Source organism: Anolis sagrei, chromosome 5 (assembly GCF_037176765.1).
Source record: "Anolis sagrei isolate rAnoSag1 chromosome 5, rAnoSag1.mat, whole genome shotgun sequence".
In the NCBI taxonomy this organism is placed as follows: domain Eukaryota; kingdom Metazoa; phylum Chordata; class Lepidosauria; order Squamata; family Dactyloidae; genus Anolis; species Anolis sagrei.
In genome coordinates this window covers 53,118,664-53,262,842 of record NC_090025.1, presented here as the reverse complement: position 1 = coordinate 53,262,842, position 144,179 = coordinate 53,118,664, and the positions used below count along the sequence as shown (strand labels likewise).

The window sequence follows — 144,179 nt, the reverse complement described above, 5'->3', positions numbered from 1 at the left end:
ACAGAGGAAGAAAACAAGCTATTGTTGAGGGCTGAAGTGTCTGCAGCCAAGAATAACAAAGATCCCTTTGGTGCCATTTCTTTCATCGACATTTTTATGCCTTTGTATTGCATGGCAGTGTTCTGGGAATGTATTACAAACTCAAGGCAATTAAATAACAGAATACAAACTTCAAAATGTTGGGCTATGCTTTCTGACTAGGCACACTACAAAGAAAGAAGATTAAAAGAGGACAACAATACTGATGTTGTGATTGCTTATTATTATTATTATTTGAAACACAACAAGATTAGTACACAGCAAACAAGATCACTCTGCTGGCTGTTTATTGGATCACACGTCAAACACTTCCCAAATTATTATTACTATTATTATTATTATTATTATTATTATTGCCACCAGTTTTACAAATGCTGTTACAACTACCAGAGGCTGAAGTGTGTAGCAATCCTAAAAGATTTAATCTGTCTTTCTACCTTTATGCAAACATAATATTTCATTTCAAACTTCATTCCATCCCAAGAATCAATTGCAAGCTTCCGCCCCAGCCTTTTTCTCAGGGAGATATTAGCTTAGTGATGACCTTCCAACACATAAGAAACTAAAGACCTTCTGAGAGCTTGTTTGATCTTCACCCAGACAGTCTGAGACAGGGAAAATTCCCATCCATTCTTAATAGAAACAAGAGCAGTCTTTCATTTCAGATGTATTTTAAAGCACAAAGCAGAACTGATGGGGTCTTTCCACAGTTTCTCTAGTACTTCTTGTAATTTAATAATAGTTATCCATATGCGTTCTTTAAAATTGGACGTTTTAAGCATTCAATTTCATCTTATCTTGCTGACTAATATACTTGGTTCATGCTCCTTGCAAGTTGACATCACTGTCATCCTCACCAAATTGAGGAGTGAAACTTGTACAGGTGATGAAGCTCTGTGATTTCACAAAAAGACTAGTGAAGAAAGGTTGAATTGGAGCAATTGTGACTGAAACTTTTTGGTATCTTATGCCAGAGCCATTCTTTGCATAAGCATGCATATTTCTGTGCATATCTATCTATCTATTGTCTATTTACTTATATGTTTCTATCCAACCTTATACCATGGGACCTCAGAGTGGCATATGATAAAATTAATTTCACCACTTAAAAAATGTAAAATGTTTTGAAGTAAAGTAAACAGAATATAAACAACATGGCAAGTTGAAACAAGATTATTTAAACCCAGCTAAAACAAATAAAAAGCATGCATATCTGCGGTCTGGAAGGATTCAGATCCAAAACACTTTCATTTTTGCTTGGCATCAAACTGAGACCCAACATGAAGTAGTGGGTTGAACATTGGACTATGCCTCTAGGGAGAAAGAGCCAATCCACATTCATCTATCACAGGATGACACTCAGGGACATCCATGGGGACTGGTAGATCTAAATCAGTGGTTCCCAACCTGTGGACTGTGGACAACCAGAGGTCCACAAGAATTAAAATACAGTATGTATTGTCGAAGGCTTTCATGGCCAGAATCACTGGGTTGTTGTGTGTTTTCCAAGCTGTATGGCCATGTTCCAAAAGCATTCTCTCCTAACAATAACACAGCCCAACCCAAAAAATATATATCTTGGTGCCTTTGTTTTTAGGCCTGTTCCTGGGGTTATTTGGGGGTACTGATTTAGAAAACTTAATTAGATAGACCACATCAGCTCTAGATTATTAGATATGGTTTTGTGTGGGTAAGCAGATGGCAACTACTGGATGGCATACGTTTTGTATCAGAAACTACCGCTTATGTGGTCTATCCAACGTAGTTTTCTGAATCAGCTCCCCAAATAACCAAACCAAATCTAAAGTTAACCAAAACTGTTTCATAACCCTTTTGGTACTAATGTTGGAGAATGGTCCCTGATCAAGTGGTCCTTGGTTAAAAAAAAAAGGTTTGGGAACCACTGGTCTAAATTAATGTGGTTTCCGGTTGCTTGAGAAATACTATTTGAACAGACATAAGTAATACTATATCCCATGCTACACCTTATCATAAACTCTGTATTGATTTGATATTAATATTAAAATACAGTAATTAAACAAAGACAAACTTAAATTAATGTCACATTTCTGCCAAAAATGATTTTACTTTAATTTTTATTTAAAGTATTATTTCTTCAAGTTTTTGCTGGTTGCTTGAGAGTTCCAATTGCTTGAGTTCCAGTTAATTGAGAGTCTACTGTACAACACGTTTTTCAGGCCCAAATCACAGCATCTAACATATTTAAAACAAAAGAAAAGTAAAAAGGAATGTATTTTTCTTCTAGAAATGTATAATAAATGCCACATCCACAAAGCTGGGGCCAGGAGAGGGCACTACATCTGTGCTCTCGGACCTTTACAACATCATTATTAGCTCATAATAGTAGAGAAAAGACATTATGGAGCATGCACGGTGGCTGATTTTTAAACATTACTCATATTGCCATTTTAAATTGTTTTCATTCATGCCAGGTCCAGCCTGAAGCAATTTTTTATGATGTTGGTTATAAACTCCTGGAAAACTAGATTTATATTGGAAGTTCTAACAATCCAGACAAATATTAGACACATCTGCTGCTCCCTCCAGACCTGCCAGTTATCCAGGTTTCACACAGAAATGAGTTGTAATAGCAAGGCAGCCACAAGAATTTTAGAGACAGATGGTGGCTATTTATTTGCCTGGGTGGTTATTAAGTGCTAGAGCTACTATAAAACTGTACCGACTTCTGTTCAGACATAGGCTTAATTCTGAATTCACATCAGAGCAATCTTCACACAACCTCAGGGCTTCTTGACTTGATTAAAGGAAAAAATGCCCTGTAAAATGTTAGCCATGCCATAACTCTGCATGAGACGGGGACTATATTTAAAACAAAACTTCAGAAATGCTCACAAAGTGGTGCAGGCTATTGGAACATAAAACTTATCACCACAGATCGGGTCACCGGCTTAATGCCATCACATCTTATTCAGCATTCGCACCTGAAATAGTTGGACTAATCCAGATGGAAATCTGTTTTTTCCCTCAACCTATTGAAGTCTGAGCACTAGGGAAACGTGAAATTCTTAGAAGCAGAAGACGTTTCTTCAGAAATGATACCTGCCTCCCTTACTATGGCAATGATGATATTCCTTCATCAAATGATCTGAGCTCAAAAGGCTTCTGATATTTAAAACTCCTACTGGGATCTCTGGAGCCCCCGGCGATGCAGTTAGTTAAACCGCTGAGCTGCTGAACTTGCTGACCGAAAGGTCGGTGGTTCAAATCTGGGGAGTGGGGTGAGCTCCCACTGTTAGCCTGAGCTTCTGCCAACCTAGAAGTTTGAAAACACGCATATGTGAGATCTATAGGTACTGATCCGGTGGGAAGGTAACAGTGCTCCATGAAATCATGCTTTATTTATCGTGTCATCGACAACCATACCATTGTATTACAATTCTAACAGAACAAAACAAACACAGAGATTAAAAAGAAAAAGAAAAAAACACACAGAGATTTTGCAAACTTGGTAGCTGATTAAATGTCCTTTGACCAGTATCTGGCCACTTGGAGTGCCTCTGGGGTTGCTGCAAGAAGGTCCTCCATTGTGCATGTGCATGTACAATGAAATCATGCTGGTCACATGACTTTGGTGGTATCTACAGACAACGCTGGGTCTTCAGCTTAGAAATGAAGATGAGCACCCACCCCCAGAGTCAGACACAACTAGACTTAATGTCAGGGGAAAACCTTTACCCTTACTGAAATCTCTCTTTTTGCTTTAAAGTACAAGGTACCTCTGGACTTTTGGATGTGATTGATTTCAAATTCCAGAAGCCCTGCATAGCATGGCCAACAGTAAAGGATTGGATGAGTTGTGCCCCAAAGGGCTTGTACTGCTGCCATGAAGAAGAGTGTTTCACCTATGGTATTGATTCAGAAAGAGTCGGATCAAGTTTTTCCTTCAAGGACACCCTTCAAAATCGGAGAGGTTCAGCAGCATACACTACACAGTGAATGCTGGTTGTGATTACCCAGTTTGGTGTGTTAGATCAGGTTGGACTGTAGACTATTGGGTGATCAATCATATATTAATATACCCAGAATAGTTGGACTGTAGACATCTGAAATGCTGAAAGATCTTAAATCAGTTAACCAAATGTGTTTCCCTGCTCCCAGATATTTTAGACTGCAAGTCCCATCAGCCCCAGTAAGAACTGGCGGTGAATGAAATATAAAATAACTGGAGGGCTTTAGTTTGAAGAAAGCTAGTGTGCCCAGTCACTGAAATTAGACCCATCTGGACCTGATCTAACACACCAAACATATATCTTTTTATTCACATTCTTATTAATCCCACATGCCTACAGCCAGTGTTTTCTGCATTCTTTCACAATGATGTTTAATTTCAGCTGAGAAGTTTCTACCTTTGCAGCTTCTGTGAGGCATGAAAGTCCTCTCTAATTCAGGGCCCTTCCACACAGCCAGGCCTGTAGCTGGGGAGGAGGGAGGAATAGGGATTAGGGGTTCACCCCCCCCCCCCTGAATTTTTTCAGGTAAAAAAAACTGGTTTACTCATGAATTTTAACCAAATCCCCATGCTAAGTCTATGAGATGCAAAAAAATTAAGAGTCCCTCCAGAACTGCAAGCACTATCTCAAGCAAATATTGACAATTCATTCACACTGTCATTACTTGCAGCAATAGCCAATGTAGCAAAGCAACCAAGTTTGGGGGGGGGGTGTTGAATGCTCTCATTAAGTAGGCCAGACTTGGTGGAGGTGGTTGACAGGGGCGGAGCTGCAGGCTTTTGAAGGCTGCTCTGCCCCGTGCTGTGCTCTTTGCTTCAGCGTGAGCTAGGAGGCAGATTTCAACCCCACCCCCCCCCCAACAAAATTTTCAATCCCCTCCGAAATTTTCAAATTTTAAAACTGCTGACATGTAAATATTCCAATTTGGTTTTCCAGATTGTTGTCCATTATGGGCTCTCATTCATCAAAACCTAGTTTATTTTATTTTATTTTTTTTAAAAAAAACACAATGAGAGCGCTTATCAAATACAACATTTACTGGATGATGAACATAGAACAGCCCTGAGGGACCTAAAGAAGTATTCTTCAGGAACAATAAAATTCACAAAAGTTAAACCCAGAAATGTTGAGGGCTGGAAATAATTTGTAACGTGCTTTAGAAATACCTTTTCCAGAGTCCACTACAAACACTGAGCAGATTTGGGCAAGTGGGTGGCGTTCAGACATTTTTTCCCTGTTGCCAGATTTTTCACGACCCCAACATTGAGCTAAAGGGACTCCATTTGGATTCGGAACCCACAATTTAAGAAGCACTGGTTTAATGGACCATTGGACTTTACCTACATGTTGGGTAGGATCTGAAATGTCAGCCGCACAGTTTCCTCCCAATTGGGACACAAAGCTGGAATGAGCCCTGAAACTGAGCAGGAAAGCAATCACTTTGGCCAAAGGATTGACAATCCCAACACTGCTTTCAGTGCGACCTATTCACAGAAATAACTGAGATAGATAAAAGTTTATTCCAAACATCAGTATTTTGTAGGATTCTGGAGTTACGTATACAAAGTGATCATGAGCAATATCTAATGTCCAGAGCTCAGTAAATAAAGCCAGAGCTTGTTTGTTGTTCAGAAGGATGTTCTTGGGGTCTGGCACTGGCATCAAATTTTTGGCCCTTGGCAGACAATATTGCATTTACGGCCCTTCTAGAAAAACACAAATGACATATTTAGAAAAGTACAGTAGAGCCTCGCTTATCCGACATTCCATCTTATCCGACGCTCCCCTTTTCCTCCAGTATTCTCCCTCCAGTATTTTTCCCAACTCTCACTCAATTCCCAATAAGTGATTAAGACAAGACAAGGAGGAGGAAGAGGGAGGAAAAGAGGAAAAGAGGCAGGACCGGAAACGGAAGTGTCCTCCCTCCTTCCCTTTGTGATTTCCACACTCCTTTTCTGCATCTGGGCACTTCCTGCTGTGCCACTCTAGCTCTGAGGCATTGCCTTGCCTTAACTCTTTGAGTCCCCATTGTTAGTATTCTAGGTGTCTAGCGCTGCGTCAGGTGGGTAACAGTAGGAGACTCCGTATTATCCAACTTTTTTGTTTATCCGATGTTCTGCCAGCCTGCTAATGTTGGATAAACAAGATTCTACTGTACCCCATTACTTGCAGCTATTTACTGGTTTACTGTGCTAAAAGTTTATTAGAATCACATATCTTTGTTTTTCTACCTTCAAAATATCTTTTTACCTTTTATTTGCAAATAAAAGGTATAAAACCAAATATTTAAGTATCTTTGTGCAAATATTCATGAGTATTCTTGGGCTGAAATGCTGTTGGCAAACTGTGCCAGCTTAACTGTATCAGTCTGGATAGTAGCAGCAGAAAGGAAAAGGCTACAGTAGGAGTGACTATGAAGAAAAAAACGCACTGCAAAAATAGGCTGTATGAAGCTGGCAGGCTTTGTCTTCTTTCCCTTTCCATCACTGTGTGGCTCTTGAAAAACCACAACTGCTAACATACTGCACCAATAACATTTCTACAATGATGTCCATAAGTCATTTCCTGCAAATGACCCAAATGTTACTAACACGCACAATCTCAAAGACACAGTCTGCCTTATTCTTTGTATTCTCTTTCCTTTCTTCTGATGTTGAAGAGTCAAAAAAGGGAAGGAAGGCTGACAAAGTGATGCTTGTGGTTAAGAAAGCAAAAAAGAATACTTCTATGTTACAAAATTTAGACTTCCAAATTACATCCTATTGTCCTTAAAATAAGAAAGCATTTCTTCTAATAATTCACACAGAGAGGTCATACTCAGACACACGTAGGTTGCAATACCTCAATGAGATAATCACTATTGTGTTTATTCTTAGCACAAGTGTTACTTATTTACATTCTGGGAAATAAAAAAAACAATATAGGAAATAATGATGCCATGGGTGTCTAGCTGAAAGGTTCATGGCCTGACATCTTGTTTGCTATAATTTTTGAAAGAAACCATACCATTGAGTATAAGCCAACCCGAATATAAGCCAAGGCACTTAATTTTACCACAAAAAACCTGGGAAAACATATTGACTCAAGTATAAGCCGAGGGTGGGAAATACAGCAGCTACTGGTAAATTTTAAAATAAAAATAGATACCAATACAATTACATTAATTGAGGCATCAGGAGGTTAAATGTTTTTGAATGTTTACATAAAATTGTAATTTACGTTAAGACTGTCCAACTCTGATTAAACCATTATTCTAACCTTCCTCAATGTAAATGTGCTTGCTTATGTATCTTTCCAATAATAATGAGAATAAAATAATGGAAATGTAATAATAGCAATAATAGAGTCAAATAATAAATGTAATAATAATAAGAAATAGAGTAAAGCAATAGATGTAATAATAATACAATAAATAATGTAAATGTAATAATAAAAATAATAAAATAATAATGTAATAATAATATTAATAATAATAACAGAGTAAAATAATAAATAACGTTGACTCGAGTATAAGATGAGGGGGGTGTTTTCAGCCTTAAAATGGAAGGGAAGCTCAGCTTATACTCAAGTATATATGGCAATTGCCTAATCATGCAAGTTTCCTAGTTATGTTTGCTTTTATCTTTGCTATTTTGGCACATCTACTTACCAATTAAATATATTTTACTATTTTTGACTGGCTGGATCAGCATTATACGATCAGTTTGAATCTGCATTGTATGGTCAAGGTCGACCCATATAATGCACCTTAAATGTATTGAACTGCATTTTATGGGTCTACACTGACCATACAATGCAGATTCAAATTGCATTATATGATAGTTTATCTTGGCCTGGTTTTATGATAGAATCCAAGGTTATTTCATATTCCTAACATCTGGGATCTGTCCCACTCATACCTCTTCTCCAGAACCCACTACTACGTTGTCTCAAAGAAAATAAAATGGTTACAGATATAGTTGGCCCTCCACATCCATCAGTTCTGCATCCATGGATTCAACCATTCCTAGTTTGAAAGTATTTTTTTAACAATTAAAAAAGCAAACCTAAATTTTGACATTTTAAATTAGGGACACCGTTTTACTATGCTATTGAATATGATGGGACTTGAGCATCCACAGATTTTGGTATCCATGGAAGTCCTTGAGCCAAATTCCAGCAGATGCCAAGGCCGCATTATACATATATTGACAGGCGTGTCATTTTGTGATAAAGGCTATATGGTTAATACCCAGTTCAGGCTGCTGTTCAACATGAAAACCAAAGATGTTTTAAAACACAGAACACTACCAAGCTCCCTCTCCTTTCTAGTTAGCTTAGGGTGGTTCCAGACAGCCCTTTATCCCACAAACATTTGTGTTTTAAAAAAATTGGATGTTTGTGGGGGCTGTCCGCACCCACACCAGAAAGTGCACACTTTCTGGCATGGGTGTCCAGATGTTTTCTTGAGACTAGCCCGAGAGAACGTCAAAAGGCCCTACCGCCCTCCCCCCAAGCCCCCAGTCCCCTTAGAAAAGTAGTAAAAACTTACCTATCGTCCATTAGAAGTCTCAGCAAACTCTCCCAGTACATAGAAATGACGCTCATGGAGAGTGGGAGGAGGGAAGAGATTTTCCTCCTTCCCCCCCACCCCAGCTCTCCTGGTGCGTCATTTCTATGCGCCGGGAGATCTTGCCAAGTCTTCTATTTGATGATAGGTAAGTTTTTAACTGCTTTTCTAAGGGGTCTGGGGGCTTGGGGAGAGAGGGGTGGGTATTCCCAAAGTTTACTGGGCTTATTTAGCCCGGTAAATTGTGGGAATGGTGTTTGGACTGCAGTATTCTGCAGTCCAAACGCAGAAGTACTGGATTTATCCTGTGCCTTCCAAGAAGGCATGGAATAAATCCACTAACAAATTAATTAGGCACAAACCAGGGTTTTCCTGGTTTATGCTGAATTAATACAGTACTTGCCCAGAACGTCATCTGGACAGCCCCCTTTTTATTGTGGAAGTTTCCGTAATAAAGGGGTTATCTGGACAGGCCCTTAGTTGTATTTCCATCCTTTGCTGAGCTTTCCCCAAACTCACACAGCAAACACTCTCTCAGTTCTGTCTTCCCAGCTGGCCAAGTTCCTTTTTATCTAATACCATCCTCTTCCCTGAAAGCAAGTTGCTGCTGCTTATGTTATCACTATTGTCATCTTGTATTTTCCCCAGATCTTGCATTTGAGGCAACATACAAAGATTGAAGCAGATATAGGTAATAGAGATGGACAGAAAATATGCTCAACTATTTAGTTCCCAGTGAACAAATAGATTTTCTATCTGCTGGGAAATCTCAGCAGAAAGAATAACAGAGGAGTGAGACAATGGTACAGCTTACTTCTAATATTTGAATATCCCAAAGTGTTCTGCTAGAATTATTCAGCATAGAAAGATGTGTGTGTTTTTTTCAAAAAAGATGCTTCCTGTACAAAAAGCACATTTCTGCACAGAAAAAAAAACAGTGTATATTTATTTGCAGAATAAATCCCCTGGGACCCTTTTAAGATGTTTCATTACAGGGAAAAGACTGTACACAAATATTTGCTTTCTCCTGCAGGAAAGGTATGGTAATTTTGCTTTCTAACATCCAAGGTCAAATTAGTAGTGGATTTACATCCCTAATGAGTAAAAATGCAAATAGATTTGAAACCATCCAAAGGGCTATTCTAAAGTGTAATTAAACTACCGATAGAGTTTGAAAACATTTAAAACACATCCATTAACATTAGAAGGGGGGAATGTCTAATGAGTTAATGAAAGCCCTTTCTTTCTATGGCACTCACTTCCCAAGATTCTGTCAGAATGAAAAGATCTACAGCTTCAAATGAAAGGAGAACTAGTCTATCTTCACTTGGGACAAAGTTTCAGAACTTGGGAGCAGCCATCAAGAAGTTTGTTTCCTATGTTCTCACCAGATGTGCCTGTGAAAAGCCTCCTTCAAAAATCTCAAAACTCAAATAGGATCATGTGAGAATAAAATCCCTCAGACAACTGTGAATCAAGCTGGACAAGACATTATAGGTTATAGCCACCACTTACAATCATGCCCAGAAACAGAAAACTAGCCAGCAAAACTGTTCCAGCTTTCTGATAACTTTCTTAAAAGCCCTTTTTGCCTACCAACAGGTTTTCCCTTGTTACTCCCCTTTCGGTTTTACCCCATTTTACAACATTTCATGACCTCTGGTTGGTATAGTTCTTCAAGCCTTCCAAGGGCTGTCTTTAGTTGACCCAGAAAAAGTGTAGTTATTTCAGTTCTGTCTCAGTTTTCAGTTTTCTTAGAATATCCTCATAAGTCGCTTCTGGTGTGAGAGAATCAGCCATCTACAAAGATTTTGCCCAGGGACACCCGAAAGTGTTACAATCTTGTGTGGAGGCTTCTCCTACAGCAGCTTTTGACACTGTAAATCATCGCCTCCTCCTGAGATAAAATTATAATATCACAAAGGACTACCACCTCACCTGCTTCATAGGAAATCTGCTACAAAACAGAATTTTTTTGTTGAGTTCCACGGCCAAAGAAGCAAATGGTGAAAACAGAAGAACAGCCTGCCTCGGGGGAGTGTGCTTGCTCCAGCAATGTTTAACATTTACACAAATGATTAGCCACCGCTAGAAGGGACAGAGAGTTTCATATATGCTGACAATTGTGCCATCACCACTCAAGCAGGGAGCTTTGAAATAGTTGAACAGAAGCTCTCTGAAGCTTTAGTTGCTCTTACTGCCTATTACAGGGAAAACCAGCTGATTCCTAATCCATCCAAAATGCAGATGTGTGCTTTTTACCTTAAGAGCAGACAAGCATCTTGAGTTCTGAGGATTACCTGGGAAGGAATCCCACTGGAGCTTTGCAACACACCAAAATACCAGGGAGTTACCCTGGACTGTGCTCTGATTTAAAAGAAGCACTGCTGGACTATCAAGCAAAAAGTGGGTGCTAGAAATCATATCATACGAAAGCTGGCCAGCACAACCTTGGGATCACAATCAGACACAGTGAAGGCATCTGCCCTTACACTTTGCTACTCTGTTACTGAATATGCGTGCCCAGTGTGGAACATATCTCACTACATTAAAAGAGTGGATGTGGCTCTTAATGAGACATGCCACATTATCACAGGATGCCCATGCCAGTATTGTGCCACCTGACATTTGTCAGGAAGTAGCAGCCAATAATGAAAGGATCAAGGTAGTGACATCTCCAACCCATCCTCTGTTCAGGTATCAGCCAGCACGCTAATGCCTTCAATCAAGAAATAGATTTCTAAGATCTACAGAGATACTTGCAGGAACACCCCAGCAAGAGAGAGCTCAAAAGTGGCATGCTAAAACCAGAACCTCAATCCATGGCTGATAACAGACGAGAGACTCCCCCCGGGCTGACAGAAGACTGGGCAACTTGGAAGGCACTGATCAGGCTGTGCTCTGGCACCATGAGGTGCAGAGCCAATCTTCAGAAATGGGGCTACAAAGTGGAGTCCACAACATGCAAGTGTGGAGAAGAGCAAACCGCAGACCACTTACTACAATGCAGCCCGAGACCTGCCACGTGTACAATGAAGGACCTTCTTACAGTGACACCAGAGGCACCCCAAGTGGCCAGCTTTTGGTCAAAGGATATTAAGTATAATACCAAGTTTTTAACCTTGTTTGTGTTTTTGAATACATTATAACTATACTCTTGATTCTCTTCTGACACCATTAAAAATAGAATATCCTCATGCAAATTTTGGAAAGTCTTTATCCGAATAAGATTTCTTATTCAACAAGGGAATTGTCAATCAAACACTGTTCATTTTAATGAACATTAACATTACATTCATAACTGAAAATGACCTATACATGGGAGGCATATTGGTCAGTGAACATCTAACAAGTTTTTTAAAAAATAAATGTATTTTGTACTATAAAATATATGGGTTATATACTGCATGTATTCCAATTAAGAAGAGGAGGTGGTGCACTTAACTGTGACTGGATTTAAAGTGTGATTCAGATGAAATAACGATGTAATCTCAAACATATGCAGACAAGTTAATCTAATTAAATTTAGTGGCACTTTTCAATTAATGTTCATTGAACTGTATGGTTAATAAAGTAGCATACTCCTTAATGCGCCATTCCATGTGCATAAGCAGTCATTTAAAAATAACATTATGTTAAAATCAACATTCTGTTGAAATAGTTTTTTACATCATGAAAATGATCATGAAAAAGGAGCATCTCATAACTGTTTTGAAATACCTTAAATACTGTGAAATGTGAGAGATAGTTTTAGGCCGTTAAGGAAGAGTATTGGTAAGACAGAAGCTGAACAACAATGTGTCCATCATATTGTCGAAGGCTTTCATGGCCAGAATCACTGGGTTGTTGTAGATTTTTCAGGCTATATGGCCATGTTCTAGAAGCATTCTCTCCTGATGTTTCACCTGCATCTATGGCAGGCATACTCCAGACCTCACAACCTCTGAGGATGCCTGCCATAGATGCAGGCGAAACATCAGGAGAGAATGCTTCCAGAACATGGCCATATAGCCCAAAAAACCTACAAAAACCCAATGTGTCCATCCATACATCCCCTCCTTCAGGCCTAGCAAATAAAAGAAACAGTTCAGTATTCCTTGTAAAACTTATCTAAAGCAATGTAACTTATGTTCTTATGGGTTTTTTCGGGCTATAGGGCCATGTTCTAGAGGCATTTCTCCTGATGTTTCACCTGCATCTATGGCAAGCATCCTCAGAGGTAGTGAGGTCTGTTGGAATTAGGACAATGGGTTTATATATCTGTGGAATGGCTGGGGTGGGGCAAAGAGCTCTTCTCTGCTGGAGCTAGGTGTGAATGTTTCAACTGACCACCTTCATTAGCATTTGACGGCCTGGCTGAGGCTGGGAAAATCCTTTGTTGAGAGGTGTTAAGATGTGCCTGGTTGTTTCCTCTCTGCTGTTTTGCTGTTGTAATTTTAGAGTTTTTTAATACTGATAGCCACTTTGTTCATTTTCATGGTCTCTTCCTTTCTGTTGAAATTGTCCACATGCTTGTGGATTTCAATGGCTTCTCTGTGTAGTCTGACATGGTGGTTGTTGGTGTGGTCCAGCATTTCTGTGTTCTCAAATAATATGCTGCGTCCAGGCTGCTTCATCAGGTGCTCTGCTATGGCTGACTTCTCTGGTTGAAGTAGTCTGCAGTGCCTTTCATGTTCCTTGATTCATGTTCGGGCGCTGCGTTTGGTGGTCCCTATGTAGACTTGTCCACAGCTGCATGGTATACGGTAGACTCCTTATAACTTGTAATTTATAATAACTTTGTATTAACAGTATGGTATAGAGCAGGTGTGGGCAAACATTTTTGCCTTGGGCTGCATTGTGGGCCTGACTGAGAGGGAGGGCAGCCGAGCACATGCTGGGTGGGACAGGCCTGGGAGGAAGAGGGCCTGTGGGAGGGTAAGACGGGGAGGGGGCAGATCAGGGCCTGGGTTAGAATTAGGGTTCCATGATTTTATAGCATTGAGTCACGACACTTAAAGTGGTATCAAACTGCATTAATTCTACACTATAGATGCATCCTAGGATACTGGGGCCCCTTCTACATTTATCTATGTCCCAGGATATGATCCCAGATTATCTGCTTTAAACTGGATTATATGATTCTCCACTGCCAGATGGACTGAGATAAGAAGATAATCTGGAATCGGATCCTGGAATATAGGGGCAGTGTAGAAGGGGCCTGGGAGACCAGGATTTGAATTCCCTCTCAGCCATGGTTTTATTTTTTCTTAATGCCTTACTTAGATTTATTCATTCCAAAATATAAATATAAGTCATAGGAGTTGCATAGCAGTTATGTCTTCCATTAGATGGGACTCGGGGCCCTTCCACAAAGCCCTATATCCCAGAATACCAAAGCAGATAATCCCACATTATCTGAGTGTGGAACCCAGTTCAAAGCAGATATTGTGGGATTTTCTGCCTTGATATTCTGAGATATAGGGCTGTGTGGAAGGGTCCTTGGTAGGATTTTTGAAGCAAAACAACAAATCTATAATATGACAGGTGTGTTTATAACAATCCTTCAAATGCAAGGTATCAACATGAATCCATTTTGTAAGATAATCTGTGGTCCAGATGGCGGCAAAGCTCAAAATATTTTCTCTCTCCCACTCTCTTCTTTTATTCCTGTAAGAATAAGACTCTGTGATTTGATTCCAGTGTATAATCAATAAAGAAAAATGTTGGCAATAATTTTATATACATTTTCATGGAAATACTGACTTTCTGGTGATTAATAATAAGAGACTTTTGATGCTTTGAAGAATAACTGTGTGGAAAATATCTCCCGCTCAACACTTTATACCATATTTCCATTAAAACAAACTGCCAATGACATAAAGTTAGACAGGTTTGATTTGTAGGTTCTTATTATCCATATCCTGCCCTCAATATATGTTTGGAGTGGCCAAAGTATATCAGAGGGGCAAGTATGAAAATATGTGTTATGATAGTCAGTTATACAATTAAGATATAGTTCATGATCCAGTGCACTTTTTAGCATATTGTAAATATACAGCAGTATAATTATACAAGTGCACAAGTTATGGGTTGCAAGGCTCAAGAGCTCACTACCAATTTGTCAAAAGTAAGACGTGTGTGTGTTCTTGCAAAATGATTAACTGAACTATGTATGGCATTTATGATTTTTTTTATTAAGTATAACTCTTTGTGCATCTATTTTTACACTAATGTTGTCTGGAGGCACCTTGTAGAGAACTGGGAGATATAATAGTAAGAACTCTTCCTGATGGTAATAGCTGTTCAGTGAAATATGTTGCCTTGAAGTACAATGGAATCTCCTTCTCTGGAGGTTTTTAAGCATCTGTTAGTGATGCTTTGATTGTGTGTTCCTACATGGCAAGGGGCTGGACTGGATGGTCCTTGTGATCTCTTCCAACTTCTGAGAAGTGCAAAGTCCACTAATTTTGGTGTGTTGTGCACTCCTAGGATCTGCTGGGACAGAATTTTCATTTCAACTGCAGCAGCAACTAAAATAGTGAACAATATTACATGATGGTAGATCTCATCATACTAGAGAAGTGATTCCCAACCTTCCTAATTCAAGACCCCTTAATCCAGTTCCTCATGTGGTGGTGACTCCCACCCATAACATTATTTTTGTTGCTACTTCATAACTGTAATTTTGGTACTGTTATGAATCATAATGTAAGTATCTGATATGCAGGATGTATTTTTATTCACTGGACCAAATTTGGCACAAAGACATGATATACCCAAATTTTTAATACTGGTGGGGTTGTGGGGGATTGATTTTGTCATTTGGAAATTGTAGTTGCTGGATTTATAGTTAACCTACATTCTAAGAGAATTCTGAACTCCACCAATGATGGAATTGAACCGAACTTGGCACACAGAACTCCCATGAACAACAGAAAATACTAGAAGGGTCTGGTGGGCATTGAACTTGAGTTTTGGAGTTGTAGTTCACCTACATCCAGAGAGCACTGTGGACTCAAACAATGATAGATCTGGATCAAACATGTCATGAATACTAAATATGCCCAAATGTGAACACTGGTGGAGTTTGGAGGAAAATAGACCTTAACATTTGAGAGTTGCAGTTGCTGAGATTTATAGTTCACCTACAATCAAAGAGCATTCTGAACCCCACCAATGATAGAATTGGGCCAAACTTCTCACACAGAACCCCCATGCCTTGAAGGGATTTGCTGGTACGAACTTCCCTCCAGCCTTGCACACTCTCCCTCGCATATATATGCGCACCACGATGCCCTGCCCCAAGCATGCCTGCTCTCCACTCCCCACTTGGAGTCTCAGAAACAGTCCTCCCCTCACCTGAGAGGGCTGCTGAGGGACTAGGAAGGCTTTTGGTGGGAGGATTCCCCTTCTGTTTCCAAAAAGGAAGAGAAGGACAGGCAGAGAGATCTTCAACCTTCTCTGCCAAAGGGGTTCCTAAGACTATCGGAAATATATGTTTTCTTATTGTCTTTGGTAACCCTTCTGAAACCCCCATGGGACTGACCCCCCAGGTTGAGAAATGCTGCACTAGAGCATGGATCCTCTTTAAATCCAGTTTCTGCCACCTGTAGAATTATGGGGTTTGCAGTTTAGGGTAGGGGCCCTTAAACTGCTCAACCAGGCAGGTCCTGGGCATCACTAGACTACAAACCTGAGACTTCTGTAGGAGGCAGAAACAGGATTTAAGCGGATCCATGCTGTGTGATGAGGCATCATTTTGGTAACTTTATATAGCTCAGCTTTATATAGCTCCTTGCAAAGGGGAGGATACAAAGCTGTGGAACTCACACAGAACAAGGAGTAAACACATTGTTGTTATTGTTTTTGTTGTTATTGTTGCAACCAAGTCTTGCTGAGACTTGGGTCCCACTTCATGGTATTTAAATGAAACAAATAATAATCCTGTCCAGAGTCATTTTAAGCCTTTGATGATATTGACACAGGTAAAGCAGAAGGTCCATCAATGTGTCACATTCATCTGATAGCTTACTACAATAGCAAGTTAATGATTAAAGTACTTCCTATTAGTGTTGATACAAGTTACAGCAAACTTGTATTAGTATTTTTCCCCAGGGCTAAGACTACATTCCAAATTACAGTTTTGGCTCTGTTTTTATAAATTCGGACAATCAGTTAGTCCAGAGTTCACATGAGGACCTTTTGCATGAAAGGGATAACAGACTAGGCAAGTTCAGGCTTGTCCTGGTGGCAATGCACATTTACTTTGTGGTATTTCCAACAAACATCTGGTGATGTTTTGGTACTGTCTGGAGTTATGAGAAACAAAAGACCAGAAGTAAGCAGTACTACATGCAGTCTGAATTATTAGGAACTAAGGCAACTTTGGTAAATGCAAGTACAAATTTAAAGTGGATTATAGGAAACATAATATACTATATACCTAACTCTACATGATAGGCACCTTCCTTGCATATTAGAAACAGCCATCCTTGTCATAGAATGGGTTAACTTTAACTGAGTTTTTTAAATCCATAAAAATGCCTGCATAAGGGTTTAATCTGAAATACATATTAAAACAGCAACTTTAGGTAAAACAGCTTATTTCAGACCCCCAGCCCTGGATGTATTAAAACAATCTTGAGGGATTGCTTATTTCCAGCAGCTTCTTAGAGATTCTTAGACGGATGTTTTCTTTCAAAGACACAATAGAATGACTTTACCTCAGAGCACCGTAAACTGTAAGTGATCTCATTTAAAATTATATATACTAAAGGCTTTTTCAGACAGACAAAAGAAAGAGACTTCAAATCTCCACGTTCTTTGTAGACGGTAATCCAGATGGTTCAAATTATCAAATGGTGTACATTGGTATATATCCCTTAGTGAGATTGCTTTATTCAAGATGCACATACTAAAATACAACTAGTTGTCGGGATGACGATTATTGATTTCTGTGTAATATACCGTACACTTATTGAAACCACACCATCCCAAAATAGTCTGGTAGGTGATATTTGCTTACTGGTTTATGATAATCTCTGTGTGTATGTACTTTCACGTCACCTGCTAATTTAGGGCAACTCCATGAATATCATGTGTTTTCTTAGACATTCAGAGGTGGTTTTTCCAGTTCCTTCCTGTGATGCTGGTTCCCAACAGTCAGTAGTAAAAAAAAACCTGGGACCTGAAAAGATGTCCAGATCCAGACCTCTCAGTTCTGGGATTTCTGCCTCTATCATCCACACTTGCTGCTTTGTTATGGGTTTTTACAGCCCCCAAGATGGCAACTGTGAAACTTCCACCAAAAAAAAATAAATCAGCTTTTTAAAAAAAGTAAGATACAAACATGTCAAAATATGAATGATTGTAAAAGTTCCATTCCTGGGTTATAAAAGCTGCAGGACCATCTGTGCCGACAGGGTGTTGTTCCTGGGTTATACATGTCTGTTCCTGATTGCTCTTATTGTGAAAAGGTGTGCAGTGTTGACTAGTGGGCTATAACTTTGTCTTGGCCAGAGAAAATGTGCCCTCCACATGTTTCATGAAGTTTCTGGCACACAAAGTTTTCACATTCTACCTGACTGTCACCTTCTTTTTAGGAACTGGCCCATCAGGAACAAACATCTAAAATCCGGGAACAAGCCCAGATAAAAAATCCCATGTTTTCCGATTTCAGGGACATACAGAAGTTTGAAGGTGCAGATTTTTGGCTCAGATAGGAATATTCCCAACCGAGAAAATCCCGTGTTTTTGCCATTTGTAGCAATTGCTTCTGTGTTTACAGGGAACAGAGTTTGGCTACCCTTCAGTTTGCTGTGGTATCTCCTGGGATGAAGATAATATCTGGACAGGCCCTGAAATACAGCCAACAGCATTGGCTATTCCTTGGTGGCTTCTCATCCAAATATTAACCAGGGAACAAGCCCAGATAAAAAATCCCATGTTTTCCGATTGCAGGGACATACAGACATTTGAAGATGTGGATTTTCGCCTCAGATCGGGATATTCCCACACATGAAAATCCCGTTTTTTTTTGCCATTTGTAGCAATTGATTCTGCATTTACAGAGAATGGTGTTTGGCCACCCTCCAGTTTGCTGAGGGATCTCCTGGGATAAAGATAATGTCTGGATGGGCCCTGAAATATAGCCAACAGCACTGGCTATTCCTTGGTGGCTTCTCATCTACATTTTAACCAGTACTGAGCTGCTTAACTTCCAAAATCAGACAGGATCTGTTATTGGAACATTTATGTTTTTACTTCAGAAGCTTGATTTTTTTTATTTTGGACTTTAAAATTGACAGCTGCTACTTTCTGCATAATACTTAAGAACAGAAAACTTAAACATATAAATTATTCAACAGTATTAGTAGGAAATGAATTCTTGGAAAGCACTTTGCAAAAATGTATGATTAAATTTTATTGCCTTTGCTAAAAAGGCCCCTATAGCCGGTCCACAGACTCCTTGGACCACATTCAATTTTGCTTCGTTCATTATAGGATGAATATTTGAACTTTGGAATCTTTTTTAACCACTCCCAACATATAAATATGTAATACCATCCATATATAAATATATAAGTAGTCTGCACAGTTGCTTTAGCTATTAGCATTTCATAGAGGGAGTTTTATGCATGTCTCTACTCTGAAATAAGCTTCACAGATATCAATAGAGTATGTATAAGATTCAATCCTGGCTATGGCTATTGCTCAAAGATATCATAATATATATGTGCAAATGTTGAGTCTAATATGAATCTCATTCTGCCTGACTAATAAAATGTTTACTGGTATGACAGAGATAGAGAGGTGGAGATGAAGGGATCACAACCTGTTAATATCAATATTTTTTTCTTTTTTTTTAGTTTGATAGCTGCTTGGAGATTTCTAAAGAATAGATAGGATATACCATAAATGTTTTAAGTAAATCAGTCTATGCTGCAAAAAAGAAAAAGCATCTAGATACTCAGAGAACTCCTTTTCTGAACTTGACCTGGCCTTTATAATTACAGCTGGAATTACAATTGTAATTTTGCTATGGTTATGAATCGTTATGTAAATATCTGATATGTAGGATGTATTTTCATTCACTGGACCAAATTTGGCACAAATACCCGATAGGCTCAAATTTGAATACTGGTGGGGTTGGGGGGATTGATTTTGTCATTTCGGAGTTGTAGTTGCTGGGATTTATAGTTCACCTATAATCAAATAGAATTCTGAACACCACCAACGCTAAAATTGGGCCAAACTTCCCACACAAATTCTCATGATCAACAGAAAATACTGTGTTTTCTGATGGTCTTTGGCGACCCCTCTGACACCCCCTCGCAACCTCCCCAGGGGTCCTGACCCCCAGGTTGAGAAACACTGGCCTAGTGTAATTATATTTGGTTGTATATCACGAGAGAAGTTTCTGCTCTAAAGGGTTTTTTTTGGCTCTTCTCTAAAAAGTTATGTTCTCTAATAGTTTTTGTGTGATAGGAAAATTTGTATGCATCCCATTAGCTATGATACTTTTTAAAAAGGTCATAGAGTGCTGTAGGGGGTGTTTCAAATGGATTGGAAAGAGCTAGTGTTCTGTGGTGTGGTGGGTCAAAGCACAATATTTTCAAATCCTAAGAATTGTAATAATCTGGTGTGATGAGGAGTATGCATCTCATCTCAATATGACTGCATGGAGCGTCGTTACCTTCTCACCAGAGTGGTACCTATTGATCTACTCACATTTGCATGTCTTCGAACTGCTAGGTTGGCAGAAGCTAGGGCTTACAGCAGAAGCTCATGCTGCTCCCTGGGATTGAACCTGCAACCTTTCGTTCAACAACCTCAACAGCTCAGCGCTTTAACCCACTGTGCCACTGGGGGCTCCTTATAGATTTTAAAGGAACCCCTAAAAAGGACAATTTGCATGTTGCATGTTCCAGAGCAGGCAAACCAAACAATCTCCACATCAACACTGACAAAGAAACAATAAGAAATACTGTTTACCCACAAGCAGAAAGAAATTACATATATTAGAAACCAACACTTTCTCATTACTTTATTTTCGAGATCATCAGACTGGGCCACAGCAACGTGTGGCAGGGGATGGCTAGTCTATATAAATAAAAATGTAATGTTCATTTGTGGAATTAACAGAACTCAAAAACCACTGGATGAATTGACACCAAATTTGGACACAGGACACCTAACAATCCAATGTATGCCCTTTGCTAAAAAAATTGATTTTGTCATTTGGGAGTTATAGTTACTGGGATTTATAGTTCACCTACAACTAAAGAACATTCTGAACCCCACCAACGATGGAATTGAACCAAACTTGGCACACAGTTCTCCCATGACCAACAGAAAATACTGGAAGGGTTTGGTGGGCAGTGTCATTTGGTTTGGGAGTTGTAGTTCTCCTACATCCAGAGATCACTGTGGACTCAAACAATGATGGCTCTGGACCAAACTCTACACGAATAATCAATATGCCCAAACTTGGACACTGGTGACGTTTGGGGAAAATAGAATCTTGACATTTTGGAGTTGTAGTTGCTGGGATTTGTAGTTCACCTACAATCAAAGAGCATTCTGAACCCCACCAAGGATGGAATTGAACCAAACTTGGCACACAGTTCTACCATGACCAACAGAAAATATATATAAACATTTATTACGGTCAATGACCAGCATCAACAGAAAATAATGCAAGGGTTTGGTGGGCAGTGTCCTTTGGTTTTGGAGTTGTAGTTCACCTACATCCAGAGAGCACTGTGCTCAAACAATGATGGATCTGAACCAGAGGTGGCCCTAGGTAATTTTCAACGGTAAGCAAACAGTATTTTGGCACCTCCCTCCCCAACTAATCATTGATATATATTTTCTGTTTGTTGTGGGAGTTCTGTGTGCCATATTTTATTCAATTCCATCACTGGTGGAGTTCAGAATGCTCCTTGATTGTAGGTGAACTATACATCCCAGTAATAGTTCACCTTGCCGTATTTGCTCCCTTGCCTGGCCCGCTTTGGGTCCGGAGGCGTGCCTGAAGACCGTGTGCACCAAAGTCACCTCTTCTCCTGACTTTCTCCTTAGCCATTGGGACCGAGAGAGAGAGAGAGAGAGGTGTGGAGATGCCCACCTTTCCTGAAGGTAGGCGCAAAAACAAAGGAGGGAGCGGAGGTGGGAGATACCTCCAGCTGGAGGGGCTCTCTCTCTCTCTCTCTCTTGGTCCCAATGGCTGAAGAGAAAGTCAGGAGAAGAGGTGACTTTTGGTGTGCACGCTGGGGGCTTCAGACACGCCTCCAGACCTGAAGCGGGCCAGGGGCGGCGGCTCCGCCCCTTGGCCCACCCGCAGATTGGAGAGAGGAGAGGAGGCGGGTGGAACGCCGGGGGATTGGGAAAGGGATCAATCGTGGAGAATGATTGAGCGCCAGCTCTGCCTCCGCACCCGGTGGCTGGTGGAGCAGGAACGAGAGGGGCTAGGCGAGGCTCAAGGGCCTGGCCCCTTTGAGAAGAGGATTGTCCGGCAGCGAGGCAAGAAAGCAGAGGCTCCCCCTGGACTGCTAGGGCTGTTGTGAGCTGAGGGGGTGCTCCTCAAGTGGCAGTCGAGGGGCATTTACAGAGGCGCCTCTGCACCCCTGGCAAAAAAAGTGTTCTGCGACCGCTTACTTCGCGTAATGGACGAGCCGCCCCTGATCTGGTCCTAACTCTACACGAATACTCGACATGCCCAAATGTGAACACTGGTGGAGTTTGGGAAAAATAGAATCTTGATATTTGGGAGTTGTAGTTGCTGGGATTTATAGTTCACCTACAACCACAGAGCATTCTGAATCCCACCAAGAATAGAATTGGGCCAAACCTCCCACACAGAACCCCCATGTGGACCACAGCAATGCGTGGCAGGGGATGGCTAGTAATAAATAAATACCTCAAGGAGACAAGACTTTTTTTCTCCCACCTTGAGACATAAAACCCCACTTGTCCTCGTTTCCAACCTCTGAGAATGCCTGCCATAAATGCAGGCGAAACGTCAGGAGAGCATGCTTCTGGAAACATGGCCAGACAGGTCGGGAAACTCACAGCTCTCCTTCCCAACCTTTTCCCGCCAGACCTGGAGGCAAAACACTGGGGGAAGCAGGGTCTCGAGTTGGCTCACGAGAGAGAGAGAGAAAGAGAGAGGAGCCGGGAAAGAAAGTTGCGCTCAGTCCTTAGAAGGCTCTGACGGGGAGGAGAGACCCGGGAGAGAGGGAGGGGGAGAATTTGGGGTGGAGCAGAACATACTTCGGAGTAGAAGAGAGCCCCCCCCCCTCTCTTTTCTACTCTACGGAGGTGGGAAGCAGCAGCACTGAGGTCAAGAGCTTGCTTGCTTGCTTGGCATGCCCTCCTCCTCCTCGTCCTCCTTTCTTCTCTCGCCAAGCTGAACTGAACCCAGGTGCTTTCGGAGCCTTGGCGTTTTCTTCTCCTCCTTTCTTGCTTTCTTTCTTTCCCTCCCTCCCTCCTTTCTCTCCTTTCCCCTCCCACCCACTTTTCTGCCTCTTCCCTCCCACTTCAAGTCAGGAGGCGATGAAGGGGAATGGCAGGAACACGTGAAGGAGCCGAGAGGGAGAAGGAGGCAAGCAGCCGCAGCGCCTCGAGCCCGGCTTGGGGCTGAACTGCACCCGGCGAGGGAAGTGGGGCAACTCAAGGAGGAGGAGAAGGCGGCGCTGGGGTGTTTTTCCCCCCCTTCCTCCTTCAGTTTGGGTCTTTCTTCAGAGCTGACAGGTGCTTCTTGGAGCCCCCTTCCCAACTTTGGTCAGCGTTGCTCTGGATTATGCTCTAAACCCAAAAGGAAGGGGACAAAAAGGGAGGGAGAGTGAGACACCCGAGGGGGAAGAAACTTTTGGATGGGATTATGTGGAAACTACTCTGCTGCTGCCACCGCGTCCTCCTCTCCGGCGGGGCAGCCTTTGTGGGCTGGTGGCGGGGCTGAAAACAAGAAGGGGAGGACTTCTTGAAGGGGGGGAAACAAGGCTCTCCGTGTGCTTGCTGCGTGGCTCGTGAGAAGGCTCCGACTCTCGCCCTCCCCACCCCGCCTTGCCCAAATGCTCCTCTTCGGGCTCTTCTGGCTGACATCTGCCCTGGCGGCGCAAGCCGAGCTGAACCTCAGCAGCAAGTTCCAGTTCTCCAGCGCCAAGGAGCAGAACGGTAAGGAGGCGCCCTGCTGCGGGGCCTGGGAGGCGCCCACACGTGGATTCCCAGCCCCCTCCTCCTCCCCACGAAGAAGGAGGAGGAGAGGGCAACAGGCTGAGGGCCCATCTGCACTGTAGAATGAAGGCTTCCACTGCCAGGGCGCAAGGCTATGGGATCTGGAGAGTTGTCACTGGACAAAGTGTGGAGCCTTCTCCACCAAAGAGTGCTGGTGTCTCACCAAACTATGGCTGGATCCAAACTATGGTTTGGAACTGCATTATATAGTCAGTGTAGACCAGAGGTCCTCAAACTTTTAAAATAGAGGGCCAGGTCACAGTCCCTCAAACTGTTGGAGGGCCGGATTATAATTTGAAAGAAACATGAATGAATTCCTAAGCACACTGCACATATCTTATTTGTAGTGCAAAAAAAAAAAAAAAAGCAATACAATAATTAAAATGAAGGACAATTTTAACAAATATAAACTTATTAGTATTTCAATTGGAAATGTAGACCTGCTTTTGGCTGATGATATAGGATTGTTGTTGTGTGCTTTCAAGTGATTTCAGACTTAGTTTGACCCTGAGCGAGGGCCGGGTAAATGACTTTGGAGGGCCATATCTGGCCCCCGGGCCTTAGCTTAAGGACACCTGTTGTAGATCCTTACAGTCTGCACTATTATATGGGTCTGCACCAGAAGTGGGCAAACTTTGGCCCTCCAGGTGTTTTGGACTTCAGCTGGTTTGGAACTGCATTGTATAGTCAGTGTAGATTCTTACAGTCTGCATTATTGTATGGGTCTGTACCAAAAGTGGGCAAACTTGGGCCCTCCAGGGTTTTAGACTTTAGCTGGTTTGGAACTGCATTATATAGTCATTGTAGACTCCTGTGGCACAGTGGGTTAAACTGCTGAGCTGCTGAGCTTGTTGACCAAAAGGTTGCAGGTTCAAATTTGAGGAGCGGTGTGAGCTTCTACTGCTAACTCCAGCTTCTGCCAACTTAGATGTGAGTAGATCAATAGGTACCACTCCAGCAGGAAGGTAACAGCTTTCCATGCAGTCATGCCAGCCACATGACCTTGGAGGTGTCTATGGACAACATTGGCTCTTCAGCTTAGAAATGGAGATGAGAACCAACCCCCCAGAATCGGACACGGCTGGACTTAATGTCAAGGGAAAGCCTTTACCTTTAACCTAGACTCCTGCGTTTTGGACTTCAGCTGGTTTGGAACTGCATTATATAGTCAGTGGAGACTCTTACAGTCTGCATTATTATATAGGTCTACACTAGTAGTGGGCAAACTTTGGCGCTCCAGGTGTTTTGGATTTCAGCTGTGTTGGAACTGCATTATATGCTCAGTGTAGACTCCTACAGTCTGCATTATTATATGAGTCTGCACCAGAATGGGCAAACTTGGGCCCTCTAGGTGTTTTGGACTTCAACTCACACAATTCCAAATAGCCAGTAAGCTGTTAGGAATTGTGGGAGTTTAAGTCCAAAACACCTGGAGGGCCCAAGTTTGCTCATGCCTGCTGTAGACTCTTACAGTCTGCATTATTATATGGGCCTACACCAGAAGTGGACAAACTTGGGTCCTCCAAGTGGTTTGGAACTGCATTATATCGTCATTGTAGACTCCTTCAGTTTGCATCATTATATGGATCTACACTAGAAGTGAGCAAGCTTGGGTCCTCTGAGTGTTTTGGACTTCAACTCCCAAAATTCCTAATGGGCCGGTAGGAATTGTGGGAGTTTAAGTCCAAAACACCTGGAGGGCTGAAGTTTGCCCATGCCTGGTGTAGACTCTAATAGTCTTCATTATTTTATGGGTCTACACCAGAAGTGGGCAAACTTGGGCCTTCTAGGTGTTTTGGGCTTCAACTCCCATAATTCCTTATAGCCGGTAGTCTGTTAGGAATTGTGGGAGTTGGAAAACCAAAACATTTGGAGGGCTGAAGTTCACCCATACCTGGTGTAGACTCCTACAGTCTGCATTATATGGTTCTACCCCAGAAGTTGGCAAACTTGGACCCCCCAGGTGTTTTGGACTTCAGCTGGTTTGGAACTGCATTATAAAATCACTGAAAACCAGGCATGGGCAAACTTGGGCCTTCCTGGTATTTTGGTCTTCAACTCCCACAATTCCTAAAGGCCTACTGACTGTTAAAAATTGTGGGAATGAAAGTCCAAAACACCTGGAGGGCCCAAGTTTGCCCACTTCTGGTTGTAGACCCATATAATGGAGACTGTATTATATGGGTCTACACCAGGCAAGAGCAAACTTTGGCCCTCCTAACAACTCCCACAATTCCTACTGGCTATTAGGAATTGTGGGAGGTGAAGTCCAAAACACCCGGAGGGCCCAAGTTTACCCACGCCTGTTGTAGACACATACAATTCTGACTATAGGAGTCTATACTAGGCCATCTTCAGTCTGCATTATATGGGTCTACACCAGAAGTGGGAAAACTTGGACCTTCCAGGTGTTTTGGACAACTCCCACAATTCCTAATAGCTGCCAAGTTTGCCCATGCCTGGTATACACTGACCAAAGTGTATTATATGGCAGTGTAGACCCAGGCTACGATGCCCAGGATTCCTTAGCATTGAGCCAAAGCAGTTAAAGTTGTGTCAAGCTAACTGGATTCTACAGTGTAGACCAGTGGTTCCCAACCTTTTTTTTTTTTTTTTTTTTTTTGACCAGGGACCACTTTGATCACAGACCATTTGACCAGGGATCACTTTCCAACATTAGTACCAAAAGGATTACAAATCAGTTTTTGGCTAACTGTAGATTTGGTTTATTTATTTGAAGTGCTGATTCAGATAATTGCATTGGATACACCACACCAGCTCTAGTTTCTGGTACAGAACATATGCCATCCAATAGTCGCCATCTGCTCACCCACAGAAAACCATTTTTAATAAGCCTCAGCACTATAAGAGGGTTTTGCAAGACCAGTCGCTCTCATTGCAGTGGTGTAGTAAAGATGAGGCCGCATAACATATTTTAGTTCTTGCAGGCCACTGATGGCCCATGGACCACACATTGGGAACTATTGGTGTAGACATCCTCATTGAAAGTCTGCAGTTGCAACATGCCCCATAGGCTTAAGGAAATGAGCAACCCCTGGTTGTGCCCAAGGCTGGATTTTCCTTCTGCTTTTGTCAACTCTCAAAAGCTTGTCCTGGAAATCCTGGGTGATGGCTTCTTTTAAGTGCCACTGTGCTCTCATGCTAGAAACTAAGGACAAGTTTGCCACCGCTCCTGTTTGCAAAGATTGGGCATCTTGGGAGGTGGCCGGTGGGGAAAGGACCATCTCGCTTGGTCAGAGTGAACCTTTGGGAGATTGAAGCCAAAATGAATAAGAGTTGGCGGCTTGACTTCTCGGTGTCATTGGTCACCCCAGGGAACTTGTTGACCTTGTTAACTGAGGCAGGATAGGTAAAAGGGCACCAATTAGGAAGCTGAAAGAGAGAGGATAGGTTAATTGTGTCTCCTGAAAGGTCCCGATATGGCACTTATGATCACCCTCCCCTTCTGTCCCTCCCAGGTTGGCCTCTGTCTGGTGAGGCTTTATGGCAAAGGAACTGGTTATTTTTACATAAAGGCTGGAAACTAGTTCATCTGCATAGGAAACAGTAATAATTTTCAGGCTTTCAAGTTCACTGAAATGTTTAGAAAACTCTCAAAAGCAAGTTCCCCTGGGTTCGGGTTGAGCAGACTGGGGAGAAAGGCTCCTTTCATACAGAGGGCAGCTTTGGGGTGTGTAATTTGCTTAGCCTCCGAACTCCATATGATACACATTATTCAGATTTTTAAGGCCTTCCTGGCTCCCTTGATCTTGTATTACAAAGTCATTTAAAGGGATACTTAGCAAACAGAAAGGCTAGATGCCACATGAAACCGCACGTTGAATGGAGGCTGCCTAAATTTAGGCTATTAAACACCCTGCTTTCCAGTGGTGAATGCTAATGTAAGGGGAAAATGTTTTAGTAGTTTCCTTGTTAACCAGAAGGACATGATTTCATCTCGAAGCAAACAAGCCAAACAGGCATAAAGACAAGGGGGGGGGGGGGAGTTGGGAGAGGAAAACCCAAACACCGTATAAAATAACACATCGCTTTGAAGACATTAGCTCAAAGCAATAACCCCTGTGTGTTTACTAGGGGCAAAAAATAATCCCTTTCTGTTGTGTGAGCTGGTAAACTGTGCCTTGTGCAGAGAAATTCATATTGTTGCTGGTTCTTAATGTGATGACATATGGCACCTGGGAGTGCTAGGACTGCAGATCAAAGAGCAGCATAGGGATCAGTCTCCAACAAGAATGGATGCAGAAGGCCCGAGGAAAGCGATCAAAAGACTCAGAAAACTCAGCACTGCATTCAAAGGAAACTGATCACACTAACCTTTGTCCTTGAGCCAAGGAAGGCATCTCTGCTTTGCATGAGAATGGTAGAATTTTTTACCACCTTCATCATCTGGTTCGTCTGTGGGATGGAACTCTTACAGCAGTTTTTCTCAACCTGGGGGTCAGGACCCCTGGGTGGGTGATGAGTGGGGGTCAGAGGAGTCACCAAAGACCACCAGAAAACACAGTATTTTCTGTTGGTCGTAGCGGTTCTGTGTGGGAAGTTTGGCCCAATTCTATCGTTGGTGGGGTTCAAAGGGCTCTTTGATTGTGAGTGAACTGTAAATCCCAGCAACTACAACTTCCAAATAGACCAAATGTCAAGGTCTGTTTTCCCCAAACTCCTCCAGTGTTCACATTTGGGCATATTAAGTATTCGTGCCAAGTTTGGTCGAGATCCATCATTGTTTGAGTCTACAGTGCTCTCTGGATGTAGGTGAACTACAACTCCAAAACTCAAGGTCAGTGCCCATCAATGCCCATCCATTGTTGGTGGATTTCAGAATGCTATTTGATTGTAGGTGAACTATAAATCCCAACTCCTAAATTACAAAATGAATCTCTCCCCAAACCCAGCAGTATTTGGGCGTATTGGGTATTTGTGCCAAATTTGGTCCAGAGAAAGAAAATACATCCTGCATACCAGATATTTGGAGCCCCCGGTGGCGCAGTGGGTTAAAGCACTGAGCTGCTGAGCTTGTTGATCGAAAGGTTGCAGGTTCGATTCCGGGGAGCGGCGTGAGCTTCCGCTGTCAGCCCTAGCTTCTGCCAATCTAGCAGTTCGAAAACATTCAAATGTGAGTAGATCAATAGGTACCGCTCCGGCGGGAAGGTAACGGTGCTCCATGTAGTCATGCCAGCCACATGACCTTGGAGGTGTCTACGGACAATGCTGGCTCTTCGGCTTAGAAATGGAGATGAGCACCACACCCCAGAGTCAGACATGACTGGACTTAATGTCAGGGGACTACCTTTACCTTTACCTTTACCAGATATTTACATTGCGATTCATAACAGTAGCACAATTACAGTTATGACATAGCAACAAAAATAATTTTGTGGTTGGGGTATAGACTCCTACAGTAAGAACCTAGCAGTTTGAAAACATGCAAATGTGAGTTAATCAATAGGTACCATTTCTGTGGGAAGGTAATGGCACTCCGTGCAGTCATGCTGGCCACATGACCTTGGAAGTGTCTATAGACAACACCAGCTCTTTGGCTTAGAAATGGAGATGAGCACCACCTCCCAGAGGCGGACATGACTAGATTCAGTGTCAAGGGGGAATCTTTACCTTTTACTATATGTCTTATCATTAGGGTCATGGTAGTGTGCTCTATAGTTGAGCTTTGATTTTGCTTAGATGATTATTCAGTATCCATTTATTGGACTATTGATATGGGCCCTACAACTTAATGGTATTAGATGGTGTTTATTTAATTTAAAATAAAACTTTTCAAGAAAAGACAAACTCTTCCTAATGGGTACTGTTATTAATCAGTTCTTAATTTGATTTGTATGTCTTCAATGGAACTTGCTTTTGATTTATAGTTTCTTTGTTACTATAACTTCTGATATAAGAGGTAAAGCAAAACCACCACATAATTTTCTTAACACTTCACAGTTATTTAGGGAATCTCATTAATGCTTGTTGAACTTGTTTTAACTTGCATTAAATGAGTGATTTTGCACTTTTCTGGAACTTAAACATATGTGTCTGTAAGATAGGAGCTGGTTAAAGGTCCTTGAAATTGCAAATGGAAAATTGTTCTTTACACAACAGGGTTGTGCAGAAGTCAAAACAATAATACTGTCAAGCTTCTCCACACCTTTCCTTTTTGTCGAACGATAAACATATTTGCTAGGAAATATGCCAACAGCAAACCTCCCCTGAACAGATCTTGCCAAGAAAACTCATGGGTCACCATAAGTCAGAAATGACTTGAAGGCACACAACAATATCAACGACAATGTTTGTGTTTGCTGAAATTGCTTCCCAAAGAAGCAGTCATAAGAGTCAAGCCACACTCTTTGATACTATTTATAGGATTTATATCTAAATAGTTACAGAACAGTAGTTGGTAACATATGGCTGGTGATAGGTAGGGACTTGTATATCAGCGGGGCACTAAATCCACCCTAGGGTTTAGTCTGAATGTTAAAGAAGCTGTCCAAAGTATTGAAGCTACTTTGGGAATTGAGTTCAGAACCATAGATAGTACCACTATAGTTTGGTCTAAAATTCAGACTTGATTCACCATGTCACTAATGTGAAAGGTCATAGACACCATTACTTTGGCCCCTTCGGGTGTTGTTAGTCTGATGCTCCCATTAGTCCCAGCTGGCATACTCGCTGGTGGGGGATCATGAGAGCTGCCATTCAATAGTAACATTAAGTTGCCCCTCAAAATGCAGAATGGAGAAATCTTCTATACTACATTTGTCCATCAGACCCAGTATTTTCTACTTTAGCAGAGGTTCTGAGAGTTTTCAGGTATCTTTTACATCATCCATTGCTCCACTTTGGAGATGTTCCCTTTCCAGCTATTTCAGTCTCTAACTAATGATATTTAATACTGATACTTTTACACATTTTACAATGGTTAAGAGCTTCATATCAATTGTGATATTATCTTTAGATAATATACAGGTTGTCTGTATGCAGGCAGTCCCCGAGTTACAAACACCTGACTTACAAATGACTCATGGGGATGATACAACAGGAAGAGTGAAATAATAATAATAATAATAATAATAATAATAATAATAATACTATGGATTGTTGATGTTGCAATCCCAGGCGACAGCAGGATTGAAGAGAAACAACTGGAAAAGCTGACACGATACAAGGATTTAAAGATTAAACTGCAAAGACTCTGGCACAAGCCAGTAAAGGAGGTCCCAGTGGTGATCGGCACACTGGGTGCAGTGCCTAAAGATCTTGACATGCACTTAAATACAATCAGCGCTGACAAAATTACCATCTGCCAGCTGCAAAAGGCCACCTTACTGGGATCTGCATGCATTATTCGCTGATACATCACACAGTCCTAGACACTTGAGAAATGTCTGACATGTGATCCAATACAACAGCCAGCAGAATGATCTTGTTTGCTGTGGACTCATCTTGTTGTGTTTCAAATAATAAAACTAAAAGCTTTATTTGTATCCTGCACCCTTTCCCTGAAAGGACTCTGAGCGGCTAGGAAGGGAAATCCACCCCTAAGAAGGGAAATTGACCACTGAAAACCTTATCATGGGGGAAAGGTGTCTCAAATGAAGCTTTATTATCAATCCTTTTTTCCACAACAAGCCATTTTTTTTTCAAAATCCAATTATCATAGAGGCAGAACGTGAGATGCAGTCTTCTTAACAGGGGCACAAACAGCAAAATAAACACCACAGTGTGTACTATCCGAAGCTAACAAATATATATTTTTGGCTGGAGTTACACTTAAAATTTTACTTGTTTTGACTTACATGCAAATTCAACTTAAGAACAATCCTACAGAACCTATTTTGTCCATAACTTGGGGACTGCCTGTAAAGCATGGAGGCAGAAGCGGTGAGATAGCATGTTTAAGGTCATTGAGTATATTTATGGAAAAGCCAACATTTTGAAGTATTTTCAATTTGTAGTCCAATTTCCGAACAAGTATTCAGGACCAGCTATTCCTGTCCATTAATTTTTAACCAATTTAAATAGCTATAGTCTCTGTTGCTGAGAATGTAGAATTCTTAGTTAAATTGCAAACCTTTCCAAATACAGATAAAATAAAGATACAAGCAAACTTTCTCATGATTTAATACCAAGTATTACCTCATACATTCTGTTTGGGCCATCTATATTAGGCTGATACATACTGAGGACAAGGCTTTTTATATAATGATTCTACAGTTATCAAATGGTGGAGTCACTATTTGGGAAATATGAGGGAAGCATTCTTGGAACCTTTCAAGAATCAATGTAAAACAGATTTGAGTTCAGCCTTTGCATAAATTGTTGTTTTTATGAATCGCTGTTGATATTTTAACTGCTACTTTTAAGTAAGTGTAATATGGTTTTAATCAGATGATCATTTTATTATGTTTTATGAGTGTTGTATTGCATTTTATGACATGTGTGATGTCTTGAAGGGTAATTGTTTCCTAAAACACAATATACAAATTAAGATGCAAACAGTATATTTAGTTAGAAGACAGTTAAATTAAATTAAATGGGATTTACACTAGGGTTAAAAGACAGTTTACTCTTTCAGAGAGTTGTGTATAAGATTGTAGCCTTCAGTGTTACTGCAATGTGATTTTCTAGCCTTGCATTACATACCAGAAATATTTTGTAACAACTTCCAAGTCTAGATTTTTTTTATAATTAGCAGTGCATGAAGAATGTATTTGCCACTGTCTGCCAGGAATTCAGATTGATAAGCGTGGTGAAGCCAGTGTTATTGTGGCATATCTTCAAATTATTTCCACACTTGAAAAGCTGAAAGCTTGGCAAGATTTCTACAGAGGGGAGTTGCCTTTGCCTTGTTTTGAGGTTGAGAAAGTGTAACTTTCCAAGGCTCACCCAGTAGGTTTCCATGGCTGAGTGGGGATCTGAATTTTGGCCCTCAGAGACAGCATAAAAACAACTTGAAACCTTCCTTCTTAAATCTCCTTGTGTCTAACCGGTTGATGTTTTATGGCAAAGATTTTTCTGGGGGTAAGGATTTGTTTATAAAAAAGACTGGCTTTATTATTTTCTTTTTCTTTTTTTGGCTCAAACAATTGCAGTGTGCTCATTTAAAAGCACAGAGAAGACCTGGCTTCAGAAACATTTTTATGTGGAATTCTACTCTTTATCACTTCCAGCACAAAGTTGTAGTTTCTACTTAAAATATAAAATTATGATAGGAACTGTAAAAATATCTGAAGTAATCTATTCAAAAATAACTTGAAAATATGGTTTGCTTTACTAATGATTTACAACCATTCTGCTATTTCCATTGTTTGTTGAAACTGTATTTGTGGCAGATTCAGGTATAAAACCTCAGTTCCACACGCAGTTAACTTGCTTAAATCTTATTGAAATCTAAGAAATTTACTCAGGCTTTGTGTAAGAGTTGAAGCCAAAGCCATAATACCAAGTTGGCAAAATAAGAGACTTAAGGTAATGAAAAGTATACAGTAAAGTCTCACTTATCCAACCTTTGCTCATCCAACGTTCTGTATTGTCCAATGCAGTCTGCCTCCCGCCCAGATCCACAGCTGTTTCAATACACTGCGATGTTTTGGTGCTGAATTTGTAAATACAGTAATCATTAAATAACACTACCATGTACTGAACTGCTTTTACTGTCAATTTGTTGTAAAACATGATGTTTTGGTGCTTAATTTGTAAAATCATAACGTAATTTGACGTTTAATGGGATTTTCCTTAATCCCTCCTTATTATCCAACATTTTTGCTTGTCCAACGTTCTGCCAGCCCATTTATGTTGGATAAGTGATACATTAATCAGTACATGTCAAGGACTTGGAAGGGAAGCTTTTTAAAAAAAAACTAGATAAATCTTCTTATATAAAGATATATCATTGGATACTAAAGTCAGAATAGTCCATGCCATAGTATTTCCAGTTTCTCTGTGTGATTGTAAAAGTTGGACAGTGAAGAAAACTGGTATTAAGAGATCAGTTCTTTGAAATGTGGTGCTGGAGGAGAGTTTTGCAGTACTATGTACTGCCAAAAAGACAAATGCAGGGGTCCAAATGAAAACAAAGCCTGAATTGTCCTTAGAGGCCGAGATGACTGAACTGTGTTGCTTGTGTTTTGGACATAGCATGACTCACATGATGGTTAAAAAAATGAATTCAACATGGACATTACTAGGAGACCAGGTTTTAATCCAGCCTCTGAAAAAAAATGGCAAACCTTTCCTGTAAAATCTTGACAAGAGAATCTTGAGATAGGTTGCCATAAATAGGAAATGAGAGAAAGTAGTAGAAAAAGATGAAGACTACATTGTAGGTAGATAGATTCAATCAAGGAAGCTACATCCCTGAATTTGCAGGATCTGAGCAGAGCTGTTGATGACAGTGTGAAGTGGAGGTCCATCATTCATAGGGTCTCCATATGTTGAAGCTGACTTTATTAATAAACAAACAAACAAACCAATTTTTCACAAACAGCTGAACATGACCCTAAGCAAGATCAAATACTTTTAAAATCCTCAGGAAAAGACAAAAACAACACGAAAGTTCCCATATTGTGGGTGAAAAGGGTGTTGCAAGAAAGAATATGTTTTCCTCTTAGTACCTGCTCATCACATTTCCCTGTTGTATACATATACCGCATTTCTTCGATTCTAATATGTCAATTGATTGCAAAATGTACAATCATTTCAGTACCACCAAAAGAAAAAAATCTCTCCCTCTCCCTCTCTCTCTATATCTCAACATCCTTGATTATAAAATGCATTCCATGTTAAGAGATATTTATATAATGAAAAAGCGCATCTTTGAATTAAAGAAATATAGTACTATAGCTGAGATTCAGCACATATAAGTCTCATTTATTTCAGTGAAATCTATTAGGAATATTTGCTTACATTCTATTAAAAATCTGGTGCTGAACCTGGAATAGATCATATACCCTCTCATTAGGGTATTCCTATAGGTTTGGATAAGTGAATAAATAGGACCACAAAACAGACTGGAGATGATGTTACCATAATTGTGAAGAATAGGTGCTTCCATGGGCTTTGGATCTGTGAATTCAACCTACTGTGGATCATCACACCCCATATAATTAAATTGTGGTGACATGATTGGGGCGTGATCTTATCCATGCAGTGTCCCAGAACCAAAGCTTCGGGGATATGGTAGGTCCACTGTAGTTTGTGTTTAAGGAATCATTCCGGTTGGTATATGAATGACTCGGGGGGCATTAATGTGGAAGAAAATTGAGATATGACAAATTAAAGAAATGAAAACAAATACATACTATTGTTGCAAGACAGACTTATATATGCCATGTGAAGCTAGTCCAAAGATTGCACATTTTAGCAAAACAAGGAACTAAGAGACATTTTAGTCTGGGAAGCAGAGTGTTTCATGTGGTTCCTTAGAAGGCAGAGATGATGAGATCAGAGCTTTTCCAAAAATGATGTTTTGTAACAATTAGCAGTAAATATGGTGACTATGAGTAGTTTCCTCTAATAAAAATAGAGAAGTTGTGGGATGAACAGTCTGATTTTATAGTATGACTTCCAGGTTTGGAGAAGAAGGAAGGAGATGTTCACACTCAGGAAGGGTTTAAAGAAGAGAATTTGTCAAAGGACCTGAATAGAATAGTTCCAAGAAGTGCAAGTGGATTACCACTTGGGTTCTTTGAAACTCAAGCAGGCAACATGTTCTACTGGTGAAACTGGGAGGACCCTTGGTTTCTGTTTAACATGAAAGTGAAACCAGATTTATGGAATAGTTTCAAAAATAATATCATGTACTACGACTATCATGTACTACGACCCAATCATCATAGTGGTTAGATTCTGTCAGTTGTAAAAACAAAAAACAAACAAACAATACTGTAGATTGAGTTGATGGCTCTAATGTAGTCAAGGTATAGGATTTGATTATTTGTGGATTTCATTAATACAGTAAATCTAGGAATACCTAGGTCCTCTTTAAGAGAGTCACACTGAAAGATCTAAGGATTCCTAAAAGGTTTTTGCTCAGGGTTTTTAAATTCATGGTTTCCCATTTTCTTGGGGGTCTTGCATCTCTAACCACTGCAAAAAAGAGCCAACTTTGGCCCTATCTACATTGTCCAAAGGCCCTTCCAGACAGGCTCAAAATGTGTGGTGGATCCCAGATTATCCTGAGGTGTGCAAACACCACCTCAGGCTAATCCTAGATTTCCAGGTTCACTCTGGATTAAAAAAAAGGTCTGGATCTTTTCAGGTATTGAACCTTTGGGGATCGACTCTCGAGATCACCTTCCATGATTCTGAGAGCCAATCCCCTTTGCCATACCAGTTCTTTGGGCTCAAAGAGTCTGAAGAACCAAAATGGCATTGCTACACTCCCTTCTCAGCCCCCCATTTTCCCCTTAAACTTATCTGAGAGAGCTGGCTCCATCCTCATGCCTATCTGACAAAGCTGATTCTGGGACACTTTCTCCAACCAGTGGCAAAATTTGAACTTCTTTCTTTTCCTCATGCTTCTCCTTTGAATTTGGCAGAGAAAACCTGTGAAGGAAGAGCTGGCAAACTTGGTATATTACTCAGAGAGAACAGATTGTATCAAAAGACAGGCTTGGTTCGGTGAGGTTCAGACAGGGTTTGAACTGGCACTGTCAGGGTTGGAAGGTGAGATGATATTGAGCAGATAGAGAGAAGATTTGAGAAAAGAGAACTGTCTGATTTTGGGGAGCTGAAAGAATAAAATAGTAAAGGTGAATATTGTTCCACTGTGTTTAATAAATCTATTCTTGCAGTTTTAAAACTGTCTCTGGCTTTCTGACAAGTCTGAATTGAAGTGAGGCCACATCTACCAAAATTAAAGACCCATTCAATAATACAGCCACAAGTTTCTTCTGAGGCCCAGTAACTCAATCTAGCAATGGAATAAGGGCAGGAGAAGTGTCAGGATTCCTAGGGGTTGGAGTTTGGGGGGCCAGCTGGGGTAAAGAGAATCTGCTGCAAAACCACTTCTAGGAATACCAAGACTATAATTGGTTTTGTCCTCCTCCCCATTCCCTCAGCCTAGGCAGGGAAAAGACAACTAGTCATTTTTTGCAACACTCCATGGCATTCATTCATTTATTCATTAATGACACAGCACTGCACTTTCTTCCCTTGCCCTTGTTCCTTAGCTACAATTTGCACTATCTCATTCCCTTGTCTTGTTTACAGTTTGGCCATGTCTAACGGCAGTTGTCACCATACATAGGTTATTGGGCATTGTTCTGAGTTTTAAATTGTTGTTTTATGTGCTATTGCTTTTACTTTTTATATTGTACCGGGTGTTTATTTTATGCATTGTTTTTAGACACCTTATGTAAGCGGCCCAAGTCCCTTAAGAGAGATGGAGGTGGGGTACAAAAATAAAGTTATTATTATTATTCATTTATTTCTGAATAACTATCATTAATTCAAAATCATGTAAATTGGGCAAAACTATTTGTTATTTACCCGTAACACCATTGTAACTATAAATATAATATAGCAGGATCTCATTATCACCAGTGACCTGATAATATTACTTCTATGACAGGAATATCACAGCTGCTTTGGGAATTCTGCCAATACTAGGAGTTGCTTCTTGTTTGTAACTTGCCTAAATGATAGCCAAATGTTTTTTGCTTACCTGGTTTTGTTGGGATGGGGGATTGATAGGGATGTCAGAGTATCTTTAATTGATTTATTTAAATTAATATATGTATGTGGTTCAGCATTGACTATGACTGTTCCTTCTGGATGAAGTAAGAATGTGATTGGAAAGAGCCATGAATGAACAGAAATAAAATGAATATGGATATCTCTATTTAACAATAACTGTTGTATTTTCAGCAAGGGGAGCATGAATTTGGTTGGAGGATTCTAACTGATTCTAGCATAGTGTTGGTGGTATGAATTAAACTTCAAAGCAAAAAAAGAAAAACAGCTATATAGGCTTTCTTTGTGTATCATACCCATGCAAATTTCAGGAAACGTAATGCAGTAAAAATGTAAGGAATGTAGGCTGTTGAAAGTTCAATGTCAATTGAGAACATTTTAAGCACTGTAAATCTATATCTTGCCAACAAATGCAGTAACTCAGTGGGTGGCAGACTTCTTTCTTTGTTCATAAAGATAAGTATACTACTTGGAAATATGTCATATGAAAAAAAGGAGAGTTGATGCCTTTAAATCTAGTTTCCTAATTCTAGGTTTTCTTCTCTGTCCAGTTCAGCATATTTTTAAACATGTGTAAGTCTTTCTTTTTGCAGGAAGGCTGCTGTTACAGAAGCAGAAGCTACATGAAATACTTATTGATAAATATGTAATAGTAATTTAGTGATAAACTTCCAATTAATATGAAGTCCTTTTGATTAGACTTTGTTCAATTTGGAAAAAGGAAACCTACACATGCAATAGGTACATGCCTTCATGCATGCTGTATGTATAGAAAAACACTCCATAGAAGGAGAAAGCAACATCAAGCAAAGCTATCCCTGAATTTCATTTCTTCTTACAAAAAGATCTTGATCTAGGACATTGTTCCTCAACCTTCCTAATGCTGCAACCCCTTAATACAGTTCCTCATACTGTGGTAACCCCCCAACCACAAAATTATTTTCGTTGCTACTTCATAACTGTAATTTTGCTACTGTTCTGAATTATAATTTAAATACCTGATATGCAGGATGAATTTCATTCACTAGACCAAATTTGGCACAAATACCCAATATGCCCAAATTTGAATACTGGTGGGGCTGAGGGAGATTGATTTTGTCATTTGGGAGTTGTAGTTGCTGGGATTTATAGTTAACCTACAATCCAAGAACATTCTGAATTCCATCAACGATGGAATTGAACCAAACGTGGCACACAGAATTCCCATGACCAACAGAAATTACTGAAAGGGTTTGGTGGGCATTGACCTTGAGTTCTGGAATTGTAGTTCACCTATATCAAGAGAGCACTGTGGACTCAAAAAATGATAGAGCTGGACCAAACTTGTCATGAATACTCAATATGCCCAAATGTGAACACTGGTGGAGTTTGGGAAAAATAGATCTTGACATTTAGGGGTTGTAGCTGCCAGGATTTATAGTTCACCTACAATTAAAGAGACTTCTAAAACCCACCAACAGTAAAATTGGGCCAAACTACTCTCACAGAACCTCCATGACCAACAGAAAATGCTGTGTTTTCTTATAGTCTTTGGCAACTCCTCTGATACCCCTCACAACCCCCCCCCCCCCCGACCCCAGGTTGAGCAATGCTGATCTGGGACATAGGAAGTGGCCTTAAGCCAAATCAAACCATTGGGCCATTTCTATTGAAAGCCACTTTGGGTCAAGATATTAATTAAATATGTAAAATAAAATTAATAAAATAGCTGTTTTTAATCTGTACACTCCAGAGTGTACAGTGACACTCTAGAATGTGGTAGAGGGAAGCTTATGAGACTTACCTCCTTTTCATGTGAAGCATGAAAAACAGCTATGGCTCCATTTTTCTTTAGAGTGCTGTTTTCAGAAAGTTTGAATGAGTCATAGTCTAGTAATCTTTTTCAAAAGTAGATGAATATGTGTGTCAAACGTAGAGATTTTAATGGCTGTGCTACAGAAACACAGTTTTGTATTTTATGTCATTCTTTAAGCCATGTACATGATGGACACGATAGGCTTCTCTGTAGTGAGAAAAAACAAAAATCTGCTCAACATTTTTATCACCAGCTGCATACTTATCACCAATTGAATGGTGTAGCAATCCTGGATGTTTTGCCTGGTGTGAAGATGTTGCATTTCTGGCACAGTTAGTGTTCATTCTTTAGAAAATTTAATCAGAGAGCTGAAAGTAGTTAAATGTGTATATTATACTCTTGTGTCCAGAGCTGCAAAGGGATTGTTGGCAAAATCCAGTTTTAGTCCCAACTGAAGGAGACATGTTGGAATCCTGTATATGAAAAGGCAAACATGAATATCTGCACATGTGTCACAGCCATTTAATAATCTAAGACATGATGATCTGATTTTTTTTTCAACCGTGGGGCAAAGGTGGGTTGAGGCCTCCCAGAATCTGACTCCTGTGGATCTTGAGGACCCACTTCATTCCAGACCCATTCTTAATATGCATCGATGTGTGTTAGTGAGGATTTTCAAGAGAAAGTGACTGAAGGATTAAATACTAGAAAGCTTTCACTCTTCCTCTTCTCTACTGCAAACCTGATAATAATTTACAAGTGGATGAAGTAACTGGTGTATCATTACACAATAGTTCTGTCCACTGTCTGGACTGCCTCACAGGTACTGTGTTTTAAAAACTAAATTCATTGTCTCACATTTTAGGCCTGTCTGGAAGCGCCTTCAGTGAAACTCTGGAGTATTGCCCAATTTCTGCAAAACCAAAACAAAACAGTGTAAAAGGGGTTCATGCTGTGTTATAGACCTGAGGTACCTGAGCAGTTTGTGGATATCCAGGAGTACTTCTGGTCCAATTTGGGGATTCTGGACAGTTTGGACAGGCCTTGTAATACTGGGGTAGTGCTCCCTCCCACTGATGAACATGAGGAAGGTATACAGGGTATGATGCAAGGGATCATCGCTCTATATACTTGTGAGTCACTTGTTTAGTATTTTCTGACTTTGGGTACTAAGTAAATCAACTCAGGTAAATCAAGAACAGAGGAAGTGAAACATTAAAAATATTAAGGAAGTAACAAAGAGCATCCTGGAGGGAATAATATTGCTGCAGCACAGAAAAAATTATTCATGAATTTCTGAAGTACTTTTTAAATACTTAGATGTCACTGTTCAGAGGTGTTCTAAAATGGTTCTGCTAGAATGTCTCATCAAAAAGCACATGCATAATACAAAATCCTTTATCGGGATTGCTTTCTAAAAATCCCTCTGCCAAGGAATGAAGCCAGATAATTTCATGGTTTACACAGAGGGACAGCTCTGTGGTGATTCACTGATCGCTTACTCTGATGTAATCTCATTGAAGATGGAAGAAAGAAGTGTATAACATTAGGGTATTGTTTCCTAAATTGGTGTGGATTGCATTCTCAATGGCTTGACTCCAGAGAAGTCTGGGACGTGTGCCTAACTTCTGGGGGAAGGGGGGGGTACCATTTTTCCTCTTCCTGGCAGCCTATTGGGCATAATGGAATGCTGCTCTGGAGGGTTCCCTGACCTTTGGGTGGCTTTGATGGGGGCTGCCATTAAAAGGAGATGCTAGAAAGCTCCCCTGCCCACATGTGGCTTTGTACCCTAGCCACAGTAGTTATAGTGTTTAAACAGAAAGCAATACGTCCTCTTTCAGTAGATATGGTAGGTTCCTTGAGTGATACAAGGCACAGGAAATTCTTTGCGTGAGGGTCTTTATAGTATTTTAAATCTACAAATATTGTTCTGAATATTTCACTAGTGGTGGTGAATTTTATATGAGGCCATTTCCATCAGAAAAAGCTTGTTCAACTTGCTTGTGGTTATGGACCTCATTCAAATACTCTGAAACAAAATAAAAGGGATAGATGTAATAACATCTTTATGGAAAAAACTGTACAAAGTTGTAGGGTTGTGTAAACAAATTGGTTCATTTACTAGATGTTTTAAGTGTTGGATATGAAATCCATACTCAAGAGTGTGGGTTATTTTATAGCAGGAGTGGGAATTGTATGGCGCTGCAGATGTTGTTGGACTGCAACTCCCATAAGCCCTTACTTCCATAGTTGGCTGCATAATTGCAGTCTATCAACCTCTTAGAGGTCATGGATTGCCCAACCCTGTATTATACTCATTTTGATCTTATTTAGATTGTATTTCACTCTATGGAATCCTCCATTCTTGGGAAAAATTATTTGAACAAACCCATTTTACACTGTGAAATGTAATTAATGTTTTATCTCTGTCTTTCTATGCTTTTCTATTGTGGTAGATCCTGGTAGTTTGTAAATGTGTAATCAAAGCAAAAAAAATATTCCCCCGCTCACAGAATGATCCAGTATAGGCCCGTTTACTTCCAGAAACATATTTTAAAAATATTTTTATATTCTGTCGTTCTATCAAAAGTGGTCAAAGTTGCATTCAAACAAAACAGAAAAACAAACTAAGAAAAAGCCTATTTATAGAAGGAAATGCAGTCACTCATATGATTGTTGAGAAATGGCACTGTTGGTTCCTTTGGCTTTTTTTAAACTTCCTTCTGAAAGTTGGGTAGAAGAATTTTCATAGAAAACAAGATTTAAATATAACTTTGATTTAGTAGTTGATGTCAACTTGGAAATAGAAAGTAGCAACAAAGAAAAGAGTTCATAGTCTTATGTGAAAAATAGGATTGGCATAAAGTTCAATATTTATGAACAAAACACAGCTGTGTAAAGGTAATGGAGTACAAAACGTTTCATTGCCCTGAGCAATCTAAAGTGAGCTAGGACCATGCTTGATGGGTCATTCTGAATCTATTAACGTTTGCTGTTTTCTGATAAAGTTCATGTTGAAGGACTTGGGATTCAAAAACTAAACAAGCCTTGGCCCTCTTTGGAATAATCTAGCAGTGTACTACAAAGCAGGCCTGTCATAAAACCGTGCTAATGTGTGTGTATATTCAAGTTGCCTCTCGACTTATGGTGACATCATCAATTTCATAGGCAAGGAAACTTCACAGGTGGTTTTGTCAGTTCCTTCCTCTGAAATATACCACAATAAATCATGTTTTATTATGACAGGAGTAAACCACAGGAGATTCATACAGTCCCCTTCCTCCTCATGGGCAGCGACAAGAAGTTCAAATGCATTTACTTCCAGTTTTCATTAACCACAGATTGTCACACAATCTGAATTAAATAGGCTATAGTTAACTTTAACAATAACAGGCAGTCTCCAAGTTGCGAAGAAGATAGTTTCTGTAGGTTAGGTTCTTAAGCTGAATTTGTATGTAAGTCGGAACAGGTACTTTTTAAAAAGTGTAACTCCAGCCATATATGTATATATATGTGTATCATGTATATGTGTATGAATGTGTATGTGTATACATGTGTGTGTGTGTGTGTGTATGTATATATATATAGCTTTGTATAGCATAGGGAAGTCTTAACACCCCTGTGGTGTTTGTTTTGCTATCTGTGCCCCTGTTCAGAAGATTTCACCTCACTTTCTGTCCCTTTCTGAGACACCTTTTCTTTATGATAAGTCGTTCAGGAGTAAATTTCCCTTCCCATGTGTAGATTTATCTTACTATCTGTTGCCTCACCCCCATTCTTAACAGTTTGTAAGTTGGATGTTTGTAACTCAGGAATTGCATGTAGTTTGTTTGAAATTCTGCCATTTGAACCCATGGACTATTGTTGAAGTGGATTTTTTTTAGCAAGTAATGATGATGATTAACCACAGTTTAGTGTTCAGATAAAACAATAAACAGCAGTTAAGAAAAATGCAAGGTGAACCTTCCTGTCTTTTGGCCAAGCTAGAAAACTGAACTTGGTTTATGACTTACTCTTGGTTTATGAATACAGCCAGTGTTTGTTATATTGAAGGTTAGAGTTGAAACTGAGGCTGATTTATTATGTGGATCATTTCACAGCAATGAGACTACACATGGTAGAGGTAGAAGAATACATAAACCCTTAAGGTCACAGTTAAGTGAGAGAAAGCGCCTAATGCCTACAAGACAGTAAAAGAGCAGGGCAGCACCGTTTCTAAACTGAAGTGAACAAAGCATGAAAGAATGGGAATACACACATAAATATGTGTGTGTTGGAGGGAACATTTTCATATTCTTTGACCTGCCTATTTTACATCAAAAGTGGAACTATATAACATTTGAGGTCACCCATCTTCCTGTATCATAGAAATGATCAATACTGATGACCATTTACTTTACTCATGTTGAGTTATTGTTCCTTGTGTGTGATACCAAAGGAAAAATCCTTCACTATGGAGTAAAAAAGAAGAGGTGGGAATTTTGATAAGGTGTGCATGGTGAATGTTCTCACTCCTTCCATTAGCAGTTAGTTTTACCATTTGTAAATAGGTTTTTCTCCAAAATAATAGCAGTTTAGTTTCATTCATTTTGGGAAGTGTGGAAGTAGTTGCTTTTAAATATTTAGTTGCAACAATAAATATTATTCATGCTTGCAGGCTATACATGTACCTGATGAAGATGATAATAAATCTTATTTATGTCCTGCATTCCCCCATAACTACAAATCCAGGTGGATTACAAATTAAAATACTTTATACAGTTGTTGAAAACATACAGAAGATGAACAGTAAAATGGAATTGCACTGACAACTTTTAAAAACAACTTTAAACATTACAGTTAAAATTTAAAATAGAACAATTGAAAACAGTACAGTGCAAGATTAAACATTCTTTTACAACATTCAGTTCTCAAAAGCTCCCTGGAATAAAAAAGCATTTGCCTGCCAATGGAAGGGTTGCAAGAAGATTCTATCCTACCAGAAAGGGTGTTCAGGGCAGCCATTATGAAGGCCCCTTTTGTTGTATCCCTATCAGCCATGTTGTGAAAACACTAGGCAAAAAGCTAGACATTCGTTAACAGAAAAAGTACAGTGCAATTATGAACTTTGCACCTGTGTGAATATTTAGGCTGGTTCTGGTATTGAACAAATTGCAACTGTTCCCATTGTCATCTCATGTTTCCTGGGCTTGGGCGGCCTGGAGATAACCTTATCTCCTTCTGTTGTATTACAGTGTATTGTCTGAAGTAATGGTCAGCCAGAATGATGAGGCACTTTGAGAAGGAAAGGGGGATTTCTCCCCATACCCTCTCCCTTCTCACCCTGTTACCATGGCTGACTGCTGCCATGAAGGGATGATAATGATGTCTATCCAGCAGCTCTTCAGTGGTTGGGGGAGTCCTTGGGTGACCCATATCAGGGCTAATCTAGCATAGAACAAGTCAGCTCTGGCTTAGCAGTTAGTGTAGATCCATCCAGTGTTGACCAGTACTGGATGCCACAGTTCAACAAGGATAACAACAAACTGGATTACTATGATGATCAAAAATCTGGAAACCAAACCTTATGAAGAACAATTTATACTGCTTGGTGTATTGATTCACTTGGAAAAGAGAAAGCTGAAAGCCTTCTTATGATAGCCACCTTTAAATAGGAGAAAGGATGGGTTACAGAAAATTGAGGAAGGGTTATTTTTGTTTTTTGTTTTTTGTTTTTTGCTTTCTTTTTCTTTTTTGCCACTGTAGAAACTAGAACCAGAACTGGGGAGTTGCAGTCTTGGAATAGATGTCGGAAGCAGTTTTGCATGGAATTAGAATTGGAGGTGATAAAAATGTATCAACTTCGACTTCAGTTAATGATAATAATATATAATAAACACATAAGTTTGTACTTACATTTTATATTTAGTCAAATAAATATATTCTATGTTCTATCAGTTTAAGTAGCCTTATTAATCATGCAGTAATGAAATGCCTTATGCCACCATTTTAGTGCAGTAATTTTTTGATTACTAATGAATACAAATTTGTCATTTATGAAGGGGTGAAATAGCAGAAAATTAGAAGAATAGTCAGAGTCAAAGGGCACTTCCACACAGGCCCAAAATCTGTGCCAAAGCAGGTTTTAAAAAACTGCTTTGGCTCCTTCCATCCCCACTCCCACCAAAAAACCTGGGCTTTCCCTGAGGGGTGGTTACATGCCATCCTGATTACAATTGAGATGGCATGCAGCCACCTGCAGACCTCCAAACTTCCCTGTAAAAAGGAAATAAAATTTTCCTGGCCGACATAATGTTCCTCCTGTTATGAGGAAACAACATGCCAGGAGACCGAAGGGGGGGGGGGAGCGCTGCATGCCATCTTGAAACCAAACTTTGCCCCCCCCCCCCTCCTAGTGTGACATTTTCTTGTGCCAGGAGGGTGTGAGGAATAATGTTATGGCAGTCAGGTAAATTTTATTTACTTTTTATGGAAAAAATTGGGGTTTGGGGCTTGGCATAAGTGCCCTCTTGGCTTTTTGGGCTCCTGGAGCCTAAAAAATTGGAAAGGCTCTGTGGATTGGGCCCAGGAATCGCATGATGAGGTCCCCGAGTCCAATTCACACAGGGACCGCACCTGGTAAGACCCGGATTTTACTATAAGATCCAAATTTTACCAGGTGTTTAATTCTGATTTGTTCCAAATTAATTTGGTTTTTACCAGAGATGTTGTTTAGATGCCTTTGGTAAAACTGAGAGAGGTCCCACTTTTTGAACCTGTCTGGGTGGCCCCAAAGGAGGGCATTCAGAATCTATAAACAATTACATTTAAAGGAAAACAAAATATATTCCATCTAAATATTAGGAAGAACTTTACTGTAATAATTATTCAGAAGTGGAATGGATTATCTCAGAGTGGCAAACTCCTTTTTTGGAGACCTTTTAACAAAAGTTGGATGGGCATCTTTCAGGCACACTGTAGAGATATTAGGGAGTGCGGGTGTGACAAAATGACTATTGTGGTTCCATTTAACTGTAAGTTCTGTAATTCTAAAAGAAGGAACGTTCATGGTCATATGTGGAGATAGAATTTCTAAATGTAACTTTAGAAACTCTTTGTATTATAGTGCCTTTGTAATACCTTTTCTTAATTTTATGACATATTTATTCTACTTTCTGGATGTTTACTTTAGCATCATTATCACTATGATATTATTAGGTTCCATAAGTATTTGTCTGGTCATTTAGTTAAAGTGAGGCAATATGTTTACCTTATGAACACTGGCACAAGAAGTCATTAAAAGTGTCTGAAAACATCTCCTCTTGACACGCCAAGAGTAAATAAGGATATTAGTTGATGGAAAAATAAACTGCAAACAAATTGAAGGCCTCTCTGGGAAGCCCTAAAAGGTGAACGTTAGAAAAGAAGTTGGAGAGTTCCATAAAACGTAATAGATTTATGACCAAAACTGAGGCACTATTATAGTCCAAAAATTGTAGAATATTGTTCTATTCCTCAAAACATGTATTATAAAAATATTCAAGGATAACTATAATGTAGTGAGAAATAAATCTGTTTTGAATTCAGTTTTTAGTTTCTGATTTGATATATCAGCTTGTCAGGAAAAAATCCTCAGGAGTTAATCACAACACGTTTTTCAATTTATTAAAGAACAAGTGAGAAATTTATTATGTACCTTGAGGAAAAACAGTTTGACCAATGGCTAAATGACTTCAGTGAGATCACATGGATAATTTTCATAAGGAGCCGCGGTGGCACAATGGTTTAAACCCCTCTGCTGGCTGCAGTGTTGATCTGAAGGTCAGCAGTTCGAGTCCCCAAGACGGAGTGAGCTCCCATCTGTCAGCTCCAGCTCCTCATATGGAGGCATGAGAGAAACCTCCCACAGGATGGTAGAACATCCAGTCATCTCCTGGGCAATGTCTTTGCAGACGGCCAATTTTCTCATACCAGAAGTAACTTGCAGCTTCTCATGTCGCTTCTGGCACGGGGTGGGGGAGGAGAGAATAAAGAAAAAAATTAAAATTGTTGGGAAATAATAGTTGAAATATGTTTATGTCTCATAAAGAGAGTAAAAGTGTATGTGTGTGTACACATGAATAGGAATTTTCTGACATTGGAACTCTAGCATAGTAGTATTCAATATTGGGATAAAATATTGACAGTTTTGTGTATTATTAGGATTAAAAGTTTTCACAAGTATAGCTATCAACTGACTTGAGTTCTGGGTTTTAGTGATTGTTCTTTGGTCTGTCAGCAAGGTGCTGTGAGGTCATGATGGGGAGGGTGAGCTATTTCTATTCTAGAGGTACTTGTGCTGTTATTAGATAATTTCACATAAGGGCCATACAACCATCTATATTACATTACATTACTATAACCATTACCATGGATATAATACTTTGGTTTTGTTGTTGGAGCCTGTTCTTCTCAAATAGCCCAAGGCAGTTTTCTTGATCCTGATGTTACAGGAGAGTAGTAGGTTTAAAATTCTGCAAGATGGTACAAATTTTGTTTGCCTGCCTCATATATGTTTTGTCATCTTCCCTCTCTGTTGTAGACATGCTATGGAAGACCTTTCAGACCAGAGAAACCTATATCTGTGGTCTGAAAACATGCTATGAAAAGCCTTCCATAACATGTTTTCAGAGGTAGAGACGGGTATAGTGCAGTGGTTCTCAATCAGTGGGTCCCCAGATGTTTTGGCCTTCAACTCCCTGAAATCCTAACAGCAGGTAAACTGGCTGGGATTTCTGGGAGTTGTAGACCAAAACACCCGGAGACTCACAGGTTAAGAACTACTGGTATAGTGGAAAGAGGCAAAAACCCTGATACCACCAGAAGGGTCGTATTGGATTTATATTACAGGATGTATCAACATATAAAGCATATCCTTCACACAGTTTTCAATGTTCTACCTACAGTGCCCTGCACAAATGTGCTTTCCCTCATATTTTGTTGTGTTAGGAGCTGGATTCAATTGACATTGTTACAATTTTAGGTACAGAAGATACTCAGCACTATTAAGGTGCAAAATATTTGTACTCTATTGCAAAACAGAAGTAAACAATTGCAAACTGACACAATGTTGGTTTCTTGGGCATTCGAATTTTTAAAACTGTAACAGTGTTGTGAAATTCTTATGTGATAGCCTTATGGATGTGGCCAGGCATGTAGCCAGAGGGGGGGCTCGGGGGGCTTCAGCCCCCCCCCCCGAAATTCTCATGGTGGACTGCGAAAAGGCCTTACTGGTGCATTATTTAAACTATTATGTTTATTCATATCATGATCTGATCACCATACTCAATATATTCCATATGCATGGGGGTATTGGGGTAATGATACAAAAGGTTTGATAGGCTAGACCCTCTTTCACTCAGACTCAGCCCCCCCTGAAACTCAGCCCCCCCGAACCCCCCCCCCTGAAAATTTTTTAGCCCCCCCCCCCCGAAATGAAATCCTGGCTACGGGCCTGGATGTGGCTCTTTCTATATTGCTGCCCCCTTCCACCTGCATGATCATGATGTCATAAAGCCTTAATAACATTTTGATACCGAAAGCTTCAAGTACAATGGTGCCTTTCCAGTGTGGTCATCCTTCTTATTTAGAACAAAAGCATCCTTTATATGATAAACTTCATTGGTGCTTTTGCTGCTTGATAATATATCTTAATGAGGCCCAAATCTAAATGCTATGGAAGATTCAAAAACAGCATATGTTCACCGTGCAGTAAAACACATATTAGCCTAAAATTACTGCCATTAGGACACTGTTTATTGTTATCTTAATTGCCGTAGGGGAAAAGTAGTGGCAATGCAGTAATTGTGTTTGAATGGTTATGGATTTATTTGGATAGGTAAATGCACCACTGGATAGAGAATTTAAATGCAGGAACACCTGTATACTACAGACACCGATTCCATTGCATTTGTGAGTGCATGTGTCGTCAAGTCAACATCGAATTATGGAAACCCATTGATTTCTTAGGCAAGGAATCCACAGGTGATTTCCCAGTTTGTACCACTGAAAGGCAGCATATGGCACTTTGTGTTTATTGTAGGTTTCCTATCCAGGTAGTAACCAGATTTGTTTTTGCTTAGCTTTCATGATCACACAGGATCTGATGCTTTAGGGCACTTCCAGACATACATTAAACCCACTTTGGAGAGGGCTTAAGAAACCATCTAAATCCCCCTCTACAAGCATTAAAAATAAAGGGAAACTTATCGGGCCATCATTAGGCCTCTCTGCAGGTTCCTGGAATATACCAATGAGATGCCAGGAAGTGGGGTGGGAGTGGGGGGGTGGGGAGAGGAGTGATTCCCCACTCCCTGGCATATCATTGGTACATTCCAGGAGCCTGCAGAGAAACCGAATGGCTGCCCAGTATGGTTTTCTTTATATTTAAGGCTTTGTTGGGGGTGGGGTGGAAAGGGTTGAGTGCCATCTCATATCTTTGGACTCCAGGAGTCCATGGGGTCTGAAATGGGTGTGTGGATGAACCTCTGGGTAGTCACGAGACAACCCATGCATCTGTCCCCACAGGACCCATAACTGGGTCTTTCAGAAAGGCCTGGATCTAATGGGCTATCTAATTAATTTGGGATAAAGCAGGGTGTTTTTGCTTTGTCTCAAATTAATTCACTTTTGACTTCTGGTAAAACTGTGAGAGTTCTCGCATTTTGGGCCCTGTCTGGATAGGCCCTTCAACATTTAGGCTAGCATTACATTTACTTCATGTTAATTCATCCACAGTGACAAACTGCTTAAAAAAAAACCTGCAGCCTAACTGTGGTAAAGTAAGTGGCATTGCTCTTGGACCTCAGCTTCTATTTTCTCTCCATTCCCTACAATTTGGCAAGTTTGTGAAAATGTGGGAAACTTGGTCATAGTTGAGGAAGGAAACCAGTATATGAAGGAAATGATAATAATCTATTATAAGCTGGGATGAAATTTGCGTGGGGTTGCTTTGGTTCAGAATTATTTAAGGATTTCCGAAGTAGAAAAGTTCCTCTTCACTCCCTCATTTCCAAAATCATTCTCCTGTTGAAGTTATGTGTCGCAGAAATGAAAATCAGGATTAGTATACCTTGTTTTTACTATCCCCACTTCTCTTTTTCAAAAACATTCATTGCCCAGTCACCAGACTGCTTTTTTTTTTTGAATTCAGAAGGCTTTAAAATGTAATTTGGTCCTGCAACATCTTCTGATATAACAGCTCCTAGAAAAAAAATAACATGAAGTTTCTCTCTTTGAGGAATGGGGAAAGTGCAGCCTTCCATATGTGATGGACTGCATGTTCCAACAGCCTTGGCAAGGATAATCAATGGTGAGAACTGCTGGAAGCTTCAGGTCAGCAACATCTAAAGAGTGTAACAGTTTTCACCCCACCTTCATTAAGTTTTATCCCCCCCCCCCCCATTATCATGTACAGTGAACAAGATCAACTAAGTGTTTTTTTGTGTAAAGTTGTAGCGCTATGAAAGAACATTTGCAGATACAAGACTTGCCTTACCATATGGACAAAATAGCTGGGGGGAATGTAGGAATGTGTGGCATAATCCTGTCCCTTTAAAGTGACATCATGCCAGGGGCTACAAAATTTAGATTTTCCCTTGTACTTCTTTATACTTCATCCTAATTTCATTTGACATTTCATTATGTCTCCATGTCTTCAATGTTGTTGTTTGTCTCTGGACAACACAGGCCTTTAACCCACACCCAGTCGGGTTTAAGAAACCCGATTGGGAAAGGGTTTAAGTCTGCACACATCCCCCCAAAACCCGCACTTTGAGGGGGGGTGTCTAGGTGCCCAGCTGGACCTTCCAGCAGGGCACCAAAACACCAAACAAGCCCCCCCCCCTCGGAAAAGGCGTAAGATGAAAAATTACTCTCCTAACCACCATGAAACTGTTTCTGGAGTCCTCCTGACATGTAGAAATGACATGCCAGGAGAGGAGGGGAAGGAGCAATTTTCCTTCTTGCCTTCCCTCCCGGCACATCATTTCTATGCATCAGAAGGATTCCAGAAGTAGTTTTATGGTGTCCATGTGAGTAATTTTTAATTTTAGGCCTTTTTTGGGTGGGGGGGGGGGAGTTGGGAGGGGGTAGGTGCTGTCTTGGGTTTTCCGGACTCCAGCACCCCAGAAATCCCGAGACAGCTGTGTAGATTGGGCACTGGGATTACGCAGTGTGATCTCCAGACCCAACCCACACAGGGCCCACACCTGGAAAGACCCTGTTTTGTTTCAAATTAATTTGATCTTACTGGAGGCGTAATTTGGACACCTCTGATAAAAGCTCATGAGTTCACACGTTTTGGGCCCTGTCTGGATGGTCCCTTAGGTGTTTTTTTTACACTTGATTGATGGTCTTTTAAAGTATGTGTGGGAATTCATATATGGTATAGGATTGTGGGATACCATGGTGAGACCTGTGTGTAGGATATGTTAACCCAAGTTTCCTATTTGTGAGGATCTATAAGGGAGTAACATTATACTTGACCTTAGTAGAGTCCTCAAGAGATGTGATCTCATTGTTACCTCTACACAGAGTCTAGGTGGTGTCATCTAATATTTTGGAAAACTACTGAATTTAAGAATAAATTCTTCTATAGACATCCATCACAAATCTTATTGTGGGATCCATCTCACCCAGGATATTCTTTTTTAAAAAAAATTATTGCCATCTGGCAGATGGTACAGGGTGACAAAGATGATGACAAGCAGACTAAGAGATAGCTTTTATTCTAGAGCTGTGGCTATGTTGAACTCCATAGTTTCAGATTGATGTGGCATTGGGGCTGTGTGGTGATGGTTGGTGCTGTGGAGGAATGGGTGTGTTGTTTTGTGGTGTGTGCTGGGGAAGGCATTTAATTTCATTGTGAAATAGTACAATGACAATAATTGTACTCTATTCTATTATTGCTTAGTCCAGTAAACATAGCCTGAACTCAATTTGCTTAGCTCTTTATTTGCTTCACTGCCTTAAATCACATGTTGTATACCATACTTGATAGGAAAATACAGGATAATACAGATCTATGTAAATACATTTAATAATCTTAATCATCTGCTCTTACTTGATTTTTGCTTTTTCTGATTTACTTTGAAAAGGGCACATGAGCGTAAAAGGATGGCATGTATTTATGTAATTGTAAATTTTCACTTTCCATTCAAGTAACTTCCAAACTGTCCTTTTATGGTCAGTTACAACTGTTTTCTTCTACATATGTGGAAGTTATAGAAACCACTTCAAGTATATTGTTCAATTTACTGGGTAATTCTGCATGATGCTATGTCAAAGTGAAAAAGACTACAAAAAGGTTTAAAACGTCTTGTTATAAGTACAAATAGACTTTGCTTTTATAATAAATGAACCTATTCTAAAAATAGGCTTCTCATTCCTTCTTCTTGCTTATTGGAGTTGAATCATTGTTTCTATTTCCAAAAATAGCATCTATGCAGAACTTGACTATATTTCTTCTTGGTTACTTTTTGGAACAGTCAACTATCCTGGTCTATAGAACATGCATTTTTAATATCCTTCTGTTCCTAATTTTTGATCCTGTTTGCAGATGCACAAAATGCATGTGGATCAAGAGTGCAGCTAATGTATTTTGAAGGATTCTTAATTTTACATGCTACAGAATAAGGGCTATTAAAAACAACACGGTGCCAGGCTCTATATATGGCTATTTCAGAGTTGAAAGTCTGATGGAGTCAGGCAAACAGTCAAGAAAAATGCTGAGATAAGAAATTAGACTGAGAATGCTTTTGGTGACTAAATGTTCAATTGTTCCTCCAAAATTGCTATGAGAGATTCTGGTTCAGAAGACCATAGTGGACGTCTGTTGGTCTTTTACGCCACTCGAACCGAGCTAAACTGGTGTTCGCAAAATTATCCTATTAACAACTGCATTACTATTGTTGAAGTACAGTAAAAAATGCGTCAGTAGCTGTCTTTTCTGGTAAGCTATTTTGATGGCCCATTTCTGTAGTTCCTGTCTAAAATTTTTGGCACTTGTACAGGGAACTGTACCAAGTACTTTACAAGTAGTTATTTTTATAAACAAAAGGGGCTTTATGTTGCTGTACTTTTTAAAATCTATTTCAAAGTAATATTTTACTTGGTTTTAATAAATTTAAATCTTAATTTGTATGTTTTTAACTATACATGTTTTATTGTTTTCTATGCCTTTTGTAAGGTGCCTTGAGTGCCAGCATGGTGGATAGATAGAATCATAGAATTTAAAGGACCCCATTTCTTCAACATTGTCAGTTTGGGATATTTTGGCAATCTCCATATGGGTGTCACAATACTTTGAGACTCCCTTCTTTGCCTTTTAAAGTTTTATCCTGAGACTAAAGATAGAAAAAACTGACTGCTTCACTTTTTCCTGCCTTCATTTTTTTAAATCCCCAAGTCCTTTGTGTTCTGATGAAAAGCCTCTCAGAGAAATTAGACTGCAACCTAATTTTGCAATAACAAGACTATGTGTATATTTGGGTCTTCACATAACCTATTGCTTTAAGTTCATCACCATGAAATTCACAATGTTTTCTAAAGCAACAGATACTAGTCATGGACTTGGTAACTGTTTCAGCCGTTTAATCTGTCTTTTCATACCGTTTGTTTCATTCGAATGGCAAGAAATGGTATACCCTTCCCCAGGTTCAGAAGTATTTGTGAAACAAATGGGAACGGTAACCATTTGGTTGCCTGATTTTTGGCGCTCAGTGGCAGACCTTTGCAGGCGTGGCCGCTTTGGGCCTGCAAGCCACACATGTACTCATTTTCCACACATGTACTCATTTTGCAGGACCAAAGCGCCCCCGCCTATCAGGGCCTGCAGCCGAGCATCTCTTACTCAGCACTCAGCTGCAGGCCCTGGCATGCACAAGCACTTTGGTCCTGCAAGTCACACATGCACTCTTCTTGGAAAGAGAGTGCAGGTGTTGTGTACAGGCCCAGATAGCACCCACTCCTGCCAGTGCCTAAAACTGAGGGTAAGGGGAGCATGGGAAACCCACCCATTGCTGCCAATGGGATGAAAATATTCATTTTTGGGGGGCCTGGTATGAAAAATTCATTTGGAAAGACACCCATTTTCAGGAGTGGCACTCAAAAATGAAATCAGGGCCTTTAGAATGAAACAAATCAAAACAAATAGTGATTTTATACGAATGCACAAGACTAATAGATGCTCAGAGGTAGTTTATCATTTCCTTCATCTGAAAAATACCCTACAGCATGCATGTGCGAACTTCAGCTATCCAGGTGTTTTGGACTTCTACTCCCAAATTCCTAATAGCCAGTAAACTGTCCGGGATTTCTAGAAGTTGAAGTCCAAAACACCTGGAGGGCGAAAGTTTGCCCATGCCTGGCCTTTTATCTTTGTAGACTTCTAGCCCCAATTCCAGCTGATCTTTAGTTCATCAAGGAAAGAGTAGTGGCAGCCTCTCCCCAATTTGAGAGCTCTGTCTTGACGGAAAGTACTAAAAAAGTCTCATCACTGAATAGGCACAGTGTCCCATCCCCCCCCCCCCCCCCCCCAGACCAAGAGAATACCAGCCATCAAGAATAAAACATAGGGAATAAAACATTTGCTACTCAGAACTCCTTTGGAACATGGGGAGGCCTTTCTCTTGGTCCCACCACCATCTTAAACATGGTTGGTGGGGACAAGATAGAGGGCCTTCTCAGTGTTGACCCCCCCCCCCCCGGCTCTGGAATATCCTCACTAGAGAGTTTAGGTTAGCCCCCATTCTCCAAGCCTTTTGGGCTAATTTAAAAACATGGCTATTTAGACAGGCCTTTGACCTTGTGTAAATTATGGTCAGATTGAGAACTCGGTGATTGTTTTCACTCTGGCCATTTGGTTAGTTACTTGTAGATAGCCAGTTGTATTCGCAGGTTCTGCTGTGTTTTATGAATTTTACAATTTTATCAGATAGGGTTTTATGTGTGTTCATTGTACTAGACTTATATTGTTATTTTATAAGCTCATGTATTGTTTTATATGCAGCATTTCAAATTGCTTTTATGAGCCGCCCTGAGTCCCTTCAGGGAGATGGTGGTGGGATACAAATCTTCTTCTTCTTCTTCTTCTTCTTCTTCTTCTTCTGCTGCTGCTGCTGCTGCTGCTGCTGCTGCTTCTTCTTCTTCTTCTTCTTCTTTTGTGAACAGTTTAGTTTTGATATTATTCATGTTAAACTTCCAAAGAATCATCCAAGAGAAAAGTGAGATGTTAATATGATATAGGGTCACAACCTGTACTGGATGGGGTTACACTTCCCTTGAAGGCACAGGTTTGCAGCTTGGGGGTCCTCCTGGACTCATCACTGAGCCTGGAATCCCAGGTTGCAGTGGTGGCCAGGGCATCTTTCACACAATTAAAACTTGTGCGCCAGCTGCGCATGTACCTTGGGAAGTCAGACTTGTCTATGGTGGTCCACACTCTCATTATATGTAGGATAGGCTACTGCAACGCACTCTATGTGGGGTTGCCTTTGAAGACTGCTAGGAAGCGTCAAATAGTCCAACGAAAGGCAGCTAGGTTAATAACTGGGGTGGCATACAGGGAGCATACAACTCCCATGTTACGCCAGCTCCACTGGCTGCCAGTTTGCTACCAGGCACAATTCAAAGTGCTGGTTTTGGCCTATAAAGCCCTAAACGGCCCCGGCCCAAATTACCTGTTCGAACGGATTTCCCCCTATGAACCATCATGGAGATTAAGATCCTCTGGGGAGGCCCTACTTTTCGTCCTGCCATTGTCACAGGCACGATTGGTGGGGATGAGAGACAGGGCCTTCTCGGTGATTGCTCTCCAGCTATGGAACTCCCTTCCTGGTGAGATCAGGTTGGCCCCCTCCCTCCTGTTCTTTAGAAGGATGGTAAAAACTTGGCTGTGGGACCAAGCTTCCGGGACAGGCCAATAAAGCAACAATAGGAAAGATTGCCAGGCCAATTAGATTTGACGCTGATTACTAGGGCGGTTTTAAATGGTGTATTTTAATATTGAGAGAAATGTTTTTAATGTTTATGTATGAATATAAGAATTTGTGTCCTGGCATTGAATGTTTGCTGTATATATGCTGTGCTCCGCCCTGAGTCCCCTTCAGGGTGAGAAGGGTGGAATATAAATGTTTTAAATAAATAATGCATACTAAATTAATATAGTAATGAATATGCTCTGTTATGGCTACTTTCTTTTGATTTGATGCCGCTTTTAAGTAATTTTTTAAAAAGCAAATTATCATTTAATACACAGTAGGCATCTATCAGTAAATTAAAGCTGTTACATACATTTTTGTATGATGGGGATGCTAAGAAAATTCCAGGAAGAAAGTTATTTTTTTTATGGTAGAAGAGAAATTCATTTGGGAGAAATAGAATCTTTCTGTGCTGTAGCTTGAGGCAATTCTTAACAGCCTTGTGTCATTCAGGACATTATAATCTGTTCACGAAGTGTGAATTTGATACTCTAAAAGTTTTTAACAACAGGAAATACAAGCCATTTTATACATTATAAAAAGTAATTCTAAAACAGTATGTGTCATACATTTAGTTCAAGTTCTTAAAGGTCAGAATTTATCCTTCAGCTTCACATTTTAAGGATGAGTTCTTTGGCATTTTCTAGTGTGCTGAAAACAAAGCAATGTGCGAAGAAGTTTTGAAAATATAATTTTCTGAGTTTGAGTCAAGAAATTAGTTACCTGAAGCATATAATGTCACATGTTAGAATGAGTTTAAAGGTTGCTGTGGAATTCTAAAATTGCTTTTGTAGTGGAAACAGGCTCCCTTCAGTATATATAAAAATATTGTAGAGATTCATGTACTCCCTACTCTGATTTCCTTGCATACTTTTGACTAACTGGCAGTCTTCTAAAGGAACGTAACCATCTGCTGTGAAGGGGAGACAAAATTATAAAGACAGCATCTGTTCCAGGCATATAACTGTGAATGAATTGATGTTCTCCATTTCATATCTTTTTTTATTCACAATTCTTTACTTTGCTGCACGATATTTTTCAGATAATCTCCCCCCCTCCCCCTGCACATTATTGGTACAGTGTCTGCGGGTTGTTGAACTTTAGCTCTTCGCTATTGCTGTTGGCTCAGCCTGGATTGCATTGGAAAAATGTGCTTTGAAAGAACCTCCTTTAGCAATACAAATCATAGGCTGAATCTACACTACCCTATATCTCAGGATCGGATCCCAGATTATTTGTTTTGAATTGGATTATATGATTCTACACTGCTATATAATATGTGATAAGAAGATAATCTAGAATCAGATCCAGCCTTATATCTCAGGATCTGATCCCAGATTATCTTCTTATCCCAGATTATCTGGTAGTGTAGACTCATATAATCCAGGACACAGCAGTTAATATGGGATCCGATCCTGGGATATAAGACAGTGTAAATCCAGTTCTAGATACCAGGAGATGTATCTGATAGTTATTGTATAGGTTAACATGTACCATGTTTAAATTAACATATAGGAACATGATTGAAGAGAAAGAGGAGAGAAAATGTGCAAGTTTGATCTTACAAGATTTACAAAAAGGAAGAGCAATGGTTTGTAAATGCATCTTATGTGAAAAGGAAGAGTGCAAAAATGTACAGATGTAAAAGTGGCATATAAAAACATTTTAATGCACTTCTGATTTCACTCTTTGTATATAATCGAAGGAACAACAATAAAATATCACAGGACATTTTACAAAGGGTAATATAAAACAGAATGTCATGGTTAGTTTATATAAAGTTAAGAGAGGCGACAGCGTAGAAAACCATTTTCTATAATTTAGAAAATAAAGCATGATGATAAAGAAGGCTATTTGTCATTATGTGGAAAATTATTGCAGATGGATTATACCACTTATTTGCAGCTGCAAAGTCAGTCTCTGAAACTCTGAAACTGAGGGCTCTTCCACACATGCATTACAACCCAGGTTAAACCGGGTTAAAAGAGAGGAGTGGCTAAATCATGTGTAGTTAAAATGCAGGAGGAAATTGGTTAAAGGCTGCAAAACAGGTGTTTAAAAGTTGCCCATTAAATCCAGTTCTTCCTGAGAAACACACATTTTTCAATGCCTGTATATCAGCAGGCATGGAAAAAAACGTGGTTTATGTGATTTGATTAGAAGGTAGAATGGGTGTTCGTGGTGTTCATTAGTTACTGTTTTGATACAGGTGTTTTTCTGTGTGCACATTATAGTTAAAAACATTAGCTGTGATCAATATGTTGATTATCCATTATATTTTGCATTTGGCTTTGGTTTTCCCAAGTATTAATGAGTATCAGAAAAGGACAGTTTATTTTGTGGTGGACTTGACAGTATAATGATTTGAATGAGAATATACCAGTGTGAATCCAATACAACACCCCTTTATTTTTAGAGGGACAAAAATGTGTAAATCTCAACATAAAGTTTAATCGTATCTGCTTTTAGTTTCTAATTAGGTTTATTCAAGCCACATTTCATTTGAGTGTTTCACAGAACTGATAGAGGAAACCACCCACATTTTTCAGATAAGGCAATAGGATAATTTGTTGCTGGAGAGAGAAATGAGCCTTTAGCCTTGAAGCTGTTATAATTTGTTGGAACAGGGGAAAGGAAAGGCCTCTGGAAACAGAATGTTTAGTCTTTGTGGTGTGAGGCATAACATTTTCATTTGTATTTAATTCCAGTTTAGTATATTTGAGTTGCTAGAGAAATTGCTCACAATTTCTAATAGCAGTTTTTGAGGTCAGCTGAAAAGTGCTTCCCTTTTTATAGATGGCACTGTCGGAGCAGGAACTTTTCCTTTGCTTCCCTCATAGTTAGACCACCTTACTCTGGGAAGTCTTTTTTTAAAGCATTCCTTTGTTTTTAAAGACATGTTTGAAGAAAATATATTTGTTTGAAAGAGCTTTTCCATGATTTAGTAATATGATCCTCATACTATTGTTGTGGCTGGTGTTTCTTCTCAACTTGCATTGTTGGCTTTGCTTTTGCATTATTGCTGTATGGTGCTTGGTGTTTCAAATATATTTTAATTCAGAATACTATTCTGATAATCCCCATCCTCCTCTGAGTCTGAGATTTTTCAAGCCATTTACATTATGCTGCGTTCATATGCTGTAACTGATACATAACCCTGAAAAAGCAGGAATTTCTGCAAAAAGTATGGACAGTTCCCAAGCTTCAAGAATATGATCCATGCTCACACAGTACAGTTCATGCTATTTAAATAATCAGTGAATTAGTCATGCTTTAAGAAGTTTCACAGTTGCTCACTCTGGACTGGTTATTCACTAACTCTTTAAAATAGATAAGCAAATACTTCGGTATACTATTATTCTGAGTTTTGGATTCTGAGTCTCATGGGTTGTAGCAACAAAATGTTTAGGATTTTTGCTGTTGTTTTTACAGCAATAAATGCTTGTTACATAGTTGTAGAATCTTGTTTCACTTGATATGATTGGATTATCCAGAAATTGATTAGAAATGCCATTTGTGTGCTGTGTGAGGATGGGTTTTCCTATATCCAATTGCAAATGGTTTAGCTTGATTGTAAAGTGCTTTTCCTTTTATATAGCTTATCTCCCCTTTAGAAAATTTGCGTGAAAATAAAATCCAAAATAGAAATGTTGGATTTCAAAGTTACAGGGAGAATTATTGATCCTAACAGTGGAAGTTTTCTCCTACTTTAATGGAGGGCCCTTCCAGACAGAGCCTGTATCATGGGCCCTGTTGGATTTTTACCTGAGACGTCCAAACAACCCTGCTTTGTCCTGAATTATTTAGATACCCATTAGATCTGGGCTTTTCTGAAAGGCCTGGTTCTAATGGGATATGGGCCCTTTAGGGACTCACTTGCAGGTAGTCCTGACACTACCCAGGGGTTTGTCCCCATAGCCCACCTCAATTCTTTGGACTCCCAAAAGCCCAGAGACCTGAGGAAGGCACCTCTCCCCCCCCCCCACCCAAGCCTTAAAAATAAAGGAAAACATAACTGGTCCCCATTAGGCCTCTCTGCAGGCTTTCTGGAGCATATCATTGATGTGCCAGGAGGCGGGGGGGGGGTGTGCTCCTGCTCCCCACCTCCTGATACATCATTGGTACATTCCAGGAAGCCTGCAGAAAGGCCTAATGACAGTAAGTTTTCCTTTATTTTAAGGCTTTTGGGGAAAGGAGGTGGGTGGCTCAATGTCATTCCGAAAGTCTTCGGGATTGTATGGGGTCAACCAACGGGCAAAGCCCTCCCCCCCCTCCCCAGGATATGGGGACTTAAACGTATGTCTGGAAGCACCTAGAGTCATAGGAAAGAGTAGGAAACCTGCAGTTCTCTCACTTTTGTTGATTGATTTGACTAATTCATAATAGATCAGCATGGGTTTTCCTATGTCCAGCCTTTCTGTAATGTAATGTTAGTTCTGGTGACTAATTATGATATGAAGATAGATTGTTTTGTGTCCCATCAAGAGTTTGGATTATAGTCTTGCAGTGCCTTTGTCTTGCAAGTGTTTATTTATGGGTGACAATCATGTGGCCCTTAACTGTTATTTTATTGCAACTATCGGCATTCCTCACCTTGTGCTCTGCTGTCTGGGAGTTGCAATATAATAACACATGATCAGCATCCCTGAGCTATATGTTATAAGGGCAAATGGCACCTTGTGTATAACATGGGGGCAACAGGTATTTTGAGTGGAACTGATGGAAGGGACTAGCCAGACATAAGCTCTATATAGCTTCTCCATGAGCCACTAGAGCTTGTTGAACAATCAAAATTCCAGCTAAACAAGCGGAAGGACTTCCTAATGGTAAGAACAGTTTGCCATTGACTGGACTGTCTTGAAGAGTGGTGGGATCTCCATCATTGGAAATCTTTCAACAGAATTTGGAAAGACATCTTTTCAGAGTGCTTTTGTTATGCATTCCTGCATGGCAGGGGTTGGACTAGAATAGATGGCCCTTGAGGCATCAAATCTATGATTCTATAATATAAGGGGATATTTTTGTATATTATATAACTGTTTCAGTGTGCAAAGTTTGTCTTTTGTTGTGGAGTTGTAAAAAGATTTAAAAGTCCCTGCAGCAACACGACAATCTCTGTCACAGATATGCTGTTCTAAATCAATTTACTAGTCTGAACTAGACTAGACTAATTACACCAAAGGGATTTACTGAAGTGTTGACTTAACATTCAGCGACTAATTCAGTGAAGTCTACTGTAGTTGGAACTAGCAATTGGATTTCTGCCTATAATTCCAGCTTGACATCTTGAGACATGCCCTAAGGGCCATGCTATCCAATCAAGTCTGTATGTGGAAGCAAAGGTTTATTAGTTTAAATTAGCCTAAGAGATCATCATAACCTTCTTCCTTTTATGGTTCCTATACCACAGGGTTAAATTAAATTATGAATAAAACTTCCAAGAAAAAAGTGCCTTCAGATAGTGAAATGAAAGGATTATACTACCTGTTTGTTACTATCATTAAAATAAGAGCGGGCATGACTAAATAGAGTCTATTTACAACATAATTTCTCTAATTATTTAACAACATAATTTCTCCAATTATTTTTTTAGAAAGAAAGTTTCCAATTCTTACAATGTTGTAAATAGAAATTAATTGCATGCCAAGAACCATGTTGAGCACATTGTGGAATTAATATCGTTAGCACAAAATAGGTTTGGACTCTGAGATACAGTATGTCATCTCCTAGAAGTAGTTGCTGGAGCCCATTGCCTGCCATGACTTGTCAGTACTTGAACATTGTACTCAGCCTATAAAAATACAGTGCATGACTTTCAAAACCAAGACACTTTTTCTGAACCTTAAACCTGCACAACGTCTGCTGGCTTAAAGGTAAAGGTTTCCCCTGGCATTAAGTCTAGTCGTGTCCAACTCTGGGGGGTGGTGCTCATCTCCATTTCTAAACTGAAGAGCCAGTGTTGTCTGTAGATGTCTCCAGGGTCATGTGGCTGGCATGACTGCATGGAGTGCCATTGCCTTCCTGCCAGTGCGGTACCTATCCTTCTACTCATATTTTCATGTTTTGGAACTGCTAGGTTGGCAGAAACTGGGGCTAACAGTGGGAGCTCATCCCACTCCCCAGATTTGAAAATGCCAACCTTTTTGTCAGCAAATTCAGCAGCTCAGTGGTTTAACCCACTGCGGACTCCACTACTGTCTTACTTTGGTATAAAACTTATCCTGATTCTTTTTTCCCTCAAATGTTTAAGCTATAATGAAAAGTGCACCCGTGTGAATGAATCCCATGTCTTTAAACACTCTCTTTTTTAAAAAAAAACTTGTTAGAGAGCAATACAATAATACACGGTGCTAGGATAAGCTGCTTTATTCTTGACACATGTTCTCTAGCTGTCACATATCAACTATTTCTTCTCCCTGCTCCATGACATATACATCAACCACCCACCTGAGACCCACCACATTGAGCTCAGTTTCCTGCCTCCCTTGGAGCAACAGTGACTGAGTGTTCCTTAAGTGACTTATTTAATCTCTACAATAAATCAGAAATTCTCTAGATAAACATTTACTGCTGAGTGCAGTTGGTATACTAAGTGTAACTAGATTGTATTCTCTTTACCCATTCAAATAATTTATTCTTATCTGATGAACTTCTTATATGGTGCTCCTTTTCCCAGTACGGTTAGATACTCTATTACAATTCTTGGGGATGGAGTAGTGCTATTGAACACAAATAAATCCATAGTAACTGAATTGAGGATTACAAAATAATATCATATACATTCTGGAAAAAAAAATGATTCACTCATACAAAACAAAGAGCCTGATCTACCAGATAGATGGGTATTTATTGTATCAGAAGCAAACCAAGGGTACAGTTGTAATGTATTTAAAAAACACAAATTTTAAAAATCTTGGTATTATACTAAATGTCCACTTGGAGTGCCTCTGGTGTTGCTATAAGAAAGTCCTCCATTGTGCATGTGGCAGGGCTCAGGCTGCATTGTAGTAGGTGGTCTGTGGTTTGCTCTTCTCCACACTTGCATGTCGTGGACTCCACTTTGTGGCCCCATTTCTTAAGGTTGCCTCTGCATCTCGTGGTGCCATAGCGCAGTCTGTTTAGTGTCTTCCAAGTTTCCCAGTCTTCTATGTGCCTAGGAGTCTCTCATTTGGTATCAGCCATGGCTTGATGTTCCAGGTTTTAGCCTGCCACTTTTGGACTTTCACTTACTGAGGTATTCCTGTGAGTATCTCTGTAGATCTTAGTAAGCTATTTATTGATTTAAGGCATTGGTGTGCTGGCTGATATCTGAACAGGGGATGGGCCGGAGATGTCACTGCCTTGGTCCTTTCATTATTGGCTCCTACTTCCTGGCAGATGTCAGGTGGTGCAATATTGGCTAAGCAGTATAATTTTTCCAGTGGTGTGGAGTGTTGACATCCTGTAATAATGTCACATCCACTATTTTAATGTGGTGAGATGTGTCAGCAGCAGAGTAGTAAAGCGCAAGGGCAGATGTCTTCATTGTATCTGGTTGTGATCCCCAGGTTGTGCCAGTCAGCTTTCATATGACAGGTGGGTGAATAAACAACAATTCAATAGATGGTTTGCTCAATATGGAAAATCTAACTCAAAAGAGTTTGGTTACTGTGAGAGTGAGAGTTGTGAGCTTTCTGGAAAAAAAAAGGTTTCAAATCCTGGAAATTTCAAGTGCCAAATTATGGCAATCCATGAATTTCATGAGGTTTTCTTAAGCAAGGAATATTCAAGAAGTTGTTTTGCTTGTTGTGAAATGTAACCTGCAGCACCTGATATCCATTGGTGCTCTCCCATCGAAGTATTAACTAGGCTGACTCTGCTTAGATTTTAAGATCAAGGAGATCTGTTAGCCTCACCTTCTGCCAACCTAGCAGTTCAAAAACATGCAAATGTGAGTAGATCAATAGGTACTGCTTCTGTGGGAAGGTAACAGTGCTTCATGCAGTCATGCCAGCCACATGACATTGGAGGTGTCTATGGACAATGCCAACTCTTCAGCTTAGAAATGGAGATGAGCACCATCCCCCAGAGTCGGACGCGACTGTACTTAATGTCAGGGGAAATCCTTTACCTTTAGGTAGATATTTTATAAGTTCTCCAGCATGAAGCAATAGTATTCTTGGACTGGATATTCCTCATTTCAACGGAGTTCTCTATTGTGGATTTGTTTATCCACGCATATTCTGGAAATATATCCCCAGTGGATACAGGATCATACTGTAATATCAAATTTTGAATCTTCTCATGCAGTTCAAAGTAACTTGTTTTGTTACATCTGTCACCAGTATACTACACTTGAGGGAAACATGAAGGGAAACAAAAATATTTTATTTCATGCTTTTTGTATTCTGATGAGAAGCATAAAGTGTATTGGGTATAGATAATGGTATGGTTTACAGAAGGGCTTGTGAATGTGGTCTGTAATTTGAAAATGATTGGTTTTTTTCTTCCTTTTGTGGGTGAGGGCTTACTTTAATGAATAGTGTCCTGTTATAAATGTGTCTAGGCAGTTTAAATTATGGAGGAAAATCTCTTTCTAAAATTGTAGTTCCGGGTTGCAATGGTACTGCAAAATGTAAAAGTAAATGCTGCTGGTCTTGAATGTGAGTCATGCTAGTAGAAACAGAATCAACATCTAAAGTCTGATTGTCTGCTTTTTTTCATAAAAGGGAAAAAAGAATGTTTGTCATATAAAATCTTAATAATTATGGATGTTATTTGTATTCAGAGATAGCCCCCAGTGGTTTTTTAAAAGCTAACTTTATCTTGCTTCCAACAAATAAATCTGTTCTCTAAATATTAAGTATTCATCAAGGACAGTATGTTGAATATAGTTGCAGTTTGTACTAAAAGCTATTGCAAAAGATTGTTATGGATTAATTTGATAACAGAATAGGAGACAAAATTACTCTTCCCTTGTCTCTCTTACAGATTACCATGCATTTCAAACTTCTGTTGGCTTGACATTGCATTAATATGTGCTAATATGACTGATTATTATGTTGAATTTAGATTACCTTTGCACATTCCTTTCTTTATGCATCAGGCATTTCACAGTTTGGGAAATATTTTTTTAATTATCAAATAATGCCGAATCTATGTTAGAATGAGATAGGTGTTCAATCACATATACCTATATTTGCACAGGGAGATAAATACATACCCATTTTATGCAGCAGTTGTATTTGTATTCAGAAAACTTCATCTTTACCATATGTCGCGTCTAAACAGGGTTGATTTTTGAAACATACAGTAATCCTAAAGTTGATATATGCAAAGCAAGTTGATAATGCAGGTTGAGATTCTAAAGTTTTAAAATATATAGATTGAGATAACAATCAAATGTATACCAATGGTCATCAGAGAAAGGAGACTGGACAAGAGCTGCAATAGACAGATGCTATAATAATAGAAAAGAATTGTTAGAAGTACCATCAGGATGTTGTTATGTCCGTTACTCTGTGTATTTTTTAACACAGAAGTTGCAACTTTATAGGGATCTTTGAAAAAGGCAGTGGGTGGAACTAGCCATTTCATAAACCTTTATAGTGAAATGTATATATGTCAGATTGAGAAGATGAGGTTTATAAAGGCATATGTTAATTTGCAAATTACCTCTGCCTTTTATGTGTTCTGCTGACAAGTGGTTCGATCACTAGCTTAAATAGTTTTTTTTAACCTCATGTACATGGTAAAGAATAAAAATGAATGGTAGTTTGATAAATTCTAGAGCTTAGAGAATGGAAATGTTTATGTGAAATAATATCAGTTATTAATGTGATGCATGTTTAACTAATTAAAAATAAATTATATGAAGTGCAAGATAATATGAAATGTATGTATGTTAACATGGAAACTAAGAATAACTGGTATGTACAGCCAGCATGGTGTAGTGGTTTGAGTGTTGGACTAGAAATATGAAGACTAAGGTTCAGTTTCCTGCACAGCCATGGGAAACTCACTTGGTGACCATGGGTGAGTCACACACTCTCAGCCTCAGAAAACCCCACAATACGTTTGTAAGTGGAAACAATTTGAAAGCACAAAACAACTGATATGTCATGAAATGAAATTTAAATGGCATGTGTTACCTAATGTTGTAAAACTGTAATTAATTTAAAGTTTGCTTATGTTAAGGTTATAAGATATTCAGCGGTGATGATCTATTATTGAACATACTAGGAAAAAATCAAAACATGATGGATAATCTAGCAAATCCCCTATTGTCTTATGGTGCCCCATGAATTTCATAATTTTCTTAGGCATAATTTTCATAATTTTCTTCTGGCCTAAAATCCAGAAGAAACCAGGATAAAAGGGGGCGGTGGCAAAATGACATTTTTCAAAAATGCACTCTGAATCAGGTTAACAGCTGAAAAGCACATATTAAAAAGGTGCACTTAAAACCTGATTCCAAGCGAAAAATGTGCATATTTGCATGACTGTATACCCCTGCAGTCAAGGAAAACTTTTAAATTTTGCTGAAATATAGTATGTGCTAGCTGAAGCTTTTCTATAGCATATGCAAGCCTCTTTATTCTATTTCCTATAAATATTTCACTGCCATGACTCCTATATATGTATTATGATACACATATTCTCTCTTTCTCTCTGTGTGTGTATGTGTGTTTATGAATTAGATTTCAAAAATATAAAATATAAATAAGACTTTTTAATGAACGTTTCCATACTTTCATATTTAATAGGGCATGGTTATACTGCATGTCTCAGATGGTTTGTTTTGTCTACCATTTAGAGTGATCAGTCATTAGTTCATTACAAAGTAACCTAAAACTTCGTAATTTCATGTAGTTAGTTTTGTTTATCTTTGTAGCAGTAAATTTACTTTTGGATACATTACAAAGCTTGAGCAATAAGGCAAGCACAGAAAGAAAATTCTCTCTTAAAATATTGTAAATCTGCTTTCTTTGTGGGATAGGTGTATACACTTGTCTGAAGGAGCATGTTTATTAATTCAGTGTAGCTCTGCATGCTCAGTAATAAAATGTGCAAACACATTTTGCTTTTCTGATTGTCCGTAGAGCTAGGATAGATATATGCATGTTTTAATCACCTGTTAATAGAGGCGTGTATGAAAAGTGTTTATTTTAATCGACACCAGTGACACTAATGTTAAGCAGTAACTCGAGTGATTGCAATAGTTAAGCTTCGCTGGAGTATCATTCCTGCCTTTCCTAGAAAGCCTAATCATAAATGAAAAACAGTTAAGAGTAGTGCAAGTGTAATGCTATAAACAAATATCAGCTCATGTTGCTAAACTCAAGTGATACCAAGATAATGGTGAGAAAGTTGATATGATTGTTTTGTCTTTGATTTTTGCAGACAGTGTCACAGTAAAAAACTTTGACTTTCCACTGTAACTGTTGCACTTACGGTAACTCACTCTTCTAAGGAAATATTTGCACAGCCAGTCCAGTGATTGGAACATTTTAACATGGGACTCATATTCCAGCCGTCAGCATCTGATTAATGTGTTTACAGTAGTTTTTGTGACTTTGCCTTTTTTTGATCACAACAGCTGCAAACTGCTCTCTCTTACCACTGTCCGACAGCATGCAGCCTGTCTGTCACTTTCTCAGATGGTATAATTCTGTCATCAAATCTTGTTTTCCCACTCATTGTGAAAGTAGGCTTAACAAGATGGATGATGGCAGAAATGTATTTATAAGGTGGGATGGAGATCCAGTGGCTTAGCATGAGTTGGAGCTGGAAAGAGGAGAAGGATGCAACTCCAAGATTTTAAGTTATGATGTGTTTTTCAAGATGAAGTAGCCTTGATTCATTCATGATATCACTGCCCTGAATGAGAGCAAAACCAAAAGTCGTATGCCATTAAAATGTCAAAACACGTTTTATGTTCCTGAAGATGGAACAGATATTGCTGCAGGTTGTAGTTTGCTTGTAGTTGCAGTTCTAATTTCAGTATATATAAAATCACATTTTGATTGCTGCAAACTGCTAAAAATGCATCCTATAAATGCATCCTATAGCAAATCAAGTACAAACTCTATGACTAAGCGGAGACTGTTCAACTTTGATCATATAATCATCATCATGGTTGAGTATGATTGTCTTCCAAGTGTAAGGTCTTGGTAGTTGGTCTGTAGTTGACTGTAAAAACTGTTCTTGATCTGCATGTTCTTTTTACGTGAGGACGTCAATTTCCAGATGGAAGGCAGTCCCAACAAGGGTTGGCTTGACACGTTTCTCCCTTTCGCTCTCCATTCGTGCTTCTGACTTCCATAGCACAGTTAGTAACAGTTGACCCCCAGTTAGAATGCTCAAGGGCCAGGGCTTCCCACTTCTCGGTGTCTATGCCACAGTTTTTAAGGTTAGCTTTAAGCTCATCTTTAAATCTGTTTTGCTGTCCACCTATATTCTGTTTTCTGTTCTTGAGTTGAGAGGATAATAACTGCAATGGGAGACAGTGATTGGGCATCAACGATGTTGATGGCAGAGGATCATCACTTCAGTGCTTATGGTCTTTGCTTCTTCCAGAGCACTGACATTTGTCCATTTGTTTTCCCAAGAGATTTGCAGAATTATTCGGAGGCGACACTGATGGAATCATTCCAGAAGTTGAGTGTGACGTCTGTAGCCATCCACATTTGCAAGCGTATAACAGGGCTGGGAGGACAATATCTTTATAAACAAGCATCTTGGTGTCCCTATGAATGAATCATAGAATCATAGAGTTGGAAGAGACCTCATGGGCCATCCAGTCCAACCCCCTGCCAAGAAGCAAGAAAATTGCATTCAAAGTACCCTTGACAGATGGCCACCCAGCCTCTGTTTAAAAGCTTCCAAAGACGGAGCCTCCACCACACTCCAGGGCAGAGAGTTCCGCTGCTGAACGGCTCTCACAAATGATTATATCAAGAGAAAACATTACTCCTTGGGAAAATCAATAACACTTGGAATGCTAAAAGGTAATATAAAGGGAGAAAGACCACAAAAGAACTAAGGAACCTGCATCACTTAACATGAAAGGTCTGTTGAGGATGGTTGGTGATTGGGTGACCTAGAAATCCCTCATTCATTGTGTCAAAGTTGACTTGGCAGTAGTTAATAATAGGTATACCTCAGTAAACAAAACAGATGTACTTGTGGATCTCACTTCTTTTAAAGAAACTTGGTAGCAGAAGTAAGAACAGCATAGGCAATATTAGACTATGGTTCTTACACCACAGAAAAGAGGAGTTCAGTTAGTTTTATCAGACTTTTCATTCAAAACTAATAATATGTGTCTGTGAAACAAACCAACCAGATCAGGAAAACTTCCCATAAGTAAAAAAACAAACAAACCCACAACACTTTGAACCTTCTAGAGAGTACATGAAAAAAAAATCTTCCAAAATGCATCCAGGAATGACATTATTTTCTTTCAGCAGTCTCAATTTCCTTAAGAGTTCTATATTGATAATGAAACTTATTCATGTGCGCTTACATTTAACATGTGGTTATAGTAGAATTAGCTAAAGTACAATCCCACTCTTTCCCAGCTAAAATTTGATTGCATTGTTTACTATAGAAACCCTACTTCTACTTAACACACAAATAACTTAATGAGGGAATTAAGGGGGAAAAGTGGAAGGAACTGTCTTATTTTGTTCTCTAGTGTCTTTCCCCATTTTCTTGGATGGCTGGCCATCGCACATCGTTTCCCATTATTTTTCGTGGTTTCCATGCTTCCTCCCAATTTTCTGCAGATAGGGATCAGGTGGTACCCAACTCCTGAAAACTGAACCTTCTTTCCATTTTAGCATGCTGGAAACACTGATTCCCACAGGCAGCCACTGGAAGTAAACATGTGTCATGGGATGACTTCTGTAGGACTCCATTTTGCCAGCACCTGAAAAAGGAGAGAAGACACAGAGAATACTCTGATGAGGTCCAATGTCTGTTTTTCTCCCTCCCTCTGTCACCATTCTCCCAATATTAATGATGCTAAAAACTTTTAGTTGAACAATCGACAAGAAGGGAAATAATAGTTGGGTGGTCATAAAAAGAATGTATAAAAAGCTTTGTTCACTGAAGTGTGCCTGTATGTTGCTTCTTTACATAAATCTGGAAGAATTATTTCTTTACTTGTGTATAACAGACTAATAAGACTGCTACTGTAGAACATGTTTTTTTGAGTGAGAAGAAAGCACTTCATAGTACACTAACACATGCACATCTTGGTACAATTATCTTTACATTGTAGTTTTGCAGCTGAAAAGGCGTTTTTGTGAATTTTTTTAAAGAGGAGAGAAGATTAAAACATAGATTAAAAACATAAACATAACACTGTATGTTTGTCAGAGGGAATGGAAGCAGGAGAAAGTTTAAGTAGCTTTTTGTAGACTATATTTTCTGCGCTCTATATATATATATATATATATATATATATATATATATATGAGCAATTCTGTATGAAATTGTTAAAACAAATGTGTTCATCAGCTCACCTTTGTTTAGAAACTTCCTTTATGGGGCAGTTTTATTTTTGGGGTAAAAATGTCCTTTACTGATTTTTCCCTTGCCTTTCTTCCGTATGCTTAATCGGGTGCTTTTTTTCTTGTGCTTATATGAGTGTCTAGAAAGTAATTGCTTGTTCTGTGAACTACATTAGACAGCGGAAAAGTCAAATGGAGTTTAAGCTCTCAATATGGATATCACAACTTCTGTACTCTTGACAGTTGTAGGCCACAAGCCAGTATGCAAACTTTATATTGTACTGAACAATTTCTTGGTGATAAAATATTGAGTGTTGGAAATAGCAACAGGTTATTCTTGGAGCTCTCACTTCCTATTTTAAAAAGGTCCACCTTTTACTTTGTTCAAAGGCATTTAGCTCAGCACAGAAAACAGAAGCTTCTGATCTATGCTACTCTGCTTTCAAGATTAAGCAAAATGCAGGTGTGTATTTCTGGAAGAATATATATCCACCTTGCAAGTTGGGCAAGGCATTTCTACACCTAACCTGGAATGCTCTGACATTTCCTTATCTTGCAACTCTACAATTGAGGAATAAAATCTTGCTCTCTTAAGGAACTGGTAGAAACTCTTCCTGTGTTTCTCATGGATCAGGGATAACTGAGCGATATAATGGATATTACATATAATTGTATTTAATTTGTTACATTTACATCTCACTGATGTTAGATCTTAATTTGATGTTAGGGTTTAATGTTACTTTTATATGTGGTGTTTTTCTGGGATTTTTTTTGGTTAGTATCGTGCATTTTATTTAGGCATTGAATGGGTTGTTGTAGGTTTTTTGGGCTGTATGACCATGTTTTGGAAGCTTGAGAAAAATCTAAAATTCATAGATTAGTGAAGAAATTGTCTGCTAATTATCAGTGGTGTTTTAAAAAGTGTCCAACTACAGTTCTTAAAACTTTTTGTGTCTCAGTACTTTTAAACATCAGGGGTCCTCTAACTTTTTAAACAGAGGGCCAGTTCACAGTCCCTCAAAGTGTTGGGGGGCCGGATAATAATTTGGGAAAAAAATGAATGAATTCCTATGCACACTCCACATATCTTATTTGTAGTGCAAATCACTTAAAAACACTACAATAATTAAAATGAAGAACAATTTTAAAAATATAAATTTATTAGTATTTCAATGGGAAGTGTGGGCCTTCTTTTGGCTGATGAGATAGGATTGTTGTTGTTGTTGTTGTTGTTGTGTGCTTTCAAGTCATTACAGACTTAGGCTGACCCTAAGCGAGGGCCGGGTAAATGACTTTGGAGGGCTGCATTCGGCCCCCGAGCCTTAGTTTGAGGACCCCTGGTCTAGAGAGCAAGCATTTCTGTGCTTGGACCTCTCTGTGTTATCTTGACAACTGTTGGTCGAGGTTCAAGCTTTGATGATGGTGTGTATTCAAAGTTTTTATGCAAAAGTACACATCTTTTTTCAAAATCTATTCTTTGATCTTTTTCCAGGTTAAAAAAACATTTCTTCAATAGCAGGAACTAATGTAGATACACACCCACATAGTTAAAATAGCTATGTAACTTAGAACGGATATTTAGTTTAGGTACATGCCACACTTGATTTTTGCCCCTTTTCTGTAAACTTATAATTGTAAGCTACCAGAAATCCTGAATTAAATATGTACTTGTAAGGAATATATTATGGTTTGTGGAAGAGATACCTCCACTGCCCTAATTAACCTTCCAGTGAAACCAGCAAAGAGTGATTCCAGCCATATAATGCTTGCAAAAATATAATTTAAAATGAACAAATAATAACTTTTGAAAAAGGTGATGCTTTTACATTTTATTACGTTAATTTATAGAGTTTTAATGATCAATCTCCTATGCAGGGAACTCCTATTACAAATCCCTGTCACATCAAATATAATTTTCATGAGAGGATAGGAACACCAGGCAACTATTTCTTGATCAATAGGGAAATGGGCAGCTATTGATCCTAGACACGGCTTACTAGTAAGTAGGGTTTGGAAGACTTCCATGGTTTCAACACAGTTTACAGGCTGTGTGGGGATCATGAATATGTAGCAATTACAAATGAGTAGTTGTAGATTATGTATTCTGAACTGCTGAACAGGATTCCAGCTATTACTAAGTGGGTGACTGGTTAATATATGATGACCATGAAACAAAAAGCTATTGAAAAACGGATCTCAGAAATCTAGTCACATATAAGATTGCAGCAGTAAGAATACTGTATAGAAAATTTTAATGACACAAAGATCAAAGTGGAAATTAAGGGTCCACATAGCCATATAACCCAGAATATCAATGCAGATAATGCACAATATCTGCTTTGAACTCGGTTATCTGAGTTGACACTGCCACATAATCCAGTTCAATGTGGATTTTATACAACTGTGTGGAAGGGGCCTAAGATTGCCAGATCTCAGAGCCAGACCTTGAGTCTCCAGATTTCATGGGCCATCTCCCAAAGGGAGATGAAGATGCAAATCTCCAGTTATGGTAGGCTCTGCTAGGTAAGCAGAAAAATTATGTACCAATTGGTAGCCCAGGTAGTAGACTTGTTGTTGCATCTTGCAAAGACTCTCCTTAAGCCTATGCATTTACTTATTTAGCAAGCTCCTCTCCCCCCCCCACCAACCCCCCCCCCCCCCCCCCCGTGATCACCAGGACTCACTCTTAACTTTGCTTGGCATTAATTTTCTGTCTAGAAGCAAGTAGCCTAGGTTAAATGTTTCTTATCTCATTTCCCTAACTGAGAAGGAATAATTCACCTTGATTGGGAAGGAGCACCTTTAGTTAAGATTTTTCAGTTTTTAAACAGGTAAATATGCTCTCTCTGTGTTTGAGTGGTATGTTGTGAGCAATTGTTTTTAGTAGTTAATGCATAATACTTCATGATATGATCTACATGCAACTTATGTGTTGTTTTTAACTTGATCCATTGTCAGTTTTGTGCAGATTTACAATGCATAGAATAAATTCATTCCCTTACTGAGGAGTATGTTTGAGATTTAGAGCAGGCACAGGCTGCTTTTTGCATCTGTGCTTTATATGACATCTGGAATGCATCCATGGTACCAGCTGTAGTGTAAATGGAATAAAGGAAAACAATGGCAGATGAGAGGGATTCCAGTAAGTTGTGTCATCAAACTTGCTGGGCTAGCCTAAACATTCATGTATTGATGGGGAAATAGCTTTGTAGACTGAAACTATTATTTTGATATATTATTTATTGTTTCAACAAATATCTGCAAGGCCAGGCATATCAATGTTTCATTTAAAAAAAAACATTTGGGCATTATACATAGAAATTTCTGAAGAATGAAAGATGACTTTGCCTTTTTCATTAATTCTTCAAGCAAGAATTATTGTCAAAACTGAACAGAAGTGGAAAAAATCCAAGAGAATGTTTCTGTGCATATTTGTTCTTGATTCAACCACAACACTTCACCTGATGATAATGTTGGCTTTTTCATTTTTCATTTTAGCATTATATAGTGTTTCTCTGCCCTCAAACCACCCCACAGATCAATTTAAAATACACAATTAGCACAATTGGAGTGTAACTAAATAAATGAGTCAGTAATAAATACTCATAAGATCATAAACCACCTTTTTCAGTTCTGTACAGTGCGAGAATCAATAATGGAAAACCTGTTTGAAATAACATAATTTGTACAATATGTCTGAATACACTCTGGGCATCTCCATGGTCATTTTTGGAACTTCATGATTTTATCTTTTGAGCCAGAAAAATAGTGATGATGTTCATTGTAGCTGATACAGATTTCTTCTAAATATTACTACATCAAAACTGAACATCCTCAAACTTTATGTGGATTTGGGCCTTTCAGGAATCAATGAAAAAGATTCATCAGCATAATTTGCTATTTAGCAACGATACACAGATCTAGTAGGTACAGTAGGGTGTCCTCTTTTGCAGGTTTGACTTTTGGGAATTCAAATATTTATGGATTATTTGCTGCCACCTCTGCTACTGCTGTGTGGCATTTTTAATAGGGGCTGCAAGCCTCACTAGACTAAGGAGAATGCAAACATGCAACAAGGTTGCTGGGACCTCTTTGTGGGAGATGTCTGAGTTCAGCTACTCCTGTCATGCCCTAACTCAGAGCTGCAGGGCTCTGTCCTCCACCATTGTATGAAAGCAGCAGCATTTCTATGAATGAAGCAACAGAGACCAGGTCTCCACATACCACAGCTGCTCCACTGTAGATTTAATCAAGAGTGGGGGAAAAGTTACCAGGAAGAATCACAGTGTCTTCTATCCTCCCCCGTCCCCATCCCATCAAATTGCTCAATTTTAGAGGCCTGGGGAATGAGAACAAGGAAGGAATTATAATTGCATGTTTTTTTTTTCATGTCAGGAGCAACTTGAGAAACTGCAAGTTGCTTCTAGTGTGAGAGAATTGGCCATCTGCAAGAACGTTGCCCAGGGGACACGTGGATGTTTTGGAAGTTTTACCATCCTTGTGGGAGGTTTCTCTCATGTCCCTGCATGGGAAACCAGAGCTGACAGAGGGAGCTCATCCACACTTTCTCCAGATTCAAAACTGCGACCTGTCGGTCTTCAGTCCTGCCAGCACAAGATTATTACCCATTGCACCACTGGGGACTCCCATGTATCCACCTTCCAAACTTTGTATCCAAATTTGCTATCTTAAGGAATAAAGGGACTAGACCCGTGATGGTGAACCTATGACACACGTGTCAGCACTGACACGCATGGCTTTTTTGATGACATGCAGACACATGCGGCCACATACAGAGAAATACACCTTTTAAGAGCCAATCTAATTCCATCCTTAAATTTGTAAAAGGCTCTACAAATTTAACATCTGCACATTTGAGCATTGTTCATAACTTAGCACGGATTATACATTTTTCTTTTTTAAACTATAAATATTGCAAAATTATGGGGTTTTTTTCTCAAAGTGACACTCCACCCAAGTTATGCTCAGGTTTTTGGCACACCAAGCTCAAAAGGTTGCCCATCACTGGACTAGACACAAGAGACAGGATGAAATAAAGGCAATTTGATCGATTATTATTCATAACAATAGGCAGGGTTGTTACTTTATACATTTGATTCCGTATATGGGATATCATGCAGTGCCCATACTAGAGCCACTAATTGGGAGTCAGGGAACAAAAGATGGAGAAAGGGGATATTAGGACATTGAACCATCTCTATGTGTCCTTCTTTGATCCTTGGAATGGCGTCTTCAAATTGCTTTCAAGGATGCTTTCTCACATACCACCTTACTGCACTTTCAGATCTATGAATTTGACCAATTTTTAAGTTAAGGTGTCTTTTCTCTGCCCACTATAACTGTAACATTGATATAGACTGCGTCCTCCTCAGTATTTAAATAATCAGTGAAAATATGCTGTGGTGAGCAGGAAAATAGAAGCTCTTTGGAATACAGTGTTCCCTCACTTATCGTGGGTGTTGCGTTCCAGGACCACCCGTGATAAGTGAAAATCCGCAATGTAGGGAAGCTACTCCACTCCTCTCCCCCTCCCCCTCTCTCATTCACTCACTGCTAGCTGACAAGGAGGAGGAGGCGCCCAGGGGGCCTCTGAGGAAGAGGAGGAAGAAGAGGCAGAGGAGGAGGGACTTGCTGCTGGGCTAGTGACCAGGCAAGGGAGGGTCCTCACTGGGGAGGACAGGCCCCCAGCCTATTTTACTTCTTCTCCTTAAGCAGGGGAGGAGGAGGCATAGGAGGAGGGAGTTGCTGTTGCTGCACTGACAGGCAGGCAAGGGAGGGCCCTTGCCGGAGAGGACAGGCTCCTGTTCTCTTCTTTGGAGGAGGAGGAAGCTTCTTCCAGGCAGCTGTGGCTCCAGTGGGGGGGGGGGGGGGAGGAGGGGTGGTGGAGGGAGGGAGGAAAAACCCATGAAAAATTGAGTCTGCAGTAATCAAACCACGAAGTAACCGGGAAACACTGTACATGGAATAATTCCATTTATTTGTGTTTCTGGTTTTTTTTATCTTGCCTTTTACTGATGAATGGAACTCAAAGCAGTTTATTATAAAATAAGACAATTATATGGAATTAACAAAGACATTTTAAAAATCTACACAGGGAACTTTGTAATAAAGAATTCCTCTCTTTAGTACTCCAGAGAGGTGTAAATTTCAACTGTTCCAAATAATTTTTCATGAATCAATTTTCATGAGTTTGGCGGCTGCTGTTATAAAGAAGTGTTTGACTTCTGATTCTGAGGGGATAGGTTTTATATTGGTGTGATGTTGATAAACTTCTAGCTACTTTTTATGTCTTTTTGACAGATGTTCTTTGACATTAATACCTTGCTTTATAGATGTTACGTTCCTTTCTACTGTAAACAGATGCTGTGGGGTTCTAGAACTTTTTTTCTATCCAAATTTCATTCATTCACATATGTATGTATACACATAGTCAGGTACATTGAATCTGACATTTTAGAGATGCATTTTATTTTTTTCTTCATATCTTTTCTTGAAGGTTTTGAAAGATTTGAAATTTTCCCATGCTATGGCACTAGGGATATGGCACTTTAAACAAAAAAAAAAAAAGAGCAAAAAAGTTTATTAAATGTTTGTGTTTTGCTCCCAGGAGTGAGTCAGTCGTTTCCTCCTCACCACGTGCTTCCTGGTAAGGTTAAAAAGATTGTTTTGTGGTCTTGAAGGTGGGGATTAATCAGCAGACTAGAATGATCCTTAGCACTTCATTTCCTTCCTGTCTGATTCTGAAAGTGAAGCAGGATCAGCTCTGTTAGTACTTAAGTGGGGGACTGCCAGTGAATACCAGGTGCAAACAGTGTATTTCAGAGGAAGAAACTGGAAAAACCACCTTTGAATATTCCAGAATTATCTGGGTAGGGAAAAGAGCCAGAATTGCATACAGAAACTTAATTTAAAAAAATCAATTAATACAAATGTTATTTATATCCTACCCTATCTCTCCGTAAGTACTCAGGGTGGTTTGATGTGAAACAGAGAGGGGGTTTGAACTTACTAGATCTCAGATATTACTACGACACAGCGAGGATAGGCTGATTGAAAAACTGGCTAACACTAGAGAACCAAAATTTACTCAACCTAGAGGACCATTACCTCAGATATGGCTGGCACGCATGCCTATGGTATGAAGGGGAGAAGTTAAATAAAGATTTCAACAGACATATAATCAAAAGAAGTCTCTTAGATATATGGACAAATATATCAATATGGTATAGAACTCAACAGGATCTTTTCAGAAATTAGATAAACTTTTCTCCCCTAAATTTGCTGAGATAGTTGCAAAAATAATGGACCTAGAAAACAAATCTTCACTACTTGCAGTTTCATATACTTCTAGTTCACGCATCATTCACCTGAAATTTTTACTCCACCAGTAATAAATAACAAGAATGGTTTTGCGTAATGAAACTTATAGCTGTTGGTGGCAAAAGCTCTGATGAATAATTGTTCAGCCTAGATCAGTGTTTCTCAACCTTCCCAATGCCACAGTCCCTTAATACAGTTCTTCATGTTGTGGTGAACCCTAAGCATAATTTTTTTTGTTGCTACCTCATAACTGTAATTTTGTTACTGTTATGAATTGTAATGTAAATAAATATCCGATATGCAGGATGTATTTTCATTTGCTGAATCAAATTTGCAACAAGTACCAAATACTCCCAAATTTGAATGCTGGTGGGGTTTGGGGAGAGGAATTGATTTTGTCATTTGGGAGTTGTAGTTGCTGGGATTTATAGTTCACCTACAATCATAGAGCATTCTGAACTCCACCAATAATGGAATAGAACCAAACTTGGCACATAGAACTCCCATGACCAACAGAAAATACTGGAAGGATTTGGTGGACATCCACCTTGAGTTTGGAAGTTGTAGTTCACCAACATCCAGAGAGCACTGTGGTCTCAAACAACAATAATAGATCTGGACCAAACTTGTCATGAATACTCAATATGCCTAAATGTGAACACTGGTGGAGTTTGGGGAAAATATAGACCTTAATGTTATTTATATCACACCCTATCTCCCCATTGTAGTTGCTGGGATTTACAGTTCACCTACAGTCAAAGAGCATTCTGAACCCCAAAAACGATAGAGTTGGGCCAAACGTCCCACATGGAACCTCTATGCCTAGAAGGGACTTGCTGGTGCAAGCTTCCCCCACCCTCACACTCTCTCCCTCTCCTGCACAAGCACACTACACTGCCATGTGCCAAGCACATTTGTTCTCCCCTCTCTGCTTGGAGTTTCAGAAACAGCCCCCCTCTTCACAGTGAAGGAGGGCTTTTGGTGGGAGGATTTGCTGTCTGTTTCCTAAAAGGAAGAGAAAGACAGGTGGAGAGATCTTCATTCTTCTCTACCAAAGGGGTTCCTAAGAACATAAAAAATATATGTTTTCTGATGGGTCTTTGTTAACTTCTCTGAAACCCCCTCTTGATCCCCTCTCCTCTTTTTTTATAGCAGAGCATTGTTTTTTGTCTTAAAAGGAACAAATGAGTAATTTTAGCAATTTTCCTTTTAGTGCAACAAGATCTTCAAAAACAGTGCAGTTTCCAAAGAATATTCACAATTTGGAACCTATTTTTTTTTTGCCAAATTCAAACTTTTTTTTGCATGCAAAATGTTTCCTGGACATGAAACAGGATTTGTTGTACAAAAATTGCTGTTTTCAGCACCCAAAAGCTTTTCAGAGCACATATCCTGTGTGTAGAATAAATCCCAAATGGCAGAACTTCTCATGAGTACAGGTTTCCCCTCATCGGGGTTTCCAGACACTTTGAAAACACTTCCATCCCTAGTACACAGGGAGATAGGATTAATACTCTTCTGCACAGTGAACTCCTGATGAAAATGTCTTTTCCAACAATTGTTTTTCAGCCTTGGTAGGAAGAGGTTATTTGACAGAAATGATTCGATTCCAGGGGCAAATAGCTTCATGTAGAGTAGACATTTTCATCAGCGCTGAACTCAGGTGAAAGATAGAATATGGAAAATTTACTTTATTGAGCTGCAGCCTCCAGTCAACATGGCTAGTAATGTTTTTAATCTTCTGATTAACAAGTCAAATGGCTTTTGCTACAGATGCTCCTTAACAGAGAGGGAGGTGGTGAGAGACAGAGAGAAGCCTGAATGTAACAGAAATCAAACACTATCTAATAGGAAAAATGTTTTGCTGCTTGGGACCAAGATAACTTTTTGAAAAGAATTTGGTTTGGAATCATCTTAAGGTTTTATTTTATGACAGGAATGTTCAGCATGCATGCTCTGAAACTTTGTTTTAGTTGCCCTCCTTTTCTTTGAGGGGAAGCCAGAAAATAAGGTGAGAATTGGCAACACATTCAAAAAGTACACATATTAAACTCATTTTGCTTAATTTTATTGCTTGGAATCAAACGACAGGTTGTTTATTTTTCTAGTTATAAGTATGAGCTAAATAAAGGAATTGTCAAAAGTAAATGTCAGTTGAATGCAAAAACCATTTTTAGGATAGCTTTAAAAAAGCATTTTCCTTCCAGCCATTGTCTGGAGCTCGAGTATGCTACTGTTTCTAAAGCAAACTTGTCATCATCCTGGGAAGTGTAAATTAATCCTTTTCTCCCAGTCAGTACCACCTTGGGCCCTATTCATCAGGAGCCACTCTCTTTCTGCGTAACGTTTTAAAAAGAGCTAGAGAAGATTTCCTGGGGAAAACCAGGTGGAAAATTCCACTTGAGGATTGCCAGATAAATCTGTATACAGCCCAGTCATTAGACCTAGATCTTTCCTTAAGATCCTGATCTAATTAGGTATATATTTAATGTATTAATCCATTTGGACACCTCCAGTAAAAGTGAGACAGGTCTCGAATTAAAGGTCTGGAAGAGCCCTGTGATTCTCTGAGCAATTTTGCCATATTGCAGACCAATTTCAGGAGCAGGAGCCCACCCCTTTCCCCACGAAAACCAGGAAAAGTATTGGGGAAAGATAGTAAAATCTCCACCAGTGCATTCCAAGATGCAAAGGAAAGTGGTGCTCCAGGATATTAGTCTGATTTTAGTCCTTTGCTCTTTTGCTTTGATAAGTGACTTGATCTGATCAAGACCTTCATGAAAAGTTTAAGGGAAGTTTTCACAGCTCAGTCTTGTCATCCCATCTAGATTTAGCAACCTTTAACTTCTGTTGCCAAACCCCAATGTTGTTTTGGTTCCGTCAGCTGAGAACAAGGGGATTTGTATTTCAGAGCCTGGGAGAGTGGTGGATGATTCTTTCAATGAGCTAATTGATTTTAGAGCAAGATTCTGTGTGAGAGAATAGACTTGAAAGTGAACCTGTATAGGAGTGCAGCAGAGTGGGAGATGCAGGAGACCTTCCACTTATTGATAGCATAACAACCCCAGATAATGAAGTGGATGGGTGAGAAAGCTCGCCTCAGGGAATCAGGCTTGATCTTAAGGAGGAATCAAGCAGATGGAAAAGATCGCAAAAACTCTGTGAGAAGGAAGAGCAGCAAAAATCCCACAGGAAAGGGAGTCAAGATCACAAAAATACCTTCATGTTTTGTGGTTCTTAAATCAAAGAAGTGTATCTTTGGGAATTCAGATCAGGACTTCCGAGGGGACAGTCCAGACAGCAGCCATAGTGCGTTCGACTCTTTCAAGAAGGCACAGATCAAACCCACTATCAAATTAATTTGCTACAAAACAGGATTTTCTTGCTTTGTAACAAATGAATTTGTTTTTACGTGGGGCGTCGTTTGGATACCCCACTTGAAAATGCGGGAGCTCCCGCTTTTTAATTGCTGTCACGATGCACCCTGGGTTAATAAATGGGGAAGATATGCCATGTGCAAAACAGATCTGTTTAATTGGTTTATCAAACCTGTTCTCTGTATATGTCATAGTTTTCATCCTGATGGGGCTCTTGCATCACTAATATAATCTTTATTTAGGATTTCATATTGCACAGGGTAGTCATCTGGTGACTGCAATAGAGAGAAAAAACTATGGTGGACCTGTAATTCTAAAATATTTAAAGAACATTTTAAGGCTGCTTTTTAAAATGTTATCATGACCTACTAACATCTGGGAAATTCACCTGTTCCAAAAATGTATTTACTTGGAAACTGAGCAGTAATAAAATGATTCATATCAGTATCATTCATTCAATTTATTAACTATTCAAAGCTGACCAGTTTGAAGACAAAATGATGAATATTCTAGCTATTTTGGCTTCTGTTTCCCCTTTGTCATGAATTCATTTAGTACTTAGCTGAAGTTTACTATTGGATTGCTCACATTTCAAGCAATTGGCAGATGATAGCCTCTGTTCTATACCTCTGGTGGGAGGTTTTCAGCAAGAGTTGCTCCCAGTCGTGTTTAGAGATGACTGGGATGTGGAACATACACATAACCTTTTGTCAATAAGTGTGTGCTCTACTACCAACTTGTCACTTCAAGAGAGAAAATATATATTTAAAAATATTACAGCATGAATTAAAAACTGTTGGAATTTATATAAAACAAATACCATTTAAGGTATTTGTAAACTATGTCTGCATTAATGTATTTCATAGTATTGTTACTCTCATACTCTGAATATCTCTTTGTCTTTTGTTCCCACAAATTTGGCCTTGGCTTCATACCCAATTTGATATGTTTTGTGAGAGTTGTCACTATAATCTTTATAGGATGATAATGAGGATTAGAACATTATATAGAATGACAATGAGTGTTTATACTTCTAAAGAGTAAGGCTGTTATTTCTTAAATAAATTGTGCCTACAGGGAACAGTTCTGTTTTAAGAGAGACATGACTATACTTGTTCTTGTTAAAGTTTTCAGCTTTAGTTTGTGATACCAATGTTTATCTGATTTTGGTAACTGACATAGTTTGTGTTTCATTTGTCTGGATGTAGGGTCGGCGTGTACTGCTTTACAAGAATGCCAATATGATTTCAATAGTGTATATTCTTGTAGCTTACTATAGCAGTAGCACTTTTCTATTAAGTTGGCTTCTCTGAAATCTCAAGTAAATTGCTACCAGTTTGAATACAATTTTAGTTTGGCTTTCTGTTTGCTAATAATCTTATCATTTGACTTTTATGACTCAGGCTTAATAACTTTTTGGCAAGATGGAAAAGAGACATAGTTTAGTGTATGTGTGGGTGGGGGAGGGGGGGAGGTCCTCGGGTTCAGTCTCTGACATTTCCAAGTAGAGCTGGAAAAACTCCTGCCTTTTTCCATTGAGAGCTACTTCCACTTGATGTCAACAGTATTGAACTAGATCAGTGGTTCCCAAGCTTTTTTTTGACCAGGGACCACTTTGAACAGGGACCACTCTCCAACATTAATATCCAAAGGGTTACAAATCAGTTTTTAGTCAACTTTAGATTTGGTTTGGGATGCTGATTCAGAAAATTGCATTGGATAGACCTCATCAGCTCTAGTTTCTGATACAGAACATAGGCCATTGTCAGTAACAGGGAAGGAGTGGCAGGCGGCACAAAAGGAGTGGAAATAAATAAAATAAAACAAAGAGGGAAGCTTGTGGACTAGATTTGCATCCTTGCGGCCCACTGATAATCTGTGGTCCACAAGTTAATACATTAAGATATGCACGGCCAAGAAACTAAGAATTGGCCTGACCAAAGCATACTATGTCTAACTCTGTATAAGGCTGTTTTATATGGTCTGATTGTCTAGTGTTGCTATTTCTTCCTTTCTCAGCATACAGTTGTGTATTTTACTCAGATATCAATCTCATTGTGTTCCGGTGTGCCTATCCTCAGAAAAGCCGTATTAATCTCAGTAGTCTTCTTTTTCTTTGCCCTAAGTTGTGTGTTTGTTGTACAAACCAACCAACGTGTAGTAAAAGTTTTGAAGTGTTGAAATCAGATGCCTAATTACGTTAAAATGTGCATGGCTTGCCAAAATATCTGCTAGACCTTGGAGAATCATTTGTGTGTAAATAAAATAGTCTGTTACTTTTGGATCGAAAATACCACATTTTGCTTTTAAGTTAAGAAGTGTTTTCCACATAACTGTAAAGACCTGGTTTTGCCAGCATGCACACATACTTAACAGATGACTTTAAATCAAACAACTAAAATAATATTGCCTATAATGCAGTAACACAGAGTATAAAGAGAAGATTCTTAATTTAGGTACCTCATTTGCTTTCTGGCTGTCAAATTTGTAAAACATTTATTCAGAAGTTATTTAAACCAATATTTCCACATTAAACATAGGAGGCATTTGGAATAACAGATTATATGAAGGTTTTGGAAAACATGTGATGAATTTGTATTTACCTCTGCTCAAATTTGTTCCTAATGGAATTCATGATGACATGTTTAATAGTGTATGTGATAGCATCATTTGCTGCAGCCCTGAAGAAATGTATTCTGCAGTATTTCCATAGAGGCCTGTGTGGGTTTTTTTCCTCTCACATGGACATAGGGAACTGAAGAATACCTGCACATTTTGTGACAAGCAAAGATGTCTCAATATTCCAGGATAACACATCAAAAAAAGGGGTCAACCAGTGCAAAAGTGTTCAATTTAGAAAGTGAAACAGCTTTTTCATTAAGAGCAAAAGCCAATAAACAAACAAATAAACAGAACTCTAAAAAGGTTTTGTGAAAAATATCCCAGTTGTAAAATTTTCTTTTAAAAACTCCCCCAAATGACCAGAAAGTACATAAAAACCTTTCCCATTTATTGTTTTATCACAGATGAAATAAAATAAGCAATGATTTGCCTCTCTACATGTGAACAGTTAGAATGAATCCAGAATCCCTTTCTGTATAGGTTGACTGAACATGGGTGGAGATAGAGCTGTTGAAAATGGTTCTTGTGATTAGGACATACTAATAATATTTGAAAGAACAGGCCAAACAGGGACAAAGGAAGCAAAGTAATAACATCAAGAAATGTGATGGAAAGGACCTAGTTGTACATACCTATTGGATTTCGTTTTCGGATTTCGTTTCGGGGGGGGGGGGCTAAATTTTTTTCAGGGGGGTTCGGGGGGGCTGAGTTTCGGGGGGGCTGAGTCTGAGTGAAAGAGGGTCTAGCCTAGCAAACCTTTTGTATCATTATCCCAATACCCCCATGCATGTGGGATATATTGAGTATGGTGATCAGATCATGATATGAATAAACATAACAGTTTAAATAATGCACCAGTAAGGCCTTTTTGCGAACCACCATGAGAATTTCGGGGGGGGGGGGGGGGCTGAAGCCCCTCAAGCCCCCCCCCCCCGGCTACATGCCTGCTATTGTATATGGCATATGACCGAGTCAATTTCTTTGCTGGGCTTCAGCCGAGTTTTCCAGCCCTTTTTTTGGCTGAAAAAACCCGCCTTGGCTTATACTTGAGTCAGTTACTATTATTTTACTCTGTTATTATTATTATTTCATTACATTTATTATTTTACTCTATGATTATTACATTATTTTTCTCTGTTATTGTTGGTAATACATTTATTATTTACTCTATTTATTATTAGTATTACATTTATTATTTTACTCTCATATTGTTGTTATTATTATATTTCCATTATTTTACTCTATTATTAATATTTTTATTACATTTATTATTTTATTCTCTTTATTATCATTGGAAGGCTACGTAAGCACATTTACATTGAAGAAGGTTAGAATAACAGTTTAATAACAGTTCAATCACAGTTGGACAGTCTTATCTTAAATTACAATTTTATGTAAATATTCAAAAACATTTAACCTACTGATGCCTCAATTGATGTAATTTTATTAATATCTATTTTCATTTTGAAATTTACCAGTAGCTGCTGCATTTCCTACAATTGGCAATAAGTTTTCCCAGTTTTTTGTGGTAAAATTAGGGGTTTCCACTTATATTTAGGTCGGCTTATACTTGAATATATACAGTAATTGTATAATGTCTGCTCAGAAGAAGTCCCTTTAAAACAGTGGTTCTCAACCTGTGGGTCCCCAGATGTTTTGGCCTTCAAGTCCCAGAAATCCTAGTACCTGGTAAACTGGCTGGGATTTCTGGGAGTTGTAGGCCAAAACACCTGGGGACCTACAAGTTGAGAACCACTTCTTTAAAGATTAAGTTCTTATTCACAGGGAATGTGTATTTATTGAAACTTAAATAATAAAAAATAGTATTTGTTCAATTGGAAACACCAGTATCAATCACAATAGCCAGAGGAAACAATATCTCATTCATTCATGATATGAACATCTGAAATAATCAGTATATTTATTTATTTGTACCACCAAAATCTTTCAGTGGAGTTAAGACAGGAAATATATGTGGATTGATCTCTTGCATTGTTTTCTGGATATTCTCACATCTATTTGTTACTGCTTCTACTTTTAAAAGTAATCTTTATAAAATAAGTTTGAGTAATGGTATATCACTCTCTTTTATTTAAAAACACATCAATTTTACTTATCAGTGGTAAACCATTCACTTTTCAGATCTTAAGTTACCAGTAATGGAACTGAGCAGGTCTCTAAAAAGGAGTATTTACACTGTTCTTAGTCTGTCAATCAGATAGATTTTTTCCCCTGCTCAGCCAAGGTAGATTTGTACATGTTTCTGAGCATTTTTCTTCTTTTGATAATTAGAATTCCATAAGAAGCTTATGATGTGGTGGAATAATATAGCATGGTAGACTGGCATTCAAATGAAAAAGTCAAGATTCCACTATGAAAATGTAAATTCGCACTTTGGATCAGCTTGGCCATTTAATAACTGATGTTTCTATTCTTGTATGTATTTTTTTTATTGTAGGAGTGCAAGAGCCACAACATGAGAAGATTATTACAGTGTCTTCCAATGGAAGTATTCACAGCCCAAAGTTCCCATATACTTATCCCCGCAACACAGTACTGGTGTGGCGATTAGTAGCAGTGGAGGAGAATATGTTGATACAGCTTACATTTGATGAACGGTTTGGGCTTGAGGACCCAGAAGATGATATATGCAAGTAAGTTCCTATTGCTGAGTTCATTTATGCCTAATGAAAATGATGATGGACATAATGAAAGCATGCCACAGACTTTTCCCTTACTGTTTCCAAACAATTAATTATATCTCCCCATGTTGTCTGTTGTATAGTTTGCACAGAATTTTGCCTGTGTATGCTCTGACCAGTTCAGTTTTACTCTGTAGCTCTGACCTCTTGGAATATAGCATGGTATGAAAAAACAGACATTCTGGGTAGTGCCACAATCTTTGCCATCGTTCACTATAAATGAAAACCTTTATTTCCATTTGAATTAGAGTGCAGTGAGTATTCCTACTTGAATCACTCAAAACAAATACATTTAATTTGCATCTAAATGGAAGAATTTAAAGCATAGTAATCAACAAATGTCATGAAAATAATGGTACCATTCAGTGCTACAGTACAGTCTTTGTTTGAAGAAGAAATATAAGGGCAATAGTAGGCCAAACAAGGCAGGTATCGCTTTAGCACATATGCTGTTTTCTTTTTAAAAAATATTTTTATTAGGTATTTATTTTAGAGTGCTTTAAAAAGAAGTGGGGTAGAGAAGTGTAGGGAATGAAAGTAGGGGTAGTCTAAAGTAGGGAGAAAGAAGGAAAAGAGATAAAAGAGAAACGAAAGAGATGAAAGAGAAAGAGGAAGAGAAAAAAAGGGAAAAAAATTGGGAGGGAAAAATATTTAAGGGGAAGTGAGGCATGGGAAGGAAAGAGAAGTGGAAAAAGGGGGGGATTGTTGCTTCCATGCTTCATCTCTACATCTGCTGTTTTCTATCTTTGATGTAATCTCATGTAACTATAAAATTTTGCTGCAAGCAATCTTAGTTGTTCACAGTAAGAAAACAATGAATGTACTGTTGAATTGTCTGTCTTTTTAGTTGTCTTAGTTATGATATTGTAGACAAACATATTTTTCCTGTTGTGAATAAATCACTCAGAAAAACTTTCAGTGTACGTAAAATATATTTCTTTATTTACTCTATTTATATCCTGCCATTCTTTACACCGAAGGGTATAAAAAAGTTATAAAAGCCTGTGCTCTACCGATATATGATTTTCTGATATTTAAAGGAGCATGTTCTGAATACTTCCTTACAATTTCTGACTTTGAAAATGTAATTGCATTGCTTAATTATTGTAACGACATTGGCCTTGTAAACCTGCTCAAATTATAACCTGTATGAAACATTGCATTAATAATACAGCTTGTGTGAGATAAATTTGGACCCGCTTTACTTTATGAAAAGTAACTTGGATTGAATTGGAATTCTACTGTGTAAACTCAAGTCTGGCAGTTCTGTATTTTGGACTTCATCTCACAGAACCTTTCACCATTTGCCATGCAGACAGAGGCTTCTGGGAGATAAGTACAAAGTCACTTGAGGATCAAAAGTTGAGAACCTTAGCTTTAAAAGGATGTAGTCTGTAACTGAACAATGAGATATGAGTGTGTGGTGAAGATGTCACAGTCATTACATTTATTCAACTGACTAAACAGATTGGCTTAGGAAGGACATCAGCCCAGAAGAAGATTGTGTGATCTGCATTTGGATTCTGGTATTGGTTGAGGGAGACGTTGGACAATTATTTTGAGAACAGACTTGTAATTGGGACTCAGTCTTATAAACTTCATCTCTTACTTTGACATATTCACACTTACAAAGTGATAGTATCTAAAGTGGTTCAGCCACCTATGAAATCTGTAGACGATTGCCAGCTCAGTCTTTAAAATGCTACAACATTCTGCTGATATGTCAAAAAATTGGAGAATAAGAACCCTTCCAGACAAGCTCTATATCCAAGGATCTGATCCCAGGTCTTCTGTTTATCCCAGATATCTGGCAGATATCTGGCAGTGCAGACTCATATAATCCAGCCCTAATAGCTATATCTCAATAATAATAATAATAATAATAATAATAATAATAATAATCCTGCTTTTCTCCCTAATGAGACCAAAGTGGCTCACAAAATAATACAATACAAATCAAAGCACATTTATATCTTCCTTTGTCTCTATGTCTAGTCTATGAATCAGTATCATGGCTGTAGTCTTGTGAGTTTTCTATTTGGAGTGGATCCTATTTAACCTTTTGGGGCTTTTTTTGAGGTAAATGTGTAGAAGGTTGTCATGCATAAAGGAGAGTATCCAACATTTGTTTTATATAAGCAAGCAGTCCATCAGACTGCTTCATATATCACTGAAATCTTTGAATAACATTAAAAAAAACCAGAGGAGGAAATATATAGTAGAATTGCCTTGATTCTTAGTGGCTTATTTTATCAAGAATGCTACTATTTGTAAAAGGACATGAAAAGTATAGCAATACTTTGGGCAATTCTGGCAGCAGCAATTAGGCTTGTCTGAGCTTTGGTTTCTCTTTCTCTGTATGACAGTATGTATAATAATGAGTGATGCCTAGGGGCAAATTTCTTGGTATCTTTTCCAGTCGTTCCCCAGTGGCTAGCATATATCAATAATCATTTATTTGTATCCCTTGGAGAATGTGTGCAGTCAAGGAGTTAAATATGTTGTAGGTACTTCAATTATTCTGATTTAATGAGATTACTCATAAGTCTGGTGTTATTTCAGATTTCTCTGTGCAGTTAAAACTGAGTTATATTAAAAATAATTAAGTTAACAGTTTGGAAAAATATCTTGAATAGTTTATCATATTATGTAGGATATCTCTGAACAGTATCTGCAATCCACCTCATGGTTCAGTCCTGTAAGAATAAAAAGTGAGAACAGGGGGTAACATAAATGTCCAGCATTTCACATACATTGCACATATATTTCACTTAAAATGTGCTTTATTAGGAATTCTGTTTGAAAATGTGAAGGGAAAAAGCAGGGGAGGAAAATGCAATTTTCATGTTATGGCATGGCTGACCCAAATAGCAATTTATACGTGCTCACTTGAATCTAGTTTATATTCTGATTCGCTGTGTTGATAGAGAAGAAATGTACTAAAAGTGGTGATGACTTGACATTCCAAGTCAGGATGCACATGAAACAGGTGCACAGTTCCGCTTTGTTCCCGTTGAGTCAGATTCAAGGAGTCAGAGCACACATGAGAGTAAAGGAAATTCTTTCAGACTTTGAGTCTAGGAAAATTCCCTCTTTGATGCTACATCAAAGGGTGTCTTGTGGTACTTAGCCAATTTTGTAAAGACATGTAATAAAACCAAAGCGGGAAGATTGGTCCAGTGAATGACATCAAGATCCACGTTAAGATCTTTGATGTTGTTTGTGCAGAATGGATGATTCTGTTTTATTAATATTTTGCCATAGACCACCAAGGACCCTTTCTAGAAACAAATAAAATATTAATCATATTGCAGTCATCATAAGCAATACAACATTATTTTCCAGACTTACACTTCCACCTTATAGTAAACCTTTACTTCATAGAATACAGTGGAACTGCAGTCTTCACTTTGTACTTTGCTTTTCTATAACTGGAGAGAAAGTAGAGGACAGCATTCGATGATGCTGTTGAACTACTGAAAATTTGCTTGATATGTGTGTGTAGTGTGTGTGTGTGGTTGTTATTGTTGTTGCGTGTATATATATAGAGAGAGACAGTAGTTAGGAAAAATGTACTCAATGACAATGGGAGGGAAGGGGAATTTCCCATCCTGGTTAAAAGAAACAGTAGGTAGACCACTGCTGAAGAACAGCTTTCTGGATCCCCTGGACATTAATAATTACAGACCAGTGTCTAATCTCCCTTTTTTGGGCAAGGCAATTGAGAAGGCAATTGCCCTACAACTCCATTCAGTCTTGGATGACACACACTTCCTTGACCCATTTCAAACTGGCTTCAGAAAAGGATACAGAGCTGAGACTGCTATGGTCACCTTAGTGGATGATCTTTGTCTCAACACCAACAGGGATAATGTGTCCCTGTTGGTGCTTTTAGACCTTTCAGTGGCCTTCAATACCATCAGCCATGGTATCCTTCTGGAACGCCTGGAGGGGCTGGGAATCGAAGGCATTGCGCTGCAGTGGTTCTGCTCGTACCTCTGAGGCAGGTTCCAGTTTGTGGTGCTTGGGGATATCTGCTCCTCAAAAAAGTAACTGTTATATGGTATCCCACAAGGTACCATTCTATCCTCAATGCTCTTTAATATTTACATGAAGTTGCTGGGAGAGATCGTCCATAGGCATGGGGTGGGGTGTTATCAATATGCTGAAGACACCCAAATATATTTCTCCATTCCTCCAAAAACAGCTCAGAATGAGTGCCTAGAGGAGGTAATGGGCTGGATGAGGAAAAACAAATTGAAATTGAATCGAGACAAAACAGAGGTTTTTGCCATCAAGGATCCTAATCTGGGGTGGAGGTGTGTCAACCAGTTTTGGATGGGGTTACACTCCTCCTGAAGTGCTGTGTTCACAGCTTGGGAGTCCTGCTGGATCTGTCTCTCCAAATATCAGGCCACGTTGATGTGACAGTCAGGAATGCTTACTACCAGCTTCAGCTGATATGCCAATTGCGCCCCTTTCTAGATTTGGAGGAACTTAAGATGGTGCATTCACTGGTAACTTCATTTTACATTGGGCTATCTTTGTACCAAGTTCAGAAACTCCAGATGGTTCAAAACATGGCAGTCAGATTTATTACAGGAACATCTAGTAGTCAGTATTAGGGCTGGGCAATTCGTTTCGTTAATTCGTAATTCGTTAAAAAATTCGTTAATTTTTGAATTACGAAACGATTACAAAACTTTTTTTTAACCTGTGTTTTTAAATATCGAAACGGCAGGCGCCAAAAATTTTTGTATTTCCGTCCATTTCGGAAATACGTAAGATGGCCGCCTGCCGATGCTTGCTGAGAGGGCGAGCTTTTACTTTTCCTTGGAAGGGAGAGGGGCGAGCGAGCGGCGAGCGAGAGGGCCCGCCAGAGTGAGTGCCTGCCTTCCCTCCTTAATAATAATTAATAATAATTAATCCCTATTCTACTAAACTAATAATTAAATTTAAAAAATATTTAAAAAATATTGAAAAAAAAAGGGCGCCATCTTTACAAAATGTTTTGTAAATATTTACGAAATTTCGTAAATACCGAACTTTTTTTTTGGAAAATTTTGTAATTATTTTAAATATCGAAACAAAAAAAACCCCCAATTACAAATCGATTTTAGAAACAAATTTTTGTGTTGTTACCCAGGCCTAGTCAGTATATTAAACCTATCCTAAAGTCACTCCATTGGCTGCCAACTAGTTTCCAGGCAAAGTACAAGGTGTTGGTTTTGGTTTTGACCTTTAAAGCCCTACGTGGTTTGGGTCCAGGTTACTTACAGGATCACCTTCTCCCGTACAATCCGCTCCAAACACTGAAGTCCTTTAGGGGGAGTCTGCTCCAGCCTGCGAGAACCTGACTGGCAACCACCACCCAGAGGACCTTTTCATTGGTCACCCCAAGATTGTGGAACAACCTGCTGGTAGAGTGCCAACAGCTACATTAACTGTCGGAATCTATCTCTTCTGGCTGGTCTACCCAGATAGTTTTAATGACGAATTTTAAAATTCCACTCTATGTCAAACTTTTGTTTTGTGTATTTCAATATATATTTTATGGAAATATGTTTTAATATGTGTATTCTATGGAGTTTTTTAAATGCTTGTATGTTTTGATCATGTGTTTTAGCAATGTTGTAAGCTGCCTCAAACTATGAGGAGTGGCAGGTAATAATGATGATGATGATGATGTGTAGCCAACGTGATATTTTTTCCATTCAGAAAGTGTCTTAACAAAGATAAAATTCTCCTTGTTGCCTTTATGAATGAAAGATTCAACTAACTGGAAGACTAAATGCATTTGTTCACCAAACATAAGGTGTCTGAGGGCTGTTAAAACAGTTCTGCATAGATGAGTTTTTTGAATAAAAATATGTCTGGTTTCAGGGATTTTTTTAAAGAGGTTCAGCGCTCTATAGCAGTTGGCTACCATGTTTAGACCATTGGTGTTGAAGTAAAGCAGTTTTAAATTAACCATAATTCGTGGTGCACAAAATTGACATGTCAGGAAGTGGGGGGATTTCCCCCCTCTCCTGCACACACTTCCTGACATGTCATTTTCATGCATCAGGAGTACTCTCCGGAGGGGCCTACCCTGCCAGCAGGCCCATCAGAAGTTTTAGAGGGGAAAATTGGGGTCTAAATGCCATTCCAGGGAAAGCCCAGAGTTTGGGTTGGAGGTGGGACAGAAACCTGGGATGAACTGGGTTACAGAACCTCAGTTCCTCCCAGGTTTGGAGACAATGTAGAAGAGCCCTGAAACTCTCCATGTGTAGACTCGTCATTTATTTATTTATTTATTTATTTACAGTATTTATATTCCACCCTTCTCACCCCACAGGGGACTCAGGGCGGATTACAATGTACACATATATGGCAAACATTTCATGCCAAAGACACAGCAGATATAGACAAACAGACAGAGGCTATTTAACTTTTTCTGGCCGCCAGGGGAGCTGTCACTTTCATCATCCATCTGCAACACTGATTACGTACTTCCTCATTCCCCGCATGCTTTTGCTGGAGTTCTTTGCTGGAGTCTTTTTTATGGCCTCATACATTTTGTTAAATTAGCCTCCCCATACACATAGGTGGTACCTAATTTTCCTACTTGACAGATGCAACTGTCTTTCGGGTTGCAAAGGTCGACAATAAGCTACACAATTTGTAAGAAGCTCACTCCTTCCCGAGCTGGCTTCGAACGAACTCATGACCTTGTGGTCAGAAGTGATCTTAATGCAGCTCATTCAGACAGCTGTGCCTCAGTCCTGGTCATTCAAGGGATCTTTGTCTTAAGTCAGTCAATAAAGCATTGCATTGACAGTTTCTCCTCCATGCTGTTATGAGGACAGTTGATTTCAACCAAATGGACTTAATGGCCTGAATTATGTTATGATACCATTACAGATAACATACCATTCCAACTAGCATCAGAGCAAGCAACTCTAGCTCTCCATGTGTTTTTGAATGGCAATTCCCATAATAGGGGCAGGTAGAAGATGCTGTCCAACAGATTTAAAGGGGCACAATTGTTTGCCTTTGTTGTAAGCAGATCTTTGTCCCTTTAGTGACTACAGCTCCCATTATTCTGCATCCCATTGGTCATTGCTGCTGAAGTCTAAAATATAAGGGGGATTCCTTACATAGGAATTTATTATATGCAGAATGCATTGATGTTCCTTAAGAGGGAATGATATAGGGATCTCAGGTTCTTAGTACTGTAGTAGCAACATGGAGAAAGAATGTAGTCATGGTAAAGCAATATGCCGCAACCATAGCATGTCTGTAAGTAGAGAACATTAATGTAGAAGAACAAAGTAGCATAAAATGGTAGCATGGGAACCACCTATGTATAAAAGTGGTACAATAGTGAGATCAGTTTACTCTGTTTCCTTGCAGTCACCAAGCAGGTATTTGACAGATTATACTGGTTAAGTAATTGTTTCTGGATATATTTTTTAAAATACTGAAGCTGCTTTTTATCTTTGAAATAATGGTACAACTATTTCAGAAATATATTTGCAACATCAAATATGCTGCATTCCCTTTGAAGTGTGTACTTTTGCAATGGAAAATTATTTGCTTAGCTATTGAGTTCATAAAACAAGTACTATGGACTGGTGAGTTATGATAAACATAATAAATAGACTAAACATTTGGATATCTGAGGATTCATTGTAGTAAAAGGTTATAAAAAACATTTGAGCTAATCTTTTCATGTTGAATAAATACATCAGTGTATATCTGAGTATTTTAACAGCATCTTGAATTAGAAAGCTATATTTTCCCCCATATTTGCTTTTTTTTTGTGTATAGCGTTGACTTGTCTATTACAATCCCTTTCCAGTTTGACATATTTACAACTTCCAGGAGCCTGTCTTGTACTGTTACTGTAATGCAAATATTTGTTGAATATTGTCTTTGAAAGGCCTGAAATAATTTGAATGTCATTGACAGTTGTGAAAGAGAAAAAAAATGGAATTTACCTTCTTAATTATTTATCTCTATCTCATGCTTTAACCACTCCTTGTCTTTCTTAATTTCTTTTTTTCTTCTCTTGTCATGCATTTGTATAATTTTATGATTGTGCCATACTGCCTCGGCCAGGGACTAGGAGAGTTTCAGTGAATGAACTAAAATCAAGCCAGACGTTGTATTAGTCTATTACCACAAAATAAAAGTAATCTGGAGGCATCTCAAAGACTAGCAAAATTATTATGATAAGAGATTTTTGTGAACTTTAGTTCATTTGATACATTAAGCTCTAGGTGTCTATACACCCAGTTGATGTGGAGGTAGAATTAAGTCAGAGGGAAATGAAATACAGAAAATACATACACTGACATTAACAATAAATAGTGTCTGTTATTAAGAATAGCATTGACCATTTACCAGACAATTAAGATTTATTTTAATCATCACCTGTTCTCCAGTAATCCTTGTGCTGAGTCAGCTATGTAACATACATTTGGTAATATGATTTTTAAAGACATCCTTTGACTTAATTCTAACATGTAAGATGGAATTCGGTTTATAAATACATTTTAATGGATTGGTTCCTTGTCTTAGTTCTTTCTTTAGGTTTGTTTGTCTCAAAACTGGGCTGAAATCTGCCTTCCCATATTTTTAATGTTGTCATTTTTAAGGTCAGATTTGTGCCCATTTATTATTATTTTTAAAATATAGACTGTCTTATGTAAAATACAGAAAGGTATTGCTGGCAGATCACACACTGGAAGATGAACAGGTGGATGAACCCCAGATGTTGCTTTGAAGAAATGTCTTGATAAATTATTTCTGCATTCATAGCTGCTATAACTGCTTACAAATCCAGACCTGTTTTCTCTCTCTGTATAAATCTTTAACTCCATTCCAGGTTTAAAACTTTTAGCAATGGCTTAGCTGTGGATTGCCTAAGTAAACTTATGCTAATTGATAAGGGTTAGGGTTAGGGTAAGGACCTATACCATCTATCTCCTGTAAGTGTGAACAGGTTTGTTCTTCTTGTATTTCAGTTCAGCCTTAATGGTAAATAAATAGAGGAGGCTTAGTGTCGAGACACAGACACCTTAAAGAGCCACACACTGTATTAAGTCCAACAAAAGTTTATTGCAGCAAACAAAACAATAGCTCAGAGACACTTAAACTTCAGTGTCTCTGGCCCAAACTCAAAAACTAACCAAACTTGGTTCATAAAAGGCAAACGGAAAGTAATCCGGATTTAACAGGAAAAAGAACCGGGTTAAAACGCAGCACTCAGTAGCAAACAAACAGTGCTGCACTCAAATGGTTAACAGCAAGGAGGAATTGCCGAAAGAGTAATCAAAGCCAGCCAAAGTCCAGAAGTCATCGTAGGAGGAGTCCAAAGAAGCGTCGTTACCAAATCCGTCAAACAGCGTTGTCGTCAAACCAGTCTGAGATCCAGGAAGGGAGAAAGCCACACTCACGAGACGTCAGTCCAAGTCGAAGACACACAGGAACAGGAACTCCAGGCTGCAGAATCCCGGACCCAAAGCCCAACACGAAAACAGGCAGAGACAAAACCACACAATACAGGAATGCAACCAACACTTTGCCTTCTGCAAAGATTCCCCATTTCAGGGCTTACTTTTATCTTACAGATCATCATCGGACAATTAGCTGACCTCCGCCCCATCATTATCTCTTACAGCTGTTTTTTGTCCCCACACGTGAATTCCTGATTCCATCCCTCCAATTCCTCCAGCATCTCTCAAGACTTAGGTCTCCCCAAGACTTAGATGTATCCCCTGTTTGCCAATCCTCATTCCCAGAGAAACCCATGCACGTGTCACTGGACGTTGGCTCTGCACACACATCTCTCACCTCTTGTACCTTAGTCCAGTCCAATGTGTCATCTCCATCCTCATCACTCCCAGATCCATCTCTCCCCGAGAAACCCATGAATGGTTCATCATCTGTGGGAGCAGTAAGTATATCCCGGATCCTTTTCCTCTCACGCTCCTCATCCGATTCCTCCTCTCTGTACCTCTTCTCCCATCCATTGTATCTCCTTCCTCCCCCTCGCTCATCGATCCTTCATCTCCCGAAAATCCTTCGAATGAGTCTTCATTGGTAGGCTCCATAAGTATATCCCGGATCCTTTTCCCTTGTTGTTCCTCATCTAACTCCTGCTCATGAGTACCCCTTTTCCCTCTCCTGGCACTCATACTACCATTTGTAGTGTTACATACAGGCTCTACTATAACACTTAGTGGTGTCCTTTAGTTTTCTTAGTCAAGAGCAGTTTTTTAGTTTTCTGGTTTAAGAAGGAGAACTATATATGTATGCAAAAACCTTTTTTTCCCTAGTGTATATGTGTCTCTATATCTCTCATATGCAAAAACCATCAGCAATTTGATGTGTATCTATGCATAACGGCAAATGTGTTGTATCTGAAATTAAAAAAAGGAAAGTGGGAGTCTAGATCAGAGCTTTTTAAAAATTTTCAACTGGCAGCCCCCTTTTAGCCAAGAAATGTTTATGTGACTCCAAGTGTTTAAAGGACAGAGGGAGGGAGGGGAGGGAGAGAGATGTTGCACATTCAGAAGGAAAAGCACAACCCAAACATACAGTGATGGTGACTCCATTTTGGGTCCCAACCCATAGTTTAAGGAACTCCACTCTAGATTCGAGTCATCTCATTTTGTTTTTCAATTTTATGGACCAACACTAATAATTTTAAGATAAATTTCTTCAATTGTAAACCTTACCTCTTGTTTTGGTTGTTTGTTTATTTGTCTGTTTTGGCCACGATAACCATATTTAAAAGCTCTGGCTAAACCAAAATAAGTACAAGTAAGGTGTGTTTGCTGGAAGGAGTATGTAGAGATGTGTTCTTTGTTTTAAAAGAGTGAGAACACAGCCAGAAGAGATCTGATTTGTAAATTGGTTAACACAGGCATACTTTATTATAGTTCCAGTGTACTTACTTTCAAGACACCAATCAACATCATTGCTTTGCACATCTAGAAATGAACACAGTACTGGCGAATGACCAAGAAATACAGGAAGCAGTGTATTAAGTACTTTTACTTATTACACTGATGTTGAACCATGAACAGCTAGATTGAGACCAACAAGAAAATTAAAAGTATATATGGGCAACCCATGTGCAATGGACCATATGCTGACTCATAATAACCATCAGTACAGCAACTGTGATTGATTATTCATTAATCATTGACACTCCTCCCACCAACCATATGTTGCCAAATTTTATTGTCATTGTATGGTGTGTGTTGAGAATTAAATAATAGTAATAATAATAATAATAACTATTATTATTTATTTCTAGACCACCCTCTCTCCCTGGAGGAACTCAGGGTGGTTTACATGTAAAAAGGCAAAAATTCAATGCCTCAAAATAGGCAAAATATCCCCCAAAGTCTAAGTAGTCCCAAACTGCATTGCTAAGATGTTTTGATGTGTTAAGTTCAGTAATATGATGCAATTACTCGTTTAACTACTCCAACAGCAAATGGAGTTGCTTCTAGTTTACCAGGAAAAAGTACACCACATTAGGTCAGTGATTTAACCCTCAATTCTTTTTCCACACCAGTATCTGCCAAAACTGGTATACAAACCTTTCTATTTTAGAAAATGCCTAACTTGTGTGTTCTATGTCAAGCAGCCTGTTTGAAGAAGCTAAACTAGTTTCCAGTATCAAAATATTTTGGTAAACGAGCCAAATCCAAATTTATTGCTTCTAAAATTGTTTCATGTTACTGTTGTTGGCTCCATTTCTAATGCAGTTATTTTTCCTTGGAAATAAGTGCTGCAGTCTTAGATCTTGTTTCTGTCTAGGAGATTCTGGGAACAATTAGTGTTGATGGAGCGTTTTCTCTGTTCATTACTCACTGAAAGATGCAAGTAAATGAGGACAATAAAGAGACATATAAAACAGAAGGTCTCTACTGCTGACCTTCCATTTTTTCAGTTGTACAGTGCAGACCAGAGATCTGAAGCCAAAAATCCAGAGATTTGTGTGTGGTTTCATAAATGGTGAAGTCAGTAGGTAAATGCAAGTGTAAAGCTATGGAAAATGCTATAATAAAAACATAGTATGTATATACTCTAAATCAGGGGTCCTCAATCTAACCAGCCCTTGCTCAGTGTCAACCTAAGTCTTGAAAGCACACCAAAACAACAACAATCCTATCTCGTCAGCCAGAAGCAGGCCCACCCTCCCCACTGAAATATTAATAAGTTTATATTTGTTAAAATTGTTCTTCATTTTAATTATTGTATTGTTTTGAAGAGTTTTTTTGCACTCCAAATAAGACATGTCCAGTGTGCATAGGAATTCATTCATTTTTTTTTTCAGATTATAATCTGGCCTTCCAGCAATTTGAGGGACTGTGACCTGGCCCTCTGTTTAAACAGTTTAAGGACCCCTGCTCTAAATCATTGTGTGCATATTAAAATAATATTTGAAAACATTAAAAAAATAACATAAAACAACACCTAAAGAAATTAACAAAGACCCAACTCAATTTTTAAAAGGTGCTCAATAAAAACAAAGCTGTAGCTACTAGTTAAAATGGGCTATACAACTAAGTTAAAGATCCTAATCACAAATCAAGTTAAAATGCCAACATTAAAGTGTTAGAATAGAACAGCAATCTGTATAACTGGTGCCTTAACCATTGTCAAAGGCCTGCTTGAAAAGCCATGTTTTCAACTCTCTGAAAGCATTGGTGGAGACTTGCTTGATTTCCCTGGGGACGGTGTTCCAAAGCCAGGGGGGCACCACTGAGAAGGCCCTCTCCCTTATCCCCACTAGCCATTTGGACAATTTAATGCAGTTTGTGTGTCTGTCTTATTCAGGTTATTACGTTGTCACTATGCATATGGAATGTGTTGGTCAATACAGAATAGCTTTTTTTCACAGTTGAATCTACAAAACAGAATCTCAGCATCCATCTACATAGGCCACAAAATCCAAAGCTGGTCCAGAATGGCAATATTCTTGACTGGCTATGAAGTCAACTACACTATCCACCTCTGTCTCACTGCATATGATGACTTATGAACCAGGGATCGCCACACATCTGAACTCAGACAGAACAAAACTCCCATTGCCTGAAATTTTATTAAAAGTTAATAAGTTTTCGTAAGTTTTTTGCAAAAAAAAAAATCAAACATATTTGCTCAAAACTCTATAATAATTTACCCACCCATCTTGACATGTGCAAACGCTGGTTAAAATCCATATGAAATTTTCATTTCTCTTTTATTATTTCTGTTGGAAAGCCAATTCATTGCTTGAGAAATAAAAGAGTAGGGGTGTAGAGGTGGTTAAAGAGAATTTGTCTACATAATCACCTCAATAATAATTATAATAATAATTTGTAATAATAATAACAATAATATCTGAACTCTATAATTTTGTACATTGTCAACAAACTATGGCATACAGACACTTGTATTTTACTTTTTCTATGACAGAATAACGAGAAGCGCTAATCGTTTAATTATTCACTCTTTATACAAGTTATTTTGCCTTTTTCTCCTTACAGAAGTAGGTCTGTCATAGTATCAAAGACTTGTAGCAGATGCCATATAGGGCAGCCACAAGCAAGCAACTGGAAGGAAACAACTTGCTCCTTCCTCAGTGCTTAGTGGTTCATCATATCACTGTCTGGATTTTTCATCTGTTCCAATGTTCTGCTTCTCAATTAAGATTTCATACTCCTTATTAGGATTCTTATGTCTTATTTTTCCCTGCTTGCTGTTTGTGTTTGTGTGTGTGTTGTTTTTTTTAAAAAAGGAATGAAGCAATATTTCTTTGCATATCTGGCTAGTTTCCTGAGTATGCAGACTCCTGCCTTGTAGATATCTGCAAAATGCCAAAAATCTGCTTCGTTTTGAAACATGAATTTAATATGCTCAGTGTTTCTTTTTATAAGTGCTTCTAAGCTATCTTGAGGGTCCGCTTTGTTTCAAATTTGAAATACCAAAAATTCATTAGTATTTTGTGTTGTTTATCCACCCATTTGCATCAATGAGAACATTTCTTGTTTCACCATCATTTTTATGGCTATCAGAATGAAACTTGCTACATTGGTAGGACACATTTACCACTGTAAGTCTCCCCAAGTTTCAAAACATTTCACCCATCCACTTATTTTTGGGAATTTTAAAAAGTGTTTATGAATAACATTTGTTTTTTAAAAAACCTAAAAGAGCTATTTCCTTGAATTTCTCTACAATGATGCAACATAGCCAGCGCATAGTTCCTCCCTTGAAATGATGTGACCACAAGCTTTGCTGATAAAAATGCCAACCAGGGCTTCACCTCCTCTTTCTTATGAAAACTTATGAACTTTTAATAAAATTTCAGGCAGTGGGAGTTTTGTTCTGTCTGAGTTCAGATGTGCGGCGATCCCTGGTTCATAAGTCGTCATATGCATGAAATTTGCCAAAACAGTAACAGTGTTTCAGCAGTTCACCAGAGAATTACCCTGACCTTAGCTAAGCTCCTTTAGTTTGGCCCCTTTCCTGTATTTCTAACACTTTAACAGCTAAGGGCATTCCCCTTCCAGCCCAGCCCTCTGAATGTTGCACTTTCCTTCGGCTCTATTTAGGAACCACTGCACTTACTCCGAGCGCCCCGAAGCCAACATCAATTTTTGTTCAGCCATGATATTGTTTTTATGATGATGCCTGATTGTGATGCTTTTATTGATTTGTTGTTGTTGATTGTATTTTATTGTGCTTGTTTAAACCTGTAATTTTTGGGCTTGTCCCTTTGTAAGCCACCCCGAGTCCCTTTGGGGAGATGGAGGCGGGGTATAAAAATAAAGTTGTTGTTGTTGCTGTTGTTGTTGTTATTTACAAATGCACTTGAAATTTTCACAGCTCTACTGCCCTGTCTTTGGGTGGTCCTATTTCACTATTCAGCTGGATTTTATCCATCTTAGAACTTACACCTTTATAGATCTTTGTGTCTGTATGTCTTCAGCATATATAGTTTTTATATTTCTATTTAAAATTTCTGTTCCATTTCTTGCCTACACCACCTTTTCTTGCTCTTATCACCTTTTAGCATTTATCATCCTTTTAATACACTTTTGCAAAGGAAACACATGCATACGTCCCAACCAACCACTAAATTCTAGTTCACTTGTCTTGTACCAGCTTATTCCCCTGGACACAAATGTGTCACACTGCAGTTTGGTGGGTCTGCCAACACCACTAATCTGGAGAAGTTAATTGCCTCAGGTAAGTGGCTAACTGGAAGGCTTTCTAAATAGAGTACAAAATATTATGATGATGTGATAATATGTACTGGGGGAAATTCTCTCCTTGGCAGCTTGACAGAAATAACAAATAATACCCCAACCCGGCACAGATTTTTTTAAAAAAAAGTTATCTGAAATGTCAGGCAATTGCTTAAGGCTACAATCATAAGTGAATCTATTGGGAAGTAAATTGCTTCGAAATCAGTGGAACCTAATTCAGAGTAAACATGTTTGGAATCTGGAGATGAAATTCAATACTGAATATTCCAACAGTTGCATGTCTTGTAAGGCTTTCTACCAAATTAATAGATTAAAAGGCAACAAACTTATTTTTAATGTTGACTGAGAATGCTGTCATACATTACAAACCTAAATGATAAAACAAAATGGCATTTTGTGTTTGTGGTTTTTTTCATAATGTATTTACAAAAGTATGATTGGTTGATAATGAATCATTGGTTGATAATAAATCATAATGAATCCCATTCTGAAGGGCAGATTAATTGCATGAATGGCTGATTTACAATAGTTTCTGCTGAATTGGTTTATGTTTAATTTCAATTTCATTTATACAAAGATAGACGATACAAATTAGATGAACTGTGCAAATTAGATATTGAAGCAAATTATCCAGAGTTGAGTTGTGTGAAAGTAAATTTAATTAGAGTGAACCTTAATAATAGAAACCCAATATGAATTGTACAAAATGAACTCTGGTATATTTTGAAAGCTTCAGAATATTTAGTTTTCAATTAGTATATCTTTTTAAAAACATTAGTGACTTATTGGGCAGATCACATCTTCTTGTATGAACCTGCCCAGGCCCTGAGATCTTCAGGAGAAGCCCTTCTCTTGGTCCCACCTCCATGTCAAGTACGATTGGGGGAATGAGAGAGTGGGTCTTTTCAGTCGCTGCCCCTCAACTCTGGAACTCCCTGACCAGGGAAGCCAGAATTACCCCCTTCCTGCTGTCCTTTTGGTGGCAAGCTAAAATCTTTTTATTCAGACAGGCTTGTAAAGAAGAGGGCTTTAAAGATCAATTCAGGAGGTGCTGTTACTTTTAACTTGCATTGATTGAGTTAATACTTTGAAAAAGAAACAAAATACATATACATTGGGCCTTTTGTATCTGCTAGGATGTGATTTCATGACCTATCATGAATACTGAAAATCCATGCGTGCTCAAGTCCCATTATACACAATTGTATAGTATAATGATATTCCTTATATTAAATAGAAAAATCAGGTTTGCTTTTGGGATTTTTGAAAATTATTTTTGTTATAGATTGTTGAATCTATTGATACAGAATCCATGGATGTAGAGGCCAACAGTTTAATTTTAGATGTTTCTATCCCATTCTTGTATGTTTAAGTCCAATTTGTATGTTTAAGTCTTGTATGTTTAAGTCCAATAATGATTAAAAACAGCATTCAACTAATTAAAACAATAAAAACATATTGTAAAACAATAGTAAATAAATTCATTCATTCATTGTATTTTATTCATTCATGAATCTTACTCCTGACATAGGGCCTAAGGTGACTTACAACCAATCAACCAAAATATAGTTTAAAACACTGTTCAAAAGATGATTTTTAAAGCAATTAAATAAATAACAAGGCAAATATAAAACAGCAAACAGCACTGAAAGATTCTGATAAAGTCCTGCATAAATAAAAAGATGAGCGAGCAGAAAGGACACACAATGGCCATGCTTGGGGATAATATTACACTATAGTTGTTATATGAAGCAGTGTTGCATTTAAGCCTTCTACTCATTTGGAGTAGATATATATATAGAGAGGGGGGGGGGGGGAGAGAGAGAGATGCAAGACAGCAGAAACTTGAGGCACCAATACTAGTGGAGCAGTAAAACTCCAATATGAACGTTATTTGGAGATAATTTCAACAGAAGATCTCCTTTAAAATTTGGATTGAAATGCAGAGCAGATTCACTACCACTCTGACCTTGGTGTCATTAGCCCCCATTGGCAGAACTTTTAGCGTTATCTACCTATTTTCTAACTTCAGAAATCTTAACCCTGATTTATTTTCCTGCTTTGTAAATATTAGGAAGAATACTGTTTTGTTTTTTAGCCCTTTAGAAAAATATTTACTTAATGAAAGTATTGTGGCTTGGTTGCCAATCAAAAAATACTTTTTGTTTTGTTTTGCAAATTTGGTGGTATGATGTGACTGAATTGTGGATGTCACAAACATACACAAATTTTCTTGTACTATTATTGTTGGTATTATGTGTTTTACACCCATTGATTTAATTTAGAAATTCCTTGAGTGTAGTAACCACAGGGGTGGAAACAATGCTAAGTGCATTAAGTTTGCAAGCCAAAGTAAGCTTGGATTTAGCAAATGACAATATGATCCACATCAAAAGCAGGGAAAAATAACCAGAGGCAATAAAAAACACATGCCTTAGTAAAACACTTTTACTGGCTTGTAATTTGTTTGTTTGTTTTTTGGATGGGTCTTTTAAAGATGGAAAAATACTAAGGGATTATTGATAAACTAAATGCCTTGAAGAAATAGCTTTCTTTCAAATGGTGCTTCCAGACAGCATCAAAATGTGGGACAAATAAGTGGGGCAAAAAATGTGGTAGCTGACAAGTCCAAACATGGAGCTGTCAGTCTTAGTCAATGCTCCCCCAGTGTCCTGACACCTTCCTTTGTAGCAGACTTTAGAAATCTGCAAGATGGATGGAAGTCATCCAATGGAAGTTTCCTTTTTTAAAATTGACTCTCCGAGTCAATTTTCTCTCCGAGTCAAGATATCTAAACGGGCACACAAGCAGATTTCTTATTCTCTGTCCTAACTCTCCCGTAAATTCAAGCTCTGTTTAATTTCATAAACATCAGAACAAAGGAATGTTAGCAGAGGGTTCTCATTGTAATTGCTTTCTAATTGTGCTTCCATTTAGTCATTTGTGTGTCCATAGCTCCATTTGTTTACAGCCCTCATCTGCTGTTTCAAGAATTTAAAACACGCACAGGCACTGATACAGTCCACACAAGCATATAGGAACAAAGTCATGTGTTTTCCTTGACTGCAGGGATATACAGTCATGCGAATATGCACTTTTGGAGGGAAATCCATTAGATCTTGGTCTTGTTTTATTATAATTGATTCCTATGAAAAATTTCAACTCTGTAGAAGTTATAAGTGACTATTATATAACAAACAACAAATAATTTACCAGTTAATGTTAATTGACCATTCCTAGTATTTTGATTGCTATATTTTTGGCTATATCTATTCCCAATTGTATCAACATTTTATGATGTAATTTAATGGGCAGTATGTAGATGATGAAAATACTGCGGCATCCTAAGCAATTTCACTTGTTCCATGACTTTTCATAGCATCTCAGATTTCAACATGTGTGGCACAAGGAATGTTTTGATGCACATCTGATCCCATTTGGCAGGCTATCAAATACATGTAGATGCAGAGAAAAAATCCCAGTGCATTTTTTCTGAAGTAGCCAGTGAAATCAATCTTACTCGTATACTGTATTATTTTGATAACTTGCTGACATTTTCAGTATGTTATCAAAAGTTATTTTTCACTTGGTATACATGTGGATTTAGTCAGTCATTCAGTGTGTCTGAAGTTTGTCCAAACAACATGGTTGATGTTGAGTATTTTTTGTCTGTAAAAGACAATAACTGGCAAGAAGAGGAGAAAAAAATACTTAGTCTGTGTTATGATTTGGGGATTGTCACAGTTAGTGATCAGAAAAGCAGGATATAAATTAAATAAAAGAGTAAAGAAATAAGGATTCAAGTTTTCGCATGTGCATTTAGGATCTTGCAGGCCCTTCTTTGGAGATTCCACAATAAAATGTAATAAATAATCTTGAAAATAATGCAAAATAGTTATACTTCTTTTCAAAAGAGAGAATAACTTTTTCTAAAAAGTTATAAATGGATGGTAATATACCACTAATCCAGCTGCTACTCTTTCATGTTTTTAAGAGGTATGATTTTTTTTGTCATGAGTATTAACTTACCAAGCGTCTGAATCAATCATAGGGATGCTCTGTTCTGGCTTCATCCTGGAAATGTTCTAGAATGGAGCCCTGAAAGCAAGGGATACTTCCTGTATTTTCATTCAGTAAGCCAGAGAAAGCTCAGAGCGAAGCTGGGCAGCAACGTTTTCCTCTGTGGGATGGGGAAGAAGGCAATGCTGGGTTCGGAGCAACTATTTTTCCCTGTTGCCTACCAAATTTGCCCTGTTGCCCCACTGATGCCCCTGGCTTAAGGAATCTCAATATGATTAAGTCCTAAGTATGTCTATAAACAATATCTAATGGAGATGCATTTATCAGGGCAACCAAAAGTGCAAAATATATCACTCTTTCAAAAAATTAGGCTTTATCAGGCATAGATATTTTTTAAAAAACATGCTGGCTTCTACATTTTTGCTTAGCAGTAAGAGAGTCAATAAAGTGCTAATCAGAAGTATTAGTATGGGCGGTGAGCTTGGAAATGTTGCTTTTTAACTCGTTTAATTACCTATGCTGACTGGGGCTAGAAAAGTAGCTTTTTCAAGTGTGGATATGGCAAAAGAGCAGCTTATGGATTGATGAAAAAGAGAAACTACCCAGCCTCACCTCAAGGTGGGATATGTTTATAGTATAATTATAGCTTCAGTTATGTTATTTTCCATACAATTATAACAATGGAAGAAAATTGTAAATCGTGTTTCCTAGAGTTCTATTCAGAAAGTGTGATAAAAATCTAGAGATCTTTTTGTGGGCAGATTCTAGTGTGAAGCATAGAAAATGAGCTTTTGTTGAATGGAGGTGAAAGAAGGCATGGCCAGATTGGAATACACCTATTGTTGTGAACCATTTACTAGTAGCAAAATATTCTACGCCATGGTTTCATCATGTTTCACAGTTATAAGACACCTGAAATCCACTTTAAGTTGTGCACTTAGATCATTAAAACAGAATAATTCAACAATGTATTTTATCAGTAGACTGGATGACTTGTGGACTTCTACAAGTTAGTGGACTTCAGTTCTCCATTCTGGGTAGGGTAATGGGATTTGGTTCATTAACATCCGACAGTCACAAGTTGCCAACATCTACGCTAGTGGTGAGGAAATGATAATAATGGATTTATCAGGGTAAGAAAATAAAAGAATGGGAAAGCAGCTATTTATGCCTCCATTCTACATGCCTTCATTGTTTTCACTTGATGTATTGGATGCATTTAGGAAGGCACCTTTGACAGAATAGATGTAATCTCCACTTAGGCTTTAAGTCAAAACCAGAGCAGGCATTGTGTCTACAAAAAAACAGACTTGTTTGTAAAGAACATGAAAGGAAATAAATCTTCTGTATGTCCCAAAGGATGTCTGAGAAGAGAAGTAGTCATTATAAGCCACTTAGTTGTATGTGTACTGTATCATGTTGCTGTGAGAAACCTCCATTTGATTGGCCAATAAAACAAGTTTAGTAAATCCTTTAAATACTGAGTTGGACAGTGAAATATAATACTTGTAGCTGTATTACAGGGATTAAAAAGTTTCTGAAATGATCACCTGGGGACAACTGCTGTTCTGGTTGTCGGTGATAGTTCATTTCACTTCATATGTCAGGTGTTATGTCATATCACCTTTCTGTTTCCTTGAAATTGTATAGATCACGCATCTGTTTGATCTTGACATGCTCCTTTGAAAAGAAGACGTATAATGAATGAAAAAATTAGTAGTCAGATTTTTTAAAAAAAGATTGATGCTAGTAATGTTTCATTTGCCAACATGTTATGAAAAAATGTGAGAAGAAATTTAATACAAGAAAGCTGAAGAGGCATCATCCATAGGCCAGTTTGGCTTATTGTTTATAATTGGCCTGACAATGTATTTTCTTTTTACTTATTTGTGTTTTATATCCTAGACTTGCTCAAACTCATATAATATTTAGTCATTGCATACATTCCTGTAGACAATGTTTTAGTAAAGCATTAATTTCAAATCTGTATGTTCATTTTTGTTTAATTTTTACTGAAAATTGAAACTCTCAAGTTTTGATCCTAAATCAGGCCTCTGTTCTTCTATGTAAAGGTGTGATATCTATAATGTATCCTTTAATTTGCAGATTGTGCACAAACAAATCATGCTTCAAATAATTCTTAAGTGTACTTGAGATTTTGTGGAGATTTTGTAAGGGTACAGGGAACTACACTCTGAAGAGAGAGGGTAAAACTGTGTATCATGAATGTGAACTGATTCACATTCATGAAAGTTAGAATTCAGGCCATTGTGTGCTTTGTCTATAAAGATAATTCAAGACAAAACGTACTTCGCAGACCAGAGCCAGCATAGTGTTTGAGATGGTTTTAAACAATTGATTTTAAAGTAGATATATTCTGATTTTAGTGTTATGCATATTTTTTATTACCTTATGTTCCAGCATGGAATGCTTGCAGTGCATAAGTTGTGCTCCACCCTGAGTCCCCTCTGGGGTGAGAAGGGCAAATAAATAATAAATAATAATTAAAATATATTTGTTTTTTAAGCTTATGATAAATACACATTTCAATTATCTCTAACTTCATATAGCTTTCAGAAGTTACTGAACTAAAATAATTTGTTGCAAGTATAAGTACACATCTAGATGTTTGCATATATTTTAAGCACACATTTTTAACATGTGCTTTTCAGTTATTAACTCGGTTCCTTATGATTCCTCTCACACTTTGGCTAAATGTTGTTTACTCATTACCACCCCTTTTAACCTGGTTACTTCCGTATTTTACAGCATGTGTAGAAGGGCCCTTAGTTTGGAATGAACTCATTCCTTGTTGAATAATTTGTTTCTCTACTCATATTTACTAGATAACTATTTTTTCTTTTACTGTAGATATGACTTTGTAGAAGTTGAAGAGCCCAGTGATGGCAGTATTTTAGGACGGTGGTGTGGTTCTTCTGCTGTTCCAGGCAAACAGATTTCCAAAGGGAACCAGATCAGAATCAGATTTGTTTCTGATGAATATCTTCCATCTGAGCCTGGATTCTGTATCCATTATACACTTCTTACATCAGTAAGTACTATCAGTTTTAATTTCTCATCGACTTTCAAAGGTATAATGATAGCGGGATGGATATTAATGTAACAAATACTTAGAAATATTGTACATCATGTAATATTTTAATGTTAAAACTACCAAGCAATATTCTTATCATATCACTGGAGTATTGGGCTTAACATGAGGTATGCTTGCTTGTGTGTAATAAAGTCAAATAAAAAGTTTCAGAACAAGTCTTGTTCTGTAATACTGGAGGCAACAGGAATGTGTAACACAAGGTAAAGATTTCCCCTTGACATTAAATCTGGTTGTGTCATACTCTGGGGGTAGTACTCATTTCCATTTCTAAGCCGAAGAGCCAGCATTGTCCGTAGACACCTCCAAGGTCATGTGGCTGGCATGACTGCATGGTGCACCATTACCTTCCCGCAGAAGCGATACCTATTGATCTACTCACATTTGCATGTTTTCCAACTGCTAGGTTGACAGAAGCTGGGGCTAACAGCAGAATCTCACCCCACTCCCCGGATTTGAACCACTGACTTTTCAGTCAGCAGGTTCAGCAGCTCAGCGGTTTAACCCACTGTGCCACCAGGGGCTCCCTGTATAACACAAATATCACCCAATTTTAGAAAGAAAAGAAATCTTGCATCATTCAAGAAATATGGTCAGTAAAGACCACATTTAGAATGAATGTTAATTTAGAATGAATAACGGAACAGCGTTTCTAAAAATTGTAGGGAATTCTTTCATCTAAGATGGATGTCAAAGTAGCCATGCTTTCTTCTCTAGAATGCTTCCTCCCTTCTCAATCCTTAATTGTATGTACCTTTATACTTATTCAGAGGCACATTCATGATCATTAGTTGTAGACAGGTAAAATTGTTAATGTATAATTCCTATTACACTGAATTTTTTGCGTATTTCTCTGTGGAGACAAGCAGAAGTTACAAAGAAATTAAAAGAAGGACTTAAAGTGGAAAGAATTTGAGAACTGCTACTATGGAGGTAAAGCTGTTGATTATTATTTAAAAAATACTGGAACATATCTGAATCAGTAATGGCCATGAGTAATGAAACAAACCTCATGTTCTCCAAGATGAAAGACTGAGTGGATTAGTAGAGAGAAATTGTTTGAAGAAAAATGAAGTAAAAATGAAATAGAACAGTGCAAGCTTGTGTTTGTTATTGAAGGCCACACAGAGTGAAGGGAACATTTTAGGCCTCTTTTAGAAGCTCTTTTTGTTTAGTTCTGAAGTAATTTATTTAAATTTACCAAGCTATTTTAAAGAAACAACTTTTATGTTGATTAAGCATTGGAGGTAACTCAGAGTAGACACAGCTCAGACAAAAAGAAAACCAAGCAAAGCGGTTCACTACAGTGTCAATTTGAAGTCAAATATATATTTTACCAATGTGGAAACACCATATACCAACTAAAACTAATGTATTTGCGTGCAGTAATATTGCGAAGAAATAAAAAACTGAAATAACTGGTTTTATATTTATATTTCCCCGGGTTTCATTGCATTTCAGCATTTTTGTAGTTCTGGAAATGACATTTGGAATATTGGAAAGCATTACTTTATATGCTGGGCAGTATATTGATATACCTAACAATTTCATTTAGAAAGTCATTTTACATCTTGAACTATACACCAGTACGTTTGCATGTAAGATCCTTAGGTATGCAAGATGGGAAGCAACTTGCCAAAAAATTACATCAAGAAAGTCTTTCCCAAATCTCCCTGATACTGATATAATTTACATAGCAACTGTATGCTATGTAAACAAACCTGATAAAAGATTCCAGTTTGAGTCTGGGTAATATTCTTTCTCCTGACTTGTTTAGTTTAAATTATGTCAGTTACAAGCTTGGCATAGAACACCTAGTGTAGTAAAGTCTATTGTTACTTGGGGGGAGTGGGTGAATGGGACACTTGATGCCTGAGGTGCCATTAAGGAATGCATGACTGATTGCCAAAGGAGTTATTAATTATTCAGGGCACTGAGAACAAAGCCGCTCCAGTTGGAGCTAAAGTTGAGGGTGACTGTATCCCCACCCCGTCTATCTTGGCACCTGGGAGTATGTCATTTGTCATTCAGAATTATGCCAAAATATCTTTACAAGAAACCCACTTTACCGTCTTCCATAGAAGCTGAGATAGAAGGTGGAAATCCAAGAAGCTTTTGAATGACCACCCTCATTTGAAGTGCATTTTTGTCAGATGTTTTGAGCTTTGTATATATACTAGGCATTCAATCTGAGAGACAGTAATTTTGGAGCAGGTAGTTATTATTGGCTTAAGGAACGTTTTTCAACCCGAGGCAAATTGAAGCTGGGTTTTTTTCAGACTCTGCCCCTCCCCCAAAGAAAACTTTGAATTGGAGATTTGGTAAGAACAATTTCTGATCCCATAAATTACACAAGCCAACAAAATCAAACTTTTTGTAAGCATCAGAAATCAGAGTAGTGCAGTTTAAATCAATTTTTATGCTGATTTTGAATATATCTTAATTTTTCCCCATTACATCAACTTTTTAAATATTTAACGAATGGTATATTACAGACGACTGCTGTAAAGTCTGCACATTTCACATCATATTTGCATAACACAACCCAACAAGTATTTTTCATTAGATATAATTTTAGGTCATACTTACATAAATTTTTATGCTGAATTTACATCTGTGTTTATTTTTTTCTCTATCATGTGTAGTTTTTGTGATGAGGCTAATTGAATACTTAATACATTTGTGCATTGATTCTATGGATATAAATGCATAAATGCATTAATTATTTGATTAGCCTCATCGCAAAAATTTCACATGATTGAGAAAAAAATAAACAGATTTGAATTTAGCATTTAAAAAAAAACCTCTATAAGAATGACTTAAAATTATATCTGATGAAAAATACTTGTTGGCGTCTGTTATGTGATGGTGATAAATGTGGTAGTATCCACATTCTCTTTTTTCAGGCCTATACTGAGAGTAAGATAGTGGTTTGTAAATTGTTGATCAATGCGGGGGGGGGGGGGTAAATTTAAATTCTGTATTTAATAAACTGAAAATACTGGCATGCTTCTTCTACTTTCCCCTTCCAAATAAATGAAACTTATATCAAAGCATACAGAGTTACTATTAAAAAGTAATTAATTACAGTTCTAAGTCCCAGAAATGAGTACTAATTGTCATAGCTATATTTTTAAAACATATTTGACCCATCTGTTTTCGAAAAGTAAGTAGATACATTTCAGGTTTGGGTTGTTTTTTTTGTCAATGCTACGTATAATGCACTAACTTCAGCAACAAAACAAACCCTTCCTGTTCACATTCTCATTGCCTCAACACCTACAACATGCCTGTATTTCTCTTTTAGCATTTAATCATCAAGTTCCAAATATTTAAATCTCAGTAATTTGACAAGTAGATTAATTACAGATAACCAATTATTTCTCATAAGATGCTTCTAGGTTGAGTCATACTATGCAGTCGTGGCATGCGTATTTTCATATATAGCATGTGTAACATTTGACCAGGTTTCCTAATTTAATGTTGTGTAGAGCCACACATTCATAGTCCAATTCATTATTAAAGATCTTCAGCAAGTTTTAAATAACTCAGTATTTATATGCCCCCTCAAACATGGAGACAATGGCCAAGATCCTAGATTCCCACCTCACAGCAGGAATTAAGCATCAGGAGAGGTTTCCAGATGGGAGCAAGAGAAAGGTGAGAACAATTCAGTCCACGGAAGAGCTGTTGGTCTCAATGGCACATTTATTCATGATAATTAATTTAAAATGATGAGAGTTCCCGTCAGCTCATAGCAGCCAGATATGCATGGTCTGAATCTCCTCCCTGCATATTCTGATCACCATTCTGCAAATAACACTCTTGTATGTTTATGATTTTGGGGTGGAAGGGGAAGTTTCCTCGTACCCCTGCTGGCCACATGACATTTGTAGGCCATGCCCCTTAAGGTCATTTGATTTCCAAAGCTATTTTTGATCCTTCAGCCACATATAAAATGCCTCAAAAAGAACAAAATGCCATTATCTCGAATTTAAAGGCAGTAACTCCTCAGGCTGGGTTCAACAGATGCTTATCAAAGCTAACTGAGGCCTCATCAACACTGTCATGAAATCCAGTTTCTGAATGCAGATTAATTGCATTGAACTGGAATATATGATGGTGTAGTCTCATACAATCCAGTTCAAATCAGTTAATCTGCATTCTGAAACTGGAATATATGGCAGTGTAGATCCAGCCATAGCGCAGCTGCCAGCACACTTCCTTCCTCTTTGTCTCTTGAGAAAGTGGAGGAGAAACAGAACCCTCTAAACTGGCACTTCCCTTTAAAAAAAATGGTAGCCTAACATGATGCTCAGGGAGGATCCTTCTACACATGTCCTAAAATGTGGAAGAAACTGGAATAAAAGGGGTGGTGGCTAAATGATGTTTCATGAAAATGTGCACTAATTCGGATTAACAGCTGAAAAACACATGTTAAAAGGGTGCAATTAAAACCTGATATTGGCCCAAAATATGTGTATTCACATGACTATTTATCTCTGCAGTGAAGGAAAACACGTGATGGTGTGGACTGCTCCAGCACATGTGCACATTAAAAAACCCGAAACAGCAGATCTGGGCTGTAAATAAATTGAGCCACAAACACACTGGTGGCTAAATGGAAGCACAAATGGAAAGCAGTTACAAGAACCCTCTGCAACCATTCCTTTCTTCTGATCTTTATGAAATTAAACAGCTTGAATTTGAAGTAGGATGAGGAGAAATAATTTTTAAAATCTGCTTGTGTGTACATTATATGTCCGCATGAGTACATATGAGGTACAGCGCATCTTGTAGAGTCAGTTTTTTTAATAGTAAACTTTTGCCAGATGTCCCCTGTCCATCTTGCTAATTTCTAAAATCTGCTGCAAACAGGTGTCAGGATGGTGGGGGACCATTAACTGAAACTGACAGATCTATATTTGGACTTTGCCCCACTTATTTGTCCCACATTTTGATGCTTTCTAGAAGCACCCAGAGAGGAAATATGTGTTTTTTATACTTAACTCTCTTAAAATGAAAATTAATGTTATAACCATGAAGTCTAGTATGAAGCATTAACTGCCTGTGTTGGAATCTATCTGAAAGGAAAGTTTTTTTCATTTTTTCTATTTCTCAAAAAGAATCCAAACTTTGAATTTTCCGAAGGCTCATAATGCACTGCTATAGAATAAAAGGCAGCATCACATATTTGTGTTTTTAGCAAACAATTCTAGCTACTGATGAAAAACCATGTTAAAAAATCTGGTGGTTCACATGGCTAATCTATAACCAGCTTCAAACACATAACAGTAATCCTAGCTGTGCTTTCCAAAACAAGCTTTGGTCTAAATCCTGTTGTTAGCCTTTACCAGAATCATTGAATCAATGGGATTTACCTATATTTTGACTTACAATTACCAGTTGGTTGAATGGAATACTGTATTTGGGATTAATCAACATGCCAGATTTTGTTTTAAGCAGTTCTATTCATTGCATTTGAGGACTCTAGACCAGTGGTTCCCAATCTTTGGTCCTCCAGGTGTTTTGGACTTTAGCATCCACAATTCCTAACAGCTGGTAAACTGGCTAAGATTTCTGGAAGGTGAAGTCCAAAACAACCAGGGGACCAAAGGTTGGGAACCATTTCTCTAGACAATTCATTTTATGTGTTGGAAGGTGTTTTGTGCCAAAGCACTTCCATAACTAATTCTGCAGTTGGATATGACTTGTCTATTAATTTGTTGGTCATTAGTTGGCTCATTAGGCAATTAAGATTTACTTTTGAGCAAGGCAGTCATCTGTAAAGAACAAAATTTTTGATAAAGTAACAAATTGTATTATCTTGGAGGTCCTTTCATAGGAGATCAAATATATAATGGAAATGAAAGAATAAATAATGATCAGTAGATTAAAGATCACAGAGTGCAGCTTTATCTGATTATCAGTCAAAATGAGCAAAAGCTCTTGATTTGCTAAACACATCTTTGGAAATGAAAAATGCTTGGCATATTATATCACCATAGAGTAGCTCCAGGGCAAAAGTCTGGCCACAGACTGATTAATATATAGATATTGAACTGGCAAGGGAAGTTCTCTTGTTTCTAAGGAGATTTTATAAGAGGGAAAATCCAGAGTTCCCACATGTGAGTTCTGCTGATATTGTACAAAAATGCTGTTGTGAACTGAATATCACTTGCTCACTGCGGTTTGAGTATACTGATTTATGAATGCTGTTAAATAGAACTGTTAAAAGCAGCTTTACCAGATAATATGGTTAAATCAAATGGGACCAATAGTATTCCAAGGCTAAATGCATTTGCTTCTGTTTCTATCATCTTTTCATTGTGTTAAAAATCTTCTTAGTTCCATTTTGTATCCCATCACAGTTAGAACTTTAGGGAAGAAAATAACGATTTAATGGAATACTTTGGTTTTCATTAAGGAATGTACTAGTTTTCTAGATTATTGCAACTAGGTCAAGGCTTTATTAATTATGAATCTCCTTATTAATAGCATTTCCACAAAAAATCCTGCATATGTTAATGGGGCTTGGAAGTTACATAAAATCTTCAAAAATATTCTTAAAGAGCTTTTACTAGTCTTTGTGTTTAGTTGCCTTTAAGTCATTTGTCAACTTACAGTGACCCCATGCCTTTAAAATACTTAAAAGTAATTATAAATCTGTTGCTGATTCCACTAGTGGAATGACTTTGTATGCCATTTTCCTGCTTCTTGGCAGAGGGTTGGACTGCATGGCCCATGAGGTCTCTTCCAACTCAATGATTCTATGATTCTATGACTTTGTTCACACTCATTGCATTGCATTTGCTATACGCTTCTTACCAAACCCTCATAAGTTACCAAACCCTCATAAGTCACTGCAGGTTACATGGCATATAATCCATATAATATAATTCATTGCTTTCTGATTGGGCCACAAGGTATATTAATACTATAAATGGTGGGCCAGTTACCTTATATGCCTATATATGTGTGTGTGTGTGTGTGTGTGTGTGTGTGTGTGTGTATGTGTATGTGTATGTGTGTGTGTGTGGCGGCAAAAAAAGCCAATGGGATTTTGGCCTGCATCAATAGGAACATAGTATCTAGATCTAGGGAACATAGTATCTAGATCTAGATCTAGGGAAGTCATGCTATCCCTCTATTCTGCTTTGGTTAGACTACACCTGGAATATTGTGTCCAATTCTGGGCACCACAATTCAAGAGAGATATTGACAAGCTGGAATGTGTCCAGAGGAGGGCGACTAAAATGATCAAGGGTCTGGAAAACAAGTCCTATGAGGAGTGGCTTAAGGAGCTGGGCATGTTTAGCCTGAAGAAGAGAAGGCTGAGAGAAGATATGATAGCCATGTATAAATATGTGAGAGGAAGTCACAGGGAGGAGGGAGCAAGCTTGTTTTCTGCTTCCTTGGAGACTAGGACACGGAACAATGGCTTCAAACTACAAGAGAGGAGATTCCATCTGAACACGAGGAAGAACTTCCTGACTGTGAAAGCCGTTCAGCAGTGGAACTCTCTGCCCTGGAGTGTGGTGGAGGCTCCTTCTTTGGAAGCTTTTAAACAGAGACTGGATGGCCATCTGTCAGGGGTTATTTGAATGCAATATTCCTGCTTCTTGGCAGGGGGTTGGACTGGATGGCCCATGAGGTCTCTTCCAACTCTTTGATTCTATGATTCTATGGCAGGAGGAAAAAATAAACTAAAAGAACATGTGTCAACTTATCCATGGGTTAGTGTGTGGGTTCTGTACCTTAACTTATAAAAAATGGAGCCATCCACTTGTCTGAGTAGAGAGGTGAAAGGCAAGAGCATTTACCTCTTCTCCCTTCTCTGCCATGGTGCCATTTCCGGTCTTCATGAATGCATGGATGGATCGGGAAGTGGTGGCAGCAGAGAGGTGCAACTGGCTCCTGGATATGACATTGGTATTTTGCCATCTGTGTTGAATGATCCAAAAGCTGCTCTTGATTTATACATATATTGAGAGAGTTCCAAATCAAGGACACAAGAACTGATACTCACAGACTGAAGTTTGTTAAGGCCAGCACAAGACCAGATGAAGTTATGGTGAATAATACGGAGACTAGGGGATTTTTGTCATCCAGTCTCATTCTGTGCATGACCTTAAAAATAATGTCTATTTCAGAGTTTAAAACAAGCCAAACCAATGCTGCTGATATCAGAAACAAAACCCATAATCTATAACCCAATCTAGTTAAAAGTGCTATTCCCATATGTTGCAGCAAAGATTTTTTTAAAGCATATTTTCAAGGAGCACATAACAAAAAGTAATCTTGGAAGAGTTAGTGCTCAATGTGCCTCCTCAAAGACTGTAGTGTAAAAATTATTTTTACAGCACCTATCTGGGGCATTGATGTAAAGTCTGGAAATATTCCCACACTGAAACAGTTACATACCTTTTGACATACAAATTTGTACCGATGAACTATTAATTTTATTCATTTACGGTAATTAGTTTTTTTTCAGTTCGTACAACAGTTTGAGTACTATCCATGAAAATAGAAATATCTTTAATAAAAATACACACATTTTTAACAATAACTTCAGTACAACTCCCATGGAAATAATATATGAAAATAAAAAAGGTATTTTACAGAAAACATGTTCAGGTAATTAGACTCTACAGTCAAAAAGGCATTGATGAGGAGAGTAGTATATCTTGAAGTATTTACGGAAGAGAAAGTTTTATGAGGCAACTCATTCTTTTGTAAAGTGGTGCACATTACTGAACATGAAAGGACATGAACGGAGGGAAATGACACCCGCATAAAGCCTTAAACTCTCTTTGAGTACATGCCTCCAAGGTTATTAGGAATGAATGTGTGGGCATACTAAAGGTATAAATATTTCGGTTCTTAGAGACAATATTTTTACTCGAAAGTTTAAACTTAAGGAGAGCTAGAACTTTAGAACAAATGTGATTTGTTAATTTTAGCACTCCTTGGATTATTTTCTCTGTCTTTTTAGTCGTAATAATTGTGTGTGTGTGTGTGTGTGTGTTTAAGAGTTGCTAATATGTCATTGTGCCAGACCCAACATCTTTTTTACTAAAAGTAAGACCTGGGAAATAATAAGATTTTTTCCTCATAGAGATAAGAAGGTATCCTGCCTGAAAATTCAGAGAACTTTTGAAAATGTGAGATATTCGATAGATCAATGGCCTGAAATTTGCTGGTGACAGCTGGAGGCAGTTTGCAACTGAAACCAAGAATTGCATTGTGAAAGTTTATAATCCCACATAAAATGTTAAATTCATCAGGACATCATACAATAAATTTCTTGAAACCTACTAGATTGTTGGTTTCATTCATTAATTTCTATCCTGTAATATGGGAGTAGATGTAATAGTGAATAAATTAAAATGGTGGTTAAAAAAAACCCTGTTATTCTAATCTAGAAATTGAAACAATATTTGAAATTTTTCATAAAATAATTTTAAAAACCAGGTTTTTTGAGTGTTTGGAAACCCTTGTGAAAAGAGGAGTGAGATTATTTGGTGTTCAAATTGTATGGTGATTGAAAAATTCACACAGTTTTTTGGAGGGAAGGGTGCATAGAAAATTACATTTTCTTTTCAGATAACATGTTTTCTGCTCAGAAAACAATTTTCTGCACCTGAATTGCACATTATACACAGAAAATAATATTTTTATAATATAACTTGTTTCTGCACATAATTTTTTCTTCTTTTTTTTTTTTGCATACCTTTTTCATGAATATATATCCTAAATGACAAATAGTCATCCAAAATTGCATAGGTTATTTATTTATTCATGACATTTCTACCCCGCCTTTCTCTAGCCCGGAGGCGACTCAAGGCAATTTTACAACCAGGCAGCCATTCGATGTCTTCAGCAATAAGCAACTAAAAACAGCATTTAAAATAGTTTTAAAATACATACACTAGACCTTTAAAAACATATAAAAACCAACATCTTCATAATTAGCCTCATTATCCAAAGTCATCATCTGGGCCATTTCAAAATTCAGTTGCATATAATTCCATGTTTATCTATTGCACTGGATTTATGAAGGCTTGCACAAAAAGCCACATTTTCACTTTTTTACTGAAGCTCAGGAGAGAGGGGACTGATCTAATATCCCTAGGGAGGGAATTCCATAGCCAAGGGGCCACCACTGAGAAGGCCCTGTCTCTCATTCCCACCAGTCACGCCTGCAAAGAAGGTGGGACTGAGAGCAGGGCCTCCTCCCAATATGATCTTAGATTCCTAGATGGTTCTTAGGGAGAGGTACGTTTGGACAGGTAAGCTAGGCCAGAACCATTTAGGGCTTTATAGGCTAAATCCAGCACTTTGAATTGTTCTCAGTAGCAGACTGGTAGCCAGTGGAGCTGACACAATAGAGGAGTTGTGTGCTCCCTGTATGCTGCTCTGGTGAGCAATCTGGCTGCCGCCTGAAACTTCAACTAGTCCAACGGGCGGCAGCCAGATTACTCACTAGAGCGACATACAGGGAGGATACCACCCCCCATGTTGTTTCAACTTCCCTGGCTGCCGGTCCACTTCGAAGCACAATTCAAAGTGCTGGTCTTGGCCTATAAAGCCTTATACGGTTCCGGCCCAGCTTACTTGTCTGAACGTATCTCTCTCTATGTCCCACCTCAGAATCTAAGATTGTCTGGAAAAGCTCTCAATCCCATCTTCTTTGCAAATGTGTTTGGCGGGGATGAGAGACAGGCCTTCTCAGTGGTGGCCCCCCACCTGTGGAATATGCACAGCAAAATTAGGTCAGCTCAATCCTTCCTCTTCTTCAGGAAGAAGCTCAAAACATGGTTTTGGGACTAGCCATTTGGACAGCAGGTTTGACAATAATTACAATATTTTTTAGATTTGACTATGCACAGGCTTTGGATTGGGGTTGTTAGTCGTCGAGTCAAACACGGATATGGCTGTATGGTTAATAAAAATGTTTTAAAATGAATTTTAACATAATGTTTTTACTTAGTGTGTAAAGTTGCATTATAATGTGTCTTGTATGTTGCTGGGATCAAATTGTTGCCATTGTAAGCTGCCCTGAGTTGAGAAGGACGGGGTATAAATGTTTGAAATAAATAAATGATAAATGTGATGCCACTTACACGTTCAAAAGAGCAAGTCATGTAAAGATGTAAATCTGGTAAACAATAATTTTAGTGTTTTTTCCCTGCTGGATGCAAACCACAAAGAGACAGATGCAAACTACAGTTGCTATGGCCATCTTTCCTGGCTTACTCAGGATGTTCTTTTGAGTCATTATCCAGTCATGGAGGGAAAAGATGTTGTTAAATGCCTTTAGGCACAGATCTGCAGAAGCATAATATTTTTGCCAACTTACCCTCAAAATGAGGAAAAATGAGGTGTGAATTCAAGTATCTGTATAATCTGTGGCTTCAGTCCATTGAAAGAAATCCCCAATTGACCCAGTTAAAGAGGCAATATAAAGTATTAAGTCACATTCAAGATTTTCAGGAATTTTAAATGTTTACAACACAAAGAAGGGTCAAGAGAATGGGTGCAATGATGTGCTGTTAGTGGAAAGGGATGTATCAGAGAACACAAAAGTAAGAGATATTTCAGAGTTAGCCAAGTGTTGGACTGTGGGTGTGAGAGAATGTTGTATATGTATAAGAGCCATATGTGAAAGACATATGTGAATAATGCATAAAAATAAATATAGCACACATATACAAGAAGGGATGTGTGAGAGATATTAATTTACACATTTATACACATATAGATCCATGATAATTTTATGCTTTTAAAAAGTGAATCAATGTTCTTTAAATTCAAGGTGACATAAAGACTCAAGTTAGGAAAAAGTTACAGAGCAGCAGGCAGAATTGCACAGAAGAAGACAAGAAAATATATAGTAAATCATTGGGACTGAAATAAGAATTATTGCCAAACCACTGGAAACTTTGTTTTTATAGCCCATTACCAAAGGGAAAAACTATTCTATAAACGATGATAGTTTCTTCATGAAAAATATATCATGAATCTGACCCTTCTTGCTTAAGACTCCACAAATCATTTCCCCCCTCCTATTTAGGAAGGCAAACACAGTGACATACAAATTAATCTTGTAAGCAAAACTCTTTCATATGTTTCCTTTCAGCCTTTTGCAACAGTCTTGAGATAACATGTTAATGTATTATTCTATTGTACTGTAAGGATCAAAAAGAACCTAGATGATCTGGCCTTCATTTCTTGTTCCTCTGTGTTCTGCTCTTATAGAAAGAATAGCTAGACTGAATTTTCTTGGGTCTCGTGGAACTTTCTGAACATTAGTGTTAAGGAGCACATTCTTTCATAGAACGCTAATTTCGAACTGAATTTGTATTGGTCCATCTAAATAATTGGATTTGTGTTTGTGCACATACCTATACCTTTTGGTATTTCTTATACTGACCATATAGGTTTGCTCTTAGATTAGCAGAAGAAAATAATTAATTGCCGTTTTAATAACATACAAATTAATACGCCTAACTTACAAGAGATCTGTGCTACTTTAATAGAGTTATATTTGCTCTTTGGGTTGAGTTTGCAGAAGACTGCAAATTACTCAGGCAGTAAAATCAATATTACAGCACACAAACCGCATTAAAAGGCCCCTTGGCATAATTAGTTAAATAGCTAAAAGTATGGTTAAGATAAAAAGGTAGTTAGAGAGCATAAAAGGAGGTAACCTAGCCTTTTGTCACTCTCACTTTAATTTTTTTAAATTATGTGAATCCAGACTAGGCCAACTTTGGGCCCCCAGATGTTGTTAGGCTGCTGTTTAGATCACTCCATTTTAGCGATGCTGATAAGAGAGGGTAGGTATTGTAAGGAACAGCTGAGGACTCAAGTTTGGAAAAGACTGCTTTAAATGTATCTAATAAGGACTGAAAACTTGATTTACTTCATTGTGTAAGCACAAATATCAGAAGTTTTTTTCCCCACTGTATGCAATTAAGATAATTAATTTATTAGTGCTATCGACGTGGAGGATAAGAATTTGATGAGTTTATTTAGGCCCACACTAGTTATCAACTCCTAGAGGTAGGCTAAAATACAAGAAAAGTTGGTTTGGTTTGGTGTAGCAGGTCCTAAACATATTCTTAATTTAATCCAGTATGGGGGTTCTAATCCCCATTGGTTCTAAACCTGACAATAACTCATAGGGTTGCTGGGAGAACAACACAGAAAAGCCATTAAGGGCACTCATCAGTCATTGTAGGAAGGTGAGATACTGGCCAACACTACCAGCTCTCGTTTTTGTGACACAGAACATATGCCATCTGCTTGCCCATAGACAATCATGATAACTGTACAAGAAATTAGAGCAATCTATTCAATGCAATTTTTTGGATAAGTGCCCTAAATAATTCCAGAAATAAAGATTTTTTTTTTTTGGTTTGGCTATGTAATAGTTGGTGAATTATTGATTCCAAACTAGGTAAGTCAAATATTTAAAATAGTTCTCTTGTGTAGTAGACTTTGCAGTTAGACATTTATCAGCTCTATACACACATATAGTCATATGATGGCTCTTTTAAATACATGTGTCAAGTATACCTACTTTTCAATTCTTAGCCTAAGGTGAATTTTTTTTAGAATTGAATGTTTTATCATATTCCTGTGGCATATGATAGACTTAGCACACTCTCTTACTGACTGCAAAAATAATAATTTCACAAGTAGGCCACCTTGTGAAATCTGAGAAAGGCAAATTCAGAATCCAAGTATACTGCCTCTTACTTTGGTTTAACTGTGATAAAGTTTCCCGTATTTGATTCATGTCAGTAATTTTTAAGACAGGACTTGAAAGGAAGGCATCCTTTAATTGTGGCTGACCACATCCCCAGTCATATAAGCATACATCGACTTTGTTACTGGGCACAGTTCATTTATATCCTTCTATGATAATAAGGTGGTGTCTTGGGTTGTATGTTCTTATGTTTTTAGATGTTTTCTATGAAATAACTCTTAACTTTAGAACTTAACTTTTTTTAGCATTCTCTTTTTAAATGATATGTGCTAGTTAAAGCTTGAAGCTAAGGAAGTGTAGTCACAAATGGACCAAAGTACTACAGAAAGCTCAACACACTTTTAAAAGCCAATGCTGATTCCTCCTCCTCTGAACCTTTTATCTCAAAGCCTTTGGGCCAAATGCAAAATAGATGATTTTAGTTTGGCTAATTCTCTGTATGATGTGTGTGCTGGAATAGTGATTTCTTCCAAAACACTTGGCAAAGTGCACAAGAAGTGTGATAGGTTGGCTGCAAAAAGTGGTTACTTGGTTGACTGTTAAAGGGGGAAAAACCATCTGGGGTTTCCGTGCAGGTTTGCGGGAATGGCATGTGAAGGATAAGGGCAGTTTAATTTATTGATAGATAAATGGTTAAAAGAAGGGAAATGTTTCTTCTTCAATTTTGTCATTACTTTGTATTTTAAAATGATATTCAAAACAATCTTAACAGAGAGATGGGACAAAACTAACAAAATGAAGTTCAACAGGGACAAATGCAAGACACTCCAACTAGGCAGAAAAAATGTAATGCAAAGATGCAGATTAGGGGACACCTGGCTTGACAGCAGTACGTGTGAAAAGTATCTTGAAGTCCTTCTGGACAACAAGTTAAACATGAGCCTATAATGTCATTTGGCAGTAAAAAAAAAAAGCCAATGGGGTTTTGGCCTGCATAAATAGGAGTATAGTGTCTAGATCCAGGGAAGTCATGATACCCTTCTTGGTCTGACCACACCTGGAATCACACTGTGTCCAATCCTGGGCACTGCAATTCAAGGGAGATGTTGACAAGCTGGAGTGTGTCCAGAGGAGAGTGACTAAAATGATCAAGGGTCTGGAGAACAAGCCCTTTGAGGAGTGGCTTAAAGAGCTGGGCATATTTAACCTTCAGAAGAGAAGGCTAAGAGGAGACATAATGGTCATGTATAAATATGTGAGCGGAAGTCATAGGAAGGGGGGGAGCAAGCTTGTTTTCTGCTGCCCTGGAGACTAGGACGTGGAACAATGGATACAAACTACGGGAAAGGAGATTCCACCTGAATATTAGGAAGAACTTCCTGACTGTGAGAGCTGTTCAGCAATGGAACTCTCTGCCCTGGAGTGTGTGGAGGCTCCTTCTTTGGAAGCTTTTAAGCAGAGGCTGTGTGGCCATCTGTTGGGGGTGCTTTGAATGTGATTTTCCTGCTACCTGGTAGAGGGTTGGACTGGATGGCACACAAGGTCTCTTCCAACTCAGTGATTCTATGATATCTCTGCTCTTAGTGCTGAAAATGAAAACTGATGTCTGAGTTGACACCTGATGAGTCATAACTGAGAGAGGTGAAGAGATTGATAAAATGTATTGTGATAGTAAAAGAAAATGGCAGTGAGAAATTATTCTGTTTTCTCCAAGAAAATAAAGGCAGAAGGAGCCATTCAATTGTTCGTGTAGTGAAGACTGTGCATATTTAGTTTCAGATTGGTAGCAACCAAAGAGGCTTAAGATCTCCAGTTGTGTTGTGTGCATGTATATGGAGACTAGGTTGACTTTACATTTTGGGAGTTTTAGTTTTTCATTGCACATTTCTGTGGAGATATGTGCAATGGAGATATGTGCTCACTGGTAAAGGGAGAGCACCCTGCATATGCTGTCAAAGGAACTATCATTATTGGTTTTTTCCACTACAATAGATGCATTGACTAAGCTTGGATTGGTCACATATTATTCAGGTAAAGTATTCCTTGCTTGTAAAAGGAAAACTATGTTCTCTGAACTCTATAAAAATCAATATTGGCCACCCACTTGAAATGAAGCCAAATACAGTAAGTGGAGTTGAATGAGGTTAAAATTGACAGATCTCCTGTGAAGTACAAGTTAACTTACAGGCTTGGGTAACACACTACAGTGTGAATGTCCTGTTCTTCAGGTGAGTGCTAGAAGTTTTCCTAGTGTCTGCTTGTTAATGCTGTTATCAACTTGGTTTCAGGCCTGAAAAATATGCTCCCTTTCTATGTCTCCTCCTTGCCAGTTCCCATTTATGTATCTGTAGGGAAGCCACAGTAACCAGGTGCCTCTTAGAGGTGATACACCTGCCCTGCCCTGCCCTGACCTGAATGAAGGTGCCATTCTCTAACTCTACTCACCAGATGTGATACATTGGTTGGAAGAGTGGCCTGTTATCTTATGTATGCCACAGAGTGCTTATCCAGGTATTTGATACTTGAGCCCATTCCTGTAATCTCCCGTGTCTATCCAAGCTGCCAAATTTAGCATGTCAAAATAGCCAAAACAACATTTGATCTCCCGCTATTTAGGTTTTTAAAAAGGATACATTCCGTAATACCAGGAGATACCCATGCAGTCATAAATAGGATGGAAATAGTTTTCTGGTCCAAAACTGACTGACTATATGTATCTCTACTCCATTGAATTATTTACTGGAGAGCTTTAGTAGTTAGGGGTGTGTATTATACAGGCAGAGGATATATGCACTCAGATCTTTGTTATTTTAGAAAAATTATTTATGTTGGCTATAAAAATATTCTTTTTAGAAGTTGACAGTGGCAAGTGCTGGTTAATATATCTTTTATTCACCACAAATCCCTATTGTGCTGAGCTGTAATTTCTACTTGTTGTTGCTTAGATTACATGGACAATTTCCTTATAGATGTAGGGATATTGCAGCTTGGAACTGGTCTGGGAGGAACTATTTTAGCTGTGCAGGTCGACAGGTCTGAAACCAGTTTGAGGCCATTAACCACAGAACCTGACCTCAAACTGCCCTATGTTTTTCCCTATGTCCCCTCACTTATCTCAGATGTTCTGTTCCAGGACTACCCGTGATAAGTGAAAATCCGTGAAGTAGGGATGCTCGGCACACTTGGTAGTGGCCTCCTCCTTCTCGCTGCCTCTGTTGCTCCTGGCCTCAGAGGCCCCTTGGCCACCGTTGATGGAGCTGCCAAGCTGGGCTGAGGCCTGGTCCGCTCCTTCCTCGGAGGTGTCAGCCCAACTTGGTAATGGGGTTAATGGAGCCCAAGGAGCTTCTGAATCCGGGAGCAGCAGAGGTGGTGAGCAGGAGGAGGCCACCACCAAGTGGGCAGAGTCTCCTCCTGCTCGCCGCCTCTGCTGCTCCCAGCCTCAGAGGCCCCTTGGGCTGCCAGGCTGGGCTGAGACCTCTGAGGAAGGAGTGAGGAGCAGCATAGGTGGCGAGGAGGAGGAGGCCGCTGCCAATGAGCGTGGAGACAAGCCCCAGGGTAAGGGCCAGCGCCTGGTTCCCCCTCCCCTCCTCCTCTTCCTCCTCATCCCCCCCCCCACAGCTCGGAGGGGGCAAAGGAAAAAAAGCAAAACAGCGAGTCTGCAATAAGCGAACTGCGAAATAGCGAGGGAACACTGTATAGAGATCTGCTGCAATGCATTAAAAGGCTCGATTTGGACTTTCCTGTGGCTTTATTCAATGTGCTGTGTACCCTTTATTCTATACTGCAGTGCATGTTGTCAGCGTGCTGTTCATGACCACTACAGTTCTGAGTAACCATGTAGCCACATTAAAATATTAGTGTACATTAGCAAATAGACTCCAGGTTCCATGATGATAACTGCCATTATATATTTTAGAAAAACAGTGGTTTGTTTTTCTTGATGAAAAGCAAGAAGTAAAAAATAATTTGTATTCCAGATAAAATATTTAAACGATGGGGCAGGGGGAGCAAGAGACGAATAGTATTAAATCAGTTTTTCCAGAGCATGGCTATGCATCAGCATGGCCTCTGCTGTTGTTTCTGGCAAACATATTGGTGCCACATTTTAAATAAGTTAAAATGTAGATTAATGCATAAAGCTTCAACATAACTGAATACAACTAAATATCATTTGCATTAAGATGAACTTGAAAGAATCTATTCCATTCATATTTAATTTCTTATAGTACAAAAGGTACAGTAAGAGTAATCAGTATTCCTAATTAACCTTGCTAGAGGTATGTGCAAAGTGAAAAGGGCATCTTATCAGTTTTAAACTTACTGTATATATTTGGCTTAGGAAAGCTGAGACATAAATCTTTTTGACATTCAGAGACCAAAATATTTTGTACTTGTTGCTAGGACGCAAAAGGTAAACTTGCATTCTTTGGGAAGTGTATGTGTGTGTGTAGGGGTGGGAAAGAAGGACTCATTGTAAATGAAACGTTTTACAACTTATATTGGTTTTAAAAGGAGATAACAAAGTACTATATACTTGTTAGAAAATAAACAATGGTCATGAAAGTTATAGTAATTCAAATATCAAATTCTGGAAAGGAGTGAGAGTGGGCTTTTCTCTTTGATTCAAGATATAATTAAGAATCATAATACATTGGGACTGTATTAAGTCACAAGTCACCTCGGAGTTGTAGAGGACATAGTAAAATAACACATCATGTTATAATTGTAGATAGCATAGTAAACGACAAGTTACAAGTTATGTCAAAGTCATTTACAGCATAGTAAAATAACAGCAGTCATATTTGGACTTTAAAATAGCCACCAGAAACAAGAAGATTAAGAACAGGACTGCATAAGCTTATGGGGTTTCCTTTTCCCACAGAAACTTTACAGTGACAACCAAGGGAAAGGAAATTCAGTTTGTTTATCAATAAAATATTGTTTTTAATTTTAAAAAGAATCAAGATGTGTATATAATGACCAAGTTTAGACATTACACTAGATTATAATATTAAATTACATATGCAAGCATTTGGCTTCTGCATTCCCTTGCCCCTTTTTTCTTCTCCAGTAGAATTATAGAGTTGGAAGAAACCTCATGGGCCATCTAGTCCAACCACCTGCCAAGAAGCAGGAAAATCACATTCAAAGCACTCCCGACAGATGGCCACCCAGCCTCTGCTTAAAAGCCTCTAAAGAAGGAGCCTCCACCACACTCTGGGGCAGAGAGTTCCACTGCTGAATAGCTCTCACAGTTAGGAAGTTCTTCCTAATGTTCAGGTGGAATCTCCTTTCCTGTCATTCAAATCCATTGTTCCTGTTCTAGTCTCCAAGGCAGCAGAAAACAAACGAGCACATCCCTCCCTATGACTTCAAGAAAGATTGTGGAAGCTTTTGCTTCCGTGCTTTGTTAGCTGTTGTTTATAATTTTGCAATAGTTTAGTCACTTGTTTTTAGTTTATACAATTTTTATATTACGGCTTGATGAATCAACTATCTTCATAAACTACAGTGGGTTCAGATCAACTAACTGTAGTTAAAACTAGTCTCTTTTTGATCAGGTTTCAACTTTCAAAATTAGCTGTTTGGAAGGAAAAGCTTCTAAGCATCTTTATCCGCATATGAATTCACAGTGGAGGAAAGAGAAGTGTATCTGAAAGTTGGAAATGAGTAATTTAAAATAAATAAATCAATAAAATCTGTAAGCTACTATTGGTATTGCCCTCTCTTTCTCCAAGGTTGCATCGGCAGCTTTGCTGATGCCAGCAAAGGTGTGAAGCAATGGCCAGATGCTCTCTGGAGTATGCAATAAAATTGTATGAACTATTTGCCATGGCAGTGGGAGGTCAACATGCCCCTTTTTTGCAGTAGGTAAGCTGAAGTAAAAAGGGAACAGCAACACCAGCCTGTGTGAATCTTTATTAATATTAATATTTATATTTCTATCCCGCCTTTCTCAACCCGAAGGCGACTCAAGGTGGCTTACAAGTTGGCAGCAATTTGATGCCATAATAATCACAGCGTACAATTAAAAACATTTAAAACAACATTATATAACCCCTACAAAACTATTAAAAACATAATGAATCGTGAAGTGGTTCATATTATAGCAGCTGTTCATGCTTGCCCCAAAGTGTGGGACTGCTCAGTGTCATTAAGGACTTCATCACCTGGAGGTCCTTAAGCTGGAAGACAGCAGGGGCATCCATGGGACAGCAGTGTAAATCATTGGACATGTTCTCAAGATTGCCCCTTAGCATGCTGCTGAGATGCAGCCAGGATAGAGCTGAGACAGAGCCTTGCTGGAAGTAGCCCTGCATCATGTGGTGGGCTCTGTCCAGGTTGCATCTCAGCAGCATCTGATAATGGAGATGAAAGCCTATATGATGAAGTCTTAGAACTCTAGAGCATTCTCAGACTAAGGGCAGTTCCAGACAGCACTTTAACCCAGGAGCAATCATGTTTCTTAATGCAATTGCTCTGCCAGATGCCCTGCCAGACCTCTGGTAAGGCACCCAGACACAAAATAAAAACCCCAAGAAAAGCACTAAAAAGTAAAAATAACTTCTCAGCTGCCATCAGAACTTGCAGCACACCTCCTGGAATGTACCAAAGCAAGGGGGAGGCAGGAGTGACTTGTGTTCCCCCTTGCTTTCTTGGCATAATTGGTACACTCCAGGCTTAATGGTGGGTGGTAAGTTATTTTTACTTTTTAGGGCTTTTCTGGAGGGTTTTGGGAAGGGATGAGGGCAATTTTGCACCAGGAGCCCAGAAGGTGCGAGATGGGTGTTTACACTGGCTTCAGGGAAGTCCCAGGACTCCCCGTGGGTCTTTCCACACAGGGCCATAGCCCATGAGACGGGTCTGATTAATTTGGAACAAAGGAGAATTTTTCTGCCTTGTGCTGAATTAATTCATTTTTACTGGAAGCGTCATTTGGCCACCCTCCATTTTGTAGCAGGAGCTCCTGGGATAAAGGTACTGTCTGGAGGCCCCTAAGGCCCCTTCTGCACTGCCATATAATCCAGATTATGAAGCAGATAATCCATATTATCTGCTTTGAATTAGATTATATGAGTCTACACAACCATATAATCTAGTTCAAAACAGATAATCCAGATTGTATATGGTACTGTTATAACGTGTGGTAAAATACAGTTTTTCACTGTATTACATGATATTGTCTGGTCATCCAGAAGCAACTTCTGTTTGAATGTAGGGTTGGAGCCAGTATATGAAAGCCCATTCTCTCTCTCTCTCTCCCTCCCCTCTCCCTCTCTCAACACTCCAAAATTTTATGTCATAATCAGTCCTCACTGGGTTTTAGAAAGGAGATCTTGCTGTTATATGGAAAATAGATGCATTTGCCCAGCCCAGCAATATTACAACTTAGATACAACCATTGGTAAAATGGCATTTTTGCATAAACCAGGAAAGATCCATCCCAACAGTTAAATTGTTCTGGAAGACTTGAACTGGAAATACATGGCATGATGCAATTGCATTTCCCATGGCATGTTAGCATTGTATTAAATACGACTGGGGGATTGGTGAATGAAGTCCTTGTCTTTGGTTTTTGACTAGTTGATTAAACGCTGTTAACATCAGAGGTTTTAAAGGATTTTTCTTTAGAAATAATCAAGACAATCTTTATTTAAATATTTGTGTTCTGCTTAGGCTTTGAGGGCATAGTTTTTATTGCTCTCAGTGAAAGCACAAGTGTCTTGCAGGAAAAGGTTTGCTCCACACTGAAATCATATTTTGATAGCTTCAAATGTATGCAGGAAAATACCATATAAATAGCAGAACAGGAAATTCCACTTGATCCAACACTTATTGTCATCTTTGGCTCCACTATAAGGCAGCGGCAGGCCTAGAGTGTTTATACGTGGTTTGGTTTGCTATCCCATTCACATACAATACTATGGCTGAGATAAAATATTTGGGTGTCAAGTATTTAAACATGCTTTCACATATTAAAATAAATGTAAATGGTATTCGCGATATAAGAAAAAGAAACATGCAACGTTAATTATTGGTTGTTTAAAAAACTATACTTGACATGCATAGTAAAAGTGCAATTTCTAGTGCCATTTTTGTTACATTCTGTCTCATTTCCAGCTGACAAAAATAGGATGCTGTATAGACTACTTTATTTTCACCTCCTTTTTCATATTGATATTATTGATTTTTCCCCTTTTATTGGCTTTGCAGTTTGAGTGCATTCATTCATTTAGCTTTCCATTTGTATCTCTTTCTTCATTTCACATTTAGCTACTATCAACTTGCTCATGATAGTAGCTAATCACCCCTCAAAAACAAATCGCTAAATTTTATCTGTATAATTTCTTGAAATTCTATCAAGCCAAATAATTTATAGTACCCATAAATAGGGTTAGCTTCTTTTTTGTTCCTGTAGTTTTGTTAACTGCCATCAAGTTGCATTCATTGATTTTGACATGGAGAACCTATAAATGCGTGAGTGGGATTTGGGAGGGGGGTGTTTAGTTTCTAAATGCTTTAAATATAACTTTAAGGGTTATATTTTTATAACTTTAATTGTATTTTATAGTATTTTAACTTTTGCATTCATGACACAAATATTTTAATTGTGTGTGTGTGTGTGTGTGTGTGTGTGTGTGTGTGTGTAGAAGGTAAAGGCTTCTGCTTGACATTAAGTCTCGTCGAGTCCAAATTGGGGTAGTGCTTATCCTCATTTCTAAGCCGAAGAGCCGGCATTGTCCGTAGACACCTCCCAGGTTATGTGGTCAGCATGACTGCATGGAGTGCTGTTACCTTCCCACCGAAGCGGTACTTATTGATCTACTCACATTTGCATGTTTTTGAACTGCTAGGTTAGCAGAAGCTGGGGCTAATAACAGGACCTCACCCCATTCTGTGGATTCAAACCACCGATCTTCTGGTCAGCAAGTTCTGTAGCTTAGCAGTTTAACCCGCTGCCCCATATATATATAGTTTTTAAATTGTGTTGGATTGGATTGTTAGCCACCTTGAGTCCCTATAGGGAAAAAGACAGGATAAAAATAAAGTAAATAAGTAAACAAATAAATAACGATAAGCCTCCAAGTCACTTATAATCAATAGTGTATGAAATCATCATTAAATACATTTGAAATTTAACTGCAAAAAATTCTGATTCTGAAACTCTCTCATTTAATGGACCAAATCCTTTATTTTTAATGTCAGCAATGATAGGGGACAGGGGCTTGCTAGACAATATTCAAGGACACTTCCATGTCACTGGGCTAAAGAAAAAGGATGTATGGCCTATGGGACATATTTTGCCCACACTTGATTTACAGTTTACTTTTGCAGATTACTACTGTTGATGTTGCTCTGCAAGTTAGATAACTGGGTTCTGATCTTCTTTTGTAGACTTTACATTTCCAGTTTATGGAACTCAACAGATGTCATGGTGAGTTTTGAATACTATCATTCTATACTCACTTTAAACGTTCTTTGTTTCATTACAGCATCATACAGAGTCTGCCAATCCAACCGTGCTACCACCATCGGCTCTGCCATTAGAACTGTTAAACAATGCTGTTGCTGGATTTAGTACAGTGGAGGAACTTATCAGGTACCTTGAACCAGATAGATGGCAACTAGATTTGGAAGATCTATACAGACCAACATGGCAGCTTCTTGGGAAAGCATACATTCATGGGAGAAAATCTAAAGGTAACTACCTATCTCATTTCTCTTATCTCTTTTCCTCATCTCCATGCTATATTAACCCCTTGTGAGAATTTTGTTATCAAGGCATTTTTATACCTATGTGTTTATTATACAGTATCTTCATGTTCATAATTCCTGAGCTATTTCCCACTGAGGTAAGATCGGCTCCGTCCCTCCTGTCATTTAGGAAGAAATTGAAGTCGTGGTTCTGGGAGAGATAGATAGCACTTTGAACATGAGATTGGATCTGGAAGTGGATATTGCTGTGTTATTATATATTGGCATCGAATTGTGCCAAATGTAAGCCATCCTGAGTCCCCCTTCGGGGGTTGAGAAGGAACGGGATAGAAATACCGGAAATTATTATTATTATTATTATTAATAATAATAATATTTACTTCTTTCACAATATACCTTGTTAACAGTCTTGAAATAGTATAGACTATCTGGTGCTACATTTCTGCTCATATGACTCCTCGTCGCTCATTAACATTTATTACTGCAAACAATATAGACAACCACTATATCCTCAGATCACATCTTTTATGGAAAATTGCAAATATGCTTTTGTGTATTGGTGGCACAGTGGGTTAAACTGTTGAACTTGCTGATCAAAAGGTTGGGGTTCAAAATTGGGGAGTTGGGTGAGCTCCTGCTGTTAGGCCCAGCTTCTACCAACCTAGCAGTTAAAAAACATGCAAATGTGAGTAGATCAATAGGTACCGCTTCTGCAGGAAGGTAATGGCATTCCATGCAGACATGCTGGCCACATGACTTTGGAGGTGTCTACGTACAATGCCGGCTCTTCGACTTAGAAATAGAGATGAGCATCACCCCCCAGAGTCGGATATGACTGCAGTAAAGCTGGCAATAAATGTTATGACTATATAACTTTACATTGGCAAAATGTGTTTTTTAAATGAAATTTTGAAAGTGCGTACTTGAATACTCTTTGTACAAACTCTCAGCTATTTCCAACTTGGCCTTCTTTGGTTTAAAATTCATTTTTGAATGCACATGCATACCTTAGTTTGAAATCCTGTACTTATTCACTTGGGTATAAAACCAATTGAACGTAGTAGATTTAAACTTCTAAATACAAATATTGATAAATGTGTTATAAATGGCCCAGCACACACTTAAATATAAATAAAATAAATCAGTATCTATTGACTTGTCAAAACTTCTTTCTGGAGGTGGAAAAGAAGGCAAGGACGAATCACAGCTGTATTATGTCTGATAATAGGTTGTTCCACTGGTTCTTTTCCATTTGATCCCACACAATAATCAGGTCATTCACGATGAGAAGGCAAGTACATCGTTGAAGCAATAGGGTTCGAATTCCATGTTAAAACCCGTTTCGTTACTTGTATAGATTAATGGAAGAGGGATTTTCTTTCACTTCCTTTTGAATTTACCTTGAGTTTAGATGAAGATCCCCATGATATAAAAGTTGGCCAGCCCTTGCTTTTGCTTGGGAACAGAAGTGTCTCATATTTCCGATTTTGGAGGATTTCAGAACACCCTTCTTTATGTGTACATAATGATATGTCTCTAATCAAATACCATTGAGGTGGTGGCTGCAGCTCTCCTGTGTGTTTGTTTCTCAGATACTCAATCTCACTCCATCATTGTGGTGGCACAATGGGTTAAATCCTTGTGCTGTCTGAACTGCTGACCCAAAGGTCAGTGGTTTGAATCCATGAGACGGGATGAGCACTAATCTGTCAGCTCCAGCTTCCTATGCGGGGATATGGGAGAAGCCTCTCACAAGCATCCCCTGGGCAACGTCTCTGCAGATGGCCAATTCTCTCACACCAGAAGCAACTTCCAGTTTCTCAAGTCACTTCTGACACAATCAAAAATATTATGAATCTGAGGTTGTTGAGAGATTGAAGATCTAGGAGATGAATAAGCGGAAGTGCCACTGCCACCTCTATGGCTGAAGCAGACAGCAGACAGTTATAATTATAAAGGATTCCAGATTTCCAGATTAAGGAAAGTGGGTAGTTCAACCTTTCAGTGTATTTCTAGAAATGTCTGTTCAGAAATAAGTCTCTAGCTATTCAACGCAGATTACTTCTAAGTTTGTATAAGATTATAACTTTATTGTGTTCAGTATTAATGCTAGTGATGTTGACAGTATTTTGCCCCTTTACCCATCTCCTTTCTTATTCACTGATGACATCTAAGCATCACTATAACAAAAGGAATAGGGTTGTATCAACATTAAATTTCATATCCTGGCAAACTTGTAAAAATGTTGCTATAGAATAGCAACTATGGAAAAATGTTTCCAAAGTTTTGGATGTCTATTCTGAATTTAGGATAAATTTCTGGCTTATATTTTTGCTATATACAAGTTTACATGAACTCCGATGTCCTATTTGTGGTGATGCGGTGATTATGATTTCGTGTGGACAGTATTTTAAAGATATCTAAAGAGCACTTTTCTAATTAGAATATTGCTCTTTTGTCAGTGTGTATCGTAAAGTGACACAAAGACTTCAGTTAAAATCTATTCAAAACCAATTCCACCAAAGCAAAGGTTTTCTCAACCACCCACAACCAAAAGAAAACTTTATGTAGATAGGACAACTCTTTTTAAAAGAAATATAATTAGATGCTAAAATAGAATTGCCACTGAATAAACTTATCAAACTATGCCACATCTTTTTCTTTTAAAAAATATATTGCATTACTGAGTTTGTGATATAATAACCTAATGTAGAAAGGGTGTCCCCTTGAGAGAACATGACATATAGAATTGTTCCAGAAATGAAATGTTTGGTTTTCAATACAATGTTAGGGGCTTGATAGAACATCTTATGGAATGGAGCGGGTGGTGGGAACAGAGAGTGTTGAGTTTTCAGTAGAAAGTATATGGCTTGAAGTGTCATAATTTATTTTAATTTGCATTTATCTTTATAATAATCATTGTTGGTAGCAGCAGCGTAAAGAAACAAATGAGTAATTCCAATACGTGTACAGCTGGCATTTCTGTGTTACTTTTCTAGAAATAGGTTGAATGCCAAGGAGAAACTGTTAAAAATCTAGTTCCATAGCTATTTTAATGTAGATAAATATTAAGATCAGAAGAGTGACCCTGATGTTTATTTCCCTCTTTTTGGGGTGGGTTGAGGAGAAATCCTTTCAATTTCTTTTTTATGCATGTTTTGTATAATACAGGAATTGACAATTTCTGCAGGGACCAATTTTTGTTGCAGTCCAGCATTCCCCTAAGCATAGCATAGCATATACATAAATTAACATGTGGAGATATGCTACATCAGCACTAGACAAACCCCATGCCAAATAACAATGCTGTGCAATGTTAATGTGTAAATCATGTTGTGCAGCTGGAATGCACAATATTGCTATGTATGCATCTCCCCTTTCACCACTGTAAGCAGAATATGGCAATTTCTCTATGGATAATAATTAGCAGCGAATGTTCAGTTTAGCTCCTTTATGTATGTGGTGCTAATAGGATGCCAGCATGTAGATCTATGACAGATTTCTGCACCTTACATTTGGCTGGAAAGCAATCACAAATCTGACTTCTGACTACTTTTGGCACCCATGTCTGTTTTTTCAGGGCCCTTCCACCCAGCCCTATATCCCAGAATATCAAGGCAGAAAATCCCACACTATCTGCTTTGAACTGGAATATATGGCAGTGTCGACTCAGATAACCCAGTTCAAAGCAGAAATTGTGGGATTTTCTGCCTTGATATTCTGGGTTATACAGTATGTTTGTGTGGAAGGGTCCTCAGTGCTGGTTTTCTTGGTTTTGAGTGGACTTTATTGCATTAACCCTGAAGCAGGAGTGGCACTTGAGGGGATGGGGCTTCCACCCAAAAAGATATAGCTAGCCTGCAACATGCACTTTTCCCATCCTTGGTGTGATGCAAAAGTCAGCTGTAATCTGTAGAATTTAAAAGATAAATTCCCCATCTCCCTTCAGTTCTTTTAAATGTTTTCCATGCAGGATCTCCTGAATCCACTCAGACATGACATCCACTCAGACAGTTTCTCTTCCTAAACAGAATTATTCCCATTTTTTATTCCGTATGGGCCCTTCCACACAGCCTTATAGCCCAGAATATCAAGGCGGAAAATCCCGCAATAGCTTTCAACTGGGTTATCTGAGTCCACACTGAGATAATGCGGGATTTTCTGCCTTGATATTCTGGGATATAGGGCTGTGTGGAAGGGCCCTATGAGTCAAAAACTTGAGAAGTAATCACTTGGCACCCTTCCATGCAACCATATAACCCAGAATATCAAGGCAGAAAATCCTTCCAATATCTGCTTTGAACTGGGTTATCTGAGTCAACACTGCCATATATCCCAGTTCAAAGCAGGAGATGTGGGATTTAATTCAGCTGTGTGGAAGGGGCCTTGGTCTCTTCTCTAACCTCTGCTACTAATGGGGGGGGGGGGGGACTACATGATTTTGATTGGCAAGGGAAATTTTCTGCTTGAGAAGAAAGCAGAATCTCATAAAGATGAATTCCTTGATTTAATTTAAAATTGTTGTGCATGGATGACCAACAAAGCAGATATTGTGAGATTTTCTGCCTTGGTATATTCTGGGTTATATGGCTGTGTGGAAGGGCCCTCAGAAGCTCCTCGCACAGACCATTTGGTGAACAGCTATTACTAAATGCCTTTTTATAATTAAAACATCTGGTTTAATTCTCATTGAAGGTTTTATATATTCCACTTGCAAATTTTGTTTTTAATAATCAGTGCTTCAAAAACATTTTTATTTGAAGGCACACAGTATGAGCATTTCCCTGTTTGAGTTGGATTGGGTTCTCAGGTAAAAGCTCTGATTCATGCAGTTACATTTGCCACTGCAAACAACCCTGTGTTCTTTCTGAGGTCGCTCTAAAAAGTCCTTTGACTACTGTGTCAAAGATGATGGATGAAAGGGAGCCCAGTTCAAAGGGTGTTTAAATGTTCACTTTATAATAGGTTTTGTAGCTGAATCCACTTTGTAGTTCCAAATAACCTTTTCTTCTGGTTACGTAAACATTTTAAGGGAATGTGTGTGTGTGTTTTCTCATCTTGCATTTTACCCTACAATGTATTAAACGATATTGTAGGCTAGGCAGATATGGGAATCAAGGCAGATACAGGAAAGAAGGAAGGAGTAAAGTGGATTTTTTCAGTTCTAAATTTCAACTGAAAAAAGCCTTACATGAAGCTACTAATAATCTATTCAAGTAAAAACATAATATTTTGAAAAGGCAATGAAACTTAATTTTCCAGTTCCAAATAATTTTAGATTTATTTTATTTATTTATCACAACAGGAGTGAACCAAACAGTTGTATTGTAAAAAAAACAAAATTTGAAAACTTGGCATTCTATTAAATGTCCTTTGACCAGTAACTGGCCACTTGGAGTGCCTCTGGTGTTGCTATAAGAAGGTCCTCCATTGTGCACGTGGCAGGGCTCAGGTTGCATTGCAATAGGTGGTCTGTGGTTTGCTCTTCTCCACACTCACGTGTCGTGGACTCCACTTTGTAGCTCCATTTCTTAAGGTTGGCTCTGCATCTCATGGTGGCAGAGCACAGTCTGTTCAGCATCTTCCAAGTCGCCCAGTTTTCTATGTGCCCAGGAGGGAGTCTCTCATTTGGGATCAGCCATGGATTGAGGTGCTGGGTTTTAGCCTGTCACTTTTGGACTCTCGCTTGCTGAGGTGTTCCAGCAAGTGTCTCTGTAGATCTTAGAAAACCATTTCTTGATTTAAGTTGTTGGCGTGCTGGCCGATATCCGAAAAGGGGATGGGCCGAAGATGTCACTGCCTTGGTCCTTTCACTATTGGTAGCTACTTCCCAGCAGATGTCAGGTGGTGCAGTACCAGCTAAACAGATAGAATCTGCATATTGGTTTTATAATGTGAGCTTACTGCAATTTAGAAACAATTCCTTGCCACCAAATTCTAAACTAAGAATCATAAGGAAAAAAATATTATTGTAGTTATTATTTATTTTTGTGTTATTGTGCATTCCCCGCCCACCCAAAAAATCGCTTATTGTTTATGAGAAACGTATATGAAAGGATCAGAAAACATCTCAAACATCATAACATCTAAATACCATTTTAGGAACTGTTTAATCTGAACCAATATAATGAATATATGATATGTTTCCCTTTTTGAATCCTTCAGTTGTAGATTTGAACCTTCTGAGGGAGGAAGTACGAATGTACAGCTGCACACCACGCAACTTCTCTGTGTCACTACGTGAGGAGCTAAAGCGAACAGACACCATCTTCTGGCCGCTTTGTCTGCTGGTTAAACGTTGTGGTGGAAATTGTGCCTGCTGCCAGCATTCCTGTACTGAGTGCCAATGTGTCCCCACAAAGGTTACCAAAAAATACCATGAGGTATACTGTTTTATTTAAGCTTTGCTTTTCATTGTGGACACAGACAACTATTTATGAAACAATTTTCAGGGTGATAATTATCTTAGTCAGTGCAACATAATCAACAAAGGCTCCAATGGCATCTTAAGGTTATGACCTTTGAGTCACTTTGAGTCTCCTTTGTTGAAAGAAAAAGCAATGTAATAATAATAATAATAATAATAATAATAATAATAATAATAATAATAATAATTCTGTACTCATTATTCGCCGATACATCACAGTCCTAGACACTTGGGAAGTGTCCAACATGTGATCCAATACAACAGCCAGCAGAATGTCTGCTGTGGACTCATATTGCTGTGTTTCAAATAATAATAATGATGGTGGTGTTTATGACATTTTATTTGGTTGAAAGTAAAGTGATTGAGGCATCTGATGAAATGAGCTGCAGTCCATGAAAGCTCATACCAAGTAAGGCTTGTTAGATTTCAAGGTGCCACAAGACTGTTTGTTGTTAACAAAAGCTAACAGAATCCCTTTGTTAAGACCAAACAGCACTCAGTTTGCTGCACCAGAGATTTCAAGTTATCTTCTCCAGAGCAGAGAAAATTGCCTGTCCAAATGTACAGTATTATGACGGTAAACAATGGGTGACTTCAAGTTTGGAGACCCTCAACTGAGATGACCTCAGCGAGGTGCCTTTAATTGGCTTCTGTCCTTGGACCAAAGAATTTGTGAATAAAGAGGTGGTAATAACTCCTGTTATCCATCCTTGCTGTTCCTTTGCTCATTCCTTCTGAACTCAAGGGTGGACAAAGATAAAGGCAGAAACAGCAAAGAAGCATCGTCTGCTCAGCAAAGGAGCTCCTGCTGAAACTTAGCCAGCATCCTTCATAGATGATCATCCATGGTGACCTTAGATACCAGCATTTGATTCAGTGTGTGGATGGCAGTGGGAAAGCTTTTGGAAGCATCTTTGGAATGAAGCTATCCATCTTTAATATGGAGTAATTCTTTCTTGGATCAAGAAACTATCTTGTTTATAAGCTTTCCAATTAACAACAGATCACCAGTAACACCCCTCTCCCCTGTTATACAAGTGGAATGGTGGATCCATGAGCAATTTGCCATAGAGCTATAGCACAAATATTTATTAGCCTGAAAGATGTTTTAGTGTTCAGTGCACAGCTGGTTTCTATTATAGTGGTGGGAATGGGTTCTACATAGTGACTAAGTGGAAATCTAATGAAAAGACTGTCCCTTTACAGGTCCTGCAACTGAAGCCAAGAAACGGAGTTAGAGGACTGCATAAATCTCTGACCGATGTACCTTTGGACCACCATGAGGAGTGTGACTGTGTGTGTAAAGGGCATTCAGAAGGATAAAAGGAACTATATGTACTTCTCCTTCTTTGCAGCACATACAAAGAGTGGCTGATGTTGTTCTGGGATTGTGCATTAATTTCCTTCTGTAATCTCAGTTGTTTGCTTTGAGAATCTTTGGTCTTCAAGATTTGACACTGCTGGGGCACACAGAAAGAAGAAACCAAGATGGGATTATATATGCAATGTAACAGGAAGGTTGCTTGAAGGCCCCCAATCAGGATGAAGAGAAGAAGGCATCAATGCGGGATTGTTTTCCCCCTTCAATATATATAAAAATATATATAATATCATCTCCCTCAAACATCTTGTATTTTAAAAGATTGAAGTTTAGAAGTGTAGGGAAAAACAATAGTAAAAAAAAACCTTGGACTCATTCCTGCAAAATTTTGTTTGCAGGTTTTATTTTGTTTCTCTTTGTCTGTTACTTCTGACTTGTATTCAGAATATCTGGAATTTCTCTTAACTCAACTCACCAGCACCTGTATATTTTAAATCAAAAGTGTTTTTAATTGTCTTACAGACAGTCTTATTCCGATTTAAATTTAATTTGTCATTGATGCAATAGAAAATGAAAGACTTTCCAGTAAGGTTGCTGTTGTTTACTAAACATTCAGTGGTCAGTATATGTGAACAAGGAAGAAAACAAACAACATTCAAGGTGTGGCTCTTTTCTTGTTTTTATGCCCTGCAAGTATTTTTGTTTGTTTATAATTTTGTGTACATTTTTATACTCTCTTTGACAGCATAACTATTTGCTTTTCTAATCTTGTTAAATATATCTATTTTTACCAAAGGTATTTAATATTCTTTTTTTATTACAACGTAGATAAAATACTGTTTAGTTTTGTAAGACTTCGGAGTCAGAGATATAGAATAGAGGAAGAATTACTGTTTCTAAAAGGCGAGAATCTAAATCGTGTATCTGCACATTAAAAAGGTAAACAAGGGACGTGAAAATATTACTCTGAATTTCATAATTTTATAACTAGCTTCATAATGCTGGTGGATGACAAAGGAACATAGTGGCAGTCAAACCGTCCTCTTCAAAAAAATAGTGCCTCAGTCCAGATGAGGTCTGTGCACAGAAGCAGGCTTCAGCACATTTAAATAAGTTAATATATATTGGCTGTTACATCAAGAAGCATTGCCATAAATTTGGTAATAATCACAATACAAATGATAGAGCAGGTTACCTGTGTGCTATTGCTCTCATTGGGTTTCATTTTCATAATTTTTTATGTGTATTCCCATCAACATTCTGGTGCAATTACTTATAAAAATATCATTTTGATATGTGACTAGTATAAGGTCTGGAAGCAGTTGTCTTCAAAACCACCATGAACCCAAAACAGAGAGGCCTGCTCTATCTTATAGCACTCATCTTAGCAAATTTCAGCTGCATATAGTGGACCTTTCTTTCTAGTAAATATGATGAGGATGTAGTCTTATTTCATTGTTAAATTAAGAAGTGAAAGAAAGATTGACGAGAGCATAACCAACACACATTAAGTGCCTCCAGAATACATAAAAGTGCTCATGAAAAAGACACACATATTTATTGCAACAGGTGTAAGGTTTTTATTTTTAATATTATTTTATTATTTTATTATTATTATTATTGATGGTTATTTCCTCATAAGAACAGTGGGCTTCCAGTATTCTAGTGATGTATAATATAGTTTCGTGAAATGCAGTTTTGTTTATGTACAGTCTATATGTAAGCCAGCACATTTATCCCACCCACCCTTTGCAAGCTCTGAAAAAGCAGTAAAATATTTTGCTTGTAAAATGCTTCAACACTGTGTAGTGTGTTTTTCTGTGTTCCTATTTACTGTTTGCATTTCTATATTTTAAGAAGACTAATGATAATTGCACTTGCTAGGGAAGAAATTGGATGCCATCAACATTCATACATAGTACATAGTTCAAATTTAGTAAAAAAATTCCAGGCATACAGTCTTATCCTGCACATCCATATCTAGCAGTTCAGTCTGCTGGTAATATTAGAATGTGTTGCCTGCAACATATGGTGACCCCGTACATTTCATAGAACCCTCTTTGAGAAGGAATACTCAGAGATGGTTTCTCTGAATATAACCTACAGTATCTGTTTATTACCAACACCACATTTCTCCATCCACAGATATTTCTGATTTTACCATTGCTATTTATGTCAGTGGAAATAGAAAATATGTAAGTGAAAAAGCAGTAAGTGTGCATTTATACAAGCAGGTTCTCATATAGTTATCAGTTGGAAAATAATTTGTCAACTCATGGACAATATCACATATTATTTCCTGAATATTGTTTTTTAGTGAGAATGAATTTGCATTCTGTTACCATAAAATATTTTCAGTTTTACAAGTTATGGTTTAGGATTGGAAATGCATTTGTTGTGCTTTTTTGTGGGGTTGAGTGTTCAGCTGGCTTGCGATGTTTGTGATCTGATAGCTGCTAAAGAGATTTCTTCAGTTTTTCTTGCAATATCCCTCCAGTGTTTACATCTGCTTTGTTAATCATTACTTTAGAGTTAAGTCTGAAAAGATAAGAATGTGAGATTACAGTGTGCCACAGGATAGCAAAGAACCTGAACCTAGAAAAGTAATCCTGTGTGAAATCACACCTTTATTTTTCAACCTGCTCAGGTTTCTAGAAAGAAAGACTTTGAACTATAGCCAGATAACTTCCACATGAAATTCGGCTTCCGGTGGAAAATAAGAATACAAAGAACAAAGCAAATATGGGATACAATCCAGAGCAGCATAAATGAATGAGAATTTTCCATTTGCTTTAAAGGAGTATGGATTGCACTCTTGCTCCTTTGTTTTATCCAGAAGCCCAGAGTTAAGTATCTTCAAAGAGAAATGAAGTGATAGATTGCAGAAGCTGCTCATACCTTGGAGAATGCTTTTTTACCAGCCATTCCTTAGACCACGGGTCCACAACCTTTTTAAACAGAGGGCCAGGTCACAGTCCCTCAAACTGCTAGAGGGCCAGATTATAATTTTAAAAAAGCATGAATGAATTCTTATGCACACTGCACATATCTTATTTGTAGTGCAAAAAACACTTAAAAACAATACAATAATTAAAATAAAGAACAATCTTAACAAATATAAACTTATTAGTATTTCAATGGGAAGTATGAGCCTGATTTTGGCTGATGAGATAGGATTGTTGTTGTGTGTTTTCAAGTCGTTTCAGACATAGGTTGACCCTGAGTGAGGACCAAGTAAGTGACCTTGGAGGACCGTATCCAGCCCCCGGGCCTTAGTTTGAGGACCTCTGCCTTAGATACATAATAATTGGAATAATATTTATTTTTATTTTTCAGTTTTTGTTGTTGTTGTTTTTGTTGTTGTTATTGCCTAGTTCATGGTCCCTCTGGTGGCACAGTGGGTTAAACCGCTGAGCTGCTGAACTTGCTGACCGAAATGTTGGCAGTTCAAATCCAAGGAGTGGGGTGAGCTCCCGCTGTTACCCCTAGCTTCTGTCAACCTAGCAGTTAGAAAACATACAAATGTTAGTAGATCAATAGGTAGCGCTGCTCCGGGAAGGTAATGGCACTCCATGCTGTCATGCCGGCCACATGACCTTGGAGGTGTCCATGGACAACACCGGCTCTTCAGCTTAGAAATGGAGATGAGCACCAACACTCAGAGTCGGACATGACTAGACGAAATGCCAGGGAAAACCTTTACCTTTACTATTGCCTAGTTCATATGTATGGGGTTAGAAACCATTAATAACATACTT

The 144,179-nt window shown here is 38.5% G+C and overlaps 1 protein-coding gene across 1 annotated transcript; it reads left to right on the top strand.

Moving 5' to 3' along the window:
• The first annotated feature begins 22,860 nt into the window (after positions 1-22,860).
• Positions 22,861-142,220, top strand: PDGFC (platelet derived growth factor C). The gene is made up of 6 exons (XM_060778792.2): positions 22,861-23,739; positions 86,604-86,799; positions 108,999-109,179; positions 132,451-132,658; positions 138,839-139,056; positions 140,307-142,220. The coding sequence occupies exons 1-6, from the start codon at positions 23,637-23,639 to the stop codon at positions 140,421-140,423; spliced, it is 1,023 nt and encodes a 340-aa protein (XP_060634775.1). The 5' UTR covers positions 22,861-23,636; the 3' UTR covers positions 140,424-142,220.
• The last annotated feature ends 1,959 nt before the right edge of the window (positions 142,221-144,179 follow it).

Excerpts from the sequence above, each read along its gene's own strand:
- PDGFC (XM_060778792.2), top strand. The coding sequence starts at position 23,637 with ATGCTCCTCTTCGGGCTCTTCTGGCTGACATCTGCCCTGGCGGCGCAA. Across the intron at positions 86,800-108,998 it reads CCAGAAGATGATATATGCAA|ATATGACTTTGTAGAAGTTG; the intron begins GTAAGTTCCTAT and ends CTTTTACTGTAG. Across the intron at positions 109,180-132,450 it reads ATTATACACTTCTTACATCA|CATCATACAGAGTCTGCCAA; the intron begins GTAAGTACTATC and ends GTTTCATTACAG.